This window comes from Hyla sarda, chromosome 8 (genome assembly GCF_029499605.1).
Source record: "Hyla sarda isolate aHylSar1 chromosome 8, aHylSar1.hap1, whole genome shotgun sequence".
Classification (NCBI taxonomy): Eukaryota; Metazoa; Chordata; class Amphibia; order Anura; family Hylidae; genus Hyla; species Hyla sarda.
In genome coordinates, this window is record NC_079196.1 from 8,880,076 (window position 1) to 9,024,254 (window position 144,179).

A 144,179-nucleotide genomic window follows, 5' to 3' on the forward strand; every position below is an offset into this window, starting at 1 on the left:
GATGAGCCTGGGAGCCTGCGTCGCTTCACAGCTTTATTTGTATCCACTCCATGTCTGCACCGAACCGCTGTTGGGAAACAATGTTACCGGTCTGCCAAGTTTTATAATCTCCTATCTATAGATGGGCGCGAAGATGGGGCAAGATGAGCAAATCACCGATTTTTAGGAAATTTATGGTGGTACCTGCTGTCGGATCAGAAATGCTGCAAATTTAGGGTGGATTTTACCCCATTGACCTCAACGGCACAAAATTGCAACAATTCTACAGTTGTTGTGGAGTTTGAGCAGGAAACAGAAAAAAAAAAAAACGAAAACACCTACAATTAACCCCAACAAAGGTGACTCCACCTGTTGCAAATTTACAACCCTCAGCATGCCCAGACAAAAAACATTAAAGGGGTTATGCAGGAAAAAAACTTATTTTTATATATCAACTGGCTCCAGAAAGTTAAAAAGTCAAAAAACCTTAATTCTTTCAGTACTTATGAGCTGCTGAAGTTGAGTTGTTCTCTTCTGTGTAAGTGCTTTCTAATGACACATGTCTCAGGAACTGTCCAGAGTAGAAGCAAATCCCCATAGCAAACCTATTCTGCTCTGTGCAGTTCCCGAGACAGACAGAGGTGTCAGCAGAGAGCAGTAGAGAGCACTGTTGTCAGACAGAAAAGAACAACTCAACTCAAGCGTTCGCCCCCCCCCCCCCCCCCCGATCAGACACTTATCCCCTATCCTGCGGGGGGATAAGTGTCTATGGCTTCAGATCTCCTTAAAGGACAGTGACATTAGAGACCTCTATTGTCCAATGAGATCTCTATCCCCCATCATTTTACTCATGACCTAGTAAACCACAATCAGGAATTTTTATTTTCCCCACTTTTTGTTAAAAAGTACCTGTCACCAAATAAACTTTGCTAAATTAACTCAGGCTATGTTTCCTAACTACTCCTAACACCCCTCCTGCCCTTAAAAAAACGATTTCAGAGCTTTAAAAACCTCTGTATCTTACCTTTCTTCTTGCTCACATAGTGTAATCTCCCAGCAGGAGAAAGTGGGCATTTCCCAGCAGGCATGACATCACTGAAGACTGCTGGGGACCACTTCCACCCTCACACGGTAGCAGCTGTGATGGATAGAAGACCTCAGGCTCTGTGCCTCTTTCAGTGAGGCTCTGTGCATCTTCTAGTGAGGCTCTGTACGTTATTCAGTGAAGCTCTGGGCATCTTTCATTGAGACTCTGTGCATCTTTCAGTAAGGCTCTGTGTATCTTTCAATGATGCTCTGTGCATCTTTCAGTGAGGCTCCGTGCACATTTCAGTGAGGCTCTGTACGTTATTCAGAGAGGCTCTGTGCATCTTTCAGTGAGGCTCTGTGCATATTTCAGTGAGGCTCTGTGCACCTTTCAGTGAGGCTCTGTGCAGTATTCAGTGAGACTCTGTGCATCTTTCAGTGATGCTCTGTGCATCTTTTAGTGAGGCTTTTTGCAGCTTTCAGTGAGGCTCTGTGCAGTATTCAGAGAGGCTCTGTGAATCTTTCAATGATGCTCTGTGTATCTTTCAGTGAGGCTCTGTGCATCTTTCAGTGAGGCTCTGTGCATCTTTCAGTGAGGCTCTGTGCATCTTTCAGTGAGGCTCTGTGCATCTTTCAGTGAGGCTCTTTGAAGCTTTCAGTGAGGCTCTGTGCAGTATTCAGTGAGTCTCTGTGCATCTTTCAATGATGCTCTGTGCAACATTCAGTGAGGCTCTGTGCATCTTTCAGTGAGGCTCTGTGCATCTTTCAGTGAGGCTCTGTGCATCTTTCAGTGAGGCTTTGTGCATCTTTCAGTGAGGCTCTGTGCATCTTTCAGTGAGGCTCTGTGCATCTTTCAGTGAGGCTCTGTGCATCTTTCAGTGAGGCTCTGCATTTTTCATTGAGACTCTGTGCATCTTCTAGTGAGGCTCTGTGTATCTTTCAAGGATGCTCTGCACATCTTTCAGTGAGGTTCTGTGCAGTATTCAGTGAGGCTCTGTGCATCTTTCAGTGAGGCTCTGTGCGTCTTTCAGTGAGGCTCTGTGCACCTTTCAGTGAGGCTCTGTGCAGTATTCAGTGAGACTCTGTGCATGTTTCAGTGAGGCTCTGTGCATCTTTCAGTGAGGCTCTTTTCAGCTTTCAGTGAGGCTCTGTGCAGTATTCAGTGAGGCTCTGTGAATCTTTCAATGATGCTCTGTGCATATTTCAGTGAGGCTCTGTGCATCTTTCAGCGAAGCTCTGTGCATATTTCAGTGAGGCTCTGTGCATCTTTCAATGATGCTCTGTGCATCTTTCAGTGAGGCTCTGTGCATCTTTCAGTGAGGCTCTATGCAGCTTTCAGTGAGGCTCAGTGCATCTTTCAGTGAGGCTTTGTGCATATTTCAGTGAGGCTCTGTGCATCTTTCAGTGAGGCACTGTGCATATTTCAGTGAGGCTCTGTGCATCTTTCAGTGAGGCTCTGTGCATCTTTCAGTGAGGCTCTGTGCATCTTTCAGTGAGGCTCTTTGCATCTTTCAGTGAGGCTCTCTGCAGCTTTCAGTCAGGCTCAGTGCATCTTTCAGTGAGGCTCTGCATATTTCAGTGAGGCTCTGTGCATCTTTCAATGATGCTCTGTGCATCTTTCAGTGAGACTTTGTGCATCTTTCAGTGAGGCTCTATGCAGCTTTCAGTGAGGCTCTGTGCATCTTTCAGTGAGGCTTTGTGCACCTTTCAGTGAGGCTCTGTGCAGTATTCAGTGAGACTCTGTGCATGTTTCAGTGAGGCTCTGTGCATCTTTCAGTGAGGCTCTTTTCAGCTTTCAGTGAGGCTCTGTGCAGTATTCAGTGAGGCTCTGTGAATCTTTCAATGATGCTCTGTGCATATTTCAGTGAGGCTCTGTGCATCTTTCAGTGAGGCTCTGTGCATATTTCAGTGAGGCTCTGTGCATTTTTCAATGATGCTCTGTGCATCTTTCAGTGAGGCTCTGTGCATCTTTCAGTGAGGCTCTATGCAGCTTTCAGTGAGGCTCAGTGCATCTTTCAGTGAGGCTTTGTGCATATTTCAGTGAGGCTCTGTGCATCTTTCAGTGAGGCACTGTGCATATTTCAGTGAGGCTCTGTGCATTTTTCAGTGAGGCTCTTTGCATCTTTCAGTGAGGCTCTATGCAGCTTTCAGTCAGGCTCAGTGCATCTTTCAGTGAGGCTCTGCATATTTCAGTGAGGCTCTGTGCATCTTTCAATGATGCTCTTTGCATCTTTCAGTGAGACTTTGTGCATCTTTCAGTGAGGCTCTGTGCAGCTTTCAGTGAGGCTCTGTGCATCTTTCAGTGAGGCTTTGTGCATATTTCAGTGAGGCTCTGTGCATCTTTCAGTGAGGCTCTGTGCATCTTTCAATGATGCTCTGTTCAACTTTCAGTGAGGCTCTGTGCATATTTCAGTTAGGCTCTGTGCATCTTTCAATGATGCTCTGTGTATCTTTCAATGATGCTCTGTGCATCTTTCAGTGAGGCTCTGTGCATCTTTCAAAGAGGCTCTGTGCGTCTTTCAATGATGCTATGTGCATCTTTCAATGAGGCTCTGTGCATCTTTCAGTGAGGCTCTGTGCATCTTCTAGTGAGGCTCTGTGCATCTTTCAGTGAGAATCTGTGCATCTTTCAATGATGCTCTGTGCATCTTTCAGTGAGGCTCTGTGCATCTTTCAGTGAGGCTTTATGCAGCTTTCAGTGAGGCTTTGTGCATCTTTCAATGAGGCTCTGTGCATCTTTCAGTGAGGCTCTGTGCATCTTTCAGTGAGGCTCTGTGCATCTTTCAGTGAGGCTCTTTGCAGCTTTCAGTGAGGCTCTGTGTATCTTTCAGTGAGGCTCTGTGCATCTTTCATTGAGGCTTTGTGCATCTTTCAGTGAGGCTCTGTGCATCTTTCAGTGAGGCTCTGTGCATATTTCAGTGAGGCTCTGTGCATCTTTCAGTGAGGCTCTGTGCATCTTTCAGTGAGGCTCTGTGCATCTTTCATTGAGACTCTGTGCATTTTCTAGTGAGGTTCTGTGTATCTTTCAATGATGCTCTGTGCATCTTTCAGTGAGGCTCTGTGCATCTTTCAGTGAGGCTTTGTGCATATTTCAGTGAGGCTCTGTGCATCTTTCAGTGAGGCTCTTTGCATCTTTCAGTGAGGCTCTATGCAGCTTTCAGTCAGGCTCAGTGCATCTTTCAGTGAGGCTCTGCATATTTCAGTGAGGCTCTGTGCATCTTTCAATGATGCTCTTTGCATCTTTCAGTGAGGCTCAGTGCATCTTTCAGTGAGGCTTTGTGCATATTTCAGTGAGGCTCTGTGCATCTTTCAGTGAGGCACTGTGCATATTTCAGTGAGGCTCTGTGCATTTTTCAGTGAGGCTCTTTGCATCTTTCAGTGAGGCTCTATGCAGCTTTCAGTCAGGCTCAGTGCATCTTTCAGTGAGGCTCTGCATATTTCAGTGAGGCTCTGTGCATCTTTCAATGATGCTCTTTGCATCTTTCAGTGAGACTTTGTGCATCTTTCAGTGAGGCTCTGTGCAGCTTTCAGTGAGGCTCTGTGCATCTTTCAGTGAGGCTTTGTGCATATTTCAGTGAGGCTCTGTGCATCTTTCAGTGAGGCTCTGTGCATCTTTCAATGATGCTCTGTTCATCTTTCAGTGAGGCTCTGTGCATATTTCAGTTAGGCTCTGTGCATCTTTCAATGATGCTCTGTGTATCTTTCAATGATGCTCTGTGCATCTTTCAGTGAGGCTCTGTGCATCTTTCAAAGAGGCTCTGTGCGTCTTTCAATGATGCTATGTGCATCTTTCAATGAGGCTCTGTGCATCTTTCAGTGAGGCTCTGTGCATCTTCTAGTGAGGCTCTGTGCATCTTTCAGTGAGAATCTGTGCATCTTTCAATGAGGCTCTGTGCATCTTTCAGTGAGGCTCTGTGCATCTTTCAGTGAGGCTTTATGCAGCTTTCAGTGAGGCTTTGTGCATCTTTCAATGAGGCTCTGTGCATCTTTCAGTGAGGCTCTGTGCATCTTTCAGTGAGGCTCTGTGCATCTTTCAGTGAGGCTCTTTGCAGCTTTCAGTGAGGCTCTGTGTATCTTTCAGTGAGGCTCTGTGCATCTTTCATTGAGGCTTTGTGCATCTTTCAGTGAGGCTCTGTGCATCTTTCAGTGAGGCTCTGTGCATATTTCAGTGAGGCTCTGTGCATCTTTCAGTGAGGCTCTGTGCATCTTTCAGTGAGGCTCTGTGCATCTTTCATTGAGACTCTGTGCATTTTCTAGTGAGGTTCTGTGTATCTTTCAATGATGCTCTGTGCATCTTTCAGTGAGGCTCTGTGCATCTTTCAGTGAGGCTCTGTGCATATTTCAGTGAGGCTCTGTGCATCTTTCAGTGAGGCTCTGTGCATCTTTCAGTGAGGCTCTGTGCATCTTTCATTGAGACTCTGTGCATTTTCTAGTGAGGTTCTGTGTATCTTTCAATGATGCTCTGTGCATCTTTCAGTGAGGCTCTGTGGAGTATTCAGTGAGGCTCTGTGCAGTATTGAGTGAGGCTCTGTGCATCTTTCATTGAGGCTCTGTGCATCTTTCAGTGAGGCTCTGTGCATATTTCAGTGAGGCTCTGTGCATCTTTCAGTGAGGCTCTTTGCATATTTCAGTGAGGCTCTGTGCATCTTTCAGTGAGGCTCTGTGCATATTTCAGTGAGGCTCTGTGCATCTTTCAATGATGCTCTGTGCATCTTTCAGTGAGGCTCTGTGCATCTTTCAGTGAGGCTCTGTGCATCTTTCAATGATGCTCTATGCAGCTTTCAGTGAGGCTTTGTGCATCTTTCAGTGAGGCTCTGTCCATCTTTCAGTGAGGCTCTTTGCAGCTTTCAATGAGGCTCTGTGTAGTATTCAGTGAGGCTCTGTGCATCTTTCAATGATGCTCTGTGCATCTTTCAGTGAGGCTCTGTGCATCTTTCAGTGAGGCTCTGTGTATTTTTCAGTGAGGCTCTGTGCATCTTTCAGTGAGGCTCTTTGCAGCTTTCAATGAGGCTCTGTGTAGTATTCAGTGAGGCTCTGTGCATCTTTCAGTGAGGCTCTCTGTATCTTTCAGTGAGGCTCTGTGCATCTTTCATTGAGGCTTTGTGCATCTTTCAGTGAGGCTCTGTGCATCTTTCAATGAGGCTCTGTGCATATTTCAGTGAGGCTCTGTGCATCTTTCAGTCAGGCTCTGTGCATCTTTCAGTGAGGCTCTGTGCATCTTTCAGTGAGGCTCTGTGCTTTTTTTAGTGAGGTTCTGTGTATCTTTCAATGATGCTCTGTGCATCTTTCAGTGAGGCTCTGTGCAGTATTCAGTGAGGCTCTGTGCAGTATTCAGTGAGGCTCTGTGCATCTTTCATTGAGGCTCTGTGCATCTTTCAGTGAGGCTCTGTGCATATTTCAGTGAGGCTCTGTGCATCTTTCAGTGAGGCTCTTTGCATATTTCAGTGAGGCTCTGTGCATCTTTCAGTGAGGCTCTGTGCATATTTCAGTGAGGCTCTGTGCATCTTTCAATGATGCTCTGTGCATCTTTCAGTGAGGCTCTGTGCATCTTTCAGTGAGGCTCTGTGCATCTTTCAATGATGCTCTGTGCATCTTTCAATGAGGCTCTGTGCATCTTTCAGTGAGGCTCTGTGCATCTTCTAGTGAGGCTCTGTGCATCTTTCAGTGAGAATCTGTGCATCTTTCAGTGAGGCTCTGTGCATCTTTCAATGATGCTCTGTGCATCTTTCAGTGAGGCTCTGTGCATCTTTCAGTGAGGCTCTGTGCATCTTTCAATGATGCTCTATGCAGCTTTCAGTGAGGCTTTGTGCATCTTTCAGTGAGGCTCTGTCCATCTTTCAGTGAGGCTCTTTGCAGCTTTCAATGAGGCTCTGTGTAGTATTCAGTGAGGCTCTGTGCATCTTTCAATGATGCTCTGTGCATCTTTCAGTGAGGCTCTGTGCATCTTTCAGTGAGGCTCTGTGTATTTTTCAGTGAGGCTCTGTGCATCTTTCAGTGAGGCTCTTTGCAGCTTTCAATGAGGCTCTGTGTAGTATTCAGTGAGGCTCTGTGCATCTTTCAGTGAGGCTCTGTGTATCTTTCAGTGAGGCTCTGTGCATCTTTCATTGAGGCTTTGTGCATCTTTCAGTGAGGCTCTGTGCATCTTTCAATGAGGCTCTGTGCATATTTCAGTGAGGCTCTGTGCATCTTTCAGTCAGGCTCTGTGCATCTTTCAGTGAGGCTCTGTGCATCTTTCAGTGAGGCTCTGTGTATCTTTCAGTGAGGCTCTGTGCATCTTTCATTGAGGCTTTGTGCATCTTTCAGTGAGGTTCTGTGTATCTTTCAATGATGCTCTGTGCATCTTTCAGTGAGGCTCTGTGCAGTATTCAGTGAGGCTCTGTGCAGTATTCAGTGAGGCTCTGTGCATCTTTCAGTGAGGCTCTGTGCATCTTTCAGTGAGGCTCTGTGCACCTTTCAGTGAGGCTCTATGCAATATTTAGTGAGACTCTGTGCATCTTTCAGTGAGGCTCTGTGCATCTTTCAGTGAGGCTCTATGCAATATTTAGTGAGACTCTGTGCATATTTCAATGAGGCTCTGTGCATCTTTCAGTGAGGCTCTGTGCATCTTTCAATGATGCTCTGTGCATCTTTCAGTGAGGCTCTGTGCATCTTTCAGTGAGGCTCTATGCAGCTTTCAGTGAGGCTCAGTGCATCTTTCAGTGAGGCTCAGTGCATCTTTCAGTGAGGCTCTGTGCATCTTTCAATGATGTTATGTGCATCTTTCAGTGAGGCTCTGTACAGCTGTCAATCAAGCTCAGTGCAGAGAAGCACTTCCTGAGTTCGGTCTCCTGCCAGGCCGGGAGGAGACCAAACTCACTGTATTAATTGTGTCAGGGAACAGAACAGAGCCACCTAGTGGCCGTGTTTTCTATTACATTTTAAACATATTTATGGTGATAATTTTAAAAGCAAGTGAATGGGGAAAGTGTCTGCGAATTACACAAGGAACACTATACCAAAAGTATTATTTGGTGACAGGTACTCATTAAACATTTTCATATAAATTGTATATTTCTGCAATTCTACCACTTTTGGTTGCACTAAATGTTTGTACAATATTTATAAAAGGAAAGAAACAATAAGCAACAAAGTAACAAAATAAATATAAAATAGTCGCAACTCCTAATCAGATCCTGAGGTTTCATCGCCTTCACCGCTCCGGCCGCAACCGAGAGGCCTGAAGAGATTGACCCCCAGCTGTTGCAAAACTACAACTACCAGCATGCCCGGACAGCCGTTGGCTGTCCGGGCATGCTGGGAGTTGTAGTTTTGCCACATTTGGATTTTTACACAACCATTTATAATCTATATAATTTATATTGCATCATTTATTATATATAATTATGTTGTTCTTCTATATTTATTTGGTCACTTTATAATTTGTATCATTAGGGTCAGACGTGAACATTCCCTTCACATGGAGTTCATCCACCGCTCCACCTTCATCAATCAACGTAGTTACTAAGTAACTAAATATATACTGTATGTTTACTGTAAGTTTCCATGGTAACATCAATATTGATCTTAATACCAGAAGAAAATAACAGGTTTCACCCTCGTCTCATAATAATCACCGAACACCCACAAGAAATACAAAGACTAATAAAGAAGAAAGACTCTAGAAATAACTAACAACATAAAATCAGCTTATATAATGGACGAGATACAAAGAGGGCAGTATTATAGTAGTTATATTCTTGTATATAGGAGGCAGTATTATAGTAGTTATATTCTTGTATATATTAGCAGTATTATAGTAGTTATATTCTTGTATATAGGGAGCAGTATTATAGTAGTTATATTCTTGTATATAGGAGCAGTATTATAGTAGTTATATTCTTGTATATAGGATGCAGTATTATAGTAGTATTATTCTTGTATATAGGAGCAGTATTATAGTAGTTATATTCTTGTATATAGGGGCAGTATTATAGTAGTTATATTCTTGTATATAGGAGCAGTATTATAGTAGATATATTCTTGTATATAGGAGCAGTATTATAGTAGTTATATTCTTGTATATAGGAGGCAGTATTATAGTAGTTATATTCTTGTATATAGGGGCAGTATTATAGTAGTTATATTCTTGTATATGGGAGCAGTATTATAGTAGTTATATTCTTGTATATAGGGGCAGTATTATAGTAGTTATATTCTTGTATATAGGAGCAGTATTATAGTAGTTATATTCTTGTATATAGGAGCAGTATTATAGTAGTTATATTCTTGTATATAAGCGCAGTATTATAGTAGTTATAATCTTGTATATAGGGGCAGTATTATAGTAGTTATATTCTTGTATATAAGAGCAGTATTATAGTAGTTATATTCTTGTATATAGGAGGCAGCATTATGGTAGTTATATTCTTGTATATAGGAGGCAGCATTATAGTAGTTATAATCTTGTATATAGGAGCAGTATTATAGTAGTTATATTCTTGTATATAGGGGCAGTATTATAGTAGTTATATTCTTGTATATGGGAGCAGCATTATAGTAGTTATATTCTTGTATATAGGAGGCAGTATTATAGTAGTTATATTCTTGTATATGGGAGCAGCATTATAGTAGTTATATTCTTGTATATAGGATCAGTATTATAGTAGTTATATTCTTGTATATAGGGGCAGTATTATAGTAGTTATATTCTTGTATATAGGAGCAGTATTATAGTAGTTATATTCTTGTATATAGGAGCAGTATTATAGTAGTTATATTCTTGTATATAAGCGCAGTATTATAGTAGTTATAATCTTGTATATAGGGGCAGTATTATAGTAGTTATATTCTTGTATATAAGAGCAGTATTATAGTAGTTATATTCTTGTATATAGGAGGCAGCATTATAGTAGTTATATTCTTGTATATAGGAGGCAGTATTATAGTAGTTATATTCTTGTATATAGGAGCAGTATTATAGTAGTTATATTCTTGTATATAGGGGCAGTATTATAGTAGTTATATTCTTGTATATGGGAGCAGCATTATAGTAGTTATATTCTTGTATATAGGAGGCAGTATTATAGTAGTTATATTCTTGTATATAGGAGCAGTATTATAGTAGCTATATTCTTGTATATAGGAGACAGTATTATAGTAGTTATATTCTTGTATATAGGAGCAGTATTATAGTAGTTATATTCTTGTATATAGGAGCAGTATTATAGTAGTTATATTCTTGTATATAGGAGGCAGTATTATAGTAGTTATATTCTTGTATATAGGGGCAGTATTATTGTAGTTATATTCTTGTATGTAGGAGCAGTATTATAGTAGTTATATTCTTGTATATAGGAGCATTATAGTAGTTATATTCTTGTATATAGAAGCAGTATTATAGTAGTTATATTCTTGTATATAGTAGGAGTATTATAGTAGTTATATTCTTGTATGTAGGAGCAGTATTATAGTAGTTATATTCTTGTATATAGAAGCAGTATTATAGTAGTTATATTCTTGTATATAGGAGCAGTATTATAGTAGTTATATTCTTGTATGTAGGAGCAGTATTATAGTAGTTATATTCTTGTATATAGGAGCAGTATTATAGTAGTTATATTCTTGTATATAGGTGCAGTATTATAGTAGTTATATTCTTGTATATAGGGGCAGTATTATAGTAGTTATATTCTTGTATATAGGAGCAGTATTATAGTAGTTATATTCTTGTATATAGGAGGCAGTATTATAGTAGTTTTATTCTTGTATATAGGAGCAGTATTATAGTAGTTATATTCTTGTATATAGGAGGCAGTATTATAGTAGTTATATTCTTGTATGTAGGAGGCAGTATTATAGTAGTTATATTCTTGTATATAGGAGCAGTATTATAGTAGTTATATTCTTGTATATAGGAGCAGTATTATAGTAGTTATATTCTTGTATATAGGGGGCAGTATTATAGTAGTTATATTCTTGTATATAGGAGCAGTATTATAGGAGTTATATTCTTGTATATAGGAGCAGTATTATAGTAGTTATATTCTTGTATATAGCGGCAGTATTATTGTAGTTATATTCTTGTATGTAGGAGAGGTATATTGGGCCATAGTAAATTATTATTTATATAAAGGTGACAGTTTTGCAGCCATTGTCCTCTTGTTTTCTTTTCTCTTCCATGTGGGGTGTTTACAATGTCTATAATATATGTAGAGATATTTAATGTTTGCCATTTGTCCGCTGTTCTATGATTTCTCTGTATAGTGATCTATTTCATAGTCTGGCCCTTTGCAGTCTATGCAGTAGACCCCGATGCCACTTTCCTCCATGGCTTCCGTGTTAGATAAAACATTATTATTGGGAGTCCCATGGTTAATCTGCGCAGCACATCAGTAGCTGTAAGAAGATTTAACCTTAGAGATAAACCTTAAAACTCACAAAAAGCTTCTTCATCCCACGTCTTAAGCTCATTGATGCCTTTTTTTCACCTGATTTGCTGATTCTATCTTGGCACGATCCTTTACCGTGTACAGGTCATAAATAAACCATGATAGCTGTGGCTACACCATAATACTGCGAAGACGACACAGGATTATTATACTGGAACGTCTAGGATTGAGAGTTGGGGGTGATCACACGAAGGATTCACATATTATATTGTATAGATCACACACTATGTAGAATCTCCAGAATCTGTGCAGTCACTGTGTACATACATTACATTACTTATCCTGTACTGATCCTGAGTGTTATCCTGTATTATACTCCAGAGCTGCACTCACTATTCTGCTGGTGAGGTCACTGTGTACATACATTACATTACTTATCCTGTACTGATCCTGAGTTATATCCTGTATTATACTCCAGAGCTGTACTCATTATTCTGCTGGTGGGGTCATTGTGTACATACATTACATTACTTATCCTGTACTGATCCTGAGTTATATCCTGTATTATACTCCAGAGCTGTACTCACTATTCTGCTGGTGAGGTCACTGTGTACATACATTACATTACTTATCCTGTACTGATCCTGAGTTATATCCTGTATTATACTCCAGAGCTGCACTCACTATTCTGCTGGTAGAGCCACTGTGTTATCTGAGACAATGTTATGTCTATATTTCCAGCTGCACTTGGATTCTAAACCTGAGGTGCCCAAATATTGATAAATCCCCCCAAATGTGCATTCCTATAAAATGCGTTGCCATGCGGTGACACGCAGCAGAAATCAATGATAACATGATGGCTGCACTGGGCAGGTCAAGCTTTTTCTAAGCAGGCATTATATTTGGAGCCTTTAGTTTTTAGGGGCCCATGGCCCTACAGTGCTCTGCTGTGTGGCCCCTAAGGTGTCAGATAACGAGGTCGCCGCTTGTCACTGCCAGCTGCTCCGTATATTGACAGCCCCCGTGATGCCAGCTGGCAGCGCCCGGCCTGTGGGATGTAATCTTCACATTAATCAGCTTTATTATTACCACTAATACCAATTTGTGCGCAGACTATAGGATCAGACGCCACCTGCCATCGACCCCGCGCAGCAATTATCGCATTTCGCTTTATTGTTTAGGATCAAAATTATAATTCAATTAAGATTAGTTTTTTTTTTGTGCTCGTGGCCACAGTCAAAGAACTAAACATCAGGAACGGGCGCTGGAGGGCGCGATGATCCCTCTAACCCTTACAAAAGGGGATGGACACGGCCTTTAACCCTTCACTGGTACAGGAAATAACAATATTAGGGTGGGGGGGGGGGCAGCACAAAAATGTGTTTGTTTCTCACCAACCATTAAGATCTCTGCTTGTTGGTAGCAAATGGGAACATTCGTTGCTCCAGAGGAAGATTCCGATCCAGATCATGTTCAGCCGGTGCGGTGCTCTTTATAATGTATCATGACAAACTCCTAATAACAAACTCTGCACCTGTCACGTGATCAGCACCAGTCTAATTTGAATGGTAAAAATAACAATAGTAATAACAATAATACTTGAAAAGGTGGAACACTTCTAATGAGGGGCCTCCTCTGTTCCCAGGACATCTCTGGTGAGGGGCCTCCTCTGTTCCCAGGACACCTCTGGTGAGGGGCCTCCTCTGCTCCAAGACACCTCTGGTGAGGGGCCTCCTCTGTTCCCAGGACACCTCTGGTGAGGGGCTTCCTCTGCTCCCAGGACACCTCTGGTGAGGGGCCTCCTCTGCTCCAGGACACCTCTGGTGAGGGGCCTCCTCTGCTCCAGGACACCTCTGGTGAGGGGCCTCCTCTGTTCCCAGGACACCTCTGGTGAGGGGCCTCCTCTGCTCCAGGACACCTCTGGTGAGGGGTCTCCTCTGCTCCCAGGACACCTCTGGTGAGGGGCCTCCTCTGCTCCAGGACACCTCTGGTGAGGGGCTTCCTCTGCTCCAGGACACCTCTGGTGAGGGGACTCCTCTGCTCCAGGACACCTCTGGTGAGGGGACTCCTCTGCTCCAGGACACCTCTGGTGAGGGGCCTCCTCTGCTCCAATACACCTCTGGTGAGGGGCCTCCTCTGCTCCAGGACACCTCTGGTGAGGGGCCTCCTCTGCTCCAGGACACCTCTGGTGAGGGGCCTCCTCTGCTCCAGGACACCTCTGGTGAGGGGCCTCCTCTGCTCCAGGACACCTCTGGTGAGGGGCCTCCTCTGCTCCAGGACACCTCTGGTGAGGGGCCTCCTCTGCTCCAGGACACCTCTGGTGAGGGGCCTCCTCTGCTCCAGGACACCTCTGGTGAGGGGCCTCCTCTGCTCCAGGACACCTCTGGTGAGGGGCCTCCTCTGCTCCAGGACACCTCTGGTGAGGGGCTTCCTCTGCTCCAGGACACCTCTGGTGAGGGGCTTCCTCTGCTCCAGGACACCTCTGGTGAGGGGCCTCCTCTGCTCCCAGGACACCTCTGGTGAGGGGCCTCCTCTGCTCCCAGGACACCTCTGGTGAGGGGCCTCCTCTGCTCCAGGACACCTCTGGTGAGGGGTCTCCTCTGCTCCCAGGACACCTCTGGTGAGGGGCCTCCTCTGCTCCAGGACACCTCTGGTGAGGGGCCTCCTCTGCTCCAGGACACCTCTGGTGAGGGGCCTCCTCTGCTCCAGGACACCTCTGGTGAGGGGCCTCCTCTGCTCCAGGACACCTCTGGTGAGGGGCCTCCTCTGCTCCCAGGACACCTCTGGTGAGGGGCCTCCTCTGCTCCAGGACACCTCTTGTGAGGGGCCTCCTCTGCTCCCAGGACACCTCTGGTGAGGGGTCTCCTCTGCTCCAGGACACCTCTGGTGAGGGGTCTCCTCTGTTCCCAGGACATCTCTGGTGAGGGGCCTCCTCTGCTCCCAGGACACCTCTGGTGAGGGGCCTCCTCTGCTCCAGGACACCTCTGGTGAGGGGCTTCCTCTGCTCCAGGACACCTCTGGTGAGGGGCCTCCTCTGCTCCAGGACACCTCTGGTGAGGGGCCTCCTCTGCTCCAGGACACCTCTGGTGAGGGGCCACCTCTGCTCCCAGGACACCTCTGGTGAGGGGCCTCCTCTGCTCAAGAACACCTCTGGTGAGGGGCCTCCTCTGCTCCAGGACACCTCTGGTGAGGGGTCTCCTCTGCTCCCAGGACACCTCTGGTGAGGGGCCTCCTCTGCTCCAGGACACCTCTGGTGAGGGGCTTCCTCTGCTCCAGGACACCTCTGGTGAGGGGCTTCCTCTGCTCCAGGACACCTCTGGTGAGGGGCCTCCTCTGCTCCCAGGACACCTCTGGTGAGGGGCCTCCTCTGCTCCAGGACACCTCTGGTGAGGGGCCTCCTCTGCTCCAGGACACCTCTGGTGAGGGGCCTCCTCTGCTCCAGGACACCTCTGGTGAGGGGCCTCCTCTGCTCCCAGGACACCTCTGGTGAGGGGCCTCCTCTGCTCCAATACACCTCTGGTGAGGGGTCTCCTCTGCTCCCAGGACACCTCTGGTGAGGGGCCTCCTCTGCTCCAGGACACCTCTGGTGAGGGGCCTCCTCTGCTCCAATACACCTCTGGTGAGGGGCCTCCTCTGCTCCAATACACCTCTGGTGAGGGGCCTCCTCTGCTCCAGGACACCTCTGGTGAGGGGCCTCCTCTGCTCCCAGGACACCTCTGGTGAGGGGCCTCCTCTGCTCCAATACACCTCTGGTGAGGGGCCTCCTCTGCTCCAATACACCTCTGGTGAGGGGTCTCCTCTGCTCCAATACACCTCTGGTGAGGGGCCTCCTCTGCTCCAATACACCTCTGGTGAGGGGCCTCCTCTGCTCCCAGGAAACCTCTGGTGAGGGGCCTCCTCTGCTCCAGGACACCTCTGGTGAGGGGCCTCCTCTGCTCCAGGACACCTCTGGTGAGGGGCCTCCTCTGCTCCAGGACACCTCTGGTGAGGGGCTTCCTCTGCTCCAGGACACCTCTGGTGAGGGGCCTCCTCTGCTCCAGGACACCTCTGGTGAGGGGCCTCCTCTGCTCCAGGACACCTCTGGTGAGGGGCCTCCTCTGCTCCAGGACACCTCTGGTGAGGGGCCTCCTCTGCTCCAGGACACCTCTGGTGAGGGGCCTCCTCTGCTCCAGGACACCTCTGGTGAGGGGCCTCCTCTGCTCCCAGGACACCTCTGGTGAGGGGCCTCCTCTGCTCCAGGACACCTCTGGTGAGGGGCCTCCTCTGCTCCCAGGACACCTCTGGTGAGGGGTCTCCTCTGCTCCAGGACACCTCTGGTGAGGGGTCTCCTCTGTTCCCAGGACATCTCTGGTGAGGGGCCTCCTCTGCTCCCAGGACACCTCTGGTGAGGGGCCTCCTCTGCTCCAGGACACCTCTGGTGAGGGGCTTCCTCTGCTCCAGGACACCTCTGGTGATGGGCCTCCTCTGCTCCAGGACACCTCTGGTGAGGGGCCACCTCTGCTCCCAGGACACCTCTGGTGAGGGGCCTCCTCTGCTCAAGAACACCTCTGGTGAGGGGCCTCCTCTGCTCCAGGACACCTCTGGTGAGGGGTCTCCTCTGCTCCCAGGACACCTCTGGTGAGGGGCCTCCTCTGCTCCAGGACACCTCTGGTGAGGGGCTTCCTCTGCTCCAGGACACCTCTGGTGAGGGGCTTCCTCTGCTCCAGGACACCTCTGGTGAGGGGCCTCCTCTGCTCCCAGGACACCTCTGGTGAGGGGCCTCCTCTGCTCCAGGACACCTCTGGTGAGGGGCCTCCTCTGCTCCAGGACACCTCTGGTGAGGGGCCTCCTCTGCTCCAGGACACCTCTGGTGAGGGGCCTCCTCTGCTCCCAGGACACCTCTGGTGAGGGGCCTCCTCTGCTCCAATACACCTCTGGTGAGGGGTCTCCTCTGCTCCCAGGACACCTCTGGTGAGGGGCCTCCTCTGCTCCAGGACACCTCTGGTGAGGGGCCTCCTCTGCTCCAATACACCTCTGGTGAGGGGCCTCCTCTGCTCCAATACACCTCTGGTGAGGGGCCTCCTCTGCTCCAGGACACCTCTGGTGAGGGGCCTCCTCTGCTCCAATACACCTCTGGTGAGGGGTCTCCTCTGCTCCAATACACCTCTGGTGAGGGGCCTCCTCTGCTCCAATACACCTCTGGTGAGGGGCCTCCTCTGCTCCCAGGAAACCTCTGGTGAGGGGCCTCCTCTGCTCCAGGACACCTCTGGTGAGGGGCCTCCTCTGCTCCAGGACACCTCTGGTGAGGGGCTTCCTCTGCTCCAGGACACCTCTGGTGAGGGGCCTCCTCTGCTCCAGGACACCTCTGGTGAGGGGCCTCCTCTGCTCCAGGACACCTCTGGTGAGGGGCCTCCTCTGCTCCAATACACCTCTGGTGAGGGGCCTCCTCTGCTCCAGGACACCTCTGGTGAGGGGCCTCCTCTGCTCCAGGACACCTCTGGTGAGGGGCCTCCTCTGCTCCAGGACACCTCTGGTGAGGGGCCTCCTCTGCTCCAGGACACCTCTGGTGAGGGGCTTCCTCTGCTCCAGGACACCTCTGGTGAGGGGCCTCCTCTGCTCCAGGACACCTCTGGTGAGGGGCCTCCTCTGCTCCAGGACACCTCTGGTGAGGGGCCTCCTCTGCTCCAATACACCTCTGGTGAGGGGCCTCCTCTGCTCCCAGGAAACCTCTGGTGAGGGGTCTCCTCTGCTCCAGGACACCTCTGGTGAGGGGTCTCCTCTGCTCCAGGACACCTCTGGTGAGGGGTCTCCTCTGCTCCAGGACACCTCTGGTGAGGGGCCTCCTCTGCTCCAGGACACCTCTGGTGAGGGGCCTCCTCTGCTCCAGGACACCTCTGGTGAGGGGCTTCCTCTGCTCCAGGACACCTCTGGTGAGGGGCTTCCTCTGCTCCAGGACACCTCTGGTGAGGGGCCTCCTCTGCTCCAGGACACCTCTGGTGAGGGGCCTCCTCTGCTCCAGGACACCTCTGGTGAGGGGCCTCCTCTGCTCCAGGACACCTCTGGTGAGGGGCCTCCTCTGTCTTCTGCATGTGGCCCATACATTTCCATCTATAGACCCAGCCTTGCTGAACATTGTTAGGTCCTGCCAACCTCAACCATGTGATCAACCTCAGCAGGTCCTTACATGGTAACAAGGATTCAGTGCAATAGTATTCTGCACATAGCATCATTCGTAGTGAGCTAGCCTTCATCATCATCATCATTATCTATCATCATCATCATCTATCATCATTATCTATCATCATCATCATCTATCATCATCATCGTCATCTATCATCATTATCTATCATCCACATCCATCATCATCCATCATCATCATCATCTATCATCCATCATCATCCATCATCATCATCATCCTCTATCATCATCAGCATCCATCATCATCCAGACATATTATTAACAACAAGGTTCTCAGACAACAGGCCCCTACCAACCAGTCTGTCTCAGATCAATCAAGTCTTCAGTTCCGGATGACCACAGACCTGAGGCCCGTCCTTCTCTCACTGCTGCATTAACTCTCTAAGGCCAGGTTCAGACTGCGGAATCTCCAGACAGAAAATTTCCGTCTGGAGATTCCGAGTGCGGCCAGCGCCGGCTGAATCAGTGGGCGCTAAGACCACGGGGACATTGCAGTCCCCAATAGACTGCAATGTGTTCCGCAAGGATATCCATAATTCTTGCGTAATTCCGCCTCAAATTAAAGCCCTGAGACTTCTATGGGATTCCGCACTCTCATTCACACTTCTGAAATTCCGCTTGAGAGTGCGGAATTCCATAGAAGTCTATGGGCTTTAATTTGAGGTGGAATTACGCAAGCGGAAATTCCCCTTTGTGAATAGGCCCCTAAGAGTCTGTTTTGTTTTGCAGAAAACTGCAGTCATATTGCATCAGGAACTCACATAACTCACTGATAAGTGGGGGTTCGCTTTTGTGATTTGGTGGGGTCGCAGCTGCTGGATCCCCAATGATCAGCTAGTGATCCACTATACTGTGGGTGGGTAATAGCTTAAAAGGGGTACTCCGATGAAAAACATTTTTCTTTCATATCAACTGTTTCCAGAAAGTTAAACAGATTTGTAAATTACTTCTATTAAAAAATCTTAACCTTCTAGTACTTATCAGCTGCTGAAGTTGAGTTGTTCTTTCCAGTCCGACCACAGTGCTCTCTGCTGCCCCCTCTGTCTCAGGAACTGTCCAGAGCAGGAGAGGTTTGCTATGGGGATTTTCTCCTGCTCTGGACAGTTCCTGAGACAGACAGAGGTGTCAGCAGAGAGCACTGTGGTCAGACTGGAAAGAACAACTCAACTTCAGCAGCTGATAATTACTGGAAGGATTAAAACATTTTAATAGAAGTAATTTGCAAATCTGTTTAACTTTCTGGAGCCAGTTAATATGAAAAAAATATCTTTTTTTTACCGGAATACCCATTTAAATCTTGGGATACCACTTTTAACTATTTGATGGCCCACAGCTCCAGCAGGTGCGTTCAGGACTTACAGACCTGATGATTATTGTGCTGACTGCACCTCTGAGCGGAGCGTTGATGTCCCGTTGGGACCACAGGACGCTCTGCGTGCTATCCTGGTAGTTCTGCCCATGGCTGAGGTCTCCTCCCTGCCCAGTTATAATTACTGCTGTAGAATTAGGCTAAGAGGATATTAGGGGATGAAGTCAGTTCAGGATGAGCTCAGACATGACGCTGCCGACACCACTATAGCACAGCTCGCTACTTCCGACACTTTCCTGCCTGTGACTCATGGTTCACGTCCGGGCACTAATACCGAGCGCGGTGCCAGGTCACAGATAGCAGGAGGACAGCGTCCAATCCCGGATAAGACGATCTGCCTGGAAACTTCCTGTGGAAGACGAGGAAACTTTCGCCACCTTCAGTCAATCTGCGTTTAAAGAAAAGCGCCCGGACGCAATGTTATTGTTATCGACGGCGAATTCAAAAATATTTATCCCGAAACCTTAGTACAAATCTGGAAAATTCTGAGAACTAAAAGCAAATTGTATTGTCTAAAGTCTCATGGACAAGAAATAATAATAATAATAAAACAGATAAATCGCTGGGTTGTTCGCTTCAAAGAGACTGCTGGATGCTTGGCCTCTAGTGACCGGCCGCTGCCAAGTTAATCCGATGGCATTCATGCATCGCTGGGGCATGTGAAGGGTTAAATCAACACAACTCAACATTCCTCTTATGGTACAATGTTTCCATTGCACAAGAACAATGTAACTATATAGAAGGCACTGGAATCATGCACAGTATCAATTAGCTTTGCGGCTCTGCCGCCTGCTGACTGCTACTCAAACCAGGGAGATGCCAGGTTCCTTGTGCCAATCAAACACGCCTCAGTTGGTGCTCGTATTGGTGGAATCTGTGTGGAGACATCGGCTTTGTTCAGCATGGAGACAGCCGCTTGGTCCTGGCTTCATCGCTATGTGGCTCCTCGTAACCCTCATTGAGGGATGGCACATGGCCAAGAAGATGCCAGGACACAGGATACTTACATCAAAGAACTATGCTGCAAACTAATACCAGGCCCTGGTTACTAGTGTTGCTCGCGAATATTCGCAATTCGAATATTATTCGCGAATATCGCATATTCGCGAATTCGCGAATTTCGCAAATATAGCGCTATATATTCGTAATTACGAATTTTCATTTTTTTTTTTTTTTTTTCCTTCACAGTACACATCACAGTGATCACCCCTCTCTGCTTCCAGCTTGTGTGGTGTAAAGAAGGCTGTAATACTACTGTGTGAGACTGGCGTGCGAAAATTCGCATATGCGAAAATTAGTGTATGCTAATTTTCGTATATGCGAATTTTCGAGTATGCGAATTTCCTATATGCTAATTTTCACATATGTTAATTTTCGTCTACGCGAAATTTCGCATATGCGAAAATATAACGAGAATATAACGAATATGCGAATATTCGCGAATATATGACGAATATTCGTCCATATATTCGCGAATATTCGCGAATTCGAATATGGCCTATGCCGCTCAACACTACTGGTTACACCCAGGGCTATAGCCCCATTAGCCCCCCCCCCTGGCGACGGCTCTGCCTGGCTTTATCATACCAGTTCTCACATTTCTATGTTGAGTTACACAAGTGTTTGGGCCACACCAGGTATCTAGTAGTCAGATAATGGAGGCATCTGGTAGATTCCACACCTAAAAAGTTCCTGGCACCAAATAAACTGTTCTAAACTACCTCATACTATGTTCACTAACTACTCCTAACACCCCTCCCACCCTAAAAAAAAATTCTGAGCTTCAAAAACTTCTGTGTCTTACCTTTCTTCTTGCTCACATTGCTTCTTGCAATTTCCCAGCAGGAGAAAGTGGGTGTTTCCCAGCAGGTGTGACATCATTGAAGCCTGCTGGGGGACCACTTCCGCCCTCACATGGCTGCAGTGCTGTGATGTATAGGAGACCTCAGGCTCTGTGCATCTTTCAGTCTGTGTTGCGATCAGTGAGGCTCTCCTGCAGCTGTCTGTCTGTGCCACTTTCTGTGAGAATCTGTGGAGCTTTCACTTTCTGTGCAGCTGTCAATCAAGCTCAGTGCAGAGAAAACACTTCCTGAGTTTGGACTCCTGCCAGGCTGGGAGGAGACCGAACTCACTGTTAATTGTGGCAGGGAACAGAACAGAGCCGCCTAGTGGCCGTTTTTTTATATTTCATTTTAAACATATTTATGTTGATCATTTTAAAAGCAAGTGAATGGGAAAGAGTCTGTTAATTACACAAGGAACACTATACTAAAAGTTGGTGACAGGTACTCTTTAACCACTTGTCTCATTTACGCTTGGATTGATGACGTTTTTACTAGTTGGTCACTGCATGAGAAATCAATTCTGTCAGAAGTGCTGATTCTTGTACCATTTCCACCATTTTGTTCAAGAAATTATGGGTTGTGACTGAAAAAGGGATGTCCTATATTGCTTGTTGTGTTAATCCCCTAATACCATTGCCATGGCTTATGTGTCCTCAATGTGGACTAACGGACACTAGTGATGAGAAAAATCGAACAGGTCACTCAAATTAGTTACCAATTTTACGTAAAACTTGGATTTGACCAATTCGGTACAAGAGCAGGGGCATCTGTTAAAAACAGGAGGCCCTGCTCCTGTGCAGTACATACTGAGTGCATGCTAATGTGTCAGGTCTCCTGGAGGGAAGCAGTAATGCTCTATGCCAGTGTTTCCCAACCAGCTGCTGCAAAACTACAACTCCCAGCATGCCCGGACAGCCTTTGGCTGTCCGGGCATGCTGGGAGTTGTAGTTTTGCAACAGCTGGAGGCACCCTGGTTGGGAAACACTGCTCTATGCATTGCCGTGTACTCACATTCACTAGGTCTGGCACTCTGCACCTAACTTAGCTAATGTTTACCACCCAGCGAGGCGCACGTCTCAACACCCAATGTGCACAGGACTCCTGTAAATCAGGCCAGAGGTAAGTGGCCAAATATTAATTGAATTATTGTTTAGTTTGCAGCAAACAAATTTCGTTTTGTTCACTTATGCTTCATAGAATTCTATTTGCCTGTGTACAGGGGCCCCTATAGCTGCAGTGCCTGATCTACTTGCCACTAAAGTATAAAGGTCGACAGAACCAGTGCTACGTGACTTTCATGCCAAAAACCTTTCTGCCTTACGCCCTACGATAGGGAATCGTAGCACACAAAACAGTGAGCAACAAAGGTCTTGTAAAAAGTCATACTCACCACAGGGAGTCAACATGTAAAGATCACTTCTCACTAATATTATGCTTGTCTGGAGTACTACAACTTCCAGCTGGCCCTACCTAACTTCTGCCATCTCTCCCTGTGAATAGAGCCCAGCCCAATGACATGTGAGGTGTATCTAATGTATCCGATTTTCATAAAAGCTACAAAAAGGATTTACCTCTGTAATACTCATGGAAGTAGTGGGTCCGCTTGACCTGTGTGGAAGATGACATGGGCCGTACCATGGAGCGGAGTCCAATGTGCCGCTGGCTTTCACCAGAGCCCTGCCGCAAAGCGGGAGGGAGTTGCTACGGCAGGCGGCACCCAGGTCGTTACCCCTGGCACGACTCGACCACATAGGCTGCTGAGATGAAACGTAGCACAGGAAGGATGAGGCAACTCGTAGTCAGGACAAGCAGAAGGTCAGGGCTGGGGCACAGAAGCAAGGTCAGGTCACGGAGCGGAAGGTCAGAACACAAGCAGGGCTATACACAGTAACGCTTTCTCTTGGGCACAGGGCACACAAAGAACCGGCAAGAGGTAGAGGGAGGTGCACATAACTTATAAGGAAGGGACAGGTGCAAACACTAATTAAGGGCGCACTGGCCCTTTAAATCTCAGAACTCTAGTGCGTGCGCACCCTAGGAGGCCGGAGCGCGTGCGCCGGGTAACAGAATCAGCGGAGAAGCCAGCAGGAGCAAGGGGTAAGTGATGGCCCGAGAGTCGCATGCGAGTGCGTCCCGCGATGCGAATCCCGGACCCGCGGAGGAAGAGGAGAGCGTTCACGGCCAGAGTGAGTAGCCGGAGAACTCGTCGTAACAACATCTCCTGCTCACCGCACGTTGGGGTCTCCCCAGTGATGATGTCTCCTCTCCGGGACCTGAAGAGCCTTTTCTGAGCCCCACAAAGTCAGAGTCTGTTCACACGGCAGAATTTCCACTTGTAGGAATTCTGCTTGCGCCTCAAATAAAGCCATAGACTCCTATGGGATTCCGAAAGTGGTAATTCAGAAGTGTGAATGGGAGTGCGGAATCCCATAGGAGTCTATGGATTTTAGTTTGAGGTGGAATTCCACAAGCGGTAATTCTGCTGTGTGAATAGACCCTGATGGGCTGGAGCAGGTGCTGGTGTCGCCATTATACCGGCACAGAGCAGCTGCTTTTGACTCCCAGAACTTCAAAGCTCGGCCCCATACAATAGGAAGGCTCTGGGCTCCTCTCCTCGGCCCCGGCTGAGGTTGGGGTTTGTTGCTGAGGTGTATTTGTATTTCGCTTGCACTCGGCTTTGAACTGCAGATTGTTGTAGTTGTTGTAACATCTCTTTGGTGTTCACGTCTTATCCTGCAATCACAATATGATGTTCTGCATTCAGCTGGAAGCTTTTCAGTGTCACTCAGCCTTACAATAGATCTGAGGAGAAGGGAGCACGGTGCCACACCTGGAGGGTCCCCAGGAACGCAGCTGGAGGGAGCGCAACGCCCTGTAATGTGTGAACATCTCCAACACTACTGGGGTCAGGATTAAAGGGGTACTCCACTGGAAAAAAAAATTCTAAATCAACTGGTGCCAAAAAGTTAAACTGATTTGTAAATTACTTCTATTAAAAAAATCTTAATCCTTCCAGTACTTATTAGCTGCTGAATACTACAGAGGAAATCTCTTTTCTTTTTGGAACACAGAGCTCTCTGCTGACATCACGACCGCAGTGCTCTCTGCTGACATCTCTGCCCATTTTAGGAACTGTCCAGAGTAGGAGAAAATCCCCATAGCAAACATATGCTGCTCTGGACAGTTCCTGAAATGGACAGAGATGTCAGCAGAGAGCACTGTGCTCGTGACGTCAGCAGAGAGCTCTGTGTTCCAAAAAGTTCCAAAAAGAAAATAATTCCCTCTGTAGTATTCAGCAGCTAATAAGTACTGGAAGGATTTAGATTTTTTAATAGAAGTAATTTACAAATCTGTTTAACTTTCTGGCACCCCGGTGATTTCTATGCTTTTGTACATGGACATTGCTGCAATAAAGTCTGAATGTTATACTTCATACATGGTGAGTGCAGACATGTTTTTTTTTTTGCTTCTTTGGACATTGCTTGAAATTTACTTGATGCTCACAAATGCCCAAACTGTGCAGTGCAGGAAACCGCGATGAACCTGTCTTATCTACCCTGATGACAAGGCCCGACCTGAATCCCAACAGGTCCTAGAATGCAGCAAGGTACTTGTCCAACTTATCCTTGCTGGTTGTGGACAATGTGGTCCTCCTTGTCTCAGGCGAGAAATGTAGGACTGGTGGGACTCAGGGTGTCTCCACTCATCTGCAGGCTACACTGTACTGTACACTGAACTTACTCCCAACAGGGGATCCTTAGTCTTCCTGAGTTACCAATAGCAACCAATCACAGCTCTGGTAAAATAAAAGCTGCGCTGTGATTGGTTGTTATGGAAAAAACAGAGAGATTTGGATTTAGGCAGATTGATAAATCTGTGCTCATGTTTGTCTACAATCAGATCACACGTTATTGGTAATCAATGCAGGAATCCAAGACGTTCCAAGGGGTTAATTTACTTATTCCTGCAACTGTATCAACTCGTTTGCAAATTAATTAATAAGAAATTAAAGGGGTACTCCGCCCCTAATAATCTTATCCCCTATCCAAAGAATAGGGAATAAGATGTCTGATCGCCGCTGGGGACCCCTGCGATCTTGGCTGCGGCACCCCAGACATCCGGTGCACGGAGCAAACTTCGATGTGGGGCAGAGGCTTGTGATGTCACGGCCATGCCCCCTCAATGCAAGTCTATGGGAGGGGGCGTGACAGCTGTCACGCCCCCTCCCATAGACTTGCATTGAGGGGGTGTGACCATGACGTCATTACGCTCTAAACAAACGGGGGTGAAGCAGGGAGATCTCAGGGGTCCCTAGCGGCGGGACCCCCCCACGATCAGACATCTAATCCCCTTTCCTTTGGATAGGGGATAAGATGTCTAGGGGCGGAGTACCCCTTTAAATACCACGCAGCTAGTGATCTGCAAACTGCTCAGTAAGAGTCTGTTCACACATGTAGGTTTTTAACCCCTTAAGGACACAGGCAATTTTCATTTTTTGCTTCATTTTTGTTTTCTTCTCCTCTGCTTTTAAGAGACGTTGTTTTTTTTTGTTTTTTTTCCACCCACAGACCGATATATGGCTTGTTTGTTATTTTGAGTGACCAATTGTAGTTTGTAATGACATTTTTAATTTAACCATAAAATGTACGGCAAAAAGAAATATAATTTTTTTTTATTTTTTTTTGGGGGGGGGGAATTTAAAAAAAAGCATTTTTGAAAATTTTAAGGTGTTTGGTTTTTACACAGTGCTCTTTATGGTGACACTGACAAGTCAATTGTGTTCTATAAGTCAAAACAATCACAACGATACCTATACTTACAGGCTTTTCTACTGTTGCACTGCACTTAAAGGGGTATTCCAGGCAAAACCTTTTTTTATATATCAATTGGCTCCAGAAAGTTAAACATATTTGTAAATTATGATGTGAATTCGGGTAGAAAACAGACATGGTGCACATCTACAATCTTGTATAATGATCTGATTGCTTCTCAGCACAATATCAAAAACTAACAGGTTGTTATTATACATTTTTGATCAAAAAGTACAAGCCCACTCGCCACGTCAAGGCCACCTATTTAGAGTGGGTCCCTAACGTCCCTATTAAAAAAATGTTATCCATCCAATAATTATCAGCTGCTGAAGTTGAGTTGTTCTTTTCTGTCTGGCAACAGTGCTCTCTGCTGACATCTCTGCTTGTCTCGGGAACTGCTCAGAGTAGAAGAGGTTTGCTATGGGGATTTGCTTCTACTCTGGACAGTTCCCGAGATACGTGTCATCAGAGAGCACTTAGACAGAAAAGAACAACTCAACTTCAGCAGCTCATAAGTACTGAAAGGATTAAGATTTGTTAATAGAAGTAATTTACAAATCTCTATCTTTCTGGAGCCAGTTGAATATATATATAAGTTTTTTCCTGGATAACCCCTTTAAATAAAGTCAAACTTTTTTTTTCTTAACAAATAACATATAATATGGAGGCTTATTATTGGGAGCCTATTACTATATGGAGGCTTATTATTGGGGGACTATTACTATATGGAGGCTTATTATTGGGAGCCTATTACTATATGGAGGCTTATTATTGGGGGACTATTACTATATGGAGGCTTATTATTGGGAGCCTATTACTATTAGGGATGTAAGAAAAAATCGATTCTCGCGATAATCGCGATTTTTTCATTTGCCGATACAGAATCGATTCATAATATTTTTGAATCGATTCTTTTAGGGATGTGGAATTTTTATCTGCGGACGCCCGGAACAGCATGTCATGTCCCGGGCATCAGGAGATAAAAGTTCCACATTAGTGGAGTCGGGCAGGCCGGATCTGACACGGCTATGGAGCGGGCTCCGACTCGTGCCCACTCCGTACTACGCGACCCCCGGCTGATTTCAGTAGCCGGGGGCCGCCGCTAATAGCCAGCATGCGACAATCGCCGCGGCTGGTTATTAAAGGAGTATCTGGTGCGCACTTTTCTCATTTTATCCTATCCAGGCTGCAAAATAAAACGCACTTTATCTTACCTGCCAACGAGCCCCCGGAGCTCCGGTACAGGTGTTTGGTCCCCGGGCTGTATTCTTCTTACTTCCTGTTAGCCCGGCACGTCACATGGAGCTTCAGCCTATCACCAGCCGCAGCGATGTCCCGCCTCCGCTGGTGATAGGCTGAAGCTCCATGTGACGTGCCGGACTAACAGGAAGTAAGAAGAATACAGCCCGGGGACCGAACACCTGTACCGGACTGTACCGGAGCTCCGCGGGCTCGTTGGCAGGTAAGAAAAGTGCGTTTTATTTTAAAAACCCCTTTCATATTAAAAGTTTGTATCACCCCCTTTTCCCAATTCCATACAAAAGATATGTAAACATAATAAAAATAAACATATGTGGTATCGCCGCGTCAAAACTATAAAACTATAAAAGTATAACATTAATTAAACGGCACAGTCCAAATACCAAAGTCCAAAATTGCATATTTTTGGTTACTTTGTATACCTTGTTAAAAAAGATGTCTAAAAGCGATCAAAAAGTCCCACCAAAACAAAAATGGTACCATTAAAAACATCAGATGACGGCGCAAAAAATGAGCCCTCACACATCCCCGTATACGGAAAAATAAAAAAGTTATAGGGGTCACAAGAGGACCATTTTCAACATACAAATTTAGGTGCATGTAGATATAATGTAGTAAAATAAAACAAAAACTGTATCAATTAGTTATCCTTGTAACCGTATGGACCTACAGAAGGAAGATAAGTTGTCATTTTTACCGAACAGTGTGCTGCGTACAATCGGAAGCCCCCAAAAGTTATACATTTATTTTATTTTTATTTTTTTTTATTTTGCCCCACAAATATTTTTTTCTGGTTTTGCTGTAGATTTTGTAGTGAAATGATTGATGTCATTACAGAGTGAAATTGGTGGCTCAAAAAAAAAAAGCCCTCATATGGGTCTGATAGCGTTCTGATTTTTAGAAGGTGATGAGGAAATAACAAAAGTGCAAAAATTAAAAGTGGCCCACTCCTTAAGGGGTTAAAGGGGTATTCCGGTAAAAAAAAAAAAAAAAATGTTTTCAGAAAGTTATTCAGATTTGTAAATGACTTCAATATAAAAATCTTAACCCTTCCAGTACTTATAAGCTGCTGTATGCTCTACAGGAAGTTGTGTAGTTCTTTCCTGTCTGAACACAGTGCTCTCTGCTGACACCTCTGTCCATGTCATGAACTGTCCAGAGCAGGAGAGGTTTACAAGCAGGGTGCCTCCAGCTGTTGCAAAACTACAACTCCCAGCATGCCCGGACAGCCAACGGCTGTCCGGGGCATGCTGGTAGTTGTAGTTTTGCAACAGCTGGAGGCACACTGCTTGGGAAACACTGACCTATCCATATTTATTTATATTTTGTGTATGCATATATATGTATGTACAAACACAGAGGACAGAGGTGGCAGCACAGAGCACTGTGGTCAGACTGGAAAGAACTACACAACTTCCTGTGGAGCATACAGCAGCTGATAAGTACTGGAAAGATTAAAGGGGTATTCCAGGCCAAAACTTTTTTTTATCTATCAACTGGCTCCGGAAAGTTAAACAGATTTGTAAATTACTTCTATTAAAAAATCTTAATCCTTCCAATAGTTATTAGCTTCTGAAGTTGAGTTGAAGGTTTTGCCTGGAATACCCCTTTAAGATTTTTATATAGAAGTAATTTACAAATCTGTATAACTTTCTGGCACCAGTTGATTTGAAAATATTTTTTTTCCTCTGGAGTACCCCTTTAAAATAGTGTTTCTGTTGCAAAACTGGGCATGCTGGGAGTTGTAGTTTTACAACAGCTTGAGTTGCCCTGGTTGGGAAGCACAATTTTAATCTGTATATATTTATGGATTTGGCGCGTTCTTCGCTCACAGTCCCTGGTTTAAATCAAACGCTTCTCTTTTACATCTACATTTCTATGTGACAACTCACTTACTGGCAACGGGGGAACAATGGCGCAGCACAAATCCTGTTATCCAATATTATCTGGTGCCTGAAAATAGGACACGTTACAAAACGGCGCAAAGGAAAAGTCCGTATTGTTTGGCTGCTTGTACAACCGTGTCCATGCGAGATTCTAGGGCGCAGCGAAGGGAAGTCTCCCGGCGGCTCCTCCGGACACAAAGCCGCACATTGTTACACCTGGCAGCATGAAAACGGATTAACTTTACTAGAATCCAGCAGACAAAGCGCCCGCCGCACCCCGCTACAACCTCCGCGGAGATGAATGTGTTAAAAGGGTTCACACCGGCCGCTGCCTGGCGAAGGGAGAGATGAAAAATAATAAATAAATAAAAAAAACTGCCTTAAATCATAACGCCAACCGCCCTCGGGTCACCGCACCATTGTGTGCCCACTATAAGCGTAAAATAGCCCATCAGTGCAGGAACAAATCTCACACACAGGAGCGGCCCCCGAATCCAAGGCCGGAGTGTTCCACCATTGTGTTGTTCACTTCAAGCGCAATTTCCACGGGGGGCGATGGCCGACGACTTCTATAACGAGGAGAATATACGGGATATAAGTGATGATAGAACAGAAACTATAAGGGATACAGCAGAGCTGAGTCTGTCATTTGTGATCATACGTGATAATGGTGTTACATGGGACTGCAGGTTACATCTACTACATTATCTGTACTCAGAGAGTTATCACTGTGTTATCTGTGGTGTTACATAGGACTGCAGGTTACATCTATACATTATCTGTACTCAGAGAGTTATCACTGTGTTATCTGTGGTGTTACATAGGACTGCAGGTCACATCTATTACATTATCTGTACTCAGGGAGTTATCACTGTGTTATCTGTGGTGTTACATAGGACTGCAGGTCACATCTACTACATTATCTGTACTCAGAGAGTTATCACTGTGTTATATGTGCTGTTGCATAGGACTGCAGGTCACATCTACTACATTATCTGTACTCAGAGAGTTATCACTGTGTTATCTGTGGTGTTACATAGGACTGCAGGTCACATCTATACATTATATGTACTCAGAGAGTTATCACTGTGTTATATGTGGTGTTACATAGGACTGCAGGTCACATCTATACATTATCTGTACTCAGAGAGTTATCACTGTGTTATCTGTGGTGTTACATAGGACTGCAGGTCACATCTATACATTATCTGTACTCAGAGAGTTATCACTGTTATCTGTTGTGTTACATAGGACTGCAGGTCACATCTATACATTATCTGTACTCAGAGAGTTATCACTGTTATCTGTGGTGTTACATAGGACTGCAGGTCACATCTACTACATTATCTGTACTCAGAGAGTTATCACTGTGTTATCTGTGGTGTTACATAGGACTGCAGGTCACATCTATACATTATCTGTACTCAGAGAGTTATCACTGTGTTATCTGGGGTGTTACATAGGACTGCAGGTCACATCTACTACATTATCTGTACTCAGAGAGTTATCACTGTTATCTGTGGTGTTACATAGGACTGCGGGTCACATCTATACATTATCTGTACTCAGAGAGTTATCACTGTTATCTGTGGTGCTACATAGGACTGCAGGTCACATCTATACATTATCTGTACTCAGAGAGTTATCACTGTGTTATCTGTGCTGTTACATAGGACTGCAGGTCACATCTATACATTATCTGTACTCAGAGAGTTATCACTGTGTTATATGTGGTGTTACATAGGACTGCAGGTCACATATCTACTACATTATCTGTACTCAGAGAGTTATCACTGTGTTATCTGGGGTGTTACATAGGACTGCAGGTCACATATATACATTATCTGTACTCAGAGAGTTATCACTGTGTTATATGTGGTGTTACATAGGACTGCAGGTCACATATCTACTACATTATCTGTACTCAGAGAGTTATCACTGTGTTATCTGTGGCGTTACATAGGACTGCAGGTCATATCTACTACATTATCTGTACTCAGAGAGTTATCACTGTGTTATCTGTGGTGTTACATAGGACTGCAGGTTACATCTATACATTATCTGTACTCAGAGAGTTATCAATGTTATCTGTGGTGTTACATAGGACTGCAGGTCACATCTACTACATTATCTGTACTCAGAGAGTTATCACTGTGTTATCTGTGGTGTTACATAGGACTGCAGGTCACATCTATACATTATCTGTACTCAGAGAGATATCACTGTGTTATCTGTGGTGTTACATAGGACTGCAGGTCACATCTATACATTATCTGTACTCAGAGAGTTATCACTGTGTTATCTGTGGTGTTACATAGGACTGCAGGTCACATCTACTACATTATCTGTACTCAGAGAGTTATCACTGTGTTATCTGTGGTGTTACATAGGACTGCAGGTGACATCTATACATTACCTGTACTCAGAGAGTTATCACTGTGTTATCTGTGGTGTTACATAGGACTGCAGGTCACATCTACTACATTATCTGTACTCAGAGAGTTATCACTGTGTTATCTGTGGTGTTACATAGGACTGCAGGTCACATATACTACATTATCTGTACTCAGAGAGTTATCACTGTGTTATCGGTGGTGTTACATAGGACTGCAGGTCACATCTACTACATTATCTGTACTCAGAGAGTTATCAATGTGTTATCTGTGGTGTTACATAGGACTGCAGGTCACATCTATACATTATCTGTACTCAGAGAGTTATCACTGTGTTATCTGTGGTGTTACATAGGACTGCAGGTCACATCTATACATTATCTGTACTCAGAGAGTTATCACTGTGTTATCTGTGGTGTTACATAGGACTGCAGGTCACATCTACTACATTATCTGTACTCAGAGTTATCACTGTGTTATCTGTGGTGTTGCATAGGACTGCAGGTCACATCTATACCTTATCTGTACTCAGAGAGTTATCACTGTGTTATCTGTGGTGTTACATAGGACTGCAGGTCACATCTATACATTATCTGTACTCAGAGAGTTATCACTGTGTTATCTGTGGTGTTACATAGGACTGCAGGTCACATCTATACATTATCTGTACTCAGAGAGTTATCACTGTGTTATCTGTGGTGTTACATAGGACTGCAGGTCACATCTACTACATTATCTGTACTCAGAGAGTTATCACTGTGTTATCTGTGGTGTTACATAGGACTGCAGGTGACATCTATACATTATCTGTACTCAGAGAGTTATCACTGTGTGTTATGTGTGGGGTTACATAGGACTGCAGGTCACATCTACTACATTATCTGTACTCAGAGTTATCAATGTGTTATCTGTGGTGTTACATAGGACTGCAGGTCACATCTACTACATTATCTGTACTCAGAGAGTTATCACTGTGTTATCTGTGCTGTTACATAGGACTGCAGGTCACATCTATACATTATCTGTACTCAGAGAGTTATCACTGTTATCTGTGGTGTTACATAGGACTGCAGGTGACATCTATACATTATCTGTACTCAGAGAGTTATCACTGTGTTATCTGTGCTGTTACATAGGACTGCAGGTCACATCTACTACATTATCTGTACTCAGAGAGTTATCACTGTTATCTGTGGTGTTACATAGGACTGCAGGTCACATCTATACATTATCTGTACTCAGAGAGTTATCACTGTTATCTGTGGTGTTACATAGGACTGCAGGTCACATCTACTACATTATCTGTACTCAGAGAGTTATCACTGTGTTATCTGTGGTGTTACATAGGACTGCAGGTGACATCTACTACATTATCTGTACTCAGAGAGTTATCACTGTTATCTGTGGTGTTACATAGGACTGCAGGTCACATCTATACATTATCTGTACTCAGAGAGTTATCAATGTGTTATCTGTGGTGTTACATAGGACTGCAGGTCACATCTATACATTATCTGTACCCAGAGAGTTATCACTGTTATCTGTGGTGTTACATAGGACTGCAGGTCACATCTACTACATTATCTGTACTCAGAGAGTTATCACTGTTATCTGTGGTGTTACATAGGACTGCAGGTGACATCTATACATTATCTGTACTCAGAGAGTTATCACTGTGTTATCTGTAGTGTTACATAGGACTGCAGGTCACATCTACTACATTATCTGTACTCAGAGAGTTATCACTGTGTTATCTGTGGTGTTACATAGGACTGCAGGTGACATCTACTACATTATCTGTACTCAGAGAGTTATCACTGTGTTATCTGTGGTGTTACATAGGACTGCAGGTCACATCTATTACATTATCTGTACTCAGAGAGTTATCAATGTGTTATCTGTGCTGTTACATAGGACTGCGGGTCCCATCTATACATTATCTGTACTCAGAGAGTTATCACTGTGTTATCTGTGGTGTTACATAGGACTGCAGGTCACATCTACTACATTATATGTACTCAGAGAGTTATCAATGTGTTATCTGTGCTGTTACATAGGACTGCAGGTCACATCTATACATTATCTGTACTCAGAGAGTTATCACTGTTATCTGTGGTGTTACATAGGACTGCAGGTCACATCTATTACATTATCTGTACTCAGAGAGTTATCACTGTGTTATCTGTGGTGTTACATAGGACTGCAGGTCACATCTATACATTATCTGTACTCAGAGAGTTATCACTGTTATCTGTGGTGTTACATAGGACTGCAGGTCACATCTACTACATTATCTGTACTCAGAGAGTTATCACTGTTATCTGTGGTGTTACATAGGACTGCAGGTCACATCTACTACATTATCTGTACTCAGAGAGTTATCACTGTGTTATCTGTGGTGTTACATAGGACTGCAGGTGACATCTACTACATTATCTGTACTCAGAGAGTTATCACTGTGTTATCTGTGGTGTTACATAGGACTGCAGGTCACATCTATTACATTATCTGTACTCAGAGAGTTATCAATGTGTTATCTGTGCTGTTACATAGGACTGCAGGTCCCATCTATACATTATCTGTACTCAGAGAGTTATCACTGTGTTATCTGTGGTGTTACATAGGACTGCAGGTCACATCTACTACATTATCTGTACTCAGAGAGTTATCAATGTGTTATCTGTGCTGTTACATAGGACTGCAGGTCACATCTATACATTATCTGTACTCAGAGAGTTATCACTGTTATCTGTGGTGTTACATAGGACTGCAGGTCACATCTACTACATTATCTGTACTCAGAGAGTTATCAATGTGTTATCTGTGGTGTTACATAGGACTGCAGGTCACATCTATACATTATCTGTACTCAGAGAGTTATCACTGTTATCTGTGGTGTTACATAGGACTGCAGGTCACATCTACTACATTATCTGTACTCAGAGAGTTATCATTGTTATCTGTGGTGTTACATAGGACTGCAGGTCACATCTATACATTATCTGTACTCAGAGAGTTATCACTGTGTTATCTGTGGTGTTACATAGGACTGCAGGTCACATCTATACATTATCTGTACTCAGAGAGTTATCACTGTGTGTTATGTGTGGTGTTACATAGGACTGCAGGTCACATCTACTACATTATCTGTACTCAGAGAGTTATCAATGTGTTATCTGTGCTGTTACATAGGACTGCAGGTCACATCTACTACATTATCTGTACTCAGAGAGTTATCACTGTGTTATCTGTGGTGTTACATAGGACTGCAGGTCACATCTATACATTATCTGTACTCAGAGAGTTATCACTGTTATCTGTGGTGTTACATAGGACTGCAGGTCACATCTACTACATTATCTGTACTCAGAGAGTTATCACTGTGTTATCTGTGGTGTTACATAGGACTGCAGGTCACATCTATACATTATCTGTACTCAGAGAGTTATCACTGTTATCTGTGGTGTTACATAGGACTGCAGGTCACATCTATACATTATCTGTACTCAGAGAGTTATCACTGTTATCTGTGGTGTTACATAGGACTGCAGGTCACATCTACTACATTATCTGTACTCAGAGAGTTATCACTGTTATCTGTGGTGTTACATAGGACTGCAGGTCACATCTATACATTATCTGTACTCAGAGAGTTATCACTGTGTTATCTGTGGTGTTACATAGGACTGCAGGTCACATCTATACATTATCTGTACTCAGAGAGTTATCAATGTGTTATCTGTGCTGTTACATAGGACTGCAGGTCACATCTATACATTATCTGCACTCAGAGAGTTATCACTGTGTTATATGTGGTGTTACATAGGACTGCAGGTCACATCTACTACATTATCTGTACTCAGAGAGTTATCACTGTGTTATCTGTGCTGTTACATAGGACTGCAGGTGACATCTATACATTATCTGTACTCAGAGAGTTATCACTGTTATCTGTGGTGTTACATAGGACTGCAGGTCACATCTATACATTATCTGTACTCAGAGAGTGATCACTGTTATCTGTGGTGTTACATAGGACTGCAGGTCACATCTACTACATTATCTGTACTCAGAGAGTTATCAATGTGTTATCTGTGCTGTTACATAGGACTGCAGGTCACATCTATACATTATCTGCACTCAGAGAGTTATCACTGTGTTATCTGTGGTGTTACATAGGACTGCAGGTCACATCTACTACATTATCTGTACTCAGAGAGTTATCACTGTGTTATCTGTGGTGTTACATAGGACTGCAGGTTACATCTATACATTATCTGTACTCAGAGAGATATCACTGTGTTATCTGTGGTGTTACATAGGACTGAAGGTCACATCTATACATTATCTGTACTCAGAGAGTTATCACTGTGTTATCTGTGGTGTTACATAGGACTGCAGGTCACATCTATACATTATCTGTACTCAGAGAGTTATCACTGTGTTATATGTGGTGTTACATAGGACTGCAGGTCACATCTATACATTATCTGTACTCAGAGAGTTATCACTGTGTTATCTGTGGTGTTACATAGGACTGCAGGTCACATCTATACATTATCTCTACTCAGAGAGTTATCACTGTTATCTGTGGTGTTACATAGGACTGCAGGTCACATCTATACATTATCTGTACTCAGAGAGTTATCACTGTGTTATATGTGGTGTTACATAGGACTGCAGGTCACATCTATACATTATCTGTACTCAGAGAGTTATCACTGTGTTATCTGTGGTGTTGCATAGGACTGCAGGTCACATCTACTACATTATCTGTACTCAGAGAGTTATCACTGTGTTATCTGTGCTGTTACATAGGACTGCAGGTGACATCTATACATTATCTGTACTCAGAGAGTTATCACTATTATCTGTGGTGTTACATAGGACTGCAGGTCACATCTATACATTATCTGTACTCAGAGAGTTATCACTGTTATCTGTGGTGTTACATAGGACTGCAGGTCACATCTATACATTATCTGTACTCAGAGAGTTATCACTGTGTTATCTGTGGTGTTACATAGGACTGCAGGTCACATCTACTCCATTATCTGTACTCAGAGAGTTATCACTGTGTTATCTGTGGTGTTACATAGGACTGCAGGTCACATCTATACATTATCTGTACTCAGAGAGTGATCACTGTTATCTGTGGTGTTACATAGGACTGCAGGTCACATCTACTACATTATATGTACTCAGAGAGTTATCACTGTGTTATCTGTGGTGTTACATAGGACTGCAGGTCACATCTATACATTATCTGTACTCAGAGAGTGATCACTGTTATCTGTGGTGTTACATAGGACTGCAGGTCACATCTATACATTATCTGTACTCAGAGAGTTATCACTGTTATCTGTGGTGTTACATAGGACTGCAGGTTACATCTACTACATTATCTGTACTCAGAGTTATCACTGTTATCTGTGGTGTTACATAGGACTGCAGGTTACATCTACTACATTATCTGTACTCAGAGAGTTATCACTGTGTTATCTGTGGTGTTACATAGGACTGCAGGTCACATCTATACATTATCTGTACTCAGAGAGTTATCACTGTGTTATATGTGGTGTTACATAGGACTGCAGGTCACATCTATACATTGTCTGTACTCAGAGAGTTATCACTGTGTTATCTGTGGTGTTACATAGGACTGCAGGTCACATCTACTACATTATCTGTACTCAGAGAGTTATCACTGTTATCTGTGGTGTTACATAGGACTGCAGGTCACATCTATACATTATCTGTACTCAGAGAGTTATCACTATGTTATCTGTGGTGTTACATAGGACTGCAGGTCACATCTATACATTATCTGTACTCAGAGAGTGATCACTGTTATCTGTGGTGTTACATAGGACTGCAGGTCACATCTACTACATTATCTGTACTCAGAGAGTTATCAATGTGTTATCTGTGCTGTTACATAGGACTGCAGGTCACATCTATACATTATCTGCACTCAGAGAGTTATCACTGTGTTATATGTGGTGTTACATAGGACTGCAGGTCACATCTACTACATTATCTGTACTCAGAGAGTTATCACTGTGTTATCTGTGCTGTTACATAGGACTGCAGGTGACATCTATACATTATCTGTACTCAGAGATATCACTGTTATCTGTGGTGTTACATAGGACTGCAGGTCACATCTATACATTATCTGTACTCAGGGAGTTATCACTGTGTTATCTGTGGTGTTACATAGGACTGCAGGTCACATCTATACATTATCTGTACTCAGAGAGTTATCACTGTTTGTTATCTGTGGTGTTACATAGGACTGCAGGTCACATCTATACATTATCTGTACTCAGAGAGTTATCACTATTATCTGTGGTGTTACATAGGACTGCAGGTCACATCTGTACATTATCTGTACTCAGAGAGTTATCACTGTTATCTGTGGTGTTACATAGGACTGCAGGTCACATCTATACATTATCTGTACTCAGAGAGTGATCACTGTTATCTGTGGTGTTACATAGGACTGCAGGTCACATCTACTACATTATCTGTACTCAGAGAGTTATCAATGTGTTATCTGTGGTGTTACATAGGACTGCAGGTCACATCTATACATTATCTGTACTCAGAGAGTTATCACTGTGTTATATGTGGTGTTACATAGGACTGCAGGTCACATCTATACATTATCTGCACTCAGAGAGTTATCACTGTGTTATATGTGGTGTTACATAGGACTGCAGGTCACATCTACTACATTATCTGTACTCAGAGAGTTATCACTGTGTTATCTGTGCTGTTACATAGGACTGCAGGTGACATCTATACATTATCTGTACTCAGAGAGTTATCACTGTTATCTGTGGTGTTACATAGGACTGCAGGTCACATCTATACATTATCTGTACTCAGAGAGTTATCACTGTTATCTGTGGTGTTACATAGGACTGCAGGTCACACCTATACATTATCTGTACTCAGAGAGTTATCACTGTGTTATCTGTGGTGTTACATAGGACTGCAGGTCACATCTACTCCATTATCTGTACTCAGAGAGTTATCACTGTGTTATCTGTGGTGTTACATAGGACTGCAGGTCCCATCTATACATTATCTGTACTCAGAGAGTGATCACTGTTATCTGTGGTGTTACATAGGACTGCAGGTCACATCTACTACATTATATGTACTCAGAGAGTTATCACTGTGTTATCTGTGGTGTTACATAGGACTGCAGGTCACATCTATACATTATCTGTACTCGGAGAGTTATCACTGTGTTATCTGTGGTGTTACATAGGACTGCAGGTCACATCTATACATTATCTGTACTCAGAGAGTTATCACTGTTATCTGTGGTGTTACATAGGACTGCAGGTTACATCTACTACATTATCTGTACTCAGAGTTATCACTGTTATCTGTGGTGTTACATAGGACTGCAGGTTACATCTACTACATTATCTGTACTCAGAGAGTTATCACTGTGTTATCTGTGGTGTTACATAGGACTGCAGGTCACATCTATACATTATCTGTACTCAGAGAGTTATCACTGTGTTATATGTGGTGTTACATAGGACTGCAGGTCACATCTATACATTATCTGTACTCAGAGAGCTATCACTGTGTTATCTGTGGTGTTACATAGGACTGCAGGTCACATCTATACATTGTCTGTACTCAGAGAGTTATCACTGTGTTATCTGTGGTGTTACATAGGACTGCAGGTCACATCTACTACATTATCTGTAATCAGAGAGTTATCACTGTTATCTGTGGTGTTACATAGGACTGCAGGTCACATCTATACATTATCTGTACTCAGAGAGTTATCACTATGTTATCTGTGGTGTTACATAGGACTGCAGGTCACATCTACTACATTATCTGTACTCAGAGAGTTATCAATGTGTTATCTGTGCTGTTACATAGGACTGCAGGTCACATCTACTACATTATCTGTACTCAGAGAGTTATCACTGTTATCTGTGGTGTTACATAGGACTGCATGTAACGTCTACCACATTCATCTGATCACTTGACCCCCACCGCTGAGCTTTGCAGCAAGTCTTAAATTTCCCTGCAGCGCTCCTACAGGAGAAATGAAGCATTACACACTCTCTGTGTTCTCCATGTACATTCTATAGAGCAGTGGTCTTCAACCTGCGGACCTCCAGATGTTGCAAAATTACAACTCCCAGCATGCCCGGACAGCCAACGGCTGTCCGGGCATGCTGGAAGTTGTAGTTTTGCAACATCTGGAGGTCCGCAGGTTGAAGACCACTGCTATAGAGTTTCAATCCAAATTATCTTAAAATGTATTTTATTTTTCCCTTTCACAAATTCCCTCTTCTATTCCGCACTATGCAGGGAGCCGACATGTAGAGACACAGCAGCGTGGCTGCACAGGTCACTGACAATGCTGCGCGGCCGCTGTTCCCGCTGATGTCATCAGGACCTGTGTGTGAAAAACTTTTCCCATCTTCGGTGATTTATTCAGGATGTTTTATGAGGGCGACATAATGGAATATGACAGGACGTGACGGGTGACGTCAGCGCGGCCCCCCCCCCTCCCCCATCCAAACTCCAAGATTTCACACAGATTGCAAATATCCCTGACGGTGACTCAACCATCAACGGGGAAAAAAAAGCGTAATTTACCACGCACACCTGACCGTACGGCGACACATTTACCGCCAGTAGAGGCAACTCATACAGAACGTACAAAATGGCTGATAACAGAGAGCAATAGACTGTATTAGCACAAGATTACAATGGCGCTTTGCACCGAAAAAAATATCCAAATGATTGCGTTACGACTCCGGGCGTGACCACGGCTTCCAGTTAGGTTGTACGCCCCAGGTTGCGACTTTGCATTCGACTGCAACATATAACAAAGTCACATGACAGCGAGTCAAATCGCGCAAATGTTTCATAGTTGCAGTGTAGCCTTTATGGTGAAGAAGTTATCCCGTGTGCGCAGGATAGAGCAGCGTTTCCCAACCAAGATGCCTCCAGCTGCTGCAAAACTACAACTCCCAGCATGCCTGGACAGCCGTCGGCTGTCCGGGCATGCTGGGAGTTGTAGTTTTGCAACAGCTGGAGGCCCACTGGTTGGGAAACACTGCTAGTCGGCGCTTATACTAGGCCAGAACTAGGCCTAGGCCTTGAACACTTCTACTAGGCCAGAAATCACACAACGTACAGCTTGTGTTGCTACGGTTACAACTACATGTCATTTCCGCAGTGTCCGCTTTGGTACGAATTAATAAAGTTGATACAAATTTTATGATCCAGTACAATATCGATCATAACAAAAAATGTCCAGGCATGCTGAGAGTTGTGGTTTTGCAACAGCTGGAGGCACACTGGTTTGGAAACACTGCTAGTCGGCGCTTATACTAGGCCTAGGCCTAGAACACTTGTACTAGGCCAGAAATCATACAACGTACAGCTGGTGTTACCACGGTTACAACTACATGTCATTTCCGCAGTGTCCGCTTTGGTACGGATTAATAAAGTTGATACAAATTTTATGATCCAGTACAATATCGATCATAACAAAAAATGTCCGGGCATGCTGAGAGTTGTGGTTTTGCAACAGCTGGAGGCACACTGGTTTGGAAACACTGCTAGTCGGCGCTTATACTAGGCCTAGGCCTAGAACACTTGTACTAGGCCAGAAATCATACAACGTACAGCTGGTGTTACCACGGTTACAACTACATGTCATTTCCGCAGTGTCCGCTTTGGTACGGATTAATAAAGTTGATACAAATTTTATGATCCAGTACAATATCGATCATAACAAAAAATGTCCGGGCATGCTGAGAGTTGTGGTTTTGCAACAGCTGGAGGCACACTGGTTTGGAAACACTGCTAGTCGGCGCTTATACTAGGCCTAGGCCTAGAACACTTGTACTAGGCCAGAAATCATACAGCGTACAGCTGGTGTTGCCACGGTTACAATTTCATGTCACTTCCACAGTGTCCGCTTTGGTATGGATCAATAAAGTTTATACAAATTTTATGATCCGGTACAATATCGATCATAACAAAAAAATCAACATCAATCAAGATTCCTAACCAGGGATCATTAAAGGAGATCTCCGGTGAAAATTAAAACAGGATAGGGGATAAGTAGCTGATCGCAGGGGGTACGACCGCTGGGGCCTGCCGTGATCACCGGGATGGGACCCCAGCTCTCTCAGTGAGGAGTGCATGCTGTACTCGGGCATCATCGGCGCTCTCATAGGAATGGACGGCAGATGACACACGCTCCTCACTGAGAGCGCCGGGGTCCCGTTTGTGCCCAGCGGTCGGACCAAGCCCCCCACAGTCAGCTACTTATCCCTCCTGTGGATAGGAGATAAGTTCATTTAAATGCTCCTTTAAAGGGGTACTCCTGTGGAAAACTTTTTTTTTTAAATCAACTGGTGCCAGAAAGTTAAACAGATTTGTAAATAATAAGCAAAATGTATAACCAATCCTCAAGGATCTTACCCCAAAAGGTACATAATGATGTTCAAATAAAATATCATAGTATTGCTTTAGTTAACAGTTTTTTTAAATACCTAAAATTGCATGTAAAAAATAAATTGCGCTATATAATACTCCGGCACAAATGTGTTATAAAGGTTGAGAAAAAAAAAAAAAACTTCATACAGGTTTTTTTTTTACCACTAGGGCCCAGTGGTTTTTCTCACCCTTTATAATAAATTTGTGCCGGAGTATTATATAGCGCAATTTATTTTATACATGCAATTTTTGATATTTAATAAAACTGTTAACTAAAGCAATCCTATGATATTTTATTTGAACATCATTATGTACCTTTTGGGGTAAGATCCTTGAGGTTTGGTTATACATTTTGCTTATTATTTATATTTCTGGCCGTTGGGTTTCGGCATATAACCAATTATATCCTCGGATTGGGGTTTGTGAGCTGCACACATTTTTGTAGATTTGTAAATTACTTCTATTAAAAAATCTTAATCCTTCCAGTACTTTCTAGGGGCTGTATACTACAGAGGAAATGCTTTTCTTTCTGGATTTCTCTTCTGTCATGATCACAGTGCTCTCTGCTGACATCTCTGTCCATTTTAGGAACTGTCCAGAGCAGGAGAAAATCCCCATAGCAAACATATGCTGCTCTGGACAGTTCCCAAAATGGACAGAGATGTCAACAGAGAGCACTGTGGTCGAGATGTAATCTCCTTACTACTGAGATGACACACTGTAACAAACCTCCTCATCATGTATTTTCCTTACTACTGGGGTGACACACTGTAACAAACCTCCTCATGTAATCTCCTTACTACTGGGGTGACACACTGTAACAAACCCCCTCCTCATGTATTTTCCTTACTACTGAGGTGACACACTGTAACAAACCCCCTCCTCATGTAATCTCATTACTACTGGGGTGACACACTGTAACAAACCCCCTCCTCATGTAATCTCATTACTACTGGGGTGACACACTGTAACAAACCCCCTCCTCATGTAATCTCCTTACTACTGGGGTGACACACTGTAACAAACCCCCTCCTCATGTAATCTCATTACTACTGGGGTGACACACTGTAACAAACCCCCTCCTCATGTAATCTCCTTACTACTGGGGTGACACACTGTAACAGACCCCCTCCTCATGTAATCTCATTACTACTGGAGTGACACACTGTAACAAACCTCCTCCTCATGTAATCTCATTACTACTGGGGTGACACACTGTAACAAACCCCCTCCTCATGTAATCTCATTACTACTGGGGTAAAACACTGTAACAAACCCCCTCCTCATGTAATCTCCTTACTACTGGGGTGACACACTGTAACAAACCCCCTCCTCATGTAATCTCATTACTACTGGGGTAACACACTGTAACAAACCTTCTCCTCATGTAATCTCCTTACTACTGGGGTGACACACTGTAACAAACCCCCTCCTCATGTAATCTCCTTACTACTGGGGTGACACACTGTAACAAACCCCCTCCTCATGTAATATCCTTACTACTGGGGTGACACACTGTAACAAACCCCTCCTCGTGTAATCACCTTACTACTGGGGTGACACACTGTAACAAACCTCCTCCTCATGTAATCTCCTTACTACTGGTGTGACACACTGTAACAAACCCCCTCCTCATGTAATCACCTTACTACTGGGGTGACACACTGTAACAAACCTCCTCCTCATGTAATCTCCTTACTACTGGGGTGACACACTGTAACAAACCTCCTCCTCATGTAATCTCCTTACTACTGGGGTGATACACTGTAACAAACCCCCTCCTCATGTAATCTCCTTACTACTGGGGTGACACACTGTAACAAACCTCCTCCTCATGTAATCTCCTTACTACTGGGGTGACACACTGTAACAAACCCCCTCCTCATGTAATCTCCTTACTACTGGGGTGACACAATGTAACAAACCCCCTCCTCATGTAATATCCTTACTACTGGGGTGACACACTGTAACAAACCCCTCCTCATGTAATCACCTTACTACTGGGGTGACACACTGTAACAAACCTCCTCCTCATGTAATCTCCTTACTACTGGGGTGACACACTGTAACAAACCCCCTCCTCATGTAATCACCTTACTACTGGGGTGACACACTGTAACAAACCTCCTCCTCATGTAATCTCCTTACTACTGGGGTGACACACTGTAACAAACCTCCTCCTCATGTAATCTCCTTACTACTGGGGTTATACACTGTAACAAACCCCCTCCTCATGTAATCTCCTTACTACTGGGGTGACACACTGTAACAAACCTCCTCCTCATGTAATCTCCTTACTACTGGGGTGACACACTGTAACAAACCCCCTCCTCATGTAATCTCCTTACTACTGGGGTGACACACTGTAACAAACCCCCTCCTCATGTAATCTCCTTGCTACTGGGGTGACACACTGTAACAAACCTCCTCCTCATGTAATCTGTTTACTACTGGGGTGACACACTGTATCAAACCTCCTCCTCATGTAATCTCCTTACTACTGGGGATGACACACTGTAACAAACCTCCTCCTCATGTAATCTCCTTACTACTGGGGTGACACACTGTAACAAACCTCCTCCTCATGTAATCTCCTTACTACTGGGGTGACACACTGTATCAAACCTCCTCCTCATGTAATCTCCTTACTACTGGGGTGATACACTGTAACAAACCCCCTCCTCATGTAATCTCCTTACTACTGGGGTGACACACTGTAACAATCCTCCTCCTCATGTAATCTCCTTACTACTGGGGTGACACACTGTAACAAACCCCCTACTCATGTAATCTCCTTACTACTGGGGTGACACACTGTAACAAACCTCCTCCCCATGCAATCTCCTTACTACTGGGGTGACACACTGTAACAAACCTCCTCCTCATGTAATCCCCTTACTACTGGGGTGACACACTGTAACAAACCTCCTCCTCATGTAATCTCCTTACTACTAAGGTGACACACTGTAACAAACCTCCTCCTCATGTAATTTTCTTTACTACTGGGGTGACACACTGTAACAAACCTCCTCCTTATGTAATCTCCTTACTACTGGGGTGACACACTGTAACAAACCTTCTCCTCATGTAATCTCCTTAGTACTAAGGTGACACACTGTAACAAACCTCCTCCTCATGTAATCTCCTTACTACTGGGGTGACACACTATAACAAACCTCCTCCTCATGTAATCTCCTTACTACTGAGGTGACACACTGTAACAAACATTCTCCTCATGTAATCTCCTCCCTACTGGGGTGACACACTGTAACAAACCCCCTACTCATGTAATCTCCTTACTACTGGGGTGACACACTGTAACAAACCTCCTCCTCATGTAATCTCCTTACTACTGGGGTGATACACTGTAACAAACCTCCTCCTCATGTAATCTCCTTACTACTAAGGTGACACACAGCAGAGTTCTAGGGTGCGTCGTGCATTTTCGTGAAGGAGCATACAGCAGCCGTGCTGTCTCCTCTACCCCGCCATCAGGACCAGCACTATGGGGGAGATTTAGAGGGAAAGTTGCCCAGTTGCCCATAGCAACCAATCAGATCGCTTCTTTCACTTTGCAGAGGCCTTGTTAAAAATGAAAGAATCGATCTGATTGGTTGCTAGGGGCAACTGGGAAGCTTTTCCTCTGGACGGGTAATGATATATATTTAGTAATTATTACGGTGTATGTGACAGTGCTGCGCTCCTTCTGGGCTCCCCGGGGCCACGGCTCAGACTGTTTGGGCCAATGTGGCTTCTGCGCGACCAATGGACATGAGGACTTGTCGTGGATGGTCATCAGGGAGCAGAGGCGTCGCGTGGGAGGTGCAGGGGGGGGGGCGGCTGCACCGGGCGCAACATCTGGGGGGGGCGCATTCGCACTCGCAGCTCTCTGCCCCTGCCTGGCTCACTCACTCTCTCTGCAGTGCTGGCTGTGCGAATCCGATCCGAGCTGCCGGGTCGCCGCCCACTGTGGAGGCAGTGGCGGACTCCAGGGGGGGGGGGGGGGGCAACGGGGCAATTGCCCCCAATCCCCCCCACCCCCCCCCCCCCCCAAGATTGTTGCCCCTCTTCCTGAACTATCGCATGGTGGAGCGGGAGCTGTCGGCTGTCCCGCTCCACCACCCCTTTCTTACACCCGTCACCTTACTATCACACGCCGCGGCTGCTCCATTCCTGCAGTCAGTGAGAGCCAATCATGGCAGGCCAGCGCGATGACATCACATCATCGCGTCGGCGCCCGGAGATCACGTCCCCGCGGCTCTCACTGACTGCAGGAATGGAGCAGCCGCAGCGTGGGAGAAAGGGGAGGGGGGAGCAAATTATAAGTGAGAGGGGCAAATGATGAGTAAGGGGCACATGTCAGGGGGGCATTATATGTGGGGGCACATGACAGGACCCCCCCCTGTCATGTGCCACTCATATATAATACCCCATGTCCTGTGCCCCTCACATATAATGCCCCCCCTGACATGTGCCCTTCACATATAATGCCCCCCTGTCCTGCCCCCTCAGGGGGCATTATATGTGAGGGGCACATGTCAGGGGGGGGGCATTATATGTGAGGGGCACATGTCAGGGGGGGCATTATATGTGAGGGGCACAGGACATGGGGCATTATATGTGAGGGGCACATGTCAGGGGGGGCATTATATGTGAGGGGCACAGGACATGGGGCATTATATGTGAGGGGCACATGTCAGGGGGGGCATTATATGTGAGGGGCACAGGACATGGGGCATTATATGTGAGGGGCACATGTCAGGGGGGGCATTATATGTGAGGGGCACAGGACATGGGGCATTATATGTGAGGGGCACATGTCAGGGGGGGCATTATATGTGAGGGGCACAGGACATGGGGCATTATATGTGAGGGGCCCCCTGTCATGTGCCCATATAATGCCCCCCCTGACATTTGCCGCTTACTTATAATACCCCCTGTCATGTGCCTTGGATCATCTCCAGGGTTCGGTTCCATTTTGATGTTTAGTTCTTGATATTTTTGGTCGTTTCCGATGGTTGTGAGACGACATATAATGGCGCGGCCCGTGCTCGGTTACTACATTTGTAGATTTGTATTCATAGACCGGCTGACAATGTGGAGAATGTGTAATGTTCGCACTCAATAAAGTGTTTGACAATAAACTTGTATTTAGATGCATTTTACTTTAATTACATCAGTATTTTCATAACAAACAATACATGTGCTTAGGGGGTAAGGGGTTAACTAATCTAGTGGAAGAGACTCGAGCGCTAAAATCCACCGGTTAGGGGGCCCAAATGACTTGCCTTGCCCCGGGTGCTGACAACCCGCGCTACGCCACTGTCAGGGAGGACTTTCTCTTAGGTCACTCATACATGCCCATAACCTGTGCAGAACCTGGCACTGCCCCCCGGTGCCCCTACCTGGAGGAAACCTATTTCCATGTCTTTTGGCAGTGCCCCTTTGCACATGGTCTATTGGATGGAACCAGAACTGAGAGACTCTGTGCCCACGAACTGCCTGTCATACCATTCGGTGCTTTATGGTCTGTTCCCTGGGGTCCGCAAACTGTTCCGAACACTGGAGCCGGCGCTGGGAGCTCGTGACGCCATAGCCCCGCCCCCTCATGATGTCAAGTCTATGGGAGGGGGCGTGACAGCCATAATCACAACATTAGAGTGTTTTTTTATTTTTATTTATTTTTTACTTATTTTAGTTCTCCCAAAAAACATCAAACACAAAATGCCTGGTCCCTGTAGGTCCTGAGTCCTGTCCGGACTATGTAGCGAGTAAAGGAGCGGTAGGTACTCACTTCATAGACCGATTGAGCAACTGATTGTGCTAATGCCCCCCATTAACCCTTCAGATGCCACGATCAGTACTGATCACTAGTGATGAGCGGCAGGGGCCATATTCGAATTTAGATGGCGGCTTGAGCTCCTCTTACCAGCTCCATGGCGGGTTTCTGCGATCTTCTCCTCTGCCTTCTGACAGACCATAAAAGAAGATCGCCGATATTACTGATCAGTATATGCAACCAAAAGATTGCCATAAATAGTTTTTATAGTGCAAATAAGCCCCTCCCCAATTAAAAATACCGCCTCCTCTTCACTCATTTTACATATGAAAAAATTTATCAAAAATAAAGAAAATAAAGAAAATAAACATATTTGTATCACTGCACAGTCGTATCCCGTACGGTAAATAATGTAAACGTAAGGAAAAGCAACACATTCCAGAAAAAAAGGAGTAAAAAAAGATCAAAAATATACACAATAATTGTACAGATAAAAAACTACAGATCACCGCGCAAAAAATAATCCTCATACAGTTCTAGGGGTCAGAATGGGAAAATTATAAACATATTTATTTTGTTTAAAAAGTTTTTTTTTACAGTACAATAACAGTAAAGTGTGTAAGTATGGATATTGACCCGAAAAATAACGTCAGCTTTACCATAAAGTGCTCTGCGGAAAAACAACCCCCCCCTCCCCCCCAAAGTAGCAATAATGTAATAATGTGGTTTTCTTTTCAATTTCCTGCCACGAATGATGATGTTCTTGTTGTGCTGTAGATTTTTATACTAAATGAAAGACGTCATTACATTATGTGGATGGAAAAATAAAAGAGTTCTGTTGCCTATGATCAATGTTTACAAATACTATTTTTATTATTATTATTATTAATATTATTTATTTATTTCAGTAAAAAAAAGAAAAAAAAAATCAGCCATTACTTTGTGTTTATTAATTCATCCAAAATGCAAAACCTAAATGACATTAATGTTTGTTTCTATGGTGAGAAATGTTTACGTCTTCCTCGCACTTTTTTATGTGAATTCTTTAGTAAATAGATACATGACGGAATAGTAAGTCAGGGCCAGCGCAGAGGATTGGCTACGTGGGTCAATTTGTGCGCACATTTGCTGCTGGAAATACTGGATGTCTCGTGTGGAATTACGTGTGGCAAATCCGCCAAATTAGCGCCATATGTGACCGCATATGGCGGAAATTCCGCCGGATTAACATATCCTTAGAGTATTCAAGCTTCATTGACTTCAATGGGATTCTGCTGTGGAATTAAAGGGGTACTCCGGCCCTAAGATGTCTGACCGCGGGGGACCCCCGCAATCTTGCATTCGGCACCCACCTCTTTGAGCTGCACGCCGCACTGCCAGCTCACAAACTGCTGGGTGCCGACCACGCGGCCAGAGTATAGTGATGTCACGTCTCCGCCCCTGTATGACATCACAATCCTTTGGATAGGGGATAAGATGTCTTAGGGCCAGAGTACCCCTTTAAGCAAAACATAAAACTTCAGAAAGCAGAATGCCCGCCATGGAAATTCTGCTGTCTGAATGGGACTGTGGAATCCCCAGCATATGAACATGTTGACTTTCGGCAGATTATTTTTAGCGGTGGATCAAATCCTACGCCACCAAAATTCGTCATTGTAAATGAGTCAGCGGAATACCCTTTCACACCAATATTGGCCACGTTCAGACAAAACTATTTCCATGCGGAGTTCTGCAGAAAAATTCCTCCGGGGAATTCTGCCAAAATATACATTTACTTCAATGGGATTCTGCGGTTCCATTCGCACAGCGAAATTTCCACAGCGGCAATTCCGCCATGGAAATTCCGCATTCAGAATTGCGGGCGAAATCCCATCAAACTCAATGGGGCCGGACTTTCAGCAGAATTTTTTGTTTACAGAACACAGAATTTCGTGGCAATTCCGCTGCAAGTTTGGCGTAATTCCGGGGGAATTCCCCAATTCCGTTCAGCAAACTTTACTGAACGAAATTTGTGCGGAGTTGCAAAATTGCGCCACGTGAAGATAGCCTTAGGCCGGATTCACACGGCAGAATTTTTGCACTGAATTCTGCATTAATTTATAACCAATACACTTCGGTCGCGTTCACACGGCGGAATGTCCGCACAGAAAATCTCCGTGCGGACATTCTGTACAGTGCTAGGACCGCACGGAATGTGCCGTCTCCTAGATGGCCATGCATTCCGTGTGGACTCCGCACAAAGAATGAATGTGTTGCAGAATTCAGCGCAGAAATTCTGCCGCGTGAACCCAGCTTCTCTGTGGATAGATACGGAATTCCGCACCTTTCTGCATCAATGCTGAATTAATGCAGAATTTCTGCATGAATTCTGCATGACGTCTCAGAGCACAGAACTGGTGCTTTTCATTCATTTTTTTTTTCAAATTTTCTGCGGAATCCGCGCAAAATCTGCACGAAATTCTCATTTATTTTACAGAGAAAAAATAATTCCCGTACACTTCAATGGGCTTCCGTTCCTGAATTCCGCAAAACTATAGGACAAGACCTATATTTCTGCAGAATGCGGACTTTTCGCAGCGTAACGTCCCTAGCAAAAATTCGGCGCTGTGAATGGGACTGCGGAATCCCATTGAAGTGAAAGGGGTGCTCCGGTGAAAACCTTTTTTCTTTTAAATCAACTGGTGGCAGAAAGTTAAACATATTTGTAAATTACTTCTATTAAAAAATCTTAATCCTTCCAGTACTTATTAGCTGCTGAATGCTACAGAGGAAATTCCTTTCTTTTTGGAACACTGATGACATCACGAGCACAGTGCTCTCTGCTGACATCTCTGTCCATTTTAGTAGCAGATGTATGCTAAGGGCAGCATGGCGGCTCAGTGGTTAGCACTGCTGCCTTGCAGTGCTGGGGCCTTGGGTTCAAATCCCACTAAGGACAACAATAAATAAAGCATTATTATTGTTATTATAATAACGTCAGCAGAGAGCACTGTGCTCGTGATGTCATCAGAGAGCATTCCAAAAAGAAAATAATTTCCTCTGTAGTATTCAGCAGCTAATAAGTACAGGAAGGATTAAGATTTTTTAATAGAAGTAATTTACAAATATGTTTAACTTTCTGCCACCAGTTGATTTAAAAGAAAAAAGGTTTTCACCGGAGTACCCCTTTAAAGGGGTACTCTGGTGAAAAAATTTTTTTTTAAATCAACTGGTGCCAGAAAGTTAAACATATTTGTAAATGACTTCTATATAAAAATCGTAATCTTTCCAGTACTTATTAGCTGCTCTATGCTCCACAGAAAGTTGTGTAGTTCTTTCCAGTCTGACCACAGTGCTCTCTGCTGACACCTCTGTCCGTGTCAGGAACTGTCCAGAGCAGGAGAGGTTTGCTATGGGGATTTGCTTGTACTCAACTGACGCCAAAAAGTTAAACAGATTTGTAAATTACTTCTGTTTAAAAATCTTAATCCTTCCAGTGCTTATCAGCTGCTGTATGCTCCACAGGAAGTTGTGTAATTCTTTCCAGTCTGACCACAGTGCTCTCTGCTGCCACCTCTGTCCTCTGTGTTTGTACATACATATATATGCATACACAAAATATAAATAAATATGGCTAGGTCAGTGTTTCCCAACCAGTGTGCCTCCAGCTGTTGCAAAACTACAACTCCCAGCATGCCCGGACAGCCGTTGGCTGTCCGGGCATGCTGGGAGTTGTAGTTTTGCAACAGCTGGAGGCACCCTGCTTGTAAAACTATGTCCATCTAGTAGATCCTCAATTGGGTACTCTGGAGGAAAAGAAGTGTTCTCAAACTAATTGGTATCAGAAAGGTCTACAGATTCACAAATTGCTTCTATTTAAAATTCTTAATCCTTCCAGCACTTATCAGCTGCTGTATGCTCCAGAGGAAGTTGTAAAATTATTTCCAGTCTGACCACAGTGCTCTCTGCTGACACCTCTGTCCGTGTCAGGAACTGTCCAGAGTAGGAGAGGTTTGCTATGGGGATTTGCTTGTACTCAACTGATGCCAAAAAGTTAAACAGATTTGTAAATTACTTCTGTTTAAAAATCTTAATCCTTCCTGTGGAGTATACAGCAGCTGATAAGTACTGAAAGGATTAAGATTTTTAAACAGAAGTAATTTACAAATCTGTTTAACTTTTTGGCGTCAGTTGAGTACAAGCAAATCCCCATAGCAAACCTCTCCTGCTCTGGACAGTTCCTGACACGGACAGAGGTGGCAGCAGAGAGCACTGTGGTCAGACTGGAAAGAACTACACAACTTCCTGTGGAGTATACGGAAGCTGATAAGTACTGGAAGTTGTGTAATTCTTTCCAGTCTGACCACAGTGCTCTCTGCTGACACCTCTGTCCGTGTCAGGAACTGTCCAGAGGAGGAGCAAATCCCCATAACAAACTTCTCCTGCTCTGGACAGTTCCTGACATGGACAGAGGTGTCAGCAGAGAGCACTGTGGTCAGACTGGAAAGAACTACACAACTTCCTGTGGAGCATACAGCAGCTGATAAGTACTGGAAGGATTAAGAGTTTTAAATAGAAGGAATTTACAAATCTGTTAAAGTTAATTTAAAAAATAGTTTTTCCCCGGAGTACCCCTTTAATATGGCTCATGCAGGATTTCCATGCGGACATTGTGGTGTGTGAACATGACTCTAGGGGCGATGTCTGCGGGGGTGACATTTAGGCGCGGCGTCTCCTCTTTACCCTGGGACGTCACTTTTCCCTCCGTCCCCACGGGAAGTTCGTACCTTTAATTACGGATTTGGGGAGGTGGGTGGAATCGCTCCATCAAGGCTTCTCTCTTATTTTAATCCATCTACAGTTGTTTCTCTTTGTTCCTTAAGATTAAGAAGAGATGGCGTCCGGCCAAACACGCTTGCTTCATCGCCTCCGGCCAAAGAAACCACAATTCTCCACCAGCACGCCCGCAGCCCTCGTTAATTAACTCATCACATGCTGGCCCGGCCGCCCCACCTTCCTACACATGGGGTATATTGCTTCCCTCACAATGTCAATATTGGTTTTTGGCAGCGGGGACTATGTGAAAACACCGCGCACAAGTCATCATGGGGACCCCCGGAAAGTGCAATAAGCAGCTGCTCCATTGTTACGCGGCGGCCTCAGCGCTCATTCACCGCCGGAGCAGAAATGGTACGGCGCCGAATATTGGACGAGGCACTTTATTCCTATTATTACTTGTCGCACAATAGTCGCCGCCGCCGCATTGATGTCGCAACGAACTATTCATTTTGTATGGGAGCAATAGGTATAACAGGAACACAGAACAGCGCCCCTAGTGGTCGTATTGGAAGTGAAGATCCTGCGCGCAGAATTCCTGTTCACTCGTCTCATGAAAAGTTTTGGGGATTTTCGAATATGCAAAAGATGGAAAAAGGATGCGGGAAACTAGGGAAACAACAGCTTAAAGGGGTACTCCGATGGAAAACATTTTGTTTTTAAATCAACTGGTGCCAGAAAGTTAAACAGATTTGTAAATGACTTCTATTAAAAAAAATCTTTACCCTTCCAGTACTTATTAGCAGCTGTGTGCTACAGAGGCAATTCTTTTCTTTTTGAATTTCTTTTTTTCATCTTGTCCACAGTGCTCTCTGCTGACACCTGATGCCCGTATTAGGAACTGTCCAGAGCAGGAGAAAATCCTCATAGCAAACCTATGCTGCTCTGGACAGTTCCTGACATGGACAGAGGTGTCAGCAGAGAGCACTGTGAACAAGACATAAAAGAAAGAAAAAAAAAAAAAAGAATTTCCTCTGTAGCATACAGCGGCTAATAAGTACTGAAAGGATTAAGATTTTTAAATAGAAGTCATTTACAAATCTGTTTATCTTTCTGGCACCAGTTCATTTAAAAAAATAAAAAATACGTTTTCCACCGGAGTACCTCTTTAATGGTTACTGTCACTTTAAGTTTTTTTTTAACATATACTCAGTTTTTAGGAGGCCTGTTGTAAAACTCTTTGTAGTCTCTTTTTGGGACAGTGCTCTCCAAACTGTGGACCTCTAGAAGTTGCAAAACTACAACTCCCAGCATGCCCGGACAGCCGTTGGCTGTCCGGGCATGCTGGGAGTTGTAGTTCTGCAAAAGCTAAAGGCACCCTGCTTGGCAAACACTGATCTAGATGCAGAGCAGTGGTTACCAAGGTAGTCCAGGCATACTGGGAGTTGTAGTTTTGCAACAGCTGGAGGCACCCTGCTTGGAAAACACTGGCCTAGATGCAGAGCAGCCGTTTCCTAGGTTGTCTCAGCATGCTGGGAGTTGTAGTTTTGCAACAGCTGGAGGCACCCTGCTTTTGAAACACTGGTCTAGATGCAGGACAGTAGTTTTCAGGGTTGTCCAGGCATGCTGGGACTTGTGATATTGCAACAGCTGGAGGCACACTGCTTATAAAACACTGGTCGAGATGCAGAGCATTGGTTTCCAAGGTTGTCTGGGCATGCTGGGAGTTGTAGTTTTGCAACAGCTGGAGACACACTGCTTGTAAAACACTGGTCTAGATGCAGGGCAGTCATTTCCAAGGTTGTCCGGGTATGCTGGGAGTTGTAGATTTGCAACAGCTGGAGAGCTGCACTTTGGACACCCTTGATATAGAGCCTTAGTGTATGGTCAGCATCTTTCCGGACATGCTGGGAGTTGTAGTTTTGCATGAGCTGGAGGATAACAGCTTGAACGCCCTTGATATAAGGCCACAGTATAGAGCCAACGGGCATGCTGGGAGTTGTAGTTTTGCAACATCTGGTCCACAGTTTGGAAACCACTGAGTATAAACAATTGTAACAAACCATCAGCTGTGACAAGTATTAGGTCAGGTTTCCTCCACCTCCATTCACTGACCAAAAGCAGAGCTCTTGAAAAGGATCTGTAAAAATACAAAGCCTATAAAATAAAAGCTACAGAACTTTATTTCTTTATTTCTTTAGTCTGACAAGAGGTGGACGATCCCTTTAAGTGGATCTTTTCTCACCGTCCTCCATCCCTCCTCCTGTCACATCCAATCAGTCCCGGATTGTACAATGGAGAGTCCAGGAGAGCGGCCGATACAAGGGGCGAAGCGTCTCCCCCAAACAGGGCCGGTCCTGGCGGCTCGGAGGAGGGAATGGCACAGTTCTTGTGGGAGCCATTCAGTGCGGGGTCAGAGGTCAGAGTCAAGTCACAGAAGGTTGTCCCCGCATCCCGGACGACAATTTCACGCCCTGAATTCGTTCTCTGTCCAGTTCAGGGAAGCGAAACAAACGCCGCAGTTTTCCACTCTGATTAGCAGCGTCAATAGGACGTCCAGCCCGAAATCCTTCTTGTTTCCTAATGTGTTTCCCCAAAAATAGATGCCAAGCCTTAATGAGCTGAATGTCGGAAGTGTCCACAATATGTCCCCCCCGAGGACTGACAGGAGCCCGAAACACACGAGAGACGTGTATCCAAGCTTACCATGTGCGATACTGTATCCGAGCCTACCATGTGCGATACTGTATCCGAGCCTACCATGTGCGATACTGTATCCGAGCCTACCATGTGCGATACTGTATCCGAGCCTACCATGTGCGATACTGTATCTGAGCCTACCATGTGCGATACTGTATCTGAGCCTACCATGTGCGATACTGTATCTGAGCCTACCATGTGTGATACTGTATCTGAGCCTACCATGTGTGATACTGTCTGCTGAGCCTCTGTATCTAATCCTATCATGTGTGATACTGTCTGCTGAGCCACTGTATCTAATCCTATCATGTGTGATACTGTCTGCTGAGCCTCTGTATCTAATCCTATCATGTGTGATACTGTATCTGAGCCTACCATGTGCGATACTGTATCTGAGCCTACCATGTGCGATACTGTATCTGAGCCTACCATGTGTGATACTGTCTGCTGAGCCTCTGTATCTAATCCTATCATGTGTGATACTGTCTGCTGAGCCACTGTATCTAATCCTATCGTGTGTGATACTGTCTGCTGAGCCACTGTATCTAATCCTACCAAGTATGATACTGTCTACTGAGCCACTGTATCTAATCCTACCATGTGTGATACTGTCTGCTGAGCCGCTGTATCCGAGCCTACCATGTGTGATACTGTCTGCTGAGCCACTGTATCTAATCCTACCATGTGTGATACTGTCTGCTGAGCCACTGTACACGAGCCTACCATGTGTGATACTGTCTGCTGAGCCACTGTATCTAATCCTACCATGTGTGATACTGTCTGCTGAGCCACTGTATCTAATCCTACCATGTGTGATACTGTCTGCTGAGCCACTGTATCTGAGCCTATCATGTGTGATACTGTCTGCTGAGCCACTGTATCTGAGCCTACCATGTGTGATACTGTCTGCTGAGCCACTGTATCTGAGCCTACCATGTGTGATACTGTCTGCTGAGCCACTGTATCTGAGCCTACCATGTGTGATACTGTGAGCTGAGCCACTGTATCTAATCCTACCATGTGTGATACTGTCTGCTGAGCCACTGTATCTGAGCCTACCATGTACTGTATCCGAGCCTAACATGTGTGAAACTTTCTGCTGAGCCACTGTATCCGAGCCTAACATGTGTGATACTGTCTGCTGAGCCACTGTATCTGAGCCTACCATGTGTGATACTGTCTGCTGTGCCACTGTATCTGAGCCTACCATGTGTGATACTGTCTGCTGTGCCACTGTATCTGAGCCTACCATGTGTGATACTGTCTTCTGAGCCACTGTATCTGAGCCTACCATGTGTGATACTGTCTGCTATGCCACTGTATCTGAGCCTACCATGTGTGATACTGTCTGCTGAGCCATGGTATCTAAGCCAATATTATCTGATATTAATTTCTGATCTGCTGTATCTAAACATATCGTTTGTGATACTGTATGCCGAGCTGCTGTATCTAAGCCTATCTTGTGTGATACTTAATGTTAAGTCAGACTAAATCTAAACCTACCATGCATGATACTGTTATTTTGGAGTTTATGCTCCAGTCACATCCAGAGCTGCATTTACAATTCTGCACACCTCCCTTTAGCTCTCGGGTTTGCTGGGATGTAAATAAGTATTATTACTGTAACTACTGCAAAGACCAATGTCCCCTCCCCCACAAGGATCAGGAATTGGTTATAGGAGCAGGACCGAGACCAGACATTGTGCTAATATTTGGACAATTACACATGCGGCGATACCTAATATGATGATTTGTATTGTTTACATGTAAAATAGGAAACGGGGGTGATTTGAACTTTTAACATGGAAGGGGTTAATGTGTGTTTTTTACACCTTATTGTTCCTTAAAGGGGACTTTTAGGAGGAATCAGATCTGTGATCTGCGATCATTTGGTAGAGGCTGGTGCAGTCAGACTCCATCAAATGAAGAGCTGTGGACTGGCTCCCCACTAGACCACCAGGGATGGTTTAAAGTTCCCTTTAGACGCTGCTGTCACCTTTGACTACGGCGATCTAAAAGGTTAATAGCCGCTCTTGGTGATTGCTGCATGCCGGCTATTACTGGTGGCCCCCATCTACTGAAAACAGCTGGGGGCCACTAGGTATGTTGCGGGCTCGAGTCAGGAGCCCACCCCATACAGTCTGAGCGGCACCATGAAGGAACAGGTCCGTCATGGATCCCGAATGGGTCAAAAATCTGCCGCCCCTGTGAACGTGCCGCCCGAGTCCAGTGGATCAGCGGGACCCATATAGTGCCGCCCCTGTGAACGTGCCGTCCGAGTCCAGTGGATCAGCGGGACCCATATAGTGCCGGCCCTGTGAACGTGCCGCCCGAGTCCAGTGGATCAGCGGGACCCATATAGTGCCGCCCCTGTGAACGTGCCGCCCGAGTCCAGTGGATCAGCGGGACCCATATAGTGCCGCCCCTGTGAACGTGCCGCCCGAGTCCAGTGGATCAGCGGGACCCATATAGTGCCGCCCCTGTGAACGTGCCGTCCGAGTCCAGTGGATCAGCGGGACCCATATAGTGCCGGCCCTGTGAACGTGCCGCCCGAGTCCAGTGGATCAGCGGGACCCATATAGTGCCGCCCCTGTGAACGTGCCGTCCGAGTCCAGTGGATCAGCGGGACCCATATAGTGCCGGCCCTGTGAACGTGCCGCCCGAGTCCAGTGGATCAGCGGGACCCATATAGTGCCGCCCCTGTGAACGTGCCGCCCGAGTCCAGTGGCTCAGTGGGACCCATATAGTGTCGCCCCTGTGAACGTGCCGCCCGAGTCCAGTGGATCAGCGGGACCCATATAGTGCTGCCCCTGTGAACGTGCCGCCAGAGTCCAGTGGATCAGCGGGACCCATATAGTGCCGCCCCTGTGAATGTGCCGCCAGAGTCCAGTGGATCAGCGGGACCCATAAAGTGTCGCCCCTGTGAACGTGCCGCCCGAGTCCAGTGGATCAGCGGGACCCATATAGTGCCGCCCCTGTGAACATGCCGCCCGAGTCCAGTGGATCAGCGGGACCCATACAGTGCCGCCCCTGTGAACGTGCCGCCCGAGTCCAGTGGATCAGCGGGACCCATAAAGTGTCGCCCCTGTGAACGTGCCGCCCGGGTCCAGGGGATCAGGGGGACCCATATAGTGCCGCCCCTGTGAACGTGTCGCCCGAGTCCAGTGGATCAGCGGGACCCATATAGTGCCGGCCCTGTGAACGTGCCGCCTGAGTCCAGTGGATCAGCGGGACCCATATAGTGCCGCCCCTGTGAACATGCCGCCCCAGTCCAGTGGATCAGCGGGACCCATATAGTGCCGCCCCTGTGAACGTGCCGCCAGAGTCCAGTGGATCAGCGGGACCCATTTAGTGCCGCCCCTGTGAACGTGCCTCCCGAGTCCAGTGGATCAGCGGGACCCATATAGTGCCGCCCCTGTGAACGTGCCGCCCGAGACCAATGTATCAGCGGGACCCATATAGTGCCGTCCCTGTGAACGTGCCGCCCGAGTCCAGTGGATCAGCGGGACCCATATAGTGCCGCCCCTGTGAACGTGCCGCCCGAGTCCAGTGGATCAGCGGGACCCATATAGTGTCGCCCCTGTGAACGTGCCGCCCCAGTCCAGTGGCGTCCCATCATCCAATAGGAGCGGCGTGCGTAGCGACGTGATGACGGCGACGGAGAGCGTGGATCCCGGGGAAGAAGACGTCCGGAGCATCGGGGACACCACTGGGACGCGGCGACAGCGATGGAGCGACATCCAGGGCACCGGTGACGGGTCCGGAGCGGCGGGGACACGTGAGTATTACCTCCTATACCAGTGGTCTTCAACCTGCGGACCTCCAGATGTTGCAAAACTACAACTCCCAGCATGCCCGGACAGCCAACGGCTGTCCGGGCATGCGGGGAGTTGTAGTTTTGCAACATCTGGAGGTCCGCAGGTTGAAGACCACTGTTGGGTTCAGAATCTTTATTTTTTTAGATTTGGCACCTATAAATTGGGTGCGTCCTATAGGGCGAAAAATACGGTATACAGGCAAGGTTTTTAGCCCCCTCCCCCGCCTGTAAAACTTGTTAGTGGCATAGTGGTATGTCCCATGGGTGGGGGGGAAGGAGTGCACCAATCAGGGGTTTAAAGGGTAGCTCCCACCATCCTATTTTTCTTTTTCTGTCCCTGCCTATTGCCAATCTATCCCTAACCCCCTCCCAGCTTTTAATTTTTATTTTTACTATATTAAAAATGTCTTTTGTCTGCTTGGCAGTGTGCTCACTACCAGGCAGACTTCCCCAGCAGGCACCACGTCACTGATGCCTGCTGGAGGGGGGGGACTTCCGCCCTTAGTTCATCTACACAGGGTGCCTCCAGCTGTTTCATCACTACAACTCCCAGCTTGCCCTGACATCTATTGGCTGTCAGGGCATGCTGGGAGTTGTAGTATTGAAACAGATGGAGGCACCCTGTGTAGATAAACTATTAGTTACATGCGGTTCCCATTGACTTTCATGTTAAAAATAACGTATACGTTTCAATACGGTTTTTCACCTCGACCAAAAATCGTGGTAGGCTAAGGTTTTGGGTATGGGGAAAAAAACAACCTGATGCATCTTTTGGCGTACGGTTTTCAATGGAGAGTCAATGCATACGGGTCTCAATACGGTTCTGTACGGTTTTCAAATTGAAAATGTATACGGGAGATGTATTGCAAAAACGTTGTGTGAACCCGGCCTAACTCACTGCGCCAAATTTACAAAAAGGTGCAAGTCGGGCTATAAATTTTCAAAAATGACTGTCATATGGGTGAATTTACCCACCTTACTGGTGAGTGTTACAGGAAGCTCTTTCAGAGGTATTTTTCACCGTATAAGACGCACTTTTTCTTCCCCAAAACTGGGGCGGAAAAATTGGTGCGTCTTATACGGCGAATACACCCCTATCGCGGCGATCCCTGCGGCCATCAACGTCCGGGACCCGCGGCTAATACAGGACATCACCGATCGCGATCACACCCTGTCGGTCCAGCTAAGACATTAGAGAGAGTGTGATGGTAAAAGGGTTAAGGCCACCAGACCTCTGGGTATCCACTACTAGTCTCAGTAAGTCACCAAATTAACCCTTAGATAAACATGTTTCCACCAGAGCTGCCTTCATAAAGGTGAGCTCCTATATTTAGAGATCAAAGACTAGAGCTGATTAATTAAACATTTAATCTGATAAAAGGTATCACAGTGCATTATATATATATATATATATATATATATATAAATACAGAAACAAATGACATACAGGTATAAAAATATATAAAAGAGTTTGGCAAGACAAGTTCAGCAAACAAAAGATGAAGTTCTTACAGCATGATGGTATAGCCGTCCTTCAGTGAGTTCCAGCTGTTCTTAGGATGGTCTTGTCAGCTTATTGCACAGCATTTAACACCCTGAGTCTAGCACTGTTTAAATATTATATCTGCTTTCTTGGGAGGGAGACTCCATTCCCCCCCCCCCCTCCCCTCTGATCCCACCAGGGGGTCTTCTCTCTTCCTGACCCCTTATCTGTTTGATTATATGATGGGACCAGAGTGCATGACTTCCAAGGAGATACAGTGGTCCCTCAAGTTACAATATTAATTGGTTCCAGGACGACCATTGTATGTTGCAACCATTGTATGCTGAGACCATAACTCTATGGAAACCTGGTAATTGGTTCTGAAGCCACCAAAATGTCATCCAAAAATAGGAAAAAGTGAGAATTAAAGAAAAATAAGTAGATAACTAATATAGATAAAGCAAATCCTCACATATAAAAGTAATAAAGATCTGCTGGGAGCTGTAATCACTGTCTATGTCAGCGTTTCCTAACCAGGGTGCCTCCAGCTGTTGCAAAACTACAACTCCCAGCATGCCCGGACAGCCAAAGGCTGTCCGGGCATGCTGGGAGTTGTAGTTTTGCAACAGCTGGAGGCACCCTGGTTGGGAAACGCTGGTCTATGTAGAGGATAGGAGCTTCTTCAGGGTCCTGTACAGTACACGCAATGTCCTAAAAAAGTAAAATGGAACCGCCCTCACCTGATGTCCAAAGGAGCAGCTAACCCTGCACAGGTAAAGAGTACAGAACATGTAATACCTCCCTGTACTATAGGGGGCGCTACCAGACACCAGTCAGTGCATACACTTCAGTAATACAGGTAACGAGTACAGAACATGTAATACCTCCCTGTACTGTAGGGGGCGCTACCAGACACCAGTCAGTGCATACACTTCAGTAATACAGGTAAAGAGTACAGAACGTGTAATACCTCCCTGTACTGTAGGGGGCGCTACCAGACACCAGTCAGTGCATGCACTTCAGTAATACAGGGGTTTTACCAGTGAATGCCCATTCTGATTGGTCAGTTCTTCCGGCCATTGACACGTTTCGCAGATCTGGACTGTCCGTAGCATTGTATGATGAGTCTGGTTTCAAGTTACAATGGTCCAGAAAAGACCATTGTATGTTGAAACTATTGTATGTTGAGGCCATTGTAAATTGAGGGATCACTGTACAAACAAACAGCCAGACCCCCAATAAAATGCAATACACAAAACACAGTCTGAATGACCTCTCACCCATGTCCTGGACAATCCATCACACACAGTTATAATTATAATACACATATAGGATTTTAATAATCAGGCCTTGGGCCTCTCCAGGCTGATAGATCTGTCTCCATTAACCCTCTATTTCTCCCTGACGCGATAATCCATCTCCATTTTGATGCAGGCTTCCTTTCCTGTGTTGGACAGTGAAATTATATTGTTGGAGGATAAGACTCCAGCGAAGCATTTTGCCATTGTTACCGGACACTCGGTCCAACCAATGTAGAGGGTTGTGATCAGTTATGACAGTAAAATCCCTGCCGTACAGGTATGGATGTCATTTCTGCAAAGCCCAGACCACCGCTAGACATTCCTTCTCTATGACCGCATAGGCCACTTCTCTAGGCAATCGCTTCCTACTCAGGTAGAGTATGGGGTGTTCTTCTCCATTGGAGTTTACTTGGCTAAGAACAGCCCCCAGACCAAAATTGGACGCATCTGTTTGTACCACAAACCTCCTACTGAAATCTGGGGCCTGGAGGACCGGAGAGTTGGACAGTGCAGTCTGGAGGGCAATGAAGGACTTATCACAATCCTCAGTCCAGGTCATTTGCTTGGACACCTTCTTTTTTGTCAAGTCTGTGAGAGGTTTTGCTATCTTACTATAATCTGGGACAAATCTACGATAATACCCTGCGGTCCCCAAAAAGGACATGACCTGTTTTTTGGTCTTAGGAATTGGCCAGGCCATTATAGACTCCACCTTACTGGGCTCGGGGCGTAGGGACCCTCCTCCTACCCTGTGTCCTAGATACTGCACTTCTGTCATGCCAACTTGACACTTTTCGGGTTTTAGCCTCAGCTATTTGCTGCACCACCTTGCCCAGGTGACTCAGGTGCTCCTCCCAGGTCTTGCTGAATATGGCAATATCATCTAAGTATGCCACGGCGTATTCCCTGTGGCCCTCTAGCAGCTGATCAACCAGTCGTTGGAAAGTGGCTGGGGCATTTTTCATCCCAAAGGGCATCACACAGCACTCAAACAACCCAAAGGGAGTCATAAAGGCCGACCGCTCCTGGGCCTCTGGGGTCATAGGGATCTGCCAGTACCCTCGGCTTAAATCCATGATAGTCACATATTGGGAACCTGCTAGCTGATCACGTAGTTCATCTATTCTGGGCATAGGGTAAGCATCAAAGGTAGTCACAGCATTTAACCTTCGGTAATCCACACAGAACCTAGTGGATTTGTCTTTTTTGGGCACCAGCACCACTGGGGAGGCCCAGGGGCTTTTTGACTTCTTAATTACCCCTAACTTCAACATGTCCTCAATCTCCTTGTGTATATGGGACTTTACCTCTGGGGATACCCGGTAGGCTACCTGTCTTAGCGGTGGCTGGTCCCCCGTATCAACATGGTGGGTGGCTAGAGTAGTTCGCCCTACCCTCCCCGTAAAGGTGGCACTGAAGGGGCCTAGTACCTGATTAAGCTGCCTCCTCCTGTGGATTGATCTTCACATCCTGAAGGGATCCCTGGCTCTTAGCTTCCTCCACTAGGTCCAGTAGGGGATCACTACCCTTCCTCTGGTGCACTGCATACACTGAGTACCACCTTCTCAGGGTCATAGTATGCCATATTAATGTGGTACTGTCTCTGCCTCTGACCTTTCTCATCAAGGGCTACTACATATGTGGTGGGTTCTAGGCGCTGCAGAATGGGGAAGGGACCCTCCCAGGCAGCCTGCTACTTATTCTGCCTGATGGGGTTCAGAACCATTCCCTTCTGTCCCACTTCATAGACCCGGTCCCTTGCATTGTGATCATACCAGTACTTCTGCCTGGACTGTGCTGCTGTGAGGTTGTCATGTAACAGCCCAGTCAATGTCGGCATCCTGTCCCTGAACTTCAGAACATACTCCACCACAGAAGTCTCAGGGGCAGGTAGCCCCCCTTCCCATTCTCCCCTAACTAAATCTAGGGGTCCCCGCACTTTGCGACCATACAATAACTCAAAGGGCGAGAAACCTGTAGACTCTTGGGGCACCTCCCTGTAAGCAAATAACAAATACTTTCCCCAGTCTCTACCATTTGTTTGGGGGGGGGGGGGGGGGGTATTTTCTTGCTACCAAATGCTGTACATTCACTACATTCACCTTCTTACAGAGACTTTCCATGAGATTGGACATGAACTGGGGGCCCCCACCCTGCAGAATATACTGATCAGTGCATCTGCCACCTTATCTGCCCGGACAGAGGATAAGGCAACAGCCTCAGGGTACCTAGTTGCATAATCCACCACAGTGAGAATAAATGGTTTCCCTGTGCTGCTGGGTATAGCTAGAGGCCCCACAATATGCACTGCCACTCGTTCAAAGGGTACAGATATGACTGGTAGGGGCACTAGGGGAACACAAGTTACATCCCCAGATTTACCCACCCTCTGGCAGACCCGACAAGATCTACAATAATTGGCAACAGCAGTACCCATACCTGCCCAATAGAAATTGTGTGCCAACCTGGACTTTGTCTTGGCCACTCCCAAATGTCCTGCCAGGGGGGTCTCATGGGCCAACCTCAGCAGCTCTTTCCTGGGCTGCCTAGGAACCACTAACTGCCTTTCTCTCTCCTGGGCCCCTAGCATGCCTTTGGAAAGGGACTTCCAGTACAAGATATCATTTTCCCAATATACCCGATGCCCATCTGTGTCAACACCTGTATGTTCAGCACGTTGTCTCAGCCCTTCAAGGGAAGGATCACTGCGCAGAGCTTCCTGGAAATGCTCATTTCCCTCCCCCATCTCGTGGTATCAGGGAGCACATTTCCCCCAGGTGAACTAGCATCTCCACCTTCCTCTGCTGGGGCTTGCAAGTCACACAGCTTGCCCCTTGCATCACCATCCTCCCTTCCTGTTAAAGCTGCAGCCCTGGCACGGTGCTGACACATTACCACTGCCACCATTGGTATGCCTCCCTGGGGTTTACCTTCCTCCCCCTCAGTTCCAGACATAACAATGTTACAGGCATCATACACAGGGCTATCACTCCTTCCCTCCCCCTCCTTAGGCTCACAGGATTGGCACGCCAACCCCCCCCCAGCCCATCTCCACTAGGTTTTGGCATTGGCAATGCATTGTCACCACATTTTACAATACACCCCATTCCACTTTTGGAAAACATTACTGGTTCAGTCACAGGCAAACAATTATCAATCCCCTGCACTCCCTCCCAGTTACCACATTTCGCAGTGTCTCCCAAAGTCTTGCACAGTACCTCAGAATGAACAGGGCTCTCTCCTAGCCCATCCGATGTGCAGGTAGTGTCCCCTGGAGCATAATGACAGAGCATCAGACCCAAATCATTCCCCAGCAGAACATTAACAGGGATGTTGTTACGCCTAGCGCTCCGGGTCCCCGCTCCTCCCCGGAGCGCGTACGGCGTCTCTCTCTCCGCAGCGCCCCGGTCGGTCCCGCTGACCGGGAGCGCTGCACTGTCATGGCCGTCGGGGATGCGATTCGCACAGCGGGACGCGCCCGCTCGCAAATCGCATCCCAGGTCACTTACCCGTTCCCGTCCCCTGCTGTCATGTGCTGGCGCGCGCGGCTCCGCTCTCTAGGGCGCGCGCGCGCCAGCTCCCTGAGACTTAAAGGGCCAGTGCACCAATGATTGGTGCCTGGCCCAATTAGCTTAATTGGCTTCCACCTGGTCCCTGACTATATCTGACCTCCTCCCATGCACTCCCTTGCCGGATCTTGTTGCCATTGTGCCAGTGAAAGCGTTTCCTTGTGTGTTCCTAGCCTGTGTTCCAGACCTCCTGCCGTTGCCCCCGACTACGATCCTTGCTGCCTGCCCCGACCTTCTGCTACGTCCGACCTTGCTTCTGTCTACTCCCTTGTACCGCGCCTATCTTCAGCAGTCAGAGAGGTTGAGCCGTTGCTAGTGGATACGACCTGGTCACTACCGCCGCAGCAAGACCATCCCGCTTTGCGGCGGGCTCTGGTGAATACCAGTAGTGACTTAGAACCGATCCACTAGCACGGTCCACGCCAATCCCTCTCTGGCACAGAGGATCCACTACCTGCCAGCCGGCATCGTGACAGTAGATCCGGCCATGGATCCCGCTGACGTCCCTCTGCCTTATATCTCTGATATCACCACGGTGGTCGCCCAGCAATCCCGACAGATCGCCCATCTAACCCACCAGCTGTCGGAAGTATTCACCATTGTGCAGCAACTTCAGTCGCAACTTCAGCAGCAATCATCTCCTCCGCCAGCTCCTGCACCCCTTCCGCAGCGAGTGGCCACTCCTAGCCTCCGCCTGTCCTTGCCGGACAAATTTAATGGGGACTCTAAGTTTTGCCGTGGCTTTCTTTCGCAATGTTCCCTGCATTTGGAGATGATGTCGGATCAGTTTCCTACTGAAAGGTCTAAGGTGGCTTTCGTAGTCAGCCTTCTGTCTGGAAAAGCCCTGTCATGGGCCACACCGCTCTGGGACCGCAATGACCCCGTCACTGCCTCTGTACACTCCTTCTTCTCGGAAATTCGAAGTGTCTTTGAGGAACCTGCCCGAGCCTCTTCTGCTGAGACTGCCCTGCTGAACCTGGTCCAGGGTAATTCTTCCGTTGGCGAGTACGCCATACAATTCCGTACTCTTGCTTCTGAACTATCCTGGAATAATGAGGCCCTCTGCGCGACCTTTAAAAAAGGCCTATCCAGCAACATTAAAGATGTTCTGGCCGCACGAGATACTCCTGCTAATCTGCATGAACTCATTCATCTAGCCACTCGCATTGACATGCGTTTTTCTGAGAGGCATCAAGAGCTCCGCCAGGAAAAAGACTTAGATCTCTGGACACCTCTCCCACAGTCTCCATTGCAATCTGCGCCTAGGCCTCCCGCCGAGGAGGCCATGCAAGTGGATCGGTCTCGCCTGACCCTGGAAGAGAGGAATCGCCGTAAGGAAGAGAATCTTTGTCTGTACTGTGCCAGTACCGAACATTTTTTGGTGGATTGCCCTATCCGTCCTCCACGTCTGGGAAACGCACGCTCGCACCCAGCTCTCGTGGGTGTGGCATCTCTTGATGCTAAGTCGGCTTCTCCACGTCTCACGGTGCCTGTACGGATTTCTTCTTCAGCCAGCTCTTCCCTCTCAGCCGTGGCCTGCCTGGACTCTGGTGCCTCTGGGAATTTTATTCGGGAGTCCTTGGTGAATAAATTCTGCATCCCGGTGACCCGTCTTGTCAAGCCACTCCACATTTCCGCGGTCAACGGAGCCAGGTTGGATTGCACCGTGCGTTTCCGCACGGAGCCCCTCCTAATGTGCATCGGACCTCATCATGAGAAAATTGAGTTTTTGGTCCTCTCCAATTGCACTTCTGAAATTCTCCTTGGACTACTCTGGCTTCAACACCATTCCCCAACCCTGGATTGGTCCTCAGGGGAGATCAAGAGCTGGGGTACCTCTTGCTTCAAGGACTGCCTTAAACCGGTTCCCAGTACTCCCTGCCGTGACCCTGTGGTTCCTCCTGTATCCGGTCTCCCTAAGGTCGTTATGGACTCTGCCCGCCTTAAGAAGTGCCTCTCCCCCCCTCCCAGTCCAGTCAGTCAAGCCTCGGTGCCTCCTCGTGGCCCTCGTCCTGGTGTCACACTGCCCCGTGCCAGGCCTCGCCCTCTGCCCTCCCTCCCCATTCCCACTCCTGCTGTACTGCCTGCCGTTGAGGAATCCCTCCATCCTTTCCCGGTGTCCTCATCCCGGGGGGGGCAGTTACCGGACAAAGAGAAGGGGAGACCTAAGGGGGGGGGGGTACTGTTACGCCTAGCGCTCCGGGTCCCCGCTCCTCCCCGGAGCGCGTACGGCGTCTCTCTCTCCGCAGCGCCCCGGTCGGTCCCGCTGACCGGGAGCGCTGCACTGTCATGGCCGTCGGGGATGCGATTCGCACAGCGGGACGCGCCCGCTCGCGAATCGCATCCCAGGTCACTTACCCGTTCCCGTCCCCTGCTGTCATGTGCTGGCGCGCGCGGCTCCGCTCTCTAGGGCGCGCGCGCGCCAGCTCCCTGAGACTTAAAGGGCCAGTGCACCAATGATTGGTGCCTGGCCCAATTAGCTTAATTGGGTTCCACCTGGTCCCTGACTATATCTGACCTCCTCCCATGCACTCCCTTGCCGGATCTTGTTGCCATTGTGCCAGTGAAAGCGTTTCCTTGTGTGTTCCTAGCCTGTGTTCCAGACCTCCTGCCGTTGCCCCCGACTACGATCCTTGCTGCCTGCCCCGACCTTCTGCTACGTCCGACCTTGCTTCTGTCTACTCCCTTGTACCGCGCCTATCTTCAGCAGTCAGAGAGGTTGAGCCGTTGCTAGTGGATACGACCTGGTCACTACCGCCGCAGCAAGACCATCCCGCTTTGCGGCGGGCTCTGGTGAATACCAGTAGTGACATAGAACCGATCCACTAGCACGGTCCACGCCAATCCCTCTCTGGCACAGAGGATCCACTACCTGCCAGCCGGCATCGTGACAGATGTCCTCAGAGACCCCCACCTCCCGCAAACCTTGGCCTGTACCCCAATCCAGGTACACACGGGCCATGGGCACAGCAGGCCGCACACCTCCAATTCCTTTTAAAGCCATGGTTCTTCCAGGGATGATGTCCTCTGTATCCACCACTTCAGGCCGCACCAAGGTAAATGAGGCTCCAGAATCTCACAAACCCACTGTCACCCGGTCACCCAGTTACACTCTGCAGGTTATCCGCTCTTTTCTCCACCGCTCCGGACACCAGAAGAACGGCTGTGTATCCTCCAGCTACTGGTGGAGAATTCTTTTTGTTGGGGCAAGTGGCACTCAAGTGCCCAATATTGTTGCATCTGTAACATCGGCGGGTGTCCCCCTGACCCAATGTGGCTCCTGATGCTTTTCGGAATGATGGCAAGAATTTCCCGGCTGACCTGGTGGTGCTTTGTGGTTGTGTGGCTCCCCTCCAGGTACTTGCTCCAGCTTGTGCAGATCCACGCTTTGCTGCTGGCGCCCGGTTGTTGGCAAAGTCATCTCCTAGTTCTGCTGTTTCCATGGCTGTCTTAGGTTTGCGGTAAAAAAGTCCACTCTCTGGCTTCAAAGCTCCGTGTTTGGAGAAACTGATCCAGGACCATCAAGTCCTCCAGGGCCTCATAGGTAGTGACTTGTAGGCCCCCAGTCCATTGCCTGAATGCAGTCCTTAGCTGACCTGCATGCTGAGTGCAGCTTTCTGTGGCGCTTTGCTGCAAAGTCCGAAACTTTTTCGGATAAGCCTCTGGAGTCAGATTAAAACTTTTTAGCAGGGCAGATTTTAATGCCTCATAGTCCTGGTCACTTTCAGAGGGAAGCGAAGAAAACACATCCAGAGCTTTCCCTCGCAGCCTTGGGGTTAGATATCGTCCCCACTGTTCCTTAGGTAGATAAAACTGCCGGCAAACCTTTTCAAATCCCCTCAGGAACACATCCAGATCACCATCTTTCTCCAACATGGCGAAATGTTCCAAGCGGGGTTTGTGGTCTCCTTGATCCTGCACATCACTCCGTGCGGATGAAGCATCCCCTCTCAGCCTCAGAACCTCCAGTTCATGCCTTCGCTGGGCCTCTCTCTCTGTGGCTCGTGCCTGGGCCTCTCTCTCTGCGGCTTGTGCCTGGGCCTCTCTCTTTGCGGCTCGTGCCTGGGCCTCTCTCTCTGCAGTTTGGTACTGGAGAAGCAGTTGGAGTTTCATATTGGCATCCACATTCCCAAGGTGTTGTAAGGCAGTCCGCATATAAGAGTCCAAGGCCTCATGTGGCGACTGTCCTGATGTTGTATTCCCCAGGAGATATCAGTCCTTGGATGGCAGTTCCAGCTGTAGGACTTTGCCTCATGTCACTCAGCTCTTCTGCACGGGCATCATACTCCACAAGATCAGCAATAAGTTGTTCCTTGTTCTTTCCTGCAGTAGGGATCTCCTTTTCTTGGCACATTAGCTCCAATGCAGGCTTGGACTGCTTGCGATATGCCTCCATATTTCCGAGATGAGACAGAGGAGGTAAAACAGGAGATGGGGAGGACAGAACTGTCTTGCACTCTTTTTGTATGTCTTTTAAACCAGCACTGAGCTCTGTCTTTGGAATTTACACACAAGAAGATGTATGCATTTTCTTTTTTAGTGCTAAGATTTCCTTACAGGTAAAATGCAGCAAGCACTAAAAATCTCTAAATATATCCCGACGCTGCCACCAGTTGTCACGATCACACCCTATCGGTCCAGCTAAGACGCTAGAGAGAGTGTGATGGTGCAAGGGTTAAAGGGGTACTACGGTGAAAACAAACTGTTCCGAACGCTGGAGCCAGCACCAGGAGCTTGTGACGTCATAACCCCGCCCCCTCAGTGCAAGTCTATGGGAGGGGGCGTGACAGTCATCCCGCCCCCTCCCATAGACTTGCATTGAGGGGGCGGGGCATCGTGAGGGGGCAGGGCTATGACATCACAAGCTCTCGGCGCCAGCACCAGCGTTCGGAACAGTTTGTTCAAAACGCTAAGCAGCGGAGTACCCCTTTAAGTTCATTTGCCGGCATTTATCATTGTAGGTGTAAGTGAAGCATTTATCATTATAGGTGTAAGTGAAGCATTTATCATTGCAGGTGTAAGTGAAGCATTTATCATTGTAGGTGTAAGTGAAGCATTTATCATTGTAGGTGTAAGTGAAGCATTTATCATTGTAGGTGTAAGTGAAGCATTTATCATTGTAGGTGTAAGTGAAGCATTTATCATTGTAGGTGTAAGTGAAGCATTTATCATTGTAGGTGTAAGTGAAGCATTTATCATTGTAGGTGTAAGTGAAGCATTTATCATTATAGGTGTAAGTGAAGCATTTATCATTGTAGGTGTAAGTGAAGCATTTATCATTGTAGGTGTAAGTGAAGCATTTATCATTGTAGGTGTAAGTGAAGCATTTATCATTGTAGGTGTAAGTGAAGCATTTTTCTAGACCTTTTTTTTTGTGTGCTGGTAATGTGTAGGAGCCCCAAATCTATTATATGGTCACAGAGCATTTGATACATTTTGCACAGGTCACATTTTCTGAAATTTCTCTCTTCACATTCACCAAAAAGCTAAGTCTGGGCTGGTGTAGTTTTAGAGACTTTTCAGTGGCTTTTCGCCTTTTTTGTGCCTTTTCCCAAAAAATCGCAGTTTATAAAACCCTTCGATATCGTGTATTGCCAAAATCAGTGGATTGCAACTCAAAATCTGCAGAAATGTGTAAATCAAAAGGGGCAAAAAAAACCTGCTTGTGCCTTTTTCATTGTCATTGTCAGCCATTGTCTCCAAGAGGGAAGTGATCATTTTCAACAGAGAGAAGAAGGCGGAACAAGGACCTCTCTGCAATATGTGGTGAGCCACAGGGTCTGAGGTGAGGTGTAAGGGGCAGATGGTGTTGCCCAGGGATAGATGGTATTAACCCCTTCGTGTTCGTGATGCCAGGGCGTGGTTTTCCTATATAACCACTTGAAGATAGCACCGCTAGGCCAAGATCAGGCAGGCACAATAAAGAGTCCAAGGCCAGGTTAAGGGTAACGGTACCTTTTACTGAGGTTAGACAGATGGTACAATCTATACAGTTCAGCCAGTAACCCAGAGAGGGGACCAGTGACACAGGGGACCTCGCTGGCTTGCTGGGACTTGCAGTAGGTAGACTGACTGATAATATAGGCCACGGTGACTAAACAGTAGACTTGACTTGACTGACTTGATGACTGACTATTAGAAGACTTGAGCCTACTTGCAATTGACAGGTGGCTGCAGACTTTAGGCTTGAGGCCTCCAATGGCGACACAGGGACTGGGACAGATGACTGGGACCTCAGCAGGAAATTAAGAGATAAAAGAGAGAGATTGCAGCTCCTCCCTTCCTTATATAGGGGGCTGTGCAAGGAGCCTATAGGTTACCAGCGAGGTCACATGGTCACTGGGTTGTCTGGGTAACAATCATATGACTTAAACATGTGACATAATCATGTGACTAACAATACAGGACCTTTACTCTTCCATGTGAAAACTTATATACACAGGGGAGACACTGCAGGGGAGCCCCGGGGACAAATAGGGAATCAACCTGACAGGACTGTAGGACCGTATCCCGTACCGGGACACCACAAATATAATAAGCTCAATGTTGACCCCCGCTCGGAGTTGGTGCTGCTTGGCAGGGACTTCATGAGATGTTTTCCCACCACGTTCTTTCAGGTATCGTCTCACAAAACCAAAGTGATGAGAGGAAAGAAAAGTCTACATATTGCACCAAAGTGCGCCAACCTGACTGCATTATATTGGAATTGCACAAGAAGTTCGAGTTCTTAAAGGGGTACTCCGCCCCTAGACATCTTATTCCCTATCCAAAGGCTCAAAGGTGTCCAAGCTGCGGTGTTAGGGTGCGTTCACACTACAGAATGAACGCTGAATCTCCACTCGCGGAATCCAGCAGCCTGGCAGTCCCACGATCTCCCTGCTGCACCCGGTGTTCGTTTAGAGCGTCGGGTGCAGCGCCGGAGGCTCATGACATCACTGTCACGCCCCCTCAATGTAAGTCTACATCGCCAGTCTACATCGCCAGTCATCCGGCATATCTGGGGTGCCGCAGCCAAGATTGCGGGGGTCCCCAGCAGCTTCGGATAGGGGATAAGATGTCTAGGGGTGGAGTACCCCTTTAAAGTTGTTTCACGGAATCCTAGTGTCCCGGGGTCTCATTCCTGTATTAAAGGGGTACTCCCGTGGAAACCTTTTTTTTTTTTAAATCAACTGGTGCCAGACAAACAGATTTGTAAATCACTTCTATTAAAAAATCGTAATCCTTCCAGTACTTTTTAGGTACTACAGAGAATTCCAAAAAAGAAATGCATTTCCTCTGATGTTATGACCACAGTGCTCTTTGCTGACCTCTGCTGTCCATTTTAGGAACTGTCCAGAGCAGCATATGTTTGCTATGGGGATTTTCTCCTGCTCCGGACAGTTCCTAAAATGGACAGCAGAGGTCAGCAGAGAGCACAGTGCTCATGACATCAGAGGAAATACATTTCTTTTTTGGAATTCTCTTTAGTATACAACCAGTAAAAAGTACCTCTTTAAGGGAACAATTCCGGGACAAAATTCAAGTTGAGTGAGAAGGAACACCCGGAGGGCCAGGTCTGAGGGCCCCTGAGATCCCGGCAGGCATCACTAGAGGGCAGTAGTGCTATATGGGGGATCTGCTGGATAAGAAGACACTAGTGTTATGACTGGCACATGGTCAGGGGCCCCGCTGTGGAGGTTACCTCTCTGCTCGCTGCGATCTAAACCAATGAAAAATGAATGGCGCCCAGCAACGCTACGGCAGCGCCCCCAGATAGGACAGGGACCGCGGGGTCAGGAGAAGCCTCGGCAGCGTCCCGGGATGGCAGGCATTGTCGGTTTCCAGATGCTTTGACGTCTTTGTGCGCAGCATAAGGAATGCAGAAGTCTTCATGCTGTATTATGGTGAATGTGCCTCTCCCAGGCAGGAGCGTACGGCCTCTCGCGGCTCCGGCGCTCTCCACTTTCATCGTTCAGTCAGCACTTTCTGCTCCATTTGAACTCTTACATACTCTCCATTGTGCTGGCACATTCTGAGGGTTTTCTTCAGATTTTACCAGGTTGAGGGGATCTGGACTCCTGCCAGACGCCATTATTCGCTGTCAGCGTGTAAACGTTTATTTACATCAAGCGTTGCGGTGGCAGAGAGGTCACCACTCACTTACAATACGACTGACGTGCGCAGCCCGGGTGAGCGACAAAGTCAGCGCCGGCATATTCCCTTAAAGGGGAAACGTTAGATTTCAGATATAAGGAGCACCGCACCCTATGGCCAACGTCTTCTGCTTCAGCTGCCATATGCACAAAGCCAGAACCAATAAGCCTCTGTGCCTTTGTGATAGCCTGGGGGATGTAGGGTATATGGGGTGTAGCTGTGCGGTGACTAAAGGGTGCTTGTTAACCCTTGCTATTTGTGACGCCAGGGTGAGGGCTCCTCTGCAATGCTTGTCCTACCGCCACCCTTCCCACAACCGGAGAGTTTGCTGAAAACAGTCGGAACTTTACTGAAGATTTTATGCAAGCTTCATAACCGGAACAGTCTCTATACATGCAAAGTCTCTCAGAGATTGACAGTGGTCGGGACCTTAACGTTTTAAAGTCCGTAGACTAATCTGCGCTGTTCCACTGGATTAAGGAGATTTAGTTTCGGTCCAGTAGTCACGCTAGCTTTAGCGGGGATTTAGTTTAGAACTCACGTTTTAGTCTTATGCTGAGGCCGGCAGGCTTCTGGCCTAGCTTGTCTTTGAAAGTTGCGCAGATCCGTCCTGGTAGTACGGCATCCGTGAGAGCAGCAACCCAAGATAGTGATCATTGGCTACAGCTCCCTTGTATGGGCAGGGGCTGGACAATTGGTCAAATACTTCTGTCAATCATCTTTACACAGTGTTATGGGTAACATGTGACCCAAGGACCTCCAAAGGTCCTCCAACATACCATAGAGGAATTAACATGGTCACATGACCGAAGGTCCTGCGACGCTAACAAGGTAAGTACTAATATGCATTATATTAAGTATACACATTATTAAATATATACACATAAACACTATAGAATTAGCGTAGAAGGAGGCGACTGGGGGACCCTCCTGAACATAGGAACACTGACTTTGGGGACCACCACACAAGGTACGGTATGCAATACGGTACCGGGACATCACACCTTCATCTACAGTGAAGGAATGTGATGTCACAACTAAGTGGAGTGACATCACTCATAACCAAAGGATAGGGGATAAGATGTCTGATCACTGGGGTCTGATGGCTGCACCCAGCCATGCCATAGCATAGCATTGATCAGTGTAACAGGCGCTCTACTGCGCAGGCATGGAGCAGTAGATCGCCGATCAGATGACCAGGAGGCAGGTGAGGACCCTCTCATCATCCAGTAAGCTGATCGGGACATCGCGATTATGTCACGATATTCTCAATCAGCTCCGCTAAGCTGCCAGGACAGTTTCACTTTCATTTGAGACATCACGATCAACTTTGATCACGGTGTCTAAAGGGTTAATGGCCGTCATTGGCCTGATCGTCGGTGCCCGGAATCAGCCATGGGTCCTGGCTGCCCATAGCAACCGGGACCCACGGGGCTTTAACCCGTTCTCCGCTAGTGAGAACAGTTTAAACCCTGTTAACGGAACCAGGGCATACAGGTACGCCCTTGGTCCTTAAGTACCAGGGTCCAAGGGCGTACCTATACGCCCTTGGTTCTGGATGGGTTAAAGGTATACTCTGCTGCTGGATATCTTATCCCCTATCCAAAGGATAGGGGCAGGCCTGGTGCAAGAATTTTTGCCACCCTAGGTGAAAGCTCATTTTGCCACCCCTTGACCTTACCCACTGGCTCCACCCTTTGAAACGCCCCCACCTTACTACTGGGGTGACACACTGTAACAAACCTCCTAATGTAATTACCTTACTACTGGGGTAACACACTGTAACAAACCTCCTAATGTAATTACCTTACTACTGGGATAACACACTGTAACAAACCCCCTCCTCATGTACAGTGGGACAAAAAAGTATTTAGTCAGCCACCAAGTTCTCCCACTTATAAAGGTGAGAGGCTGTAATTTTCATCATAGGTTATAACCTCAACTATGAGAGACATAATGAGAAAAATAAATCCATTAAATCAGATTTTTTAAGAATTTATTTGCAAATTATGATGGAAAAATAAGTATTTGGTCAATAACAAAAGTTCATCTGAATACTTTGTTATATCCCTTTGTTGGTAATGACAGAGGTCACATGTTTTCTGTCTTCACAAGATTTTCACACACTGTTGCTGGGATTTTGGCCCATTCCTCTATGCAGATCTCCTCTAGTTTTTGGGCTGTCGCTGGGTAACATGGACTTTCAACTCCCCCCAAAGGTTTTCTATGGGGTTGAGATGTGGAGACTGGCTAGGCCACTCCAGGACCTTGAAATACTTCTTACGAAGTCACTCCCTCATTGCCCGGGCGGTGTGTTTGGGATCATTGTCATGCTGAAAGACCCAGCCACGTTTCATCTTCCATGCCCTTGCTGATGGAAGAAGGTTTTCACTCAAAATCTCACGATACATGGCTCCATTCATTCTTTCCTTTACACGGATCAGTTGTCCTGGTCCCTAAGCAGAAAAACAGCCCCAAAGCATGATGTTTCCACCCCCATGCTTCACAGTAGGTATGTTGTTCGCTGGATGCAACTCAGCATTCTTTCACCTCCAAACAGGACGAGTTGAGTTTTTACCAAAAAGTTCTACTTTGGTTTCATCTGACCATATCACATTCTACCAATCCTCTTCTGGATCATCCAAATGCTCTCTAGCAAACTTCAGATGGGCCCGGACATGTACTGGCTTAAACAGGGGGATACGTCTGGCACTGCATTATTTGAGTCCCTGGCGGCGTAGTGTGTTACTGATGGTAGCCTTTGGTCCCAGTTACTTTGGTCCCAGCTCTCTGCAGGTCATTCACTAAGTCCCCCGTGTGGTTCTGGGATTTTTGCTCTCCGTTCTTGTGATCATTTTGACACCACGGGGTGAGATCTTGTGTGGAGCCCCAGATGGAGGGAGATTATCAGTGTCTTGTATGTCTTCCATTTTCTAATAATTGCTCCCACAGTTGATCTCTTCACACCAATCTGCTTGCCTATTGCAGATTCAGTCTTCCCAGCCTGGTGCACGTCTACAATTTTGTTTCTGGTGTCCTTCGACAGCTCTTTGGTCTTGGCCATAGTAGAGTTTGGAGTGTGACTGTTTGAGGTTGTGGACAGGTGTCTTTTATACTGATAACAAGTACAAACAGGAGCCATTAATACAGGTAACGAGTGGAGGACAGAGGAGACTCTTAAAGAAGAAGTTACAGGTCTGTGAGAGCCAGAAATCTTTCTTGTCTGTAGGTGACTAAATACTTATTTTCCACCATAATTTGTAAATAAATTCTTTAAGAATCAGACAATGTGATTTTATGGATTTTTTTTCTCATTATGTCTCTCATAGTTGAGGTTTTGCTGGATGGGTAGGTGTTTCAGATGCTGGCTAACTTTATTGCTGTTGTCAGAGTGTTGCTCCCATCAAGAGTGCACTCTAGGCGGCTGCCTATTTTGCCTACAGGCAGAGCTGGCCCTAGATAGGGGATAAGATGTCAGATCGCGGGGGTCCTGCTGCTGGGGGGCCCCTGCGATCTCTTGCAGCATCAAGCATTCTAAACTAATGCCGGGTTCCTGTGGCAGTGGTCGTGACATCATGACCACGCCCCCTTGTGACATCATGCCACACCCCCTCCATTCATGTCTATGGGAGCGGGGGTGTCATCAGATGTCATGAGGGGCGTGGCCATGATGTCACGATCACGGCCTCCCGCTCCAAGCGTTCTGAATAGAGATGAGCGAATTTACAGTAAATTCGATTTGTCACGAACTTCTCGGCTCGGCGGTTGCTGACTTATCCTGCATAAATTAGTTCAGCTTTCAGGTGCTCCGGTGGGCTGGAAAAGGTGGATACAGTCCTAGGAAAGAGTCTCCTAGGACTGTATCCACCTTTTCCAGCCCATCGGAGCACCTGAAAGCTGAACTCATTTATGCAGGAAAAGCAATCAACTGCCGAGCCGAGAAGTTCGTGACGAATCGAATTTACTGTAAATTCGCTCATCTCTAGTTCAGAACAAAATGTTCATAACGCTGGAGCACCAGAGCACCGCTTTAAGGTGTTCCTTAGCACATGTACATGTAAGTCCAAAATTACTGAAACTACTGTTGAGGATCTTCATAGGTTGGGTCACTGGGGTGCAATACTACACACAACTGTGACATGATACCTGAAAGGACATCTGCAGTAAATCCTCTCATGACGTGACACCCATCTAACTCCTGATGGGAGGCCAGCAAAAAGATAAATGTATTGCAGAGAGGTCCTTGTTCAGCCTTAACCTCTCTGGCAAAGAAAATTTTGGAAATTTGGACTTGTTGCACTTTTATTCTCACAGCATGGACAGAAACAGGAGCAGAAACAGTGACTTGATTGTAGACAGGTATTATCTAGGTAAAGCACGTGACCTAGGTGTAGGTACTGACTAAACTACTTCAGCAGGTGCAGGCCCAGGAGATGTTGCTCTGGACAACGCCAGGCCTTGAATGGTTCTATAAGAGTTTGGGTATACCCTTTCTACTGGAAGGGGAAGGTTGGACTAGGGACTGCAACTATTGATTGGGATTATCACCTGACCAAGACATCATACTTCAATTTAAAGGGGTACTCCGGTGAAATTTTATTTTTTAAATAAATTGGCGCCGGAAAGTTAAACAGATTTATAAATTACTTCTATATAAAAATCCTAATCCTTCCAGTACTTATCAGCTGCTGTATGCTCCACAGGAAGTTGCGTAGTTCTTTTCTGTCTGACCACAGTGCTCTCTGCTGCCACTGTCCAGAGTAGGAGCAAATCCCCATAGGAAACCTCTCCTGCTCTGGACAGTTTCTGACATGGACAGAGGTGTCAGCAGAGAGCACTGTGGTCAGACTGGAAAGAACTACACAACTTTCTTTGGAGCATACAGCAGCTGATAAGTACTGGAAGGATTAAAACATTTGAATAGAAGTAAATTACAAATCTGTTTAACTTTCTGGCACCAGTTGATTTAAAAAAAGATTGTTTTCCACCGGAGTACCCCTTTAGTGTGATTTCTGCATAGAAGCCAGGGGAACCTTCCCCCATTACACACTAATGCCAAGCCTCCTGATTGCCTCTTCTGGAATCCTTCAAGCTGGAGAGTAAATCTCCGGAAACAGGAACTTCTGTAGCTCCAACGTGTGTTAGGAACCCAGACGACAAGGCTCTTAAAGGGGTACTCTGGTGGAAAACTTTTTTTTTTTTTTTTTTTTTTTAATCAACTGGTGCCAGAAAGTTAAACAGATTTGTAAATTACTTCTATTAAAAAATCTTAATCCTTCCAGTACTTATCAGCTGCTGAATACTACAGAGGAAATTATTTTCTTTTTGGAACACAGAGCTCTCTGCTGACATCACGAGCACAGTGCTCTCTGCTGACATCTCTGTCCATTTTAAGAACTGTCCAGAGCCGCATATGTTTGCTATGGAGATTTTCTCCTACTCTGGACAGTTCTTAAAGGGGTTATCCAGGAAAAAACTTTTTTGTATATATTTCAACTGGCTCCAGAAAGTTAAACAGATTTGTAAATTACTTCTATTAAAAAATCTTAATCCTTTCAGTACTTATGAGCTTCTGAAGTTGAGTTGTTCTTTTCTGTCTAAGTGCTCTCTGATGACACGTGTCTCGGGAACCGCCCAGTTTAGAAGAGGTTTGCTATGGGGATTTGCTTCTAAACTGGATGTTCCCGAGACAGGTGTCATCAGAGAGCACTTAGACAGAAAAGAACAACTCAACTTTAGAAGCTCATAAGTACTGAAAGGATTAAGATTTTTTTAATAGAAGTAATTTACAAATCTGTTTAACTTTCTAGAGCCAGTTGATATTTAAAAAAAAGTTTTTTTTCCTGGATAACCCCTTTACAGTGGACAGAGATGACAGCAGAGAGCACTGTGCTCGTGATGTCAGCAGAGAGCACTGTGCTCCAAAAAGAAAATAATTTCCTGTAGTATTCAGCAGCTAATAAGTACTGTAAAGATTACGTTTTTTTAATTGAAGTAATTTACAAATCTGTTTAACTTTCTGGAACCAGTTGATAAAAAAAAAAAAAAATAACGTTTTCCACCGGAGTACCCCTTTAAAACCTGACATGTGACCAATTGTGGCACATGGTCTTCATGGTCCTCCCTCTCGTTATAGCAAACTTCTAGTTTTTCTGTAGGTTTTAAACAGCTGGAGGTTCACAGTTTCCCAACCAGGATGCTTTAGTGGTTGCAAAACTACAATTCCCAGAATGCTGGGAGTTGTAGTTTTGCAGCCGCTGGAGGCCCCCTGGTTGAACAGTGGGAGAACTGTAGAACTTCACTCCACTTACTTCATATGGTCAATGCTATGACAAGACACTCGGAGAGGCAAGAAGTTCCCAATTTAAAGGGGTTCTCCACCATAAGGTGATTTTAGTATGTACCGGGCAGGCAGTAATGGACATGCTTAGGAAGGATCTGCGCTTGTCTTGGGGCTAAATGGCTATGTTGTGAGATTACCATAACACTGTAGCTTTTTGTGAACTGGTATTTCCTGTTTGAGTTTTCTTTTGCCTACAAATCCCATAATTCCATTTTCCTCCCTCCCACACATCAGACACCCCACCCATTGAAACATAAATGAGCTGCATCCATTCAAAAGACCTGAGTTTTTCAATCAGGGTGCCAACAGCTGTTGCATTAGTTGCAGATTTATTTTTTTTCCCACCAAGCGATCGCTCCACCCATTGAAGCAGACAGGCTCCCTGTCATCAGGTGACTAGTGATGTCAGGTCTCGGCCGCATTGCAACCTGGGAAAAATCTGAGACAACAGTCAATTTGTATGCTGGTAAAAATAAATTGGGGTGAAAATCACAGAAGAATTGTGAGAAAACCATCACACACAGGTACAGACACTATATTATGAACTACACTAACTTTACAGCCCCTGTAGCATAGTCAAATAAAAAAAATTCCTGGAATACCCCTTTAAGGGTGAGGCAATTGATCAGGACCTGAGGCAAAATGCATCCAGGAAATTTTCAAAAAATGCTAAGTGCAACCTCACTTCACTGTTATACTCTTTTTCTTCTTTTTCTGATGTGGTGTCTCGGGGTGTGAAGGTGAGGTGTATGGAGCAGAGGTTGTAGCCCAGGGGCAGGTGTAATTAACCCCTAAATGTTCGTGACGCCAGGGCGTGGTGTTCTCGGTATCCACCCGAACGGTAGCACCGCTATCCCAAGGTTAGGCAGGGAAATAATAGTCCAAGACCAGGTAAGGGTTAACGGTAGCTTTACTGAGGTAGACAAATGGAAATAGTCTTTACAGCTCGGCCAGGATCCCAGAGAGGTGGCCAGTAACACAGAAGGACCTCGCAGCTTGCTGGGACTTGTAGTGACTTTGACAGACTTTAGGACAGCCATGCTGACTATAATAGACGTGACTATAGACTTGACCTGACTGTAGGTAGTGACAGTAGACATAGAGGACTTGACTTACAGACATGTGGCTGTAGGTGGCTTGAGGCCTCCAGATGTGCTGGACACTGGCTCTGAGACGTCTGGTCTTTACTGCGCCTCAGGATCTAATAGAGAGATTGTAATGGCCGCTCCTCTTATAAAGGGGGCTGAGCCAGAAGCCCATAGGTCAAGCTGCAGGTCACCTGGTTAGCTGGTGCTCTCTGGGTAACAAACACATCATGTTGACATATTATCATGTGACTAACTCAATGGTCCTTAAAGGTCCTTTATACATAACACACATAACACTATACATAATATATATTACTATGGGGGGGAGACACTGCAGGAGGGCCCCTAGGACACAGAGGGACTCAACCTGACAGGGCCTAAGTACTGTACAGGACTATAACCCGTACTGGGACATCACACTGATGAGTTAATTTAATCCTTGCAGCGGGACTGGAGGGGCAAGCTGTGCATAACTAGCTTGCCCCCTGACTGGTGAGCAGTACCTCTTTAGACGCGGCGATCAAAGTTGATCGCCGCATCTGAAAGGGAAGTTACAAGCATCCCAGCTGCTCAGTCGGGCTGATCGGGACCATCGCGATCTAATCGCGATGTCCCGATCAGCTGGGACACAGCAGGAGGGTCACTTACCTGCCTCCTGCGCGTCCGCTCGTTGATTGATTGCTCCAAGTCTGAATTTCAGGCTTGAGCAATCAATCCTTGATAGCACTGATCGTTGCCATGTTAATACATGGCAAGTGATCAGTGTCAGGATCTGTGTGTGCAGTGTTATAGCTCCCATGGGAGCTATAGCATTGCAAACAAATAAAAAAAAGTTTAAGTCATTTAACCCTTTAAATAATAAACGTTTGGTTCACCCCCCTTTTCCCCGACCATACAAAAATAATAAAATAAAAAATACATAAAATACTGTATATTACAAACATACACATATGTGGTATAGCCGCGTGCGTACGTGTCCGAAGCATAAAAATATATCGTCATTTGAAGCGCTCCATTTATGGCGTACGCACAAAAAAAATAAAAAAATAAAAAAAATATAAAATAAATAAATTCAATAAATAATAAAATTAAATAAATACGTAACATACGGAAATAAATAATACTAGTAATAATTGAATAATTAAATTTCACAGTCCAAATTAGCGTATTTTGATCACTTTTTCTACCGTATATATGAATAAACAGCGATCCCACAATCCATTTAAAACAACAAGGGTACTGTGGACTACTTCAGATCACGGCGCAAACTATTTGAGCCCTCCTACCGTCCCCACTCATTTACCCAGCTCCTCACCCCACCACACTAGCACCCCCCCCTTATCTCCCCCTGCCCACTGCTGCCGTGGCTGCTGCCCCCCCCCCCCCCCCCCTTTTTCCTCATGCTTTTCCGGTGCTCCCCATGGTTCTTGCAGCCACAGTTACGGTTTTGTTTCTTTTGGTTTTCTCCCCCTTTTGTTTGGTTTATCTCAAAAGCTCGCTTTGTTCTCAGATGGGGCTGGTTTGGTTGGTTGTTGGTGTGGTGTTTGGTCTTCCAGTGGTGCTGCGGGGTGGTTTACCCCTGGGTCTTGGTAGTCGGTGGGTTTCTGCCATGCTTGGGTTTTGTTTGCGCTTTTCCCTTGGTGTTGGTTGTGGGACTTTGGGTGCTTGCTTCGGCAGCTCATGTTCTAGAATTGTAACGTTACTGTGTGGGTTGGCGCCCCTGTGCTTGGTTGCGCTCTAATTTGGTGATACTTTTCTTCATTTCTAGGGTGTGATTTGAGTGATGGTGGAGTGTTGTCGGTCTGACATTAGGGGCGTTGTCACTGCTCTTCTCTCTTTCGGCTTTCTTCCTGGGCTCGGCTTGTTGCACCTATTTCTTCGCAGTTTGGAGTTACAATTTATTTTGGGGCTATGCTACCTGGGGTCGGTATTGGGTGTTGATGATTTGTCCAGTTTTTTCTCTGGCTGTAGTTCCGGAGGTTGCTCCCTCGGGCGGAGTCGGAAGGTTTGCTCGTGGGGCTGGCCCGTGGGTCATCGTGGAGAGTGGTGTATTTCTTGGTCTGCTTTGGTGGCCCCTGTGACTTGGTCGCACTCACGGTAAGGCGCTTGCGAGTGGTTGGTGTTGGTGTGGAGGCCGGGATGTTTACAGTCGAGGAGGGTCCCGGAGGTTCCAAATGTGTCTGTGGATAGGGGATTTGTTTTTCATACCTGGAATGCCCCTTACGAGGCTCTGATGTTTGATTTCCTATTTCGTTTTTATAGGATGTGATAACGGAAGTTACCTGCTGTGTCACCTCTCCAAGGAGGTTCAAGATTTGGGCTGTGTTCTCCGTGCATCCAAATAACATTCTTAGTATGTGTCGCTGGGTATTTTCACCTGTTAATGTGAATCACCTGTGCACCCCACTGGATCGCTGTGCTGCGATCCAGTGGGGTGCGGTTGCCGCACGGAGCATGGCGGGGGGTGATTTTCTTTTCTGCTCTGCGTTTGGTGGGATGTTGGTGTATACCTAGGGGCTGAGCCCGCGAGTGGGTGGCCTTCCTGTCGGCAACCGTTTTTTCTTGAGTTTTTGGGTCGCTTGGTGGGTCGGATTTTTGGTTGTCGCTTTTGCGATTTTTTTCTGATCTGAGGATTTGCGCTGGCTTTTTTCTGGGCTATGTGGATGGGGCACTTCCTTTCTCCTCATCTCCTTCTATGGGACTTTGGTGTCTGATGTGTTTTTGGGTGCCTATTTCGTGCGTTTGCAGGCCGTCGGTTCGAGACTGCTTAGGCGATCCGGGACACGCAGTTTGTGCCGCATGAGGGTCTGTGAATTACTGTTTTTCCGGTTGTTGTCCTATTGATGAATGGGCGGCGGCAGGGCCCCCCCTTTTTTTAAATTTTTGCTCCCCGCCCCCGATTATTCAATTTCAAGTTTTTTGTCTGTTTTTTGCTTTCCTTGATAGGATGGGGTGTTGTGAGTTCGGGATTCGATCTCTTTTTGTGTTGGGGCCGGCGGAGGTGAATGGGGTTTCCGGAAGGGTAGTGCAGCGCGTGGGGCGCTGGAGATCTGCATGTTGTGTTGCTATTTTCGCCCAGTTTTGTGTTTCCCATATGTGTTTTTGTTTTGCGAGCGGCTTTCCGCTAGGTGGTGCGAGTGCTGTGGCTCTCTTCGGTGTATGAGCGAGTCTGAGAGAGGAGTTCACACAAGAGTTATTTAAAAAATTTCCTGGAGAGGAAATGTGTTGGGTGTGTCGGGGGGGCTGAGGTGGCCCCAGGTGTTGGCTATCCAGTATCTCTTGGGTGGCGGTCAGAGCCCCCTCCGTGGCGGTAAGAAGACGGTGAAAGCGGAGTCAACCCGGGGTAGACCTCCACACAGGACGGTGTGGCAGCACCTCTCAGGTTGGTAAGAAGCCAATCGGTGTCTTTGTTACAGTTAAATTGTTATTTATATAAGTAATTTTATAAATAAAGCTGTGGCCGATTCCCACCCACGGAAAAGTTAAATTGTTGTTGTGTCAGTTATTATTTAATTATTTATTGTAACAAGGGGGAGGGGTAGTTATAGCCTGCTAGGAGCTAATTAGGTCTCAACAGTCTTAGCTAGACAGACAGGCTTGACTTTCTTGTACACAGGACTAGTAGACTCACTAACTAGAGACAAGAACCACCTCCTTCCCTGCTAGGGGGTGTAGTGGGGACATCTTCTGCATTTATTGGCTAGGAGCGGTACCAGTGACTAAATTCTGCTCTCTTTACAATTTGCAATGCAAAATAATTTTAGCAAAACTTTAACCCTCTGCACGCTGTATACATGTTTTACCAGAGAAATACAGGGAAATACATATGCAATTTAATTCTCCAGCAAACCTTATGATAGCTCAGCCACCCCAGTAAGTTTGGCATAGCACCTGGTACAGCTCACCCTGGGCTACCACAAATTACTAAATGTGGGACCACGCGTGGTGTAGGGAAATACCTTAACACTTTGTGACGCCAGGGCACAGTTACCCTATACAAGGTCCCAGGTTAGAGACAGCTTCTCCTGGGCCAGACACAGGGAGTAAATGAACACAGGGACGTCAGGTTACCGATAACTGTCTTTACTGAACTGGAGCAGATGTTGATACACAGTATGGTGCAGAGTGGAGAGGATGCAGTGTAACCCCTTGGGAGCCCTGTTGCATTACTGGGACTTATTGTGCTTTCACCCAATGAATTGATACTGACTTGAGAGAATTGAAGATTGATCCAGGTAGGTAGGGTTCTGTCAAGGTCCTGTAGCTTTCTATCGACAGGGCATGAACTTCCACCGTGCGGGGGATCCTTTCAGGATGACTGGATAAGATAGATTTGTTCTGGGCCTTCCTTAGAGCTTCTCCACACACCTCACACCTTTACCACACTTGTGCTCAACTCTCAACTGGGGCAACTCCTCCCCCACTACACTATATGGCCAAGAATTTAGGGGTTCCCATTGGCAGGCAGGGTCACATGGGTTGCACTCAGGGCTCAAGTCCTGCAGGAACTCATGGGAACGGAGTTCCTGCCCTTTTTCCACAGCAGGAATGCAGTTCCCATTAGCAGGAGTCCTACTGGACTAGCCCTTAAAGGAATACTCCGCCCCTAGACATGTTATCCCCTATCCATAGGATAGGGGATAAGATGTCTGATCGCGGGGGTCTTGGCTGCAGCACCCCAGACATCCGGTGAACGGAGCGAACTTCGCTCTGTGCCGGATGACTGGTGATGCAGGGCAGAGGCTCGTGACGTCACAGTAATGCCCCCTCAATGCAAGTCTATGGGAGGGGGCGTGACGGCATTACTGAGGGGGCATTACTGTGACGTCATGAGCCTCTGACGCTGCACCCAACGCTCTAAGCGAACACTGGGAGCAGCAGGGAAAACGTGGGGGTCCCCAGCGGCGGGACCCCCGGGATAAGACATCTTATCCCCTATCCTTTGGATAGGATATAAGAGGTCTAGTACCCCTTTAAGTGGAAATCTAGGGTGAGTTCCCACACTTTTTTCCCCAGGACTTGACCCCTGGTTGCACTGTGTGGTGTCCCGGCACCTTATTTCATACGTTACCTTTGCAGAGGTCCCCATAGTCTGAGTACCTAGGAACGTCGGGGTCCCTCTCCTATAGTTATCCCCTTGTCACCCCTCAGTTAGTCGATGCCTATATGGAAGTTCATATAAGTACAGACATATGTATATATGTAATTGCCTACCTATTCAAGCGTAGCAGGACCTGCAAGTCACGTGATTAGGTCAGAACTCTATGGTTTTGCTACAGGACCTTTGGAGGTTCCCATGACGTGTTCACCCACAACGCACTGTAACGGTGAGTGACAGTTGTTATGGACCAATCCAAAACGGCCGGCCCCTGCCCATATAAGGGACCTGCGCCATCTTGATTCCTCTCTTGGGTTGCTGACTCTGGAAGAGGTAGGACCTCCGCAGCTTACAAGACGAATTACTAGGCCAAAGCCTTGCGGCCTCGGCCTCTAACATAACAGATATACTAAGCAATTCCCCGCTACTCCCCGCAAGATCACTGGACCTAAACGCACCCTTAAATCCAGCGGATCTATGCTACAAAATCTCTAAGAAGCTAAATTGAGCTTATCTGATCCCAACCAACTGTCAATCGCTGCTCAGCTATATCTATAGAGACTCTGTTATCTGGACTGTTACTATTGCTGCATGTACAGAAATTCTTCAGTAAAAGTTCCTGCAAGTTTTCAGTTAACAGTGGTTGTGGACAATCCTTTATTTCTGCATCACCTATTGGTCTTGGGAAGGGTGGCAATAGGCCTATCAAGATTCCAGTATTTAACCTCACCCTGGCGTCACGAGTGACAAGGGTTAACAGCGCCCTTTATCATCCCGAACAGCAACACCCTAACTACCCTACACCCCACCAGGCTTTATCCCCCAAGCTCACCACATCTGCTCCTCTCTTAAAGGTTCATATAGATAACATATATAGAAATAACATAACATGATAATTATGAAAATATATTATTTTTTGGTAAACTGCTAAAACACAATAGAAACCATAACCAGTCTCTCAGTGGGCCCAACACCTGTGCCGCAGGTCTGCCTGAGGAAGTCGGAATCCACAGGACAGCCTTTGGCGCTGGGACACCACATAAACAAGTGCCATAACAATGGCTGCCTTATTACTATTGCCATTGCTTTGGGATAGAATAAAGTGTAACTATCTCCCTACATTAGGACTCGGACCCTCAGGCCCCTTCAGATACCAAAATGTTCCTGCAAATCAGCTCCAGAAGGGGGCGCCAATTTTTTTTTTCAATGGGTCTCTTCTCAGTATCGCGTCTACCCAACTAAACCCAATACCGGACAACGGGACCAATAGCTGTGGCGCTAGGCCTCAAAGTAATAATATAACAAGGATGGAAACGTTTGACCATCACTCCAAAGCAAACATTACCCGCCCCGTCCCTTTAAGGGATTTACACATTTACACCAATATAAAATCCGTAATTCCAGATCACCCTTTTTTTTTTTCGCGGACAGCAGAAACAGAAGGCGCTAAAATCTCCGAGCCATGGAGGGACTAATATACTTTTCTGTGTGAAAAATAGGGGCTGCAGTTAATGATGTTGAGGGTTTTACAGCCGCCGTTAACACGTTCTCCCCTATAAAGACATTGGGGGTTTCGGCGTAGACAATGGCTCGCGCTGTCTCAGTTGGTGCCTGGTTTTTATAATGTGTGGATGGCGAAGTTTATAGGAGCTTTGTGGTGGTCTCTGTTTGTGGGGAAACATTTACAGCGGAGTGTGGTCTGCCGGCAGACGCCGTTTATAGCGCGATTCCCGCACCTTTACTTTTATTTATTACCCCCCGGAGCACAAATCCCACAGACCGAACGTCTCTGGTGCCTTAAAGATCACAAGGCATCGGCAGGAGAGGGGTTAAACCTAGAGGTAACAATGTCACCGCAGCCAGATCAATATCCGTATATTTATTTATTATCAGATATATTAAAGGAGTAGTCCAGTGGTGACCCAGTGGTGAACAACTTATCCCCTATCCTAAGGATAAGGGATAAATTTGAGATCGCGGGGGTCCGACCGCTGGCCCCCCCCCCCCCCCGCGATCTCCTGTACGGGGCCCCGGTAGCCTGCGGGAAGGGGGCGTGTCGACCTCCGCACGAAGCGGCGGCCGACACGCCCCCTCAATACAACTCTATGGCAGAGCCGAAGCGCTGCCTTCGGCAATCTCCGGCTCTGCCATAGAGATGTATTGAAGGGGCGTGTTGGCCGCCGCTTCGTGCGGAGGTCGACACCCGCTATCTGGCCGGAGAGCCGGGGCCCCGTACAGAGAGATCGCAGGGGGCCCCAGCGGTCGGACCCCCCGCGATCTCAAACTTATCCCCTATCCTTAGAATAGGGGATAAGTTTTTCACCACTGGACTACTCCTTTAATACGGTAAAATGTCCAGACATAAACTTTAAAGGGGTACTCCGTCCCTAGACATCTTATCCCCTATACAAAGGATAGGGGATAAGATGTCTGATCGCTGGGGTCCCGCCGCTGGGACCCCCATGATCTCTGGGCAGTACCCGACATTCGTTTAGAACGCTTGGAGCGGGCAACGGGGTCGAGACGTCACTGCCACGCCCCTCGTGACGTCACACCACGCCCCCTCAATGCAAGTCTATGGGAGGCCACGCCCCCTCCCATAGACTTGCATTGAGGGGGCGTGGCGTGACATCACAAGGGGCGTGGCAGTGACGTCACAACCCCCGCCGCCTGCTCCAAGCATTCGGAACAAAACGTATAAGTTGTGGTTCATCGGAGAAGAGGATGAAACTGTGAAAACGCAGTCTCCCAAAACTGCTGCAACGTGGGGGGGGGGGGGGGGGTTAAAGGGGTACTCCGCTGCTCCAGCGTTCGGAACGTTTTGTTCCGAATGCTTGGAGCATTCGGAACAAAACGTTCGGAACAAAACGTTCCGAACGCTGGAGCAGCGGAGTACCCCCCCCCCCCCCGTTGCAGCAGTTTTGGGAGACTGCGTTTTCACAGTTTCATCCTCTTCTCCGATGAACCACAACTTATAGACGGAGCGGTATGGGGCGTCTTTTTATTTGTACCATTTACCATATATGTTTTACAAAACAAATGCAGGTCAGTGCAGTTACAGCAATATCAGTTTTATAGACTAAAAAAATTCTCATCCTCGTAACTATTATTTATTGTTTTTAATTTTTTATTCTAGTGATTATTTTATTATGTATTTTTTTTTTTTTTTTTGCTTACAACAAAACTATTTTATTTGTTCTATTTATACTCATATTTCCCCAAGGGACAAAATATGTAAAATATGCTGCAATATTAATGTATTGCAATTAAAGATGAGTGAAATGAGGAGTCAAAATTCATTTTGGGAGGATTTGCCCTAATTTGCTATGATATTTAATTTAGATTCTAAATTAAATATCATAGCCAGGTAGGGCAAATCAGATTTGTACAGGAACAGGGACTCCTGTCAAAAGACAGGTGCACCTGCTCCTGTACACTGATGGGAAAGCGTAACTGAGAAGCAAAGCATACAGTGTATGCCTCATCGCTCAGTGTACAGAAGCAGGGACTCCTGTTAAAGACATTGCACTTTGCCTAAAATTAATTCAAATTTTGGGCAAAGTGCAAATTCAGAGTGAAATTGGTTCAAAATATATAGTGACTCAACTGCTGTATAAGTATACTGAGGGTGTTCAGATGATGAGTCTGCGACATACACAGCGGGTGCTCAGGGCTGGTATTGGAGATAAGGGGTTAATGTATATAAGGTTTAATATATACATTTGCCCCTTTTGCCCTGATAAGAGTAATTGCTGCATTCTGGGAGGTAACAGGAGACTTTAAAGTGGTGTTCCAGGAAAAAAAAAAAATTTGTTATATCAACTGTCTCCAGAAAGTTAAACAGATTTATTAAAAAATCTTAATCCTTTCAATAATTATCAGCTGCTGAAGTTGAGTTGTTGTTTTCTGACTGGCAACAGTGCTCTCTGCTGACATCTCTGCTTGTCTCGGGAACTGCACAGAGTAGAAGATTTTTGCTATGGGGATTTGCTTCTAAACTGGGCGGTTCCCGAGACACGTGTCATCAGAGAGCAGTTAGACAGAAAAGAACAACTCAACTTCAGCAGCTCATAAGTACTGAAAGGATTTAAAAAAATTAATAGAAGTAATTTACAAATCTGTTTAACTTTCTGGAGCCAGTTGAGATATATATATATATATATATATATATATATATATATATATATATATATAAAGTTTTTTCCTGGATAACCCCTTTAAGAAATTTGGAGGCATCTTTGGATGTGAGTGGAGTCCGGATACAATTCATGAGAATAAAGTGAAGGATTCTCGCGGTCTCGGTTTTCCCGGTGGATTTGCTCTCATTCTGTGCCGGCTGCGGTTGTTTCCTTTTTTCTGTCAAATAAAAACCTAAAAAATCTCAAGTGGCCCCTTTGTTAGTTAAGACCCCTTTTCTCTGTTTTTATTTTGTTTTTCTTGCAGATTCCAGCCCGGGTAATATCTTGTAGAATTTTGAAGATCGGAGACAATAAGCGTCTTAGCTGGAGAAGTCATTGACACTTTAATTAATGGCCCCGGATTATGCCGGAGCTGTGGGAACAGACTGGATGGATGAAGAGGGAGCGCGACGTTGAGCGGCCAAAACACCAGCGTCCTGGGCCCATGACAACCCCTGAGATGTACATCTGAGGACAGGCCGCACGCCGCTTCCTTCCTGTAATGTATAGATTCATACGTGTGCACGAGGGACGCACAGAGAGACTCTGTTAATATTTGACGAGGAGCCAGAGGACGCCCATTGTTCCCGACCTGGGCGACTGAACCGAAGGGGTGAAATAAATAACCTTACAGGAACATCCATCACAGGCAGGAGTTATTTACTTTCCCTTGTCCTTAGGCAACCCCGATGGCAAGAATCTGCCTCAATGAAGACGGCTGCGAAACGCAAGGGGGGGGGCTCCGCATATAGAGCACTGAGCACCCCATTCAGGGGCCGCAACGCTCCGGATCTACACAGAACAGGATGGAGAATCAGTACAAAGGAGACAGAACAGTGTTATCATATAGAGAATGAATTCACAGCTGCGCTCATAATTCTGCTGATTGTCCTAAGACACAGTCAACAAGTATCTAACAAGGAAAATAACTTCACTGAGACTCTACAATACAGGGAGCAGATCAACGAGACCCTACAATCCAGGGAGCAGATCACCGAGACCCTACAATCCAAGGAGCAGATCACTGAGACCCTACAACCCAAGGAGCAGATCACTGAGACCCTACAATCCAAGAAGCAGATCACTGAGATCCAGATCCTAATGTCCAGGGAGAAGATCAACAAGACCCTACAATCCAAGAAGCAGATCACTGAGATCCTACAGTACAGGGAGCAGAGACTGAGACCCTACAATCCAAGGAGCAGATCACTGAGATCCTACAATCCAAGGAGCAGATCACTGAGACCCTATAATCCAGGGAGCATATGGCCGAGAACCTACAACCCAAGGGGCAGATCACTGAGACTCTAGAATCCAAGGAGCAGATCAACGAGACCCTACAATTCAGGGAGCAGATCACTGAGACCCTACAATCCAAGGAGAAGATCACTGAGACCCTACAACCCAAGGAGCAGATAACTGAGATCCTACAATCCCAGGAGCAGATCACTGAGACCCTACAATCCAGGGAGCAGATCACCGAGACCCTACAATCCAGGGAGCAGATCACTGAGACCCTACAATCCAGGGAGTAGATCACAGAGACCCTAGAATCCAGGGAGCAGATCACTGAAACCCTACAATCCAGGGAGCAGATGACTGAGACCCTAAAATCCAAGGAGCAGATCATTGAGATCTTACAGTCCATGGAGCAGATGACTGAGACCCTAGAATCCAAGAAGCAGATCACTGAGCTCCTACAATCCAGGGAGCAGATCACTGAGATCCTACAATCCAGGGAGCAGATGACTGAGACCCTACAATCCAAGGAGCAGATCACTGAGACCCTATAATCCAAGGAGCATATCACTGAGACCCTACAATCCAGGGAGCAGATGACTGAGACCCTACAATCCAAGGAGCAGATCACTGAGACCCTACAATCCAAGGAGCAGATCACTGAGACCCTACAATCCAAGAAGCAGATCACTGAGATCCTACATTTCACGGAGCAGATCACTGAGACCTTACAATCCAAGGAGCAGATCACTGAGACCCTACAACCCAGGGAGCAGATGACTGAGACCCTAAAATCCAAGGAGCAGATCATTGAGATCCTACAGTCCATGGAACAGATGACTGAGACCCTAAAATCCAAGAAGCAGATCATCGAGATCCTAAAATCCAGGGAGCAGATCACTGAAATCCTACAATTCAAGGAGCAGATCACTGAGACCCTACTATCCAGGGAGAAGATCACTGAGATCCTACAATCCAAGGAGCAGATCACTGAAATCCTACAATTCAAGGAGCAGATCACTGAGACCCTACTATCCAGGGAGAAGATCACTGAGATCCTACAATCAAAGGAGCAGATCACTGAGACCCTACAATCCAGGGAGCAGATGGCCGAGATCCTACAATCCAAGGAGGAGATCACTGAAATCCTACAATCCAGGGAGCAGATCACTGAGAACCTACAATCCAGGGAGCAGATCACTGAGGACCTACAATCCAGGGAGCAGATCACAGAGACCCTAAAATCCAAGGAGCAGATCATTGAGATCTTACAGTCCATGGAGCAGATGACTGAGACCCTAGAATCCAAGAAGCAGATCACTGAGCTCCTACAATCCAGGGAGTAGATCACTGAGATCCTACAATCCAGGGAGCAGATGACTGAGACCCTACAATCCAAGGAGCAGATCACTGAGACCCTACAATCCAGGGAGCAGATGACTGAGACCCTATAATCCAAGGAGCAGATCACTGAGACCCTACAATCCAAGGAGCAGATCACTAAGATCCTACAATCCAAGGAGCAGATCACTGAGACCCTACAATCCAGGGAGTAGATCACTGAGATCCTACAATCCAGGGAGCAGATGACTGAGACCCTACAATCCAAGGAGCAGATCACTGAGACCCTACAATCCAGGGAGCAGATGACTGAAACCCTATAATCCAAGGAGCAGATCACTGAGACCCTACAATCCAAGGAGCAGATCACTAAGATCCTACAATCCAAGGAGCAGATCACTGAGACCCTACAATCCAGGGAGCAGATCACCAAGACCCTACAATCCAGGAAGCAGATCACTGAGACCCTACAATGAAGAGAGCAGATCACTGAGATCGTACAATTCAGAAAGCAGATCAGAGACCTTACAATCCAGAGAGCAGATCACTGAGACCCTACAATCCAGAGAGCAGATCACTGAGATCCTACAATCTTAGGAGCAGATCGCTGAGATCCCACAATCCAAGGAGAAGATCACTGAGAACCTACAATCCAAGGAGAAGATCCCTGAGAACCTACAATCCAAGGAGCAGATCACTGAGACCCTACAATCCAAGCAGCAGATCACTGAGACCCTACAATCCAAAGAGCAGATCACTGAGATCCTACAATCATAGGAACAGATTGCTGAGATCCCACAATCCAAAGAGAAGATCCCTGAGACCCTACTATCCAAGGAGAAGATCCCTGAGAACCTACAATCCAAGGAGCAGATCACTGAGACCCTACAATCCAAGGAGCAGATCACTGATAACCGACAGATGACTGATTCACCAGATCATAACACTTCCCAGAATGCAAATCACTAAAGCAAGAATGTATAGATCCTGAAGAAACAGATAATTCTGGGAATTTTACAATAGGTGTCAAGATAAAAAAAAAAAAAAAAATATTCCAAGGTTGGGAGTAGAGATGAGCGAATTTACAGTGATTTGATTCATCACAAACTTCTCGGCTCGGCGTTTGATGACTTATCCTGCATAAATTAGTTCAGCTTTCACGTGCTTCGGTGGCTGGAGACTCTCCTAGGACTGGATCCACCTTTTCCAGCCACCGGAGCACCTGAAAGCTGAACTAATTCATGCAGGATAAAATCAGCAACCGCCGAGCCGAGAAGTTCATGACGAATCAAATAATTTGCTTATCTCAAGTTGGGAGTGAGGTACAAATAATAAACCTACTATACTCAGACTGGTCATCCTCTTGACGGCCTTTATTACCTTGCGTATTAATAAGAATTATTGGTAATTATTAGATTTGGCACTGTTTTTTCATAATCTAAGAATAATGTAATTGAATAATTAATATTAATTAATATCATTATTCTTCCTCGTTCTTTTCAAAAGACACAAGCCGAACCACGCATCTATTAATGATAGAAAGAGTCGCTCCTGGATTGTTGCTCCAATATGGAGGCCATTAGTTCGGAATTCCTCTGGAATTCTGACAACTTCATCCAATATTTAGTCAAGTTAATATAAATATAAAATCTGTAGTAAACAATCTTATAGCTGTCTTGAAATATGAAAGCTATACTGTGATTGGTTTCTATGGGAAACAAGAACAGCTTTTCTTTTTACAGCCTGGTAAGATTGATCCAGATCTCTATAGAGAAACATGGCCTGGTAAGATTGATCCAGATCTCTATAGAGAAACATGGCCTGGTCAGATGGATCCAGATCTCTGTAGAGAAACATGACCTGGTCAGATGGATCCAGATCTCTATAGAGAAACATGGCCTGGTCAGATGGATCCAGATCTCTATAGAGAAACATGGCCTGGTCAGATGGATCCAGATCTCTATAGAGAAACATGACCTGGTCAGATGGATCCAGATCTCTATAGAGAAACATGTCCTGGTCAGATGGATCCAGATCTCTATAGAGAAATATGACCTGGTCAGATGGATCCAGATCTCTATAGAGAAACATATCCTGGTCAGATGGATCCAGATCTCTATAGAGAAACATGTCCTGGTCAGATGGATCCAGATCTCTATAGAGAAACATGTCCTGGTCAGATGGATCCAGATCTCTATAGAGAAATATGTCCTGGTCAGATGGATCCAGATCTCTATAGAGAAACATGTCCTGGTCAGATGGATCCAGATCTCTATAGAGAAACATGGCCTGGTCAGATGGATCCAGATCTCTGTAGAGAAACATGGCCTGGTCAGATTGATCCAGATCTCTATAGAGAAACATGGCCTGTTCAGATGGATCCAGATCTCTATAGAGAAACATGGCCTGTTCAGATGGATCCAGATCTCTATAGAGAAACATGGCCTGGTCAGATGGATCCAGATCTCTATAGAGAAACATGTCCTGGTCAGATGGATCCAGATCTCTATAGAGAAACATGTCCTGGTCAGATGGATCCAGATCTCTATAGAGAAACATGGCCTGGTAAGATGGATCCAGATCTCTATAGAGAAACATGTCCTGGTCAGATGGATCCAGATCGCTATAGAGAAACATGGTCTGGTCAGATGGATCCAGATCTCTATAGAGAAACATGTCCTGGTCAGATGGATCCAGATTTCTATGGAGAAACATGGCCTGGTCAGATGGATCCAGATCTCTATAGAGAAACATGGCCTGGTCAGATGGATCCAGATCTCTATAGAGAAACATGGCCTGGTCAGATGGATCCAGATATCTATAGAGAAACATGGCCTGGTCAGATGGATCCAGATCTCTGTGGAGAAACATGACCTGGTCAGATGGATCCAAATATCTATAGAGAAACATGGCCTGGTCAGATGGATCCAGATCTCTATAGAGAAACATGTCCTGGTCAGATGGATCCAGATCTCTATAGAGAAACATGGCCTGGTCAGATGGATCCAGATCTCTATAGAGAAACATGGCCTGGTGAGATGGATCCAGATCTCTGTGGAGAAACATGGCCTGGTCAGATGGATCCAGATCTCTGTGGAGAAACATGGCCTGTTCAGATGGATCCAGATCTCTATAGAGAAACATGGCCTGGTTAGATGGGTCCAGATCTCTATAGAGAAACATGGTCTGGTCAGATGGATCCAGATATCTATAGAGAAACATGGCCTGGTCAGATGGATCCAGATCTCTATAGAGAAACATGGCCTGGTCAGATGGATCCAGATCTCTATAGAGAAACATGACCTGGTCAGATGGATCCAGATCTCTATAGAGAAACATGACCTGGTCAGATGGATCCAGATCTCTATAGAGAAACGTGTCCTGGTCAGACGGATCCAGATCTCTATAGAGAAACATGTCCTGGTCAGATGGATCCAGATCTCTATAGAGAAACATATCCTGGTCAGATGGATCCAGATATCTATAGAGAAACATGGCCTGGTCAGATGGATCCAGATCTCTGTGAAGAAACATGACCTGGTCAGATGGATCCAGATCTCTAGAGAAACATAACCTGGTCAGATGGATCCAGATCTCTATAGAGAAACATGACTTGATCAGATGGATCCAGATCTCTATAGAGAAACATGTCCTGGTCAGATGGATCCAGATCTCTATGGAGAAACATGGCCTGGTCAGATGGATCTAGATCTCTATAGAGAAACATGGCCTGGTCAGATGGATCCAGATCTCTGTGGGAAAACATGGCCTGGTCAGATGGATCCAGATCTCTGTGGGGAAACATGGCCTGGTCAGATGGATCCAGATCTCTATAGAAAAACATGGCCTGATCAGATGGGTAGAGGTCTCTGTGGGGAAACATGGCCTGGTCAGATTGATCCAGATCTCTATAGAGAAACATGGCCTGTTCAGATAGATCCAGATCTCTATAGAAAAACATGACCTGATCAGATGGATCCAGATCTCTATAGAGAAACATATCCTGGTCAGATGGATCCAGATCTCTATAGAGAAACATGGCCTGGTCAGATGGATCCAGATCTCTATAGAGAAACATGGCCTGGTGAGATGGATCTAGATCTCTGTGGAGAAACATGGCCTGTTCAGATGGATCCAGATCTCTATAGAGAAACATGGCCTGGTCAGATGGGTCCAGATCTCTATAGAGAAACATGGTCTGGTCAGATGGATCCAGATATCTATAGAGAAACATGTCCTGATCAGATGGATCCAGATCTCTATAGAGAAACATGACCTGATCAGATGGATCCAGATCTCTATAGAGAAACATATCCTGGTCAGATGGATCCAGATATCTATAGAGAAATATGGCCTGGTCAGATGGATCCAGATCTCTGTGAAGAAACATGACCTGGTCAGATGGATCCAGATCTCTAGAGAAGCATAACCTGGTCAGATGGATCCAGATCTCTATAGAGAAACATGGCCTGGTCAGATGGATCCAGATATCTGTGGGGAAACATGGCCTGGTCAGATGGATCCAGATCTCTGTGGGGAAACATGGCCTGCTCAGATGGATCCAGATCTCTATAGAAAAACATGGCCTGGTCAGATGGGTAGAGGTCTCGGTGGGGAAACATGGCCTGGTCAGATGGATCCAGATCTCTATAGAGAAACATGTCCTGGTCAGATGGATCCAGATCTCTATGGAGAAACATGGCCTGGTCACATGGATCTAGATCTCTATAGAGAAACATGGCCTGGTCAGATGGATCCAGATCTCTATGGAGAAACATGGCCTGGTCAGATGGAACTAGATCTCTATAGAGAAACATGGTCTGGTCAGATGGATCCAGATCTCTATAGAGAAACTTGGCCTGGTCAGATGGATCCAGATCTTCAGAGAAACATGGCCTGGTCAGATGGATCCAGATCTTCAGAGAAACATGGCCTGGTCAGATGGATCCAGATCTCTATAGAGAAACATGTCCTGGTCAGATGGATCCATATCTCTATGGTGAAACATGGCCTGGTCAGATGGATCCAGATCTCTATAGAGAATCATGTCCTGGTCAGATGGATCCAGATCTCTGTGGAGAAACATGGCCTGGTCAGATGGATCCAGATCTCTATAGAGAAACATGGCCTGGTCAGATGGGTCCAGATCTCTATAGAGAAACATGGTCTGGTCAGATGGATCCAGATATCTATAGAGAAACATGGCCTGGTCAGATGGATCCAGATCTCTATAGAGAAACATGGCCTGGTCAGATGGATTCAGATCTCTATAGAGAAACATGACCTGGTCAGATGGATCCAGATCTCTATAGAGAAACGTGACCTGGTCAGATGGATCCAGATCTCTATAGAGAAACGTGTCCTGGTCAGATGGATCCAGATCTCTATAGAGAAACATGTCCTGGTCAGATGGATCCAGATCTCTATAGAGAAACATGTCCTGGTCAGATGGATCCAGATCTCTGTAGAGAAACATGGCCTGGTCAGATGGATCCAGATCTCTGTAGAGAAACATGGCCTGGTCAGATTGATCCAGATCTCTATAGAGAAACATGGCCTGTTCAGATAGATCCAGATCTCTATAGAGAAACATGGCCTGGTCAGATGGATCCAGATCTCTGTAGAGAAACATGGCCTGGTCAGATGGATACAGATCTCTATAGAGAAACATGGCCTGGTCAGATGGATCCAGATCTCTATAGAGAAACATGACCTGGTCAGATGGGTCCAGATCTCTAGAGAAACATGGCCTGGTCAGATGGATCCAGATCTCTATAGAGAAACATGTCCTGGTCAGATGGATCCAGATCTCTATAGAGAAACATGGCCTGGTAAGATGGATCCAGATCTCTATAGAGAAACATGTCCTGGTCAGATGGATCCAGATCGCTATAGAGAAACATGGTCTGGTCAGATGGATCCAGATCTCTATAGAGAAACATGTCCTGGTCAGATGGATCCAGATCTCTATGGAGAAACAGGGCCTGGTCAGATGGATCCAGATCTCTATAGAGAAACATGGTCTGGTCAGATGGATCCAGATATCTATAGAGAAACATGGCCTTGTCAGATGGATCCAGATCTCTATAGAGAAACATGGCCTGGTCAGATGGATCCAGATCTCTGTTGAGAAACATGACCTGGTCAGATGGATCCAGATCTCTGTGGGGAAACATGGCCTGGTCAGATGGATCCAGATCTCTGTGGAGAAACATGGCCTGGTCAGATGGATCCAGATCTCTGTGGAGAAACATGGCCTGGTCAGATGGATCCAGATATCTATAGAGAAACATGGCCTGGTCAGATGGATCCAGATCTCTATAGAGAAACATGGCCTGGTGAGATGGATCCAGATCTCTATAGAGAAACATGGCCTGGTGAGATGGATCCAGATCTCTGTGGAGAAACATGGCCTGGTCAGATGGATCCAGATCTCTGTGGAGAAACATGGCTTGTTCAGATGGATCCAGATCTCTATAGAGAAACATGGCCTGGTCAGATGGGTCCAGATCTCTATAGAGAAACATGGTCTGGTCAGATGGATCCAGATATCTATAGAGAAACATGGCCTGGTCAGATGGATCCAGATATCTATAGAGAAACATGGCCTGGTCAGATGGATCCAGATCTCTATAGAGAAACATGGCCTGGTGAGATGGATCCAGATCTCTATAGAGAAACATGGCCTGGTGAGATGGATCCAGATCTCTGTGGAGAAACATGGCCTGGTCAGATGGATCCAGATCTCTGTGGAGAAACATGGCTTGTTCAGATGGATCCAGATCTCTATAGAGAAACATGGCCTGGTCAGATGGGTCCAGATCTCTATAGAGAAACATGGTCTGGTCAGATGGATCCAGATATCTATAGAGAAACATGGCCTGGTCAGATGGATCCAGATCTCTATAGAGAAACATGGCCTGGTCAGATGGATCCAGATCTCTATAGAGAAACATGACCTGGTCAGATGGATCCAGATCTCTATAGAGAAACGTGTCTTGGTCAGATGGATCCAGATCTCTATAGAGAAACATGGCCTGGTCAGATGGATCCAGATCTCTATAGAGAAACATGGCCTGGTCAGATGGATCCAGATCTCTATAGAGAAACATGTCCTGGTCAGATGGATCCAGATCTCTATAGAGAAACATGTCCTGGTCAGATGGATCCAGATATCTATAGAGAAACATGGCCTGGTCAGATGGATCCAGATCTCTGTGAAGAAACATGACCTGGTCAGATGGATCCAGATCTCTAGAGAAACATAACCTGGTCAGATGGATCCAGATCTCTATAGAGAAACATGGCCTGGTCAGATGGATCCAGATCTCTGTGGGGAAACATGGCCTGGTCAGATGGATCCAGATCTCTGTGGGGAAACATGGCCTGGTCAGATGGATCCAGATCTCTATAGAGAAACATGTCCTGGTTAGATGGATCCAGATCTCTATAGAGAAACATGACCTGATCAGATGGATCCAGATCTCTATAGAGAAACATGTCCTGGTCAGATGGATCCAGATCTCTATGGAGAAACATGGCCTGGTCAGATGGATCTAGATCTTTATAGAGAAACATGGCCTGGTCAGATGGATCCAGATCTCTATGGAGAAACATGGCCTGGTCAGATGGATCTAGATCTCTATAGAGAAACATGGTCTGGTCAGATGGATCCAGATCTCTATAGAGAAACTTGGCCTGGTCAGATGGATCCAGATCTTCAGAGAAACATGTTCTGGTTAGATGAATCCAGATCTCTATAGAGAAACATGTCCTGGTCAGATAGATCCAGATCTCTATAGAGAAACATGACCTGGTCAGATGGATCCAGATCTCTATAGAGAAACATGTCCTGGTCAGATGGATCCAGATCTCTATGGAGAAACATGGCCTGGTCAGATGGATCTAGATCTTTATAGAGAAACATGGCCTGGTCAGATGGATCCAGATCTCTATGGAGAAACATGGCCTGGTCAGATGGATCTAGATCTCTATAGAGAAACATGGTCTGGTCAGATGGATCCAGATCTCTATAGAGAAACTTGGCCTGGTCAGATGGATCCAGATCTTCAGAGAAACATGGCCTGGTCAGATGAATCCAGATCTCTATAGATAAACATGTCCTGGTCAGATAGATCCAGATCTCTATAGAGAAACATGACCTGGTCAGATGGATCCAGATCTCTATAGAGAAACATGTCCTGGTCAGATGGATCCAGATCTCTATAGAGAAAAATGTCCTGGTCAGATGGATCCAGATCTCTATAGAGAAACATATCCTGGTCAGATGGATCCAGATCTCTATAGAGAAACATGGCCTGGTCAGATGGATCCAGATCTCCAATGGGGACAGAGACCAATTTGAGTGTACAAAGTTGCGGAATCTGTGTGTTCTATATAAATAAAGATTTCTTATTGTTCTATATTATTACCGATGCTGTGATTAATCTGGTCATTATCGGCTCTACAGTGATGACTTGCGTTACGACATCGTGTTATATAATCCAGCTTTGCCTACTGACCTGCATGCCGCTGCATTGTCCTCGTCGGCCCACTTTCCCGGCAGAGATCACAGCGTCTAGACTTCAGAGAAGCCTTAATAAGATCCCAACCACCTTACATAAGTCCCTGGCCGGTCGCCCGATCACTTCACATGTCACAATATTTCCATAATCCTCACCAGGTCTGAGCCATTCACAGTGATGTAAGCTCCTCTGCCATTCAGGGCTGTGGGAAAGCTGGGTCACGGCCTATATTTGGAAGTTTTAATGGTGTCACCCAAGATCCCGGCAAACAAGGAGACTATTGGAGATATTGGAAGACAAAAGTATCAGTATTGACTCATTTAACTATTTATTGGCCTCGTCCCTCGCCGCTGAACGGTGGTGACGGAGTTCACATTCTCGCCTTTTTTCCCCGCTATTTATATTGTGTCTGGTCGGCAGCAGAAGATTACAGAGGAGAACGCGGATCGTGTTATGGCTGGTGCTGCATAATATTTACTAGAGAAGGAGAAATCCTCAGATAGGAACAACAAATATTATTAGGAGCAGGTCCCTGGGGTATAAGATGTGGCCAAAAAGTATGTGCCCCCCCCCGAGTATAACCGCGTATCAGGACGACGGGCAGTGACGTGGAGTGCCCCCGCTATAAGGAAAATATTCACGTGCGTCATATTTGTCACAAAAAATGTCTTAATGGATGGGGTCTAATGGCAGCAGGTGCAAGGACTTCTGCCAGTCCTATTAAAAATCTATATAACAAGTGTGAATTGTCCCTTAGAGTCTCCGTACATCTGATAAAATGGATATGGCTGAAAAAATTCACCTCCATTCAGCCTCTAGAGCAGTGGTTTCCAAACTGGGCACCTCCAGCTGCTGCAAAACTACAACTCCCAGAATGCCCGGACAGCCGTTGGCTGTCCGGGCATGCTGGGAGTTGTAGTTTTTCAACAGCTGGAGGCGCACAGTTTGAAGACCACTGATCTGCAATTTTTTCCCGCAAATTTATTAAAAAGGAAAAATTAAAATTCTGCATTCACAAAAGTATTCAGACCCTTTCCTGTGACACAAGGCATTTATCTCTGGCTCCTCCCATTTTTCCTGATCATCTCAGACATGTTTCTCCACCTTGACTGGAGTCACCTGGGGTAAATTCAGCTGATTGGACAAGACACAGCCTGGCTATATATAAGGTCTCACAGCTGACAATGTATATCAGAGCAAACACCAAGCCATGAGGGAGAAAGAACTGCATGTAGAGCTCAGGCACAGCCCTGTCTATATAAGGTCTCACAGCTGACAATGTATATCAGAGCAAACACAGAGCCACGAGGGGAAAAGAACTGCCTGTAGTGCTCAGACACAGTCCTGTCTATATAAGGTCTCACAAATGACAATGTATATCAGAGCAAACACCAAGACATGAGGAGGAAAGAACTGCTTGTAGAGCTCAGACACAGCCCTGTCAATATATAAGGTCTCACAGGTGACAATGTATATCAAGGGAAACATCAAGCCATGAGGGGGAAAGAACTGCCTGTAGAGCTCAGACACAGCCTTGTCTATATAAGATCTCACAGGTGACAATGTATATCAGAGCAAACACCAAGCCATGAGAGGGAAAGAACTGCCTGTAGAGCTCAGACACAGCCCTGTCTATATAAGGTCTCACAGCTGACAATGTATATCAGAGCAAACACAGAGCCACGAGGAGAAAAGAACTGCCTGTAGTGCTCAGACACAGTCCTGTCTATATAAGGTCTCACAAATGACAATGTATATCAGAGCAAACACAGAGCCACGAGGGGGAAAGAACTGCCCGTAGAGCTCAGACACAGCCCTGTCTATATAAGATCTCACAGCTGACAATGTATATCAGAGCAAACACTGAGCCATGAGAGGGAAAGAACTGCCTGTAGAGCTCAGACACAGCCCTGTCTATATAAGGTCTCACAGCTGACAATGTATATTAGAGCAAACACTGAGCCATGAGAGGGAAAGAACTGCCTGTAGAGCTCAGACACAGCCCTGTCTATATAAGGTCTCACAGCTGACAATGTATATCAGAGCAAACACAGAGCCACGAGGTGGAAAGAACTGCCTGTAGAGCTCAGACACAGCCCTGTCTATATAAGGTCTCACAGCTGACAATGTATATCAGAGCCAACACCAAGATATGGGGGGGGGGGGAAGAACTGCTTGTAGAGCTCAGACACAGTCCTGTCTATATAAGGTCTAACAGAGGACAATGTATATCAGAGCCAACACCAAGCCAAGAGGAAGAAAGAACCGCCTGTAGAGCTCAGACACAGCCCTGTCTATATAAGGTCTCACAGGTGACAATGTATATCAGAGCCAACACCAAGCCAAGAGGAAGAAAGAACCGCCTGTAGAGCTCAGACACAGCCCTGTCTATATAAGGCCTCACAGCTGACAATGTATATCAGAGCAAACACCAAGCCATGAGGTGGAAAGAACTGCCTGTAGAGCTCAGAGACAGGATTGTGTGGAGGCACAGATCGGAAGAAGAAGACAAAGCATTTCTGCTGCACTGAACGTTTCCAAGAGCTCAGTGGCCTCCATAATTCTTACATGGAAGAAAAAGCAATAACCAGGACTCTTCCTATAGCTGCTGCCCCACCAGACTAAGTAATCGGGGGAGAAGGACCCAAGTATGATAATATGAACAAGACAGGATAACTAGGAATAAAACAGCGAGACAAAACCAGGAATGCAGGAGATGAACAGGTTAAACTGAAGTCAGAACTTTATATAGATGAAGGGTATGCAAATACTGGATAACAAGTACAGATGCAAATACACACAAAGACCAACAGGTCTGAACACAGGTCAAGATACTAAACAAATCAAGACCAGACTTCAAATATGGAGGGACACAAAATACAAATCAGGTCTGAACACTGACCAAGACACAGGACAAGGTTCATATAACATATACAAGTAGGACAGGCTAAACCTGACCAAGTACAGACAGAACACTGGTAAAAGCCAAACAAGACTAAACTAAGAAGCCATCGCCATACAAAGCAAATGTGTGCACAAAAAAGAGTGCAAGGTGACACAGCAAGTCACTAAAAATCAGCAGAAAAGGCTGGAGGCCGACAAATACAACCCACCAGCTGCTGATTGGTCCAAGACTGTAACTCTTACCTGACCAGGGAGAAATACACAGACTGGTCAGGTGCGCTTATTAAAATATCCATGCAGAGGAACCTAAATATCCTAAATACAGAGCTTCAACCCCTATACTAATATAATAAACAGGCACTCTCATTAAAACTCATTTTTGCTATTACCCTCCTTATGGTAAAAAAAAAAAAAAGAAAAGAAAATTCTATGTACTTTGTTTAAAAAAATTAAGTTTTCTATGTTATGTTTGTGTTTTAAAAAAGCTGCCACTAGGTGTCTCCCTACTTGTCCAGGGCACATCCCCCCCACCCCCCCCCCCCCCCACCCCCCATCTCTTGCACAGACTTTGGACTCCTGCTGGCCTGGCAGAAGTCCGAAATCAGGAAATGCAGTCTGTAGTGCTGTGAAGGGTGTGTGCAGCCTTAGACAATCATAGCTCCTCTCACACTGAACTGCTCTGGGCTGGGTAGCGCAGAGTGAGGGAGGAAGTTCTCCCCTGTATGGCTTCAGATGATGTCACGCCTGCTGGGGAACGCCCCTTCCCAGTCTGTGAATCTGACTGAGACTGAGCAGAAAATATAGAGAAATATCAAGGAAGAAAAGTAAAAATAAAAATAGAAAAATAAAGGCCGGGGGAGGTTTATCATGATGGGGGCAGTGACCTGGGAGGATTATAAGATATAACAAGATCATGAGAGGTTCTCTTTAAAGGGGTATTCCTGGAAAAAAACTTTTATATATATGTATGTATATATATATATATATATATATATATATATATATATATATATATCTCAAAGGGCTCCAGAAAGTTAAACAGATTTGTAAATTACTTCTATTAAAAAATCTTAATCCTTTCAGTACCTATGAGCTTCTGAAGTTAAGGTTGTTCTTTTCTGTCTAAGTGCTCTCTGATGACACGTGTCTCGGGAATCGCCCAGTTTAGAAGCAAATCCCCATAGCAAACCTCTTCTAAACTGGGCGGTTCCCGAGACAGGTGTCATCAGAGATTACTCAGACAGAAAAGAACAACCTTAACTTCAGAAGCTCATAAGTAATGAAGGGATTAAGATTTTTTAATAGAAGTAATTTACAAATCTGTTTAACTTTCTGGAGTCAGTTGAGATATATATATATATATATATATATATATATATATATATATATATATATAAAAAGTTAACAAATTAATCAGCAATAAATGTTGGACCTAATAATGACCTTTCTGCATGTTAGGATATCGATGTGCAAAAAATAAATAAAAAAAGGAATAGACCAATGTTTCTCCACCAGTGTGCCTACAGCTGTTGCAAAACTACAACTCCCAGCATGGCCAGACAGCCGAAGGCTGTCTGGCCATGCTGGGAGTTGTAGTTTTGCAACAGCTGGAGGTGCACTGATTAGAAAATGCTGCAATAGACACTCAGACTTTTAGAATTTTTCTGACTTTTAGGTAATTTTTTATTACTTTCTTATTGTTTACATTGTATCATTCTCTGTTTTGTTACAACCAAAAACTATGTTGGGTGGGAAAAAATTAGCAAAAATAATTTTAATTTCTTAAATATTTAATATAATTTTTTTATTTATTTTTTTTTAAATATCCACAAATACATTTTTTGTGATCTGAGGAAATGTGGTTTTTTTTTAATTTAAATTTTTTTTTTTTTTTACACCGGTGGCCGCCGTTCCGCATCGATTTCAGCCGCCGGCAAAATGTATCAATCTGTGTGGGGTCTTTTTTTTTTTTCTCTCCAGATCCCGGATGACTCAGAGCACAAACCTCCTCTCTTCTTCTGCTTCTAAAGTCCTTTTTTTTTTTTTTTTTAGGATGCTTTGTGCGCCCTCGAAGCGCAATTCTCAGACTTCCCAACTTAACAGGGATAAATAAGGAATTAAAAAAAAAAAAAAAGGAGAAAAGAACATCGTTTGATAATGAGCGGTGACTGCTGGGTACTGTAGGGGTGTGTGTTTTGTTTCGCCAATGACAGATTGGCGCGGTGCCCGCTGGATCCTGCCCCATTCTGCCTTGGGTACATCTTTTCATCGGTAAAAAAACGCATTGGTCGGCTTCAAATGGCAGCACAGAGGAGCCGTGAATAGCCCAAAATAAATTAGACCACTGTGCAAAGCAAGCAAAGGGTTTTGTCACCCTGTCCTGCAAGGAACATTGAGGGGAGGGGGGGAGGGGAGGGGGCTGCAGTCACTTCTACATGCCTGGAGGTTCCCTGAGGTGACACTGTGACGAAGTGACGCTCCGAGAAGTCTCTTTATCTATAGATTTCCTGTTAGTATAGAACTGGTTGTAAAATAAATTAACCTTCTGTCCATGTATTTGAATCTATAAGAATAATCTCCCGATCACAATCACGTGCCACCCCCGCTCTTGGCGTTGTCCTCGTTTGCCCCCGTGGCTTATAGCGAATTCCATCATTGGAGCCCAGGACCGGAATTATCCTGAAATGACCCATTACTTTAGGGTCCAACTCTTTAAAGGGGTACTCCGGCGCTAAGACATCTTAGCCCCTATCCAAAGGATAGGGGATAAGATGCCTGACCGCGGGGGTCCCCCCGCTGGGGACCCCCCCATGATCTTGCACCCAGCACCCCGTTATAATCAGTCCCCGAAGCACGTTCGCTCCAGGTCTGATTACTGGCGATCACGGGGGCCGGAGCATTGTGATGTCACGCCCCCTCCCATAGGCTTGCATTGAGGGGGTGGAGCGTGACATCCAGGGCCGGATTAAGAGCATCATGGGCCTGGTGCTGAAGATTTTGATGGGCCTTTTTATCGAAATATATAAAATGAAAAAGCAACACAAAGCAATTTTGTTTAACACAAATAAATCGCATCCGTCACGTTATGCACATTAAATTACCAGGATAGATGAATATATGTTAGTGCCCAAAAATTGCTGAGTTGCCCACAACAACCAATCAGATGGCTTCTTTTATCTGATGTTACTAGGAGGATGTTAGGAGGACTGCGCTTTTCTCTGCTGTAACACACACAGGCTCTGCGTCCTATGATCCTTCTGCAGTGTAATATAATGAAGTGACTGGCTGCAAGATGGCTGCCGATTATATAGGGCTGTGACATCACAGGGGTGACTGGCTACATCCTGCATGCGATTCAGGGTCATCATGTCTACCTCCCTTCCCGCCTTCCCAGCGTTCCTTGCCCCATATACTGACATGTGGATCGGCCATTTTAGATGCCCTGGAGCCTGCACCGCAGTAAATGGAGTTTAATGAAGTGATTTGCGCAATAGAATCGCAGAGATATTCACATTCGTTGCAAATCGTATATTTTCTGAAATTCGTATTGAATTCTGGATCGTCAGCTCTGATTCGCTCATCTCTAGACATAACTCTTACTTTTCGACCTACAGACTCATATAAGGGCTTGTTTTTTTGCGTCACCAATTATACTTTGCAATGACAAACAAACAAAAATATTTGTGGGACAAACTTGAATAAAAATGCAATTTTGGGGTCTTTCTACACAGAGCACTTTTTGCAAACAGTCCCACATTGGGGGAGATTTATCAAAACCTGTGAGGAAGAGTGGTGCAGTTGCCCATAGCAACCAATCAGATGGCTTCTTTCATTTTTCAGAGGCTTTTTAAAAAATGAAAGAAGCGATCTGATTGGTTGCCATGGGCACCTGCACCACTACTCTACACAGGTTTTGATAAGTCTCTCCCATTAGCTTTATTTTGTAGGTCCATACGATTACAATGATACCCAAATTGGGCCATTGACCATGCAGATTACACAACATTATAAGCAGCGATATCACTTTTTTTTTTTTTTTATATATATATATAAAAAATGTTTCTTTGAAAAATTAGAAAAGGGAGGTCATTCAACTTTTATTATGGAAAGGGTTAATAAAATGTTATTATTACTTTTTTTTCTCAGGAAGGGGTCAAGAACACCTGTCTATAACTTCTAGGCCAATCTGTCTATAATAGCTGTGCTATTATAAGTAGATATGCCATTCAGGAGCATAAAAAAAGCTAGGTGAGAACTTATCACCTAGCTTTTCTGTGCTCCTGAATGCCATTGCAGCTTATAGCCTATAAGGATAACTTACTATAAATTATAGGCAAACCTGTCAATATTAGCTTAACTAATATAAGCAGAAATGGCACTAAGGAGCACAGAAAAGCTGGGTGACAATTTCTCGCTTAGATTTTTCATGCTTCTGAATGGCATATCTGCTTATAATAGCTCAGTTATTATAGGATTTACCTATAGCCTTTAGTCAAATCTGTCTAAAATAGCTGAGCTATTATAAGCAGATATGCCAATCAGGAGAATGAAAAAGCTAGGTGAGAAATTGTCACCTAGCTTTTCTGGGCTCCTGAATGGCATATCTGCTTACCATAGAATAGACAGATGACAGAAAGATTATAGGTAAATCTATCTATAATAGCTGAGCTATGATATGCACCATTGCCATTCAGGTACACAGAAAAGCTAGGTGACAATTTCTCACCTAGTTTTCCATGCTCCTGAATGGCATGTCTGCCTATAAAAACTGAGCTTTTATAGGCAAACATGCCATTCAGGAGCATGGAAAAGCTAGGTGAGAAATTGTCACCAAGCTTTTCTATGTACCTGAATTGCAAGTCTGTTCATGACTGGTGGTGGTACCTTTTTGGGGGACTTCAGAAGCAGAGAACAATGACCGCCGGTGGGACCTCAGCCGCTGTTACACAGTAACATTTTTTGATGGGTGTGGGCCAGGCAGGAAAGCAGCACATACCATCCTCTTTCTGACAGGGGGGGAGGAGCGTCCTACGATACCGTGACGTGAGTCACGCTGGTCAGGAGGTTACCCAGCCCATGTGACCACCCAGGCAGGGGCCGACTGACAACACTCAGGGCCCTCGGACCAAATAAAGCAAGAGCCCCCTGTGAGGCTCCACCCATGGCCACATCTCTGCCACGCCCCTATCCCATCCAAATGCCTCCTAATGCCCCAACCTATACACAAAATAATAGAAAAGAAAATATATAACAAGTTAACATAGGGAAGATAATTTTCCATGACCAAGAATACCAGTATACAAGGAGGAAATATATACATCACACAATAATACCAGTATACAAGGAGGAAATATATACATCACACAATAATACCAGTATACAAGGAGGAAATATATACATCACACAATAATACCAGTATACAAGGAGGAAATATATACCATCACACAATAATACCAGTATACAAGGAGGAAATATATACCATCACACAATAATACCAGTATACAAGGAGGAAATATATACATCACACAATAATACCAGTATACAAGGAGGAAATATATACCACCACACAAGAATACCAGTATACAAGGAGGAAATATATACATCACACAATAATACCAGTATACAAGGAGGAAATATATACATCACACAATAATACCAGTATACAAGGAGGAAATATATACATCACACAATAATACCAGTATACAAGGAGGAAATATATACATCACACAATAATACCAGTATACAAGGAGGAAATATATACATCACACAATAATACCAGTATACAAGGAGGAAATATATACATCACACAATAATACCAGTATACAAGGAGGAAATATATACCATCACACAATAATACCAGTATACAAGGAGGAAATATATATATCACACAATAATACCAGTATACAAGGAGGAAATATATACCATCACACAATAATACCAGTATACAAGGAGGAAATATATACATCACACAATAATACCAGTATACAAGGAGGAAATATATACATCACACAATAATACCAGTATACAAGGAGGAAATATATACATCACACAATAATACCAGTATACAAGGAGGAAATATATACATCACACAATAATACCAGTATACAAGGAGGAAATATATACATCACACAATAATACCAGTATACAAGGAGGAAATATATACCATCACACAAGAATACCAGTATACAAGGAGGAAATATATACATCACACAATAATACCAGTATACAAGGAGGAAATATATACATCACACAATAATACTAGTATACAAGGAGGAAATATATACATCACACAATAATACCAGTATACAAGGAGGAAATATATACATCACACAATAATACCAGTATACAAGGAGGAAATATATACCATCACACAGTAATACCAGTATACAAGGAGGAAATATATACATCACACAATAATACCAGTATACAAGGAGGAAATATATACCATCACACAATAATACCAGTATACAAGGAGGAAATATATATATCACACAATAATACCAGTATACAAGGAGGAAATATATACCATCACACAATAATACCAGTATACAAGGAGGAAATATATACCATCACACAATAATACCAGTATACAAGGAGGAAATATATACATCACACAAGAATACCAGTATACAAGGAGGAAATATATACCACCACACAAGAATACCAGTATACAAGGAGGAAATATATACATCACACAATAATACCAGTATACAAGGAGGAAATATATACACCACACAAGAATACCAGTATACAAGGAGGAAATATATACATCACACAATAATACCAGTATAGGAGGAAATATATACCATCACACAAGAATACCAGTATACAAGGAGGAAATATATATATCACACAATAATACCAGTATACAAGGAGGAAATATATATATCACACAATAATACCAGTATACAAGGAGGAAATATATACCACCACACAAGAATACCAGTATACAAGGAGGAAATATATATATCACACAATAATACCAGTATACAAGGAGGAAATATATATATCACACAATAATACCAGTATACAAGGAGGAAATATATACATCACACAATAATACCAGTATACAAGGAGGAAATATATACCACCACACAAGAATACCAGTATACAAGGAGGAAATATATACATCACACAATAATACCAGTATACAAGGAGGAAATATATACATCACACAATAATACCAGTATACAAGGAGGAAATATATACATCACACAATAATACCAGTATACAAGGAGGAAATATATACATCACACAATAATACCAGTATACAAGGAGGAAATATATACATCACACAATAATACCAGTATACAAGGAGGAAATATATACATCACACAATAATACCAGTATACAAGGAGGAAATATATACATCACACAATAATACCAGTATACAAGGAGGAAATATATACATCACACAAGAATACCAGTATACAAGGAGGAAATATATACCACCACACAAGAATACCAGTATACAAGGAGGAAATATATACCACCACACAATAATACCAGTATACAAGGAGGAAATATATACATCACACAATAATACCAGTATACAAGGAGGAAATATATATATCACACAATAATACCAGTATACAAGGAGGAAATATATATATCACACAATAATACCAGTATACAAGGAGGAAATATATACATCACACAATAATACCAGTATACAAGGAGGAAATATATACATCACACAATAATACCAGTATACAAGGAGGAAATATATACATCACACAATAATACCAGTATACAAGGAGGAAATATATACCACCACACAAGAATACCAGTATACAAGGAGGAAATATATACATCACACAATAATACCAGTATACAAGGAGGAAATATATACATCACACAATAATACCAGTATACAAGGAGGAAATATATACATCACACAATAATACCAGTATACAAGGAGGAAATATATACCACCACACAAGAATACCAGTATACAAGGAGGAAATATATAAATCACACAATAATACCAGTATACAAGGAGGAAATATATACCACCACACAAGAATACCAGTATACAAGGAGGAAATATATACATCACACAAGAATACCAGTATACAAAAAGGAAATATATACCACCACACAAGAATACCAGTATACAAGGAGGAAATATATATATCACACAATAATACCAGTATACAAGGAGGAAATATATACATCACACAATAATACCAGTATACAAGGAGGAAATATATACCACCACACAAGAATACCAGTATACAAGGAGGAAATATATACCACCACACAAGAATACCAGTATACAAGGAGGAAATATATACATCACACAATAATACCAGTATACAAGGAGGAAATATATACCACCACACAAGAATACCAGTATACAAGGAGGAAATATATACATCACACAATAATACCAGTATACAAGGAGGAAATATATACATCACACAATAATACTAGTATACAAGGAGGAAATATATACATCACACAATAATACCAGTATACAAGGAGGAAATATATACATCACACAATAATACCAGTATACAAGGAGGAAATATATACCATCACACAGTAATACCAGTATACAAGGAGGAAATATATACATCACACAATAATACCAGTATACAAGGAGGAAATATATACCACCACACAATAATACCAGTATACAAGGAGGAAATATATACATCACACAATAATACCAGTATACAAGGAGGAAATATATACCACCACACAAGAATACCAGTATACAAGGAGGAAATATATACCACCACACAAGAATACCAGTATACAAGGAGGAAATATATACATCACACAATAATACCAGTATACAAGGAGGAAATATATATATCACACAATAATACCAGTATACAAGGAGGAAATATATACATCACACAATAATACCAGTATACAAGGAGGAATATATACCATCACACAATAATACCAGTAGACAAGGAGGAAATATATACATCACACAATAATACCAGTATACAAGGAGGAAATATATACATCACACAAGAATACCAGTATACAAGGAGGAAATATATATATCACACAATAATACCAGTATACAAGGAGGAAATATATACCATCACACAATAATACCAGTATACAAGGAGGAAATATATACCACCACACAAGAATACCAGTATACAAGGAGGAAATATATACATCACACAAGAATACCAGTATACAAAAAGGAAATATATACCACCACACAAGAATACCAGTATACAAGGAGGAAATATATATATCACACAATAATACCAGTATACAAGGAGGAAATATATACATCACACAATAATACCAGTATACAAGGAGGAAATATATACCACCACACAAGAATACCAGTATACAAGGAGGAAATATATACCACCACACAAGAATACCAGTATACAAGGAGGAAATATATACATCACACAATAATACCAGTATACAAGGAGGAAATATATACCATCACACAATAATACCAGTATACAAGGAGGAAATATATACATCACACAATAATACCAGTATACAAGGAGGAAATATATACATCACACAATAATACTAGTATACAAGGAGGAAATATATACATCACACAATAATACCAGTATACAAGGAGGAAATATATACACCACACAAGAATACCAGTATACAAGGAGGAAATATATACCACCACACAATAATACCAGTATACAAGGAGGAAATATATACATCACACAATAATACGAGTATACAAGGAGGAAATATATACATCACACAATAATACCAGTATACAAGGAGGAAATATATACATCACACAATAATACCAGTATACAAGGAGGAAATATATACCATCACACAATAATACCAGTATACAAGGAGGAAATATATACATCACACAATAATACCAGTATACAAGGAGGAAATATATACCACCACACAATAATACCAGTATACAAGGAGGAAATATATACATCACACAATAATACCAGTATACAAGGAGGAAATATATACATCACACAATAATACCAGTATACAAGGAGGAAATATATATATCACACAATAATACCAGTATACAAGGAGGAAATATATACATCACACAATAATACCAGTATACAAGGAGGAAATATATATATCACACAATAATACCAGTATACAAGGAGGAAATATATACCATCACACAATAATACCAGTATACAAGGAGGAAATATATACATCACACAATAATACCAGTATACAAGGAGGAAATATATACATCACACAATAATACCAGTATACAAGGAGGAAATATATACCATCACACAAGAATACCAGTATACAAGGAGGAAATATATACCATCACACAATAATACCAGTATACAAGGAGGAAATATATATATCACACAATAATACCAGTATACAAGGAGGAAATATATACCATCACACAATAATACCAGTATACAAGGAGGAAATATATACCACCACACAAGAATACCAGTATACAAGGAGGAAATATATACCACCACACAAGAATACCAGTATACAAGGAGGAAATATATACATCACACAATAATACCAGTATACAAGGAGGAAATATATACCACCACACAAGAATACCAGTATACAAGGAGGAAATATATATATCACACAATAATACCAGTATACAAGGAGGAAATATATATATCACACAATAATACCAGTATACAAGGAGGAAATATATACATCACACAATAATACCAGTATACAAGGAGGAAATATATACCACCACACAAGAATACCAGTATACAAGGAGGAAATATATAATCACACAATAATACCAGTATACAAGGAGGAAATATATACACCACACAAGAATACCAGTATACAAGGAGGAAATATATAAATCACACAATAATACCAGTATACAAGGAGGAAATATATACATCACACAATAATACCAGTATACAAGGAGGAAATATATACATCACACAATAATACCAGTATACAAGGAGGAAATATATACATCACACAATAATACCAGTATACAAGGAGGAAATATATACATCACACAAGAATACCAGTATACAAGGAGGAAATATATACCACCACACAAGAATACCAGTATACAAGGAGGAAATATATACCACCACACAATAATACCAGTATACAAGGAGGAAATATATACATCACACAATAATACCAGTATACAAGGAGGAAATATATACATCACACAATAATACCAGTATACAAGGAGGAAATATATACATCACACAATAATACCAGTATACAAGGAGGAAATATATACATCACACAAGAATACCAGTATACAAGGAGGAAATATATATATCACACAATAATACCAGTATACAAGGAGGAAATATATACATCACACAATAATACCAGTATACAAGGAGGAAATATATACCACCACACAAGAATACCAGTATACAAGGAGGAAATATATACATCACACAATAATACCAGTATACAAGGAGGAAATATATACATCACACAATAATACCAGTATACAAGGAGGAAATATATACATCACACAATAATACCAGTATACAAGGAGGAAATATATAAATCACACAATAATACCAGTATACAAGGAGGAAATGTATACCACCACACAAGAATACCAGTATACAAGGAGGAAATATATACATCACACAATAATACCAGTATACAAGGAGGAAATATATACATCACACAATAATACCAGTATACAAGGAGGAAATATATAAATCACACAATAATACCAGTATACAAGGAGGAAATATATACATCACACAAGAATACCAGTATACAAGGAGGAAATATATACATCACACAATAATACCAGTATACAAGGAGGAAATATATACCACCACACAATAATACCAGTATACAAGGAGGAAATATATACATCACACAATAATACCAGTATACAAGGAGGAAATATATACCACCACACAAGAATACCAGTATACAAGGAGGAAATATATACCACCACACAAGAATACCAGTATACAAGGAGGAAATATATACCACCACACAAGAATACCAGTATACAAGGAGGAAATATATACCACCACACAATAATACCAGTATACAAGGAGGAAATATATAAATCACACAATAATACCAGTATACAAGGAGGAAATATATATATCACACAATAATACCAGTAGACAAGGAGGAAATATATACATCACACAATAATACCAGTATACAAGGAGGAAATATATACATCACACAATAATACCAGTATACAAGGAGGAAATATATACATCACACAGTAATACCAGTATACAAGGAGGAAATATATACCATCACACAATAATACCAGTAGACAAGGAGGAAATATATACATCACACAATAATACCAGTATACAAGGAGGAAATATATACCACCACACAAGAATACCAGTATACAAGGAGGAAATATATAAATCACACAATAATACCAGTATACAAGGAGGAAATATATACATCACACAATAATACCAGTATACAAGGAGGAAATATATACATCACACAAGAATACCAGTATACAAGGAGGAAATATATACATCACACAAGAATACCAGTATACAAGGAGGAAATATATATTACCACACAATAATACCAGTATACAAGGAGGAAATATATATATCACACAATAATACCAGTATACAAGGAGGAAATATATACATCACACAATAATACCAGTATACAAGGAGGAAATATATACATCACACAATAATACCAGTATACAAGGAGGAAATATATACCACCACACAATAATACCAGTATACAAGGAGGAAATATATACCACCACACAATAATACCAGTATACAAGGAGGAAATATATACATCACACAATAATACCAGTATACAAGGAGGAAATATATACCATCACACAATAATACCAGTATACAAGGAGGGAAATATATACATCACACAATAATACCAGTATACAAGGAGGAAATATATACATCACACAATAATACCAGTATACAAGGAGGAAATATATACATCACACAATAATACTAGTATACAAGGAGGAAATATATACATCACACAATAATACCAGTATACAAGGAGGAAATATATACACCACACAAGAATACCAGTATACAAGGAGGAAATATATACCACCACACAAGAATACCAGTATACAAGGAGGAAATATATACATCACACAATAATACGAGTATACAAGGAGGAAATATATATATCACACAATAATACCAGTATACAAGGAGGAAATATATACCATCACACAATAATACCAGTATACAAGGAGGAAATATATACCATCACACAGTAATACCAGTATACAAGGAGGAAATATATACATCACACAATAATACCAGTATACAAGGAGGAAATATATACACCACACAATAATACCAGTATACAAGGAGGAAATATATACATCACACAATAATACCAGTATACAAGGAGGAAATATATACACCACACAAGAATACCAGTATACAAGGAGGAAATATATACCATCACACAATAATACCAGTATACAAGGAGGAAATATATACCACCACACAATAATACCAGTATACAAGGAGGAAATATATACCACCACACAATAATACCAGTATACAAGGAGGAAATATATACCACCACACAATAATACCAGTATACAAGGAGGAAATATATACCACCACACAATAATACCAGTATACAAGGAGGAAATATATACCACCACACAATAATACCAGTATACAAGGAGGAAATATATACATCACACGAATAATACCAGTATACAAGGAGGAAATATATACATCACACAATAATACCAGTATACAAGGAGGGAAATATATACATCACACAATAATACCAGTATACAAGGAGGAAATATATACATCACACAATAATACCAGTATAGGAGGAAATATATACCATCACACAAGAATACCAGTATACAAGGAGGAAATATATACCATCACACAATAAGACCAGTATACAAGGAGGAAATATATACATCACACAATAATACCAGTATACAAGGAGGAAATATATACCACCACACAATAATACCAGTATACAAGGAGGAAATATATACATCACACAATAATACCAGTATACAAGGAGGAAATATATACATCACACAATAATACCAGTATACAAGGAGGAAATATATACATCACACAATAATACCAGTATACAAGGAGGAAATATATACATCACACAATAATACCAGTATACAAGGAGGAAATATATACATCACACAATAATACCAGTATAAGTGGAAATATATACCATCACACAATAACTTGATAATACCGCCATACTGTACTGAATAAAACCACTATACACAGACCAGTATTCCCCCACACAGTGCCCATATAGCAAAAGTTACCAGCTGTACACAGGATCTGTATACCATATAAGTGTTTATATACAAGACCAGGGCTGCCATCACAAATGTTGGGGCCCCTTACACAACTCAAGGCCCCCCCACCTACTAACTTCCACATTATCTATAAAAAATATATTTGAAAACACAGGACAAGAAAAACAAAGGCCCTTTAGTTTAATGAGGAAGGAAAGAGGAATATACCCGGACCCAGTGACAGTATATACCCGGACCCCAGTGACAGTATATACCCGGACCCCAGTGACAGTATATACCCGGACCCCAGTGACAGTATATGCCCGGACCCAGTGACAGTATATGCCCGGACCCCAGTGACAGTATATGCCCGGACCCCAGTGACAGTATATGCCCGGACCCCAGTGACAGTATATGCCCGGACCCCAGTGACAGTATATGCCCGGACCCCAGTGACAGTATATGCCCGGACCCCAGTGACAGTATATGCCCGGACCCCAGTGACAGTATATGCCCGGACCCCAGTGACAGTATATGCCCGGACCCCAGTGACAGTATATGCCCGGACCCCAGTGACAGTATATGCCCCGGACCCCAGTGGCAGTATATGCCCGGACCCCAGTGACAGTATATGCCCGGACCCCAGTGACAGTATATGCCCGGACCCCCAGTGACAGTATATGCCCGGACCCCAGTGACAGTATATACCCGGACCCCAGTGACAGTATATGCCCGGACCCCAGTGACAGTATATGCCCGGACCCCAGTGACAGTATATGCCCGGACCCCAGTGACAGTATATGCCCGGACCCCAGTGACAGTATATGCCCGGACCCCAGTGACAGTATATGCCCGGACCCCAGTGACAGTATATGCCCGGACCCCAGTGACAGTATATGCCCGGACTCCAGTGACAGTATATGCCCGGACCCCAGTGACAGTATATGCCCGGACCCCAGTGACAGTATATACCCGGACCCCAGTGACAGTATATGCCCGGACTCCAGTGACAGTATATGCCCGGACCCCAGTGACAGTATATGCCCGGACCCCAGTGACAGTATATGCCCGGACCCCAGTGACAGTATATGCCCGGACTCCAGTGACAGTATATGCCCGGACCCAAGTGACAGTATATGCCCGGACCCCAGTGACAGTATATGCCCGGACCCAAGTGACAGTATATGCCCGGACCCCAGTGACAGTATATGCCCGGACCCCAGTGACAGTATATGCCCGGACCCAGTGACAGTATATGCCCGGACCCCAGTGACAGTATATGCCCGGACCCCAGTGACAGTATATGCCCGGACCCCAGTGACAGTATATGCCCGGACCCCAGTGACAGTATATGCCCGGACCCCAGTGACAGTATATGCCCGGACCCCAGTGACAGTATATGCCCGGACCCCAGTGACAGTATATGCCCGGACCCAAGTGGCAGTATATGCCCGGACCCAAGTGACAGTATATGCCCGGACCCCAGTGACAGTATATGCCCGGACCCAAGTGACAGTATATGCCCGGACCCCAGTGACAGTATATGCCCGGACCCCAGTGACAGTATATACCCGGACCCAAGTGACAGTATATGCCCCTGCCCATCAGGACTATCCACTATGTGGGGCAGAAGAGCAGCCGGTGCCCTGGGGAGAGTACACTGTATCACTGGGTACACTGGTATATTGGGTACACTGGTATATTGGGTACACTGGATACACTGGTATATTGAGTACACTGGTATATTGGGTACACTGGATGACTGGGTACACTGGTATATTGGGTACACTGGTATATTGGGTACAATGGTATATTGGGTACAATGGTATATTGGGTACACTGGATACACTGGTATATTGGGTACACTGGTATATTGGGTACACTGGATGACTGGGTACACTGGTATATTGGGTACACTGGTATATTGGGTACACTGGTATCTTGAGTACACTGGTATATTGGGTACACTGGTATCTTGGGTACACTGGTATATTGGGTACACTGGTATATTGGGTACACTGGATGACTGGGTACACTGGTATATTGGGTACACTGGATACACTGGTATATTGGGTACACTGGTATATTGGGTACACTGGATACACTGGTATATTGGGTACACTGGTATATTGGGTACACTGGATGACTGGGTACACTGGTATATTGGGTACACTGGTATATTGGGTACACTATCATTGGGTACACTGGTATATTGGGTACACTAGTATACTGGGTACACTGGTATACTGGGTACACTGGGTACACTGTATCACTGGGTACACTGGTATATTGGGAACACTATCACTGGGTGCACTGGTATACTGGGTACACTGGTATATTGGGAACACTATCACTGGGTGCACTGGTATACTGGGTACACTGGTATATTGGGTACATTGTATCACTGGGTACACTGGTATATTGGGTACATTATATCACTGGGTACACTGGTATATTGGGTACAATGGTATATTGGGTACACTATATCACTGGGTACACTGGTATATTGGGTACAATGGTATATTGGGTACAATGGTATATTGGGTACATTGTATCACTGGGTACACTGGTATATTGGGTACACTGGTATATTGGGAACACTATCACTGGGTGCACTGGTATACTGGGTACACTGGTATATTGGGTACATTGTATCACTGGGTACACTGGTATATTGGGTACACTATATCACTGGGTACACTGGTATATTGGGTACAATGGTATATTGGGTACACTATATCACTGGGTACACTGGTATATTGGGTACAATGGTATATTGGGTACACTATATCACTGGGTACACTGGTATATTGGGTACAATGGTATATTGGGTACAATGGTATATTGGGTACACTATATCACTGGGTACACTGGTATATTGGGTACAATGGTATATTGGGTACAATGGTATATTGGGTACACTATATCACTGGGTACACTGGTATATTGGGTACACTGGTATATTGGGTATACTGGTATATTGGGTACACTATATCACTGGGTACACTGGTATATTGGGTACACTGGTATATTGGGTATACTGGTATATTGGGTACACTATATCACTGGGTACACTGGTATATTGGGTACACTGGTATATTGGGTAGAAAGGTATATTGGGTACACTATATCACTGGGTACACTGGTATATTGGGTACACTTGTATATTGGGTACACTATATCACTGGGTACACTGGTATATTGGGTACAATGGTATATTGGGTACACTATATCACTGGGTACACTGGTATATTGGAAACACAGATATAATATAGATATTCGATACATAGATAGATCAGTGTTTCCTAACCCGGGTGCCTCCAGCTGTTGCTAAACTACAACTTTCAGCATGCCTGGAAAGCCAAACGCATGCTGGGAGTTATAGTTTTGTTAAAGCTGGAGGCACCATGGTCAGGAAACACTGAGATATAAGATAGAAATGAGAGAGATAGATAGCTAGATAGATAGGAGATAGATAGATAGATAGATATGAGATAGATATGAGATAGATAGATAGATAGATAGATATGAGATAGATATATATGAGATAGATAGATAGATATGAGATAGATAGATAGATATGAGATAGATAGATAGATATGATAGATAGATATGAGATGGATAGATAGATATGAGATAGATAGATAGATAGATATGAGATAGATAGATAGATAGATATGAGATAGATAGATAGATAGATAGATAGATAGATAGATATGAGATGGATAGATAGATATGAGATAGATAGATAGATAGATATGAGATAGATAGATAGATATGAGATAGATAGATAGATATGAGATAGATAGATAGATAGATAGATATGAGATAGATAGATAGATAGATCGATATGAGATGGATAGATAGATATGAGATAGATAGATAGATATGAGATAGATAGATACGAGATAGATAGATAGGAGATAGATATTAGATAGATAGATATGAGATAGATAGATAGGAGATAGATAGATATGAGATAGATATATAGATATGAGATAGATATGAGATAGATAGATATGAGATAGATAGATAGATAGATAGATAGATAGATAGGAGATAGATAGATAGATAGATAGATAGATAGAGATAGATAGGAGATAGATAGATAGATAGATAGTAGATAGATAGATAGATAGATAGGAGATAGATAGATAGATAGATAGATAGGAGATAGATAGATAGATAGGAGATAGATAGATAGATAGATAGGAGATAGATAGATAGATAGATAGATAGATAGGAGATAGATAGATAGATAGATAGATAGGAGATAGATAGATAGATAGATAGATAGATAGATAGGAGATAGATAGATAGATAGATAGATAGATAGATAGGAGATAGATAGATAGATAGATAGATAGATAGGTAGATAGATAGATAGGAGATAGATAGATAGGAGATAGATAGATAGGAGATAGATAGATAGATAGATAGATAGGAGATAGATAGATAGATAGATAGATAGATAGGGGATAGATAGATAGGAGATAGATAGATAGGAGATAGATAGGAGATAGATAGATAGATAGATAGGAGATAGATAGATAGATAGATAGATAGGAGATAGATAGATATTAGATAGATAGATATGAGATAGATAGATACGAGATAGATAGATAGGAGATAGATATTAGATAGATAGATATGAGATAGATAGATATGAGATAGATAGATATGAGATAGATAGATATGAGATAGATAGATATGAGATAGATATGAGATAGATAGATAGATAGATATGAGATAGATAGATAGGAGATAGATAGATATGAGATAGATATATAGATATGAGATAGATATGAGATAGATAGATATGAGATAGATAGATAGATAGATAGATAGATAGATAGATAGGAGATAGATAGATAGATAGATAGATAGAGATAGATAGGAGATAGATAGATAGATAGATAGATAGATAGATAGATAGATAGATAGTAGATAGATAGATAGATAGGAGATAGATAGATAGATAGATAGGGGATAGATAGATAGGAGATAGATAGATAGATAGATAGGAGATAGATAGATAGATAGATAGGAGATAGATAGATAGATAGATAGATAGATAGATAGATAGATAGGAGATAGATAGATAGATAGATAGATAGATAGATAGGAGATAGATAGATAGATAGATAGATAGGTAGATAGATAGATAGATAGGAGATAGATAGATAGGAGATAGATAGATAGGAGATAGATAGATAGATAGATAGATAGGAGATAGATAGATAGATAGATAGATAGATAGATAGGGGATAGATAGATAGGAGATAGATAGATAGATAGATAGGAGATAGATAGATAGATAGATAGATAGGAGATAGATAGATAGATAGATAGATAGATAGGAGATAGATAGATACATAGGAGATAGATAGATAGATAGATAGATAGATAGATAGATAGATAGATAAAGTGTTGCAAAACTACAAATCCCAGCATGTCTGGACAGCCAAAGGCATGCTGGGAGTTGTAGTTTTAAAACTGCTGGAGGCCCCCTGTTCAGGAAACATTAAGAAATTGCTCATTTAACTCCCACTGACCCCCCAAACAGCAATTTGCCCCTCAACCTTTTCCTCCCAGAAAATTACCTGTTGTATAGGGGGCCGCAGCGGTGGGCAGGGGAAGTCTTCCTGTTCCCCTTCGGCGCGGGCGGGTGATGTAGTCAGCAATGGAGCAGGAAGCAAAGCACCTGCCTGCTCCAATAGGGCTGCAGCCTGCACACAGAGGAGTGTGGGGGGAGGAGCTTCCCTCGGCTCTCTTCCCAGAGATGCATTGCGGCCACGGCCCCTGCACTCACCTTAAAGGGCCGGAGGCTAACTATTTATAAAAAGAAAACAGTGCTGCAGCGGCCTGCAGTGATCCAGGGCCGTAAGTAAGAAGCAGGGCCGGCCCTCTTTTTCTGTTATTATATTTATCGTGGGTGCCGGGCGGCCTATGCAGGCCGTCTGTGCAGGCCACTGGGCCTATTTTCATGTAGGGGCCTGGAGCGGCAGCTCCATCTGCCCCTACGTTAATCCGGCCCTGGTGACATCACACGGGGGCAGGACCGTGATGTCACAATGCTCCGGCTCCCGTGATCGCCAGTAATGTCACACCCCCCTCCCATAGGCTTGCATTGAGGGGCGGAGCTGTCGCGCCCCCTCCCATAGGCTTGCATTGAGGGGGCGGAGCGTGATATCACACGGGGGCGGGGCCATGATGTCACAATGCTCCGGCCCCCGTGATCGTCAATAATGTCACACCCCCTCCCATAGGCTTGCATTGAGGGGCGGAGCTGTCACGCCCCCTCCCATAGGCTTGCATTGAGGGGGCGGAGCGTGACATTACACGGGGGTGGGGCCGTGATGTCACAATGCTCCGCCCCCCGTGATCGTCAGTAATGTCACACCCCCCTTCCATAGGCTTGCATTGATGGGCGGGGCTGTCACGCCCCCTCCCATAGGCTTGCATTGAGGGGGCGGAGTGTGACATCACATGGGGGCGGGACCGTGATGTCACAATGCTCCAGCCCCCGTGATCGCCAGAAATGTCACACCCCCTCCCATAGGCTTGCATTGAGGGGGCGGAGCATGACCTAACAAGGGGACGGGGCCGTGACGGCCCCCATTGATCGCCAGTAATTATACCCGGAGCGAACGCGCTCCGGGGACTGATTATAACGGGTTGCTGCGTGCAAGATCACGGGGGTCCCCAGCGGCAGGACCCCCGCAATCAGGCATCTTATCCTCTATCCTTTGGATAGGGGATAAGATGTCTTAGCGCTGGAGGGGTAAAAAAAAATAAATAAATAAGTCAAATCAACTGGTGCCAGAAAGTTAAACAGATTTGTAAATTACTTCTATTAAAATTATTTTATGCTTCTGGTACTTATCAGCTGCTGTATGCTCCACAGGAACTGTCCAGAGTAAAAGCAAATCCCCATAGCAAGCCTCTCTGACTCTGGACAGTTCCTGATACGGACAGAGGTGTCAGCAGAAAGCACTGTGATCAGACTGGAAAGAACAACTTAACTTCCTGTGGAGCATACAGCAGCTGATAAGTACTGGAAGGATTACGACTGTTTAATAGAAGTAATTTACAAATCTGTTTAACTTTCTGGCGCCCCTTTAAACTCCCGAAAACAGTGAAGCAGTTTTTTTCATGTCTGGTGGTCCTGGAGGTTCTGGTGATTCTGGTCTAGTTGCCATACCTTATGGTCCTCTGGTGCTAAATTCCTAATGGACCAGTGGTTACATAAGAAATAACACTGGTGTCCTAGAGGTTAATAGATAATATCATCACTGTCTGTTGGGGCAATAAATATCTATATACCCCATAGCTGGATGAGCCTACTAGATTAAAGGGGTATTCCAGGAAAAAAAATATATACTGTATATCAACTGGCTCCAGAAAGGTAAACAGATTTGTAAATTACTTCTATTAAAAAAATCTTAATCCTTTCAGTACTTATGAGCTTCTGAAGTTAAGGTTGTTAAGGTTGTCTGATGACACGTGTCTCGGGAACCGCCCAGTTTAGAAGAGGTTTGTTATGGGGATTTGCTTCTAAACTGGGCGTTTCCCGAGACACGTGTCATCAGAGAGCACTTAGACAGAAAAGAACAACCCTAACTTCAGAAGCTCATAAGTACTGAAAGGATTAAGATTTTTTAATAGAAGTAATTTACAAATCTGTTTAACTTTCTGGAGCCAGTTGATAGCCAGTTTTTGGCTGTAGCAAAACAGAAAATGATACAATGTAAACAATAAGAAAGTAATAAAAAATTACCTAAAAGTCATCAAAATTCTAAAAGTCTGGCCCCGATTCTGAGTGTCTATTGCAGCGTTTTCTAATCAGTGCACCTCCAGCTGTTGCAAAACTACAACTCCCAGCATGGCCAGACAGCCTTCGGCTGTCTGGCCATGCTGGGAGTTGTAGTTTTGCAACAGCTGGAGGCACACTGGTGGAGAAAAATTTGCCCTTTTCCTATTTTTTTTTTTTTTTTTTTTTTTACACATCGATATCCTAACATGCAGAAAGGTCATTATTAGGTCCAACACTTATTGCTGATTAATTTGTTAAAGGGGTTATCCAGGAAAAAACATTTTATATATATATATATATATATATATATATCAACTGGCTCCAGAAAGTTAAACAGATTTGTAAATTACTTCTATTAAAAAATCTTAATCCTTCCAATAGTTATTAGCTTCTGAAGTTAAGGTTGTTCTTTTCTGTCTAAGTGCTCTCTGATGACACGTGTCTCGGGAACCGCCCAGTTTAGAAGAGGTTTGCTATGGGGATTTGCTTCTAAACTGGGCGTTTCCCGAGACACGTGTCATCAGAGAGCACTTAGACAGAAAAGAACAACCTTAACTTCAGAAGCTCATAGGTACTAAAAGGATTAAGATTTTTTAATAGAAGTAATTTACAAATCTGTTTAACTTTCTGGAGCCGGTTGATATATATATATATATATATATATATATATATATATATATAAAAAAAAGTTTTTTTCCTGGAATACCCCTTTAAGTTTCTAGCTGCCATATCTTAGGGTCATCTGGTGGAGAAGTTCAGACAACATTCATTGTGGTCTAATGGTAACCTAAGAAATAACAATGGTGTCCTAGGGGTTAATAGATAATATTGTCCATGTTTATTGGGTTATTAAATAACGTCCCTTAGGTAGTTGACGTTGCCATTAGAGATGAGCGAACTTACAGTAAATTCGATTCGTCACGAACTTCTCGGCTCGGCAGTTGATGACTTATCCTGCATAAATTAGTTCAGCTTTCCGGTGCTCCGGTGGGCTGGAAAAGGTGGATACAGTCCTAGGAAAGAGTCTCCTAGTACTGTATCCACCTTTTCCAGCCCACGGGAGCACCTGAAAGCTGAACTAATTTATGCAGGAAAAGCCATCAACTGCCGAGCCGAGAAGTTTGTGACGAATCGAATTTACTGTAAATTCGCTCATCTCTAATTGCCATATTAATTGTCTAGTTGCCATAGCTAATAGTCATCTGGTGCAGTAGTTTATATAACATTCCTGGTGGTCCAGTGGTTTTATGAATATTAACATCAGTCCTAGAGGTTAATAAAAAAAAAATTATTACTGGTCACAATTGGGTCCTTAAAGTGTACCCGTCAGATTCAACAATTTTTTTTTTAATTTTTTATATATCACTTAGTATCCAATCCTGACCATGTACATCTATTTTTTTTATGTCTAGCACCTTTATTTATGTTTTTTATTACACTTTTAATTTAGCTCACTAGTCTGAATTCCTCTCAAAGGGAGGGGGCGTGGCCTCACTGTGCAGGTCTCCGCCCCCTCCCTCAGTATACTGTCTGCTCACATCTCCGCTTCCATTAGCAAAACTATAACTCCCAGCATGTCCTCACTGACAGAAGCGGGACACAAGCTGACAGTGCGCTCACAACTGTCAATCAAGGAAGTGTGTCCATGACATAGGTGATGACTCATGGACACAGTAGGACTGTTATGTGTCCAAGCAGGCAGGGGTGGGGGGGCGGCAGTAGTTTGACTGGATTTTTCACTATGAAATACTGAAAATTTTCTAATGAAAGCAATTACAAAACCTATTGGTTATAAATGCTTTACAACATATCAAACGTTTTTGTATCTGACAGTGCCCATTTAAAGGGGTAAAAATATATTATTTTTTAAATAAACTGGTACCAGAAAGTTAAAGAGATTTGTAAATTACTTCTATTAAAAAATATTAATCCTTCCAGTTCTTATCAGCTGCTTTATGCTCCACAGGAAGTTCTTTTTTCTTTCTTTAATTTCTTTCCAGTCTGATCACAGTGCTCTCTGCCGACACCTCTGTCCATGTCAGGAACTGTCCAGAGCAGGAGGAAATCCCCATAGCAAACCTATTCTGGACAGTCCCTGACATGGACAGAGGTGTCAGCAGAGAGCACTGTGGTCAGACTGGAAAGAACTTCCTCTGTAACATACAGCAACTAATATGTACTGGAAGGATTAAGATTTTTAAATAGAAGTAATTTACAAATCTGTTGAACATTCTGGCACCAGGTGATTTAAAAAAAAAAATAAAATCCCCCCATCGGAGTACCCCTTTAAATACCTTCCTGTAGTTGACTGACCCTACTTCACTAGTTGTCTAGTTACTTGGTGCAGTCCTGGTGGTCTAGTGATTTGATAAGAAATAACACCAGAGCATTAGGTTATTGGTTTCATTAACAGTTTGTTAGTAGGTAATATCCCTGACGTCTAGTGAGACGATCATCAAACACAGTACGGACACTATATTGTGATCTACACTAACTGTACAGCCCCTGAAGAGTAGTCAAATAAGAAAATGGAATACCCCTTTAACAGAGTTCTTTTTCTTCCCATTTGCACGTTTTCTGAGCACAATGTGAAGACCCAGTGCGGAGATAAAGTCTCATGGTGGACACTGGGAACCGGAGGAATCGACCTTCAGCTTATCTCCTGGAGATGTGAGAATGAAGGGAAGGACAGCAGCGCGGCCTTGTCACTCCCGACCTCACATGAATGTGACATGTTATCTCTGCGGCCCCTGCTCAGGATGGAGATGATGATGGGGGTTATTGTCTTACATCATTGTACTCAACCTGGGGCTCACAAGCTCATCGTCCCCCGACAAATCATGGAAAAGCAAAATATTGCAAAAATTCTGGAAATGTTGCAAAGCTGCAACTCCCATCATACCCTGCTGCAAAAATAACCCCACGTTACCAAACATTTACAAATGTAACAAAACTCCAAATCCCATCATGGCCTAATACAGTGGTCTCTAACTATGGCCCTCCAGATTTACTAATATACTCAATTTTACTAAAACTTACATTATGCCTGATCCATATTTCCATGGTTACGTACAGAACTAATCTATCCTGTACTGATCCTGAGTTATATCCTGTATTATACTCCAGAGCTGTACTCACTATTCTGCTGGTGAGGTCACTGTGTACATACATTACATTACTTATCCTGTACTGATCCTGAGTTATATCCTGTATTATACTCCAGAGCTGTACTCACTATTCTGCTGGTGAGATCACTGTGTACATACATTACATTACTTATCCTGTACTGATCCTGAGTTATATCCTGTATTATACTCCAGAGCTGTACTCACTATTCTGCTGGTGAGGTCACTGTGTACATACATTACATTACTTATCCTGTACTGATCCTGAGTTATATCCTGTATTATACTCCAGAGCTGCACTCACTATTCTGCTGGTGAGATCACTGTGTACATACATTACATTACTTATCCTGTACTGATCCTGAGTTATATCCTGTATTATACTCCAGAGCTGCACTCACTATTCTGCTGGTGAGGTCACTGTGTACATACATTACATCACTTATCCTGTACTGATCCTGAGTTATATCCTGTATTATACTCCAGAGCTGCACTCACTATTCTGCTGGTGAGGTCACTGTGTACATACATTACATCACTTATCCTGTACTGATCCTGAGTTATATCCTGTATTATACTCCAGAGCTGCACTCACTATTCTGCTGGTGAGGTCACTGTGTACATACATTACATTACTTATCCTGAACTGATCCTGAGTCATATCCTGTATTATACTCCAGAGCTGTACTCACTATTCTGCTGGTGAGGTCACTGTGTACATACATTACATTACTTATCCTGTACTGATCCTGAGTTATATCCTGTATTATACTCCAGAGCTGTACTCACTATTCTGCTGGTGAGGTCACTGTGTACATACATTACATTACTTATCCTGTACTGATCCTGAGTTATATCCTGTATTATACTCCAGAGCTGTACTCACTATTCTGCTGGTGAGGTCACTGTGTACATACATTACTTATCCTGTACTGATCCTGAGTTATATCCTGTATTATACTCCAGAGCTGTACTCACTGTTCTGCTGGTGAGGTCACTGTGTACATACATTACATTACTTATCCTCTACTGATCCCGAGTTATATCCTGTATTATACTCCAGAGCTGTACCCACTATTCTGCTGGTTGGGTCACTGTGTACATACATTACTTATCCTGTACTGATCCTGAGTTATATCCTGTATTATACTCCAGAGCTGTACTCACTGTTCTGCTGGTGAGGTCACTGTGTACATACATTACATTACTTATCCTCTACTGATCCCGAGTTATATCCTGTATTATACTCCAGAGCTGTACTCACTATTCTGCTGGTGGGGTCACTGTGTACATACATTACATTACTTATCCTCTACTGATCCCGAGTTATATCCTGTATTATACTCCAGAGCTGTACTCACTATTCTGCTGGTGAGGTCACTGTGTACATACATTACATTACTTATCCTGTACTGATCCTGAGTTATATCCTGTATTATACTCCAGAGCTGTACTCACTATTCTGCTGGTGAGGTCACTATGTACATACATTACACTACTTATCCTGTACTGATCCTGAGTATAAAGTCACCTGATTTCCAGAGTAGAAGCTGATCCTGGCACAGGTAGAGAGTAGTACAGAACATGCAGTACCGCCATATCACTGTAGAGCGGCGCTACTAGTCAATCAGTGCATTCACTTTAGTAATGGGTTTGACCAGATCCCATGCTGATTGGTTATATCATGTGTCACAGATCCAGACTATTACAATGTATCGTCTATTGTGGTTATTATATGGAGGAAATATTGTAACCTGACTCCATTGTAAGGTTGGGGACCCCTTTATCTTAAGCTCTAAAATATTCTTAGCGAACAATATCCAGGGTTTACAGGGCAGATTGACATAATTCATTGTGATACGCTTAAAAGGGGTACTCCGGTGGAAAACATTTTTTTTTTTAAATCAACATGTATCATAAAGTTAAACAGATTTGGAAATTACTTCTATTTAAAAATCTTAATCCTTCCAGTACTTATCAGCTGCTGTATACTACAGAGGAAGTTCATTTCTTTTTTAATTTCTTTCCAGTCTGGCCACAGTGCTCTCTGCTGACACCTCTGTTCATGTCAGAAACTGTCCAGAGTTGGAACAAATCCCCATAGCAAACCTATCTGGACAGTTCCTGACATGAACAGAGGTGTCAGTAGAGAGCACTGTGTCTGACTAGAAAGAACTACACAACTTCCTGTGGAGCATACAGCAGCTGATAAGCACTGGAAGGATTAAAATTTTCATATAGAAGTGATTTACAAATGTGTTTAACTTTCTGGCAGTTGATTTAAAAAAAATATATATATATATGTTATCCACCGGAGTACCCCTTTAACCCCTTCATGACCCAGCCCATTTTCACCTTCATGACCTGGGCATTTTTTGAAAATCTGACCACTGTCACTTTAAGCATTAATAACTCTGGAATGCTTTTACTTATCATTCTGATTCCGAGATTGTTTTTTCGTGACATATTCTACTTTATGTTATTGGTAAAATTTCACTGATATTTTCATCCTTTCTTGGTAAAAAATCTAAAAATTTCATGAAAATTTTGAAAATATTGCATTTTTCTAACTTTGAAAGTCTCTGCTTGAAAGGAAAATGGATATTCCAAATAAGTTACATATTGATTCACATATACAATATGTCTACTTTGTGTTTGCATAAAAAAATTGACAAGTTTTTACTTTTGGAGACATCAGAGGCTTCAAAGTTCCGCAGCAATTTTCCAATTTTTCTCAAGATTTTCAAAATCGTAATTTTTCAGGGCCCAGTTCAGGTTGGAAGTGGATTTTAAGGGTCTTCATATTAGAAATACCCCATAAATGACCCCATTATAAAAACTGCACCCCCCAAAGTATTCAAAATGACATTCAGGCAGCGTTTTAACCCTTTAGGTGTTTCACAGGAATAGCAGCAAAGTGAAGGAGAAAATTCTAAATCTTCATTTTTTACACTCGCATTTTCTTGTAGACCCAATTTTTGAATTTCTACAAGGGGTAAAAGGAGAGAAATCACCCTAAAATTTGTAACCCAATTTCTCTCGAGTAAGGAAATACCTCATATGCGTATGTAAAATGTTCGGTGGGCGCAGTAGAGGGCTCAGAAGGGAAGGAGCGACAAGGGGATTTTGGAGAGTGAGTTTTTCTGAAAGGGTTTTTGGGGGGCATGTCCCATTTAGGAAGCCCCTATGGTGCCAGAACAGTGGACCCCCCACATGTGACCCCATTTTGGAAACTATACCCCTCATGGAATTTAATAAGGGGTGCAGTGAGCATTTACACCCCACTGGCGTTTGACAGATATTTGAAACAGTGGACTGTGCAAATCAAAAATTTTACCACTGTTCCAAAAATCTGTCAGACACCAGTGGGGTGTAAATGCTCACTGCACCCCTTATTACATTCCGTGAGGGGTGTAGTTTCCAAAATGGGGTCAAATATGGATATTTATTGTTTTGCGTTTATGTCAGAACTGCTGTAACAATCAGCCACCCCTGTGCAAATCACCTCAAATGTACATGGTGCACTCTCCCTTCTGGGCCTTGTTGTGCGCCCCCAGAGCACTTTGCGCCCACATATGGGGTATCTCCGTAGTCGGGAGAAATTGCGTTACAAATTTAGAGGGTCTTTTTTCCCTTTTACCTCTTGTGAAAATGAAAAGTATAGGGCAACACCAGCATGTCAGTGTAAAAAATTTACATTTTTAATTAGACCCCAACTTCACCTTTTCATAAGGGGTTAAAGAAGAAAAAGCCCCCAAAATTTGTAAGGCAATTTCTCCCGAGTACGGCGATACCCCATATGTGTCCCAAAACTGTTGCCCTGAAATACGACAGGGCTCCAAAGTGAGAGAGCGCCATGCGCATTTGAGGCCTGAATTAGGGATTTGCATAGGGGTGGACATAGGGGTATTCTATGCCAATGATTCCCAAACAGGGTGCCTCCAGCTGTTGCAAAACTCCCAGCATGCCTGGACAGTCAATGGCTGTCCGGCAATACTGGGAGTTATTATTTTGCAACAGCTGGAGGCTCCGTTTTGGAAACAGTAGCGTACCAGACGTTTTTCATTTTTTGGGGGGAGGGGGGCTGTGTAGGGGTATGCGTATATGTAGTGTTTTTTACTTTTTATTTTAGGTTAGTGTCAGTGTAGTGTAGTGTTTTTAGGGTACAGTCACATGGGCAGAGGTTCACAGCAAGTTTGCCGCTGGGAGTTTGAGCTGCAGCGCCAAATTTGCGCCATCTCAAACTTGCAGCACTCACTGTAAACCTCCGCCCATGTGAGTGTACCCTGTACATTCACATTGGGGGGAGGGGGCAAACATCCAGCTGTTGCTAACTCCGAGCATGCCCTTTGGCTGTCCGTGCATGCTGGGAGTTGTAGTTTTGCAACAGCTGGAGGAACACTGGTTTGGAAACACTAAGTTAAGTAATAAACTTTCAAGTGTTTTGCAACCAAACTTAGTGTTTCCAAACCAGTGTGCCTCCAGCTGTTGCAAAACTACAACTCCCAGCATGCATGGTCTGTCAGTGCATGCTGGGAGTTATAGTTTTGCAACAATTGCAACAGCTGGAGGCACTGAGGTAGGAAACGGAGAATGTTTCCCAACTAGTGTGCCTCCAGTTGTTGCAAAACTACAACTCCCAGCATGCCCAGACTGCCCAGGCATGCTGGAAGTTGTAGTTCGGCAATATCTGAAGGATCAAATGTTGCCGAACTACAACTTCCAGCATGCTTGGGCAGTCTGGGCATGCTGGGAGTTGTAGTTTTGCAACATCTGGAGGTCCACAGTTTGGAGACCACTGTATAATGGTCTCCAATCTGTGCTCTTCCAGATATTAGAGAACTACAACTCCCAGCATGCCTGGACAGACTGAGCATGCTGAGATTTGTAGTTTTGCAACATCTGGAAGAGCACAGATTGGAGACCATTATACAGTGGTCTCCAAACTGTGGGCCTCCAGATGTTGCAAAACTACAACTCCCAGCATGCCCAGAAAGCCAAAGGCTGTCTGGGCATGCTGGGAGTTGCAGTTTTGAAACTCTCAGAGGCAGCAGTGAGATCGCTTTACGGCGATCTCACTGCTGCCAATGAAGATGCCGCACTGCTGCCGGAAACTCACCTCCGGGACGCAGCGCAGCCGGGACCGCATGGAGGACGCCGGGACCGCCAGGACCGCTCGGGACAACGCTCGGACGGGTAAGTGACGCCGGGGGACGGGTCAGGGACACTTAGCAGAGCGGTGTATGTCCCGATCCCCGTGATCGGAACTCACACACCGCGCTGCTAAGTATTTTCATAGCGAAACGCTGCTATCAGCTAGTCAGATTTGACCAGCTGATAGCAGCGATCGCTGGGGGGGGGGGGGGGGATGAAACCCCCCGTGGTCGCATGGTAAGATGGCTGGCTATCAGTGATAGCCACCATCTTTCCGGGCGCTGCGGGGTGCCGCGAGTAGCGGCAGTAATGTTCATGACGTACCTGTATGTCATGGGTCGGGAAGGGGTTAAAGGGGTATTCCAGGAAAAAACTTTTTTTTTTTTTATATCAACTGGCTCCAGAAAGTTAAACAGATTTGTAAATTACTTCTATTAAAAAATCTTAATCCTTTCAATAATTATCAACTGCTGAAGTTGAGTTGTTCTTTTCTGTCTGGCAACAGTGCTCTCTGCTGACATCTCTGTCTGTCTCGGGAACTGCACAGAGTAGAAGAGGTTTGCTATGAGGATTTTCTTCTACTCTGGACAGTTCCCGAGACAGGTGTCATCAGAGAGCACTTAGACAAAAAAGAACAATTCAACTTCAGCAGCTCATAAGTACTGAAAGAATTAAGATTTTTTTAATAGAAGTAATTTGCAAATCTGTTTAACTTTCTGAAGCCAGTAGATATATAAAAAACTGTTTTTTTCCTGGATAACCCCTTTAAATACTCTGCACCCTGTTCCCTCTCACCTAAATCCCCCCTCCCCCCCCCCCCCCCCCCCCCAACCACCTAACCATATATTGCCTTTGACCCCTGCCCCCTTTTGTCCAGGATATGGATGGACGCGTGGAGTGTGGCATGGAGGGCGGCTCATCATTTACCCTTATGGTATATGATGATATAGGGGCATAAATCAGGCTGTGGGGGGCCCCTGCCCTTACTTAGTATTGACTTAATGGGATTTTGATGAATATGGCTCCATCCCTGGGTCCGTGGTCTCTGCCCTGGTCCTGGGTAGTGGAGGGCAGGAGGACAGGGCGCTGGTATGCGGAGGTCACCGGGGCGAGCCGGATCACATTACCCTTTGTCAGACCAGATACAAAGGTCCCAGCCTATGATTAAGTTACCGGAGACTCTTTTTACTTGGACGTGGACTTGAATCCATTTTAACCAAGAACAAAGGGAAGAATGTAACATATTGTATCTTTAATAGAAGGGGAGGGCTCGGCCTGCGCGGCCTGGTATGTGACCTTCACAATGGGGCCGCGCAGGTGCTACTACATGTATCCTATATGGATACAATATCTGGAGAGAACAATACCATGGCCTTTGTGTCGGGAGTGTGGGCTCGGCCTCCCTGGAGGGGAACATTTAGCAGCTCGCACCATACAGAAGGTCACCTGGTGGGTGGGGGGGCTTATATTTATATCTATTGTGTGGGGCGGACGGGATCACACATTTCTCATAGAGATCCCATTACATCAGGTCATCTATCACATCAAGGCTGCAATAAAGGGGAGCTCCACTTCTGTCTAAAGTAGTGTTTCCCAACCAGCGTCCCTTCGGCTGTCTGAGCATGCTGGGAGTTGTGGTTTTGCAACAGCTGGAGGTACACTCGTCTATAGGGTCAGAGGATCCAGCACTATGAAGCCACCTTAGATATACACATGCACACTTGGCTAGGAGATGCTGAGGGCCCCAGCTTTCCCAAAAAACTGATACAACTTTGTAATAATGTTGCCTTAAAATGGATACATGTCTTGTTTGAATATACAATTGTTATGTAGACCTTGGTGTCACCATGACGACAGACTACAGACAATTCCCTGTGTAGTCGGATCCTTTAGTACTATATGTCACCATGACGACAGACTACAGACAATTCCCTGTGTAGTCGGATCCTTTAGTACTATATGTCACCATGACGACAGACTACAGACAATTCCCTGTGTAGTCGGATCCTTTAGTACTATGTGTCACCATGATGACAGACTACAGACAATTCCCTGTGTAGTCGGATCCTTTAGTACTATGTGTCACCATGACAACAGACTACAGACAATTCCCTGTGTAGTCAGATCCTTTAGTACTATGTGTCACCATGACAACAGACTACAGACAATTCCCTGTGTAGTCAGATCCTTTAGTACTATGTGTCACCATGACGACAGACTAGAGACAATTCCATGTGTAGTTGGATCCCTTAGTACTGTGTCACCATGACGACAGACTACAGACAATTCCATGTGTAGTCGGAACCTTTAGTACTATGTGTCACCATGACAACAGACTACAGACAATTCCAAGTGTAGTCGGATCCTTTAGTACTATGTGTCACCATGATGACAGACTACAGTCAATTCCATGTGTAGTCAGATCCTTTAGTACTATGTGTCACCATGACGACAGACTACAGACAATTCCCTGTGTAGTCGGATCCTTTAGTACTATGTGTCACCATGACGACAGATTACAGACAATTCCATGTGTAGTCGGATCCTTTAGTACTATGTGTCACCATGACAATAGACTACAGACAATTCCCTGTGTAGTCAGATCCTTTAGTACTATGTGTCACCATGACAACAGACTACAGACAATTCCCTGTGTAGTCAGATCCTTTAGTACTATGTGTCACCATGACGACAGACTAGAGACAATTCCATGTGTAGTTGGATCCCTTAGTACTGTGTCACCATGACGACAGACTACAGACAATTCCAAGTGTAGTCGGATCCTTTAGTACTATGTGTCACCATGACAACAGACTACAGACAATTCTCTGTGTAGTCGGATCCTATAGTACTGTGTCACCATGACGACAGACTACAGACAATTCCAAGTGTAGTCGGATTCTTTAGTACTATATGTCACCATGATGACAGACTACAGACAATTCCATGTGTAGTCAGATCCTTTAGTACTATGTGTCACCATGACGACAGACTACAGACAATTCCAAATGTAGTCAGATCCTTTAGTACTATGTGTCACCATGACAACAGACTACAGACAATTCCAAGTGTAGTCAGATCCTTTAGTACTATGTGTTACCATGACAACAGACTACAGACAATTCTCTGTGTAGTCGGATCCTATAGTACTATGTGTCACCATGACGACAGACTACAGACAATTCCAAGTGTAGTCGGATTCTTTAGTACTATATGTCACCATGATGACAGACTACAGACAATTCCATGTGTAGTCAGATCCTTTAGTACTATGTGTCACCATGACAACAGACTACAGACAATTCCAAGTGTAGTCAGATCCTTTAGTACTATGTGTCACCATGATGACAGACTACAGACAATTCCAAGTGTAGTCGGATCCTTTAGTACTATGCGTCACCATGACGACAGTCTACAGTCAATTCCAAGTGTAGTCGGATCCTTTAGTACTATGTGTCACCATGACAACAGACTACAGACAATTCCAAGTGTAGTCAGATCCTTTAGTACTATGTGTCACCATGATGACAGACTACAGACAATTCCAAGTGTAGTCGGATCCTTTAGTACTATGTGTCACCATGATGACAGACTACAGTCAATTCCATGTGTAGTCAGATCCTTTAGTACTATGTGTCACCATGACAACAGACTACAGACAATTCCATGTGTAGTCAGATCCTTTAGTACTATGTGTCATCATGATGACAGACTACAGACAATTCCATGTGTAGTCAGATCCTTTAGTACTATGTGTCACCATGACGACAGACTACAGACAATTCCAAGTGTAGTCGGATCCTTTAGTACTATGTGTCACCATGACGACAGACTACAGACAATTCCATGTGTAGTCAGATCCTTTAGTACTATGTGTCACCATGACGACAGATTACAGACAATTCCATGTGTAGTCAGATCCTTTAGTACTATGTGTCACCATGATGACAGATTACAGACAATTCCATGTGTAGTCGGATCCTTTAGTGCTATGCGTCACCATGATGACAGACTACAGACAATTCCCTGTGTAGTCAGATCCTTTAGTACTATGTGTCACCATGACAACAGACTACAGACAATTCCAAGTGTAGTCAGATCCTTTAGTACTATGTGTCACCATGATGACAGACTACAGACAATTCCCTGTGTAGTCAGATCCTTTAGTACTATGTGTCACCATGACAACAGACTACAGACAATTCCCTGTGTAGTCAGATCCTTTAGTACTATGCGTCACCATGATGACAGACTACAGACAATTCCCTGTGTAGTCAGATCCTTTAGTACTATGTGTCACCATGACAACAGACTACAGACAATTCCAAGTGTAGTCAGATCCTTTAGTACTATGTGTCACCATGACAACAGTCTACAGTCAATTCCAAGTGTAGTCGGATCCTTTAGTACTATGTGTCACCATGACAACAGACTACAGACAATTCCAAGTGTAGTCAGATCCTTTAGTACTATGTGTTACCATGACAACAGACTACAGACAATTCTCTGTGTAGTCGGATCCTATAGTACTATGTGTCACCATGACGACAGACTACAGACAATTCCAAGTGTAGTCGGATTCTTTAGTACTATATGTCACCATGATGACAGACTAGAGACAATTCCATGTGTAGTCAGATCCTTTAGTACTATGTGTCACCATGACGACAGACTACAGACAATTCCAAGTGTAGTCGGATCCTTTAGTACTATTTGTCACCATGACAACAGACTACAGTCAATTCCATGTGTAGTCGGAACCTTTAGTACTATGTGTCACCATGACAACAGACTACAGACAATTCCAAGTGTAGTCGGATCCTTTAGTACTATGTGTCACCATGATGACAGACTACAGTCAATTCCATGTGTAGTCAGATCCTTTAGTACTATGTGTCACCATGATGACAGACTACAGACAATTCCCTGTGTAGTCAGATCCTTTAGTACTATGTGTCACCATGACAACAGACTACAGACAATTCCATGTGTAGTCAGATCCTTTAGTACTATGTGTCACCATGACGACAGATTACAGACAATTCCATGTGTAGTCAGATCCTTTAGTACTATGTGTCACCATGATGACAGATTACAGACAATTCCATGTGTAGTCGGATCCTTTAGTGCTATGCGTCACCATGATGACAGACTACAGACAATTCCCTGTGTAGTCAGATCCTTTAGTACTATGTGTCACCATGACAACAGACTACAGACAATTCCAAGTGTAGTCAGATCCTTTAGTACTATGTGTCACCATGATGACAGACTACAGACAATTCCCTGTGTAGTCAGATCCTTTAGTACTATGTGTCACCATGACAACAGACTACAGACAATTCCCTGTGTAGTCAGATCCTTTAGTACTATGCGTCACCATGATGACAGACTACAGACAATTCCAAGTGTAGTCAGATCCTTTAGTACTATGTGTCACCATGACAACAGTCTACAGTCAATTCCAAGTGTAGTCGGATCCTTTAGTACTATGTGTCACCATGACAACAGACTACAGACAATTCCAAGTGTAGTCAGATCCTTTAGTACTATGTGTTACCATGACAACAGACTACAGACAATTCTCTGTGTAGTCGGATCCTATAGTACTATGTGTCACCATGACGACAGACTACAGACAATTCCAAGTGTAGTCGGATTCTTTAGTACTATATGTCACCATGATGACAGACTAGAGACAATTCCATGTGTAGTCAGATCCTTTAGTACTATGTGTCACCATGACGACAGACTACAGACAATTCCAAGTGTAGTCGGATCCTTTAGTACTATTTGTCACCATGACAACAGACTACAGTCAATTCCATGTGTAGTCGGAACCTTTAGTACTATGTGTCACCATGACAACAGACTACAGACAATTCCAAGTGTAGTCAGATCCTTTAGTACTATGTGTCACCATGATGACAGACTACAGTCAATTCCATGTGTAGTCAGATCCTTTAGTACTATGTGTCACCATGATGACAGACTACAGACAATTCCCTGTGTAGTCAGATCCTTTAGTACTATGTGTCACCATGACAACAGACTACAGACAATTCCCTGTGTAGTCAGATCCTTTAGTACTATGTGTCACCATGACAACAGACTACAGACAATTCCAAGTGTAGTCAGATCCTTTAGTACTATGTGTCACCATGATGACAGACTACAGACAATTCCAAGTGTAGTCAGATCCTTTAGTACTATGTGTCACCATGACGACAGACTACAGTCAATTCCCTGTGTAGTCAGATCCTTTAGTACTATGTGTCACCATGACGACAGACTAGAGACAATTCTCTGTGTAGTTGGATCCTTTAGTACTATGCGTCACCATGACGACAGACTACAGACAATTCCATGTGTAGTCAGATCCTTTAGTACTATGCGTCACCATGACGACAGTCTACAGTCAATTCCCTGTGTAGTCAGATCCTTTAGTACTATGCGTCACCATGACAACAGACTACAGAGAATTCCAAGTGTATTCAGATCCTTTAGTACTATGTGTCACCATGACAACAGACTACAGACAATTCCCTGTGTAGTCAGATCCTTTAGTACTATGTGTCACCATGACGACAGACTACAGACAATTCCATGTGTAGTCAGATCCTTTAGTACTATGTGTCACTATGACGACAGACTACAGTCAATTCCATGTGTAGTCAGATCCTTTAGTACTATGTGTCACCATGACGACAGTCTACAGACAATTCCAAGTGTAGTCAGATCCTTTAGTACTATGTGTCCCTATGACGACAGACTACAGTCAATTCCAAGTGTAGTCAGATCCTTTAGTACTATGTGTCACCATGACAACAGACTACAGACAATTCCCTGTGTAATCAGATCCTTACTAAGTGTATGCACAAGATGATACACGTCTGGCCCAATGGAAGGTCCACAAAGGACTAGACTGCTATGGGGCCCTTGCTCAGCGATTCTCCCCTCAGTCTGGTAGAAAGTTTAATAGAAAGTATGAAGAACTATGTCCTACAGGGTAAAGTCTATGAACTGGTTGTCGTCCAGGCTCCAGACAGTAAGACAAACACCACCAACTCTTGCAGACTTTGGGACCATCTTAAGACCTAAAAGCCACTGAACCCTGAGGAAGCATCTAAACCCTGAGGCCACGTGGTCTGGGAAAACTGAGCTTATATAGGGAGATAATTATAATAAACCCACCCATGTGCTAGAAGATTCTAGGGGGTTCTGGTGAATCATCCTCTCCACCAGAGATGGCAGCAGAGAGCAGAAAGGGAATGTTAATGAATTTAACCTTTTGATGCCATTATCTGGTAATATACAAATTTGCAATTTAAACAAAAGTACATTTCACACCCAGCACCATAAGGTCATTAAATCCTACAAAATATATCGCGCTGGGACAACACTCGCTGCGATTGGTTGGGAGAGATATCAGCGTTTCTGGCCTGTGTGATGTCACCAATGTGATGGTGTTATGATTCGGCAGGCTGGATGTGGATCCTCTGTGTCAGCGAGGGATTGGCGTGGACCGTGTCGGTGGACCGGTTCTAGGTTGCTACTGGTTTTCACCAGAGCCCGCCGCAAAGCGGGATGGACTTGCTGCGGCGGTAGCAACCAGGTCGTATCCACCGGCAACGGCTCAACCTCGCTGACTGCTGAGAAGGCGTGGGACAGAAGGACTAGGCAGAGGCAAGGTCAGACGTAGCAGAAGGTCAGGGCAGGCGGCAAGGTTCGTAGTCAATGGTGATAGCAGAAGGTCTGGAAACACTGGTAAGGCAAACACAGGGAACGCTTTCTCTAGGCACAAGGGCAACAAGATCCGGCAAAGCAGGGAAGGGGAAGTGAGATTATATGAGCAGGGAGCAGGTGGAAGCTAATTAGACTGATTGGGCCAGGCACCAATCATTGGTGCACTGGCCCTTTAAATCTTAGAGAGCTGGCGCGCGCACGCCAAAAGGAGCGGAGCCGCGCGTGCCAGGACGTGACAGTCGGACCGGGACAAGTAAGTAGCTTGGGACTCGCGGGCGCGTCCCGCTATGCGAATCGCATCCCCGCCGGCAGTGTCAGTGCAGCGCTCCCGGTCAGCGGTTCAGACCGGGGCGCTGCAGAGAGGGGAACGCCGCGAGCACTCCGGGGAGGAGCAGGGACCCGGAGCGCTCGGCGTAACAGATGGATCCCTTTAAAAACAGAGCACACGAAAGTCACCTCAGGAAAGTGGGCACCACTAGGCCCCCTGCACCCGACATTTCCCTGCATTGTGTGATATAATAATTGGTAAATAGAAGCTCTATAAAGATTTCATCATTATCCAAATTTAAAGGGGTATTCCGCCCCTAGACATCTTATCCCTTATCCAAAGGATAGGGGATAAGATGTCTGATTGTGGGGGTCCTGCTGCTGGGCTCCCCCGCTATCTCCCTGCTGCACCCGGCGTTCGTTTACGTTGCCGGGTGCAGCTCCGGAGGCTCATGAGGTCACAGCCACGCCCCGGTCATGATGTCATGGCTACACCCCCTCAAGGCAGGTCTATGGGAGCCTTGCATTGGGGGGGCCTGACCGTGACATCACAAGCCTCCTCCCCAGTTCGTCAGTCATCCAGCACTAATTCCAATAACTAATTTTCATGGAGCATTAAAAATCACCCCCCCCCCCCCACAGTGTGACCCCCCCCCCCCCCACACACACACACACACAGCTGTGAGCTCCCCATACATAGTGGGATTCCCCCCCATACATAGTGGGAACCCCCCATACATAGTGTGAGCCCCCCATACATAGTGTGAGCCCTCCCATACATAATGTGAACCCCCATACATAGTGAGAGCCCCCCATACATAGTGTGAGCCCCCCATACATAGTGTGAGCCCCCCATACATAGTGTGAGCCCCCCATACACAGTGTGAGCCCCCCCCATACATAGCGTGAGCCCCCATACATAGTGTGAGCCCCCCATTCATAGTGTGAGCCCCCCATACATAGTGTGAACCCCCCATACATAGTGTGAGCCCCCCATACATAGTGTGAGCCCTCCCATACATAGTGTGAGCCCCCTAATACATAGTGTGAGCCCCCCCATACATAGTGTGAGCCCCCCATACATAGTGTGAGCCCCCCATACATAGTGTGAGCCCCCCATTCATAGTGTGAGCCCCCCATACATAGTGTGAACCCCCCATACATAGTGTGAGCCCCCTCATACATAGTGTGAGCCCCCCCATACATAGTTTGAGCCCCCATACATAGTGTGATTCCCCCCCATACATAGTGTGAGCCCCCCATACATAGTGTGAGCCCCCCCATACATAGTGTGAGCCCCCCCATACATAGTGTGAACCCCCCATACATAGTGTGAGCCCCCCATACATAGTGTGAGCACCCCCATACATAGTGTGAGCCCTCCATACATAGTGTGAGACCCCCCATACATAGTGTGAAACCCCCATACATAGTGTGAGCCCCCCATACATAGTGTGATTCCCCCCCGTACATAGTGTGAGCCCCCCATACATAGTGTGATTCCCCCCCGTACATAGTGTGAGCCCCCCCATACATAGTGTGAACCCCCCATACATAGTGTGATTCCCCCCCCGTACATAGTGTGAACCCCCCATACATAGTGTGAGCCCCCCATACATAGTGTGAGCACCCCCATACATAGTGTGAAACCCCCATACATAGTGTGAGCCCCCCATACATAGTGTGATTCCCCCCCGTACATAGTGTGAGCCCCCCATACATAGTGTGATTCCCCCCCGTACATAGTGTGAGCCCCCCCATACATAGTGTGAACCCCCCATACATAGTGTGAGGCCCCCCCATACATAGTGTGATTCCCCCCGTACATAGTGTGAGCCCCCCATAAATAGTGTGATTTCCCTCCCATACATAGTGTGAACCCCCCATACATAGTGTGATTCCCCCCCGTACATAGTGTGAGCACCCCCATACATAATGTGAACCCCCCATTCATAGTGTGAGCCCCCCCATACATAGTGTGAACCCCC

The 144,179-nt window shown here is 44.7% G+C and overlaps 1 protein-coding gene across 2 annotated transcripts; it reads left to right on the forward strand.

Annotated features, from left to right (window-relative positions):
- The first annotated feature begins 45,205 nt into the window (after positions 1 to 45,205).
- On the forward strand, positions 45,206 to 92,526 carry LOC130284412 (uncharacterized). 2 transcript variants are annotated; one of them, XM_056534733.1, is made up of 2 exons: positions 45,206 to 45,266; positions 90,125 to 92,526. In XM_056534733.1, exon 2 carries the CDS (start codon positions 91,695 to 91,697, stop codon positions 92,442 to 92,444), a length of 750 nt encoding a protein of 249 aa, XP_056390708.1. In that variant the 5' UTR covers positions 45,206 to 45,266; positions 90,125 to 91,694; the 3' UTR covers positions 92,445 to 92,526. The 2 variants fall into 2 exon arrangements, with proteins under 2 accessions (XP_056390708.1, XP_056390709.1); XM_056534734.1 differs by lacking the exon at positions 45,206 to 45,266 and adding an exon at positions 61,809 to 62,004.
- The last annotated feature ends 51,653 nt before the right edge of the window (positions 92,527 to 144,179 follow it).

Coding starts and splice junctions, on each gene's coding strand:
- LOC130284412 (XM_056534733.1), top strand. CDS start 91,695: ATGACTGAGACCCTACAATCCAAGGAGCAGATCACTGAGACCCTACAA.